This window comes from Cryptomeria japonica, chromosome 10, assembly GCF_030272615.1.
Source record: "Cryptomeria japonica chromosome 10, Sugi_1.0, whole genome shotgun sequence".
In the NCBI taxonomy this organism is placed as follows: Eukaryota; Viridiplantae; Streptophyta; class Pinopsida; order Cupressales; family Cupressaceae; genus Cryptomeria; species Cryptomeria japonica.
The window spans coordinates 527622968-527767146 of record NC_081414.1 but is presented as its reverse complement, the minus strand read 5'-3'; the positions used below and the strand labels follow the sequence as shown (position 1 = coordinate 527767146).

General features: G+C 35.6%; 1 protein-coding gene across 4 annotated transcripts; it reads right to left on the bottom strand.

Annotated features, from left to right (window-relative positions):
• Positions 1–29200: 29200 nt before the first annotated feature.
• On the bottom strand, positions 29201–133119 carry LOC131060799 (B3 domain-containing protein Os07g0563300). 4 transcript variants are annotated; one of them, XM_057994206.1, is made up of 7 exons: positions 132729–133119; positions 80204–80285; positions 79875–79979; positions 53784–54209; positions 44907–44956; positions 30838–30905; positions 29201–30671 (listed from the first exon to the last, which is right to left on the bottom strand). In XM_057994206.1, the coding sequence occupies exons 1-7, from the start codon at positions 132842–132844 to the stop codon at positions 29848–29850; spliced, it is 1671 nt and encodes a 556-aa protein (XP_057850189.1). In that variant the 5' UTR covers positions 132845–133119; the 3' UTR covers positions 29201–29847. The 4 variants fall into 4 exon arrangements, with proteins under 4 accessions (XP_057850189.1, XP_057850192.1, XP_059069075.1 ...); XM_057994209.2 differs by lacking the exon at positions 80204–80285 and adding an exon at positions 73344–73417 and having other exon boundaries at positions 132729–132865; XM_059213092.1 differs by lacking the exon at positions 132729–133119 and adding an exon at positions 73344–73417.
• Between the last annotated feature and the right edge of the window lie 11060 nt (positions 133120–144179).

Here is a 144179-nt window from a genome sequence, read left to right as displayed (position 1 = left end):
AGGTGACTTGATCCAATGTCCTAGGTCTGTGCACTCCTCATCCACCATTATTTTCCCCCTTTTTAGGTAGAATAGGGTGCTAAGCACCATAGTCCCTCCTAAAGGGGCCCAAATTTGAAGTTTATTGAGTTGTTGGTTCCCACCATTTGTGATCTGATCCCGATAAGTTGATACGACCATTAGGGCCTAAAACTGAAAATACCTCAAGAACCCTATATAAGGGCATCATATCTAATTCATTTAAACTATGATGGATATAAATAGGGCTCACAAATTTAGCTATGTAAATAACCTATTTAACAAACATCACATTAAAAGGAGAATGAACTCAATATATTCAAACTCAATTCTATTAGGGAGAGGGTTGAATACTAATTAGATTCTATTCCTTTAGATTGAGTTGAAAATGTAATTGAAAAGATGTAATTTGGATGCTAGATCTAAGGCTAGATGACATGAAATTGGCATTAATCAACATATACAGGAAACCTCAAATCAAATATAAAGCTACGGATGTAGATATAAAACAAGTATACCGAGAGGAACCTGTAATTGAAGCTAGAACAAGGACGCACAAGATCAAGAGGGGCCAGATGTCCTTGTCCTCTCTGGGCGTTTTGGTCCTCCTAGGACATCCTATTCTAGGACCAAGTCACTTGGGGTGATCGAGTCCTCCACTTTTTGCTCCTATGAAAGTTGGATCTTGTCGTCTTTGTCTGTTAAATGTGTCTTTATCTTCATGTATTCATCAGACCCCTATAGTTCCACATAAGAGGAGAAAAATGGTGTTTGGATGGTTTATAGGGGTTTTCCTAGGTCAAATGTTCAGTTTGGAATTAACCCTTGAAATGAATTAAAATTGAATTGAAAATGCTTGAATTGAAATGATTGATTGAATTGATTATACCTTCAACTGATGAAGCAATATTCATAGGATAAGTCCTCGACGTGTTGATGCAATAACATGATAAATGACATAAAATCCATCATGAAATCATAATTGAATATTCCTTGATGTAGCTTGTTGCTCCTTGAATAGAATTTGTTGTTAAAAAAGAATAAGTGCTCTTGAATTGGAATGCAATAATGAGATAAGAATGTTCTTGTGAAATGAACTGAGAGGGATTCTTTATATAGGGATTTCATTATAAAATCACCTTTAGGCCAAATTAGAATAATCATATTTTTTCATGGATTTAGATTTGAATAAGATAGGACTGTTTTATTATCCTCGTGAAACTTAAGTAAAAATTCGTCAAACCGAGAGGATTGAGGCATCCCAATCCCAACAATTTCAGAATGACTTTTTAGGGATAAATGATAATAGGATCCTAATGTCGAAAATAAGTTTTTGTGAATATGTATAATGTTTAGGTGGAGGAAATGTGTCTTGAGATTTAAAATGGGGCGAGATTTATAATAAATAAAAATAATAATAAAAAAGGGCACACCTAAAAATAAGGGCCCAAGTAAGAGTGCGATGATGTATTAAAGTGGAATAAGACTCATAATATTAAGTTTAACATTAATTAATTACAATAAAGGTCTTATAATGCATAGAAGAATTATAAATACTAAAATGAGTGCTAGGAGAGTGTGAAATTGGACACCATAATTAAAGGTGTACAATTTGTGATGCTACATTTAGTCCCCACTTTAGTAGAGTATGATCTTATGGTCATACGATAAAGTAGAAATGAAGAGATAGAGCATCTGAGAATGATCAAGCCCCCAAGCATAGGATCCTATCAATCCACGTAAGTAACCTTCATGAATACACAAAAGCAAACAATGTTAGTACTAAAATAAAAATATCCAAGTCAACTAATTGAAGACACCTCAACACCAAAATGTCTCAACCGTTAATATCATTATCGATGTGTTATTGAAAAAGAACAAGTGGACTTATAGAAAGAACAAGGAAATAAACCAATTGAAAGGAGAAAAAACCATGATCCAATGCTAGCAAAGTGTGTTATGCTATGGGTTCATGGGAGAGAAGGAAAGGAACATGGATTCCATGGGACAAAAAAGTGTGTCATGTTGTGTGATCCATGTGGAGAGAAAGAGTCAAAATAGAAATTTGTGTTATGCTAGTTCCACTCATCTTGCGAAATAGTGCAAAGGTTAACCAAACAAAGCATTTTCTATAAGGAAATATACAACATAAAAATTGAAAAAGGATAACCAAGAAAAGCATTCTATGCAAGGCAATTTGTCACTTGAATTTGAAAAGGATAACCAAGCAAAGCATTGTATGCAAGGAAATTCAAAACTTGAATTGAAGATAAGATATAAGGAGGCCATGATGTATACCCCCTTTAAGGTTTCAACATAGTCCTATGTTGATATATTAAGGTAAACAAAAATCAAGGATAAACACCTTTATCACCAAGGAGATATCCTTTAAGAAACAATGTACATACCATCCAAGCCAAAGAGGGCATAGATTTTTAAGGAAAGGAAAGGATAGTTGTAAAAGAGATATCTTGCAACAAGTTTAAATGGATTCTTTTTAGGGATGCATAGTTTCTAAGGAGAGAGCATTCATTAAATATGTATCATTTCTAACAAAGAATAGGTCAAGCCAAGGGACACACGTGTACTCGCATGGAGGATAACTCTGTAAGAAAGGACATCCAATTATGAAAGATGCACCTTAGAAAGAAGGAATGATTGAAAAACTATTCTTGCCCCCCAAGTGTGGAGAAAATAATGAATAGGCTATTGTGTTTCGCACTGAGTATGATTGCACCTAAAATTGTACCACCATGAATGACAATGAGCCCCCAGTAGGTAACCTAGAAATGTAACATAATGAGGAACAATGTGCTAATAAATTAAATGATATGTATAATGGTGATGACAAAGATGCCATTCATTATCACCTTTTACTTGAATGGTACCAGAATCAATGAATTGTTGAATTTTAGTATGCAAGTCCTGAAATTTGTTTCTAGAATGTCCATGAAGTTGATGATATGCACATAAAGAAGAATCCTCAAGATTTTGTTTGTGTTTCCTTCTTCATTTATGTCGAAGAGGGGTAATCAATTTGGCTTGAAGAATATTGGACAAAGCACTATCTTGTTGTAATAAAACTGTGATGAGAAGACATGGATGTATTGGACAATAGGGGAGAGGATGCCAACAAAGGAGGAGATTGAAAACCTAAACTTTTGTTAAAAAGGTGTGATTTCTCATTATCTTCAAAATTTTGTTGCACACATCCTAAATCATGTCCATTACATCTATCAAATGTAGGTATTGAAGTGTCTATAGTAGAGGTTTCATTCTCATCATCAATACATGTTTTGGAAGAAGAGGTGGGAATTTATCTAGAAGAAGCTTGGATAAATAAAACATAATTCTCCTTTGAGGATTCATACTTGTATTGAAAAACCTTAAATCCATTAAAGGAAGGTGTAAAGTCTAATCTACCCCAATTCTTTTATTAAGTGCCATTGATAAGAGACTATGTTGTTGAACGAATCATATTGTTGAAGGGAGATATGCATCCTACTTCATCTTAAAGAACCTCATAAGGATTACAATCAACCTTGATTGTGTGAAGTTCATCGTTATATATTAATTTAATTGTATGATGAAAAGTAGAAGGAATTTCTTAAATAGTATGAATCCAGTGTCTACCTAGAAGAAGGTTATAATTGAGATCATTAGGCATGACATGGATAGCAGTAGTTAAAGTCACGAGTCCTACTTTGATAGGTAATATGAATATACCAAGTGACTCTCTTGCAACATTATCAAATCCCTGAACACATAGAGAATCAAGTCAAATAGAAGAATAATCCCAATTTATCTTATCTAATAAGTGAACACAACAAATGTTAAGTGTTGATCCATTATCAATTAAGGTACAACTTATCTCATGCTCATGAATGCTAGGTGTGATCATGAGGGGATCATTTATATTTTCAACCTCTAAAGAAGGCAATTCATCTTGTGAGAATGTAATATGATTTAGTGTAGAAGAAGGGGGGAAACTACCTTATGTAAGGCTTCTTGGATCAACTCACGGTATGAAGTTGAGGTTTGAATAAAGTCCCAAAGAGATATTTTAGCTAGTATTGTATGAAATTTTTCAACAAGATTAGGTTCCCTACCAACATGTTGCTTAGGATGAAGGGGTGTGAGGGAAAAACATTGGAATCCTGCTTGTTGATTCTAATATTATATGTGTGATTTATTTCATAACCATGTTTTGTGCTAGTTGCCTTTCCCTATCACTTTTGTCACAAATGTATTTTGCAACTTTTAAAAAATATACAAGAGGTATTTTTGTCTTAGGCTTCTCATGTTTATTTGAATGATTGGAAGCATGGATTATATTGCCATGACATAAATTAGGCTCTTTGATCACTAAAGGTTCATCTTTAGGAGAGAGAGAATTGGAATTATTACTAATGACATCATTCTCTTGCACCAAAGTATCTTTGTGGGTACAAATTTAGGGAGAAGGACAAGAGTAACTCATTAATGCTTCATTTTTAGAAAAGAAGTCATTAAGTTTAATGGAAGGTAATTCATCACTAGGAGAAGTAGGTATGATATCATCCTCTTACACCAAGTTATCTTCATGAGGGAAAGACTTTTTAGGAGAAGGATCAACATAATCCTTCATTTTTTCCCCCTTAAGAGGGAGATTGTTGATACAAGTGTTAATAATCTCTTCTTGCACAAACAAAAATCTACATCAATTCATATTCAATTATAATTGAAATATGGATGGTATTTATACTCGTTGTTGGTGTCATGTGAAGCTCTTGGATTGTGCCTTCACATTATGGTCAAATTTTGACATCTTTAGATCTATTAACAAAGGATGTGGATTTTTATATCTTCTTGGTTTGGAGATCGTGGTTTGACTCTTCCCTTTGAGAGCTCTTGATGATGATTTCTTTGATTGTGTTGGGCCACAATGAATCCTCAATTAGGAAATGGTTATCATAATGCCTAAAAATATTAGTTGTGTGGATTAGTGGGATATTTGGTAGTGATGTGGATTCATCATTTGATAATGGATGGCTATTTTCATGTGGTTTGGAGATGGTAACACCTTGTTTTTTCTTGGAGGACTTTTTAGTATTTACCAAGGTATCAGTTTATGATATGTTATTTGGAGCATATAATCTTCCTTTTAGGAAATATTAGATCAGGATGTCATGATACATTCCTAACCGTATCATTGGGACACTGACAATTATCTTTTTGGTTCTCTTTGGATTTGAGTATTATTCATTTGTTTGGAGCCTCATGATTTTGTTGGGTTGCATTTGAAGTTAGCATAAATTAATTGGTGGATGATAATGGATGCTAGAGAGACTTGGATGAGGCTATGATATCTCACATTTTCTAGAATCATATGCTGATATGATTACTCTTTGATGAGGATTATAGAAAAAATATTGAGGTGCCTACACCTAGTTATGGATGTGAATCCATTATGAATTTGAAGAGAAGATTTCCATTTATCTTTAACTTGTTGGTGTTGTGTGCTCACAAAAACTTTATATCCCATTCTTTTTCTAGTCAAAAGTGAATGATTTGAGAGGTATTGCGCACTTAATTATTAGATGAAATATTTATTTATATATTTTCTTCTCATGTGAATTAGTCTTGAATATAGACGTTTTGAGGACTTGTTTTGAAGAAGATGTCTGGTTTTATGTATTTCCCTTGTTATTTTTGTTATTGGTTTTGAGCTATGGATTTAGTTATTGGATAGGTACATGAATTTGTATGTGGCGCTGGGCATATTATATTTGTCATGTGAATGATTCATTTGTTTGATCTACCTTTGGTATGATTATTTTACATCTATTAATAACATGTTTCATTTGATTTAAATATTAGATGTTGTTATCCTTTCAATTTGGGAATGATGAAGAAGATCTTACATTACATAGCTTGTTACATGATAGTCTGGAACAAGGATTTGGTTTGATTTGTAGGTTCTCTCTTTGGTCTTTTTATTCTTCTTAGATGTTTTTTTTCACATGGTTGATTGTGAAGAACTTGGGAGAGCTATAGAGACTAATGGTGAGGGAGGTATTGCAACATGTTTGTTTGCAATATTTTTATATTATTGTATGTTTTCATGACAATACGTAATTGATAAGTTAGCCACATCCTCTAAGTGAATTACTATGGATAGAATTGGCTTGCTTTGATCTATTTTCATAATTGATGTTACTCATGTAGTGGGATTTTCAAGATATATGTTTCATTATCCTCTCTAATATCTTGATTTGTTGATTAATAATGTGATGATTATTGTGCATGTTTCATTGGATTAGGATCTACAAGGTGTACAGTTGTGTGGGTTTATTACTCATTTGATTGCAATGAGATTACTTAGATATGGACTTTCTATGTCCATAATATTGTTTTAGTGTTGATGCATACTTTTGTAGTTGGCCTTGTTTGTGATCATTTGGTAATGGCATGAAGTTTTATCTATGTTGGTATACCTTGGTTTGAGGTATGGTTAGCATAGGTGAATTAAAATTCATTGTGGTTTCTATTCTAAGTGTTGATTAAGGAAGTTACTAAGAGACTTTATTATCATTTGAATCTAACTTTTATATTCATGTAAAGATTAGTGCACATTTTAGTAACAATTGATACGGTTCACCTTGGCATGTTCCTTTTCTTGCATATTGGAGGATGTGAGGATTTTTGCTTGATGTTGGTTATCATGGTTTCTTTTCCAAGTATCTTGTTGGATCATGAGAGAATGGTGAAGATCGAAATGGTGTATGGATGGCTAAAAGATGTTTTTACCTTGTTTATCATTTATACGTGTCTATTTATGTCAAGTGGGAAAATATTAGGATCAAGATTCCATCTACCTTGTAAATCCTATGGCATGGTTCCAACATCCTTGGAAAGTTTCCTAAGGAACTTAGGGTGTATTGGGAATTTTTTTTTAATATTTATTCTCACTATTGTTTGTAATGCATTCAGAACGGATGATGGATTTTACTAGCAATAGTAAAGGTGGGTTGTGAATGCAATTATTAAATATTATTTTCTATAAATGTAGATGACTAGAACTGATATTTAATGACATGGGAAGTGGAAAATGAATGACCTTTATGCTTCTCCAAATGGGTACTTAGAGTAGGCACCACGTGTCTCTTGGTGCTTTGTCATTTATTACATTTGATGTAATGTTTATCTTGCAAGATTAGGTGCCCAAGTTGGAGGAAAAGTACCGGAGCCCAAACCAATGCCTTTTCATCTTCTATAGAGGAAATTCAAGGTTCGAGGTTGTCTAGAATGAAGAGCCTTATTTAAATGCTTTGTTTGGTAGTTTTAGAGAACTTACCATTTTATAAATTTAGCTCCTTTGAAGTAAAAAGTGTGAGGAAAATTTGGATGTAAAGCCACTTTACAATGACCAGGACAAGTAGGAGGCATGGGGAGGTTTTTCATAGGTACACAGGTTCTTCAATGAAAAGATGACAATGAAAGTGAATGTACTGTAATCACATTTATTATTGATAATGCATACTTGACCTTTCTTCTTGGTGGAGTTTATTCCTGCAAGGGTTTCTCCATGTAAATCGTGTTATGTGATGTTCTTGTGTTGTTGGTTTCTATCTCATTTCTACTATCTTATGGTGAAGATATTATTTATTTATTGTTGTTATAAGTTCACATAAGATAGGATTATTATGAATGATATGTAATTTAATTTTTAGCATCAGTGAGAAGAAGGATCTAATCATGTTTATTCCACATTAAGGAAATTTAATTTTTAGAATTGATACAAGTTTCAGACTTTCATGTGGTAGTTTTCCAAGACTCGTATCTTGTCATTTGATTGATTTCTTATATAGAGATTGATCTTCACAATCTTTAGTATTGAACTTGCATGTTTCCCAACACTGATAGCACTATTACACCACTCTTTGAGAGGCATGAAAAAGGTTAGAATAATGTACAATTATCTAAAGTCTTTTCAAAATCCATAAATTTAGATTCTAGGGACACGTGTGATGAGCTCCTTTTAGTAAGTGATCATGCACACATGGAACCAAGTGCTTCTCCTAGTATTACACTTTTTATATATACTTTAGCATCTTTCTCACCATCTCTTTATGATGAGCAAGATTGTGATGAAAATTATTTTCTATAGATTGGCTTACAAGCATGATACCCTTTTTTGGTGTTCTCTTACTAGTAATGTTACCACCATGATTTGTTTCTTAGTGTGTATTTTATGTTGTTATTTCTCTTTGAATGACCCTTGATGATCTATTGGCACTTGGATACTAAGGGAACATATTTGTTGTGTCATTATTCTATATGTATCTATTTTCTTCCATTTGTCATAAATATGCTTTTGTTTCATCTTTTGGGGATGATGCAAAACGTTGAGACATTTAGATCTCTTCCATGTTGACCCAAAAATTGTTTTTGTTATTTATGTGTTCTTCCTCCTTTGTATTCATGCTTCCATAGTATTTAAGGAATAAGGTTAATTCAAAACAATCATATTGATATACATTATTAGTCACATATTCATATTGACTCTAGACCTTTAGATCCATTATGTGCTCTTGTTTGATCTTATTTGATTGTATGTTCTCTTGTTTGATCTTGTTTGATCATTCTTTCTACCTTAAATGAAATCACTCTCAGTTAGAATTAGCAATTAATTTAAGGTGGGAGCATACATTCACTATGTGTTTCACTTTGTGCACACATTACAAAGTTGGTTGTGCTCTTGCAATACCTCTTTGACCATCTTTGTATCACTTTACTAGAATTGCCAATAAAAAAATGCATCGTGCTTGGATGGTAATTTTTTAAATCATTGACATGGTACTCACATAGCAAACAAAATGTTTTATTAGTTTTTTGTTTTGTTTTTCATTTGCTACTAGTGGAGCTCACATAGAATAACACATATTGCTAGCAGATGTCTTCACTTGTCCATGAGCCACCTAGCAAACGAAGGATTTCTCTATCCTATGACATGTATATTTTTTGGATATGGGTCTTATTCAAGGTTCGAGGATATTGCTAGTCTGAGATGCATACCTTGCATGCTTTTGGATATGGCTCCTAGTCAAGATTTGAGGATGTTTCTAGTCTAAGATACCATACCGTGTATGAATTTTCTTCTTGTGTATGCTTCGTGTATACTAAGTGTATGTGGATACGTTGCTAACCATGTTTATGTTCCAATTTATGTGTATGTTTATATCTTCTTACATTTCCTCTATGTGTATGTTCCCCTTTTATCTATATATTATGTATTTGTCCTACCTCTTCAATGCTTGAATATAAATATATTCGTTTCTTCATAATTTATCATGTGTATGGAATTAATTTCATACCCCCACTAAAATGGGGGCTAAATATACTATCTTAAATTGTATACCCTTGAAAATTTCATGCTAGGTTTAGCACCTATCTCAATAGATGCTACTAAACATGTCTTATTATGCCTATATTGAGACCAAAAGTGCAATTTGGATTGCCTAAGCTAGTGCCTAGACCTTTGTGCGACCTAATTGGGTTGGATACTAGCACCCAATTTGACTCCAACTTAAAATATTTTAAATTTGATGTCGAGCCCTTGATAGTTGTATCCCTTTATCAGTCTCTCCAAAAGAGTTAAAAATGATAAGGTGTAAGTCACATATAAATGAGACTCGCTTTCCATTATAAATTATAGATCTCCAATTATCAATCCTAACCTAATCCAATTCAATTAACTAATCTTATGTAGGAATTTCAAGTCATTTATTTTAGGTTTACAAAAATATCTAGACATAAAATCTAAGGATCGACATCAAGAACATTAAACATGATCCTTGTGTGGACATCATGTTGCATTAAGGAATTGAAAACTTTGCATCTTCATCATGAAACCCAAGCTCAGTTTTGTGCATGAGGTAATCATTGTTATTTTTTTGCATTCATTTGTCTCTACTCCCCTAAGGACACACTTTTTTACCAATCATTAGTCATTTTCAAGGTGGGAACACCAATATGGGGTTTGATTAAGGCAAGACCCTAAATAGCACATCCATTTTTCACCTCTTTTTGTGTGTGCAGATCTAGATCCAAGGACTAGTGATGAACACAAGATATAGATAAACTGTGTAGATTGAGACAATGCTCATCATCTAAAGTTAAGGGAAAAATAACAAGACTTGAGTGCCTAACGCTAGTGTCTTGCCAATTTTGATTGAGATTTACATGGTGGCAATCAAGAAACCTCATTGAGATCATTTTTATCACTACCTTCTATATCCGAGCACTCTAGGACTTCAATCCTTGATTTCCTTGTCCCACCTTGTTTGGCTCTACTTTTTACCACAATTTCCCCTCTGTGTCTCATTTCTAGATTTATATTTTTGTTCTTTGTTCCATGCTTTCTATCAGTTTAGTTCATAATTGCCTTGTTTGCACTAGTTTTCTACATACCTTTAATCAATCCCTAATCATAACCCTATCACAAGACATATTAGGTGTGGATCCGGACTTGTTTGGCTCTCCCTTTTGGACTGAATTTATACCCATTCACACATATTCTAAATTACATATGGTAAAAAAAGGAGATTGATTATAGGTTGACATATGTGTTAGCCTAGAATAACATTATCACCATTTTATTTTGGTGAACCTGTTAGATCTTGAACTTGCATAGCTTTTGATTTTTAGAGCATAAAATCTGATTTATCTAGCATACATTGTTTCACTTCGTTGATTACTTAATGCATCATTTTGTTAGTTAATTTTGTGCATTCTTTCTTTGAGTATCTTTGTTAGCATTTGCATATATAAGAACACTATATTTAATATTAAAAAATTAAACTTTAAAACACTTTCTTCATACATCATATGCATCTCTATCTTTTTATCACTTTACTTCTATTTTATTTATTTCTAATAAAAAACATGTGTTGTGAAACTTGTAGTTCCTTATAAGTTTTATGACCCTATGCTCTAAATGTGAAATTCTTGTTAGAAATTACTGAATAATGGCCTCATATGCTATGAATGGTTCTAGTGATGAACCTAAGTTCATTACTTCCTTTTCTTTAGGGACTTCGGGAAGGCATTCCTTCTTTGATGCTTATCCTACCTTGTCGACAATCTCTAAACCACATTCACTTCATAATTCCTTAGAGATGGAATATAAGTTCAAGATCTACTTCAAAGATAGACAATAATTTGGGTAGGTCTCAAATTTTCTTGAGATTGGAACCCTTGGCTAAGGAGGAATCTCCTTTTAAATATAATTTGAGGAATTTGGTGTTAAATGATTCACATAGTGTGGAAATTATACACAACCTATCTCAACATGAAAATTTTGTGTCACCAAGTAGTTGAATAGATATTATCAATAAAGTGTCTCCTCAAAACCAAATAGGGACATACGTTTCAACATCCATATTGACATCTCCTATTCCTACCTTAGCTTCTATAGTTATCAGCAAAACTGCACAATCTAATAAGATTTATTCTAGGTTGATGTATATGTTATCCTAGGATCACATAATCACTATTTCAATATTTGATTGATTAGGGAAGTGTTCAATAGAAATGTCTCCTTGTTTAGTAAGGTCTTGAATAATATTTTTCAATTTAATAATGATGGGGTTCTTGTGTCCTTTCACCCTATGGTATTTACAATGGTCACTCCACCATGAGGTCTTGACTTTTTTCATATTATCTTCTTCAATAGCTTGATTAGATTCAGATGGAAGAATTTTTTGAGTGCATATTCAATAGGCTATCCTAGAGGAGTGTATTTTCATCTTGGAGTCTTATTTTGTCTAGGTGATCCTCTTTGAGGGTTATGGGCATTTGATGTTGTTTTATCATTAGGTGGTGGTTTTATGTTTAACAATGACTATACATTTTGGGTCAATTTTATTCTACAACACCATCCCTAATAATATTTATGTTCTTCACCAAAAAGTGAGGTTTATCATTGGATTGAGTCTCATTATCTTGTTTCTCTTTATATATTTTCATGAGGTTTTTTCCATTAGAGTTCTTTCCATGGTTATCCCTTCCTCTATAATTTTTTTGAAAGTATTAGCACATTGGAGTTGTACGTGAAAGCCCACTTTTCGGTTCAAGTCTTGCATGAATATTTGTATCAATTGTTTCTCAAGGATAGGCCATGGAAATTTGCTTGCTATATTCTTCCAATATTTTAGGAGAGAAACAAAGCATTCTCTATTTTTTCATTTAGTATTGTATAAGTCATTAATGGAGATCTCATGTTTTCTGTTTTATGAAAAATGTGCAAAGAATTTATTTGTCAACTCGTGGAAGGATTTGATTCAATGAAGGAGATGGTGTTGGAGTTGAGAAAATACAACACCACAGGAGCCCAAATGATCTCTACAAGCTAACAAACCTGTTACAAAGAGAAGCAAGGAAGCAAATCACAAAAGGAACAAAAACACAGGAAAAATATGCTCCAAAACATGAGAGCTTAATAATCTCCAAAAATGTATTGTCAATAATAATCCTTCTTACAATGAAAAGAAAGAACTCAACCTTTAATAGGTCAAGAAACCCTAAAAGGGAAAACCTAGGTTTGCACATAATAATTAATAAAAGAATTAATTATTATGCACCTAAAGTTAGCTTAAGTGTAAAAGAGATAAAGGGAACTTAAATAATTAAACAAATATTGTTTAATTAATCAAGTAAATACCCGAATACTCTAACACCCCCCCTTAAGCTAGACGTAGGGAGAAGCTAAAACCTAGAACAACTACTGAAAGCAATAAAGATGGGTCCTGACAACAAGGCCTGATCAGGTACCCAAATACAATGAAATCTCGATGAACTGGAGAAATAGAGAAAACCACGTGGGAAAAAAACTCTACTCCAAAAAGAGATGGAAAAGAACACCACTGAAGCATGAAATAGATGCAAACACTGTCTCTGAGAAACTGCTGATCTAAAGAACCTCCACTGAAATGAAACATGACTAGGTAGAGAAGATTGTAATCTGTATGAGTGCCCTCAAATGTCACTACTCGAATCAGAAGGCAAACCAGGCAAACAACTGAAATCGAAGATATAGATGGCATGAAAACACCAAAGCCTGAAGAGTTGATCAATCGAACCACGGAAGCATTAGAACCAACAAGACAAACCTCCCCATAATGCTGAAGAGGGAGAGGGACAGGAACACTAAAAAGAACAACCAAGAAGAACTGCAGGACGAAGAACCAGGAACATCAAAGGTGTTGAGAAAAGTACACGGTGTCGTGGAAGGAACACTCACTTGACACACAACATGAGGCGAATGTCGTGGAAGGAACACTCACTTGACAAAGGTGGATGGCAAACAAGGCAAACATCAACCCCCTCATGGCACTTTATAAGTAGTGCATGTACAACAAGGCACAAGATATGCAAGATCCCAAGTAAACAATGCATGATGGCACTTTATCTCAGTGCGTTTGCATAAATATAATTCTACAATGATAAGAATACTCCTATGGTGTTGTATTTTCTCAACTCCAACAGATGGGAGAACCAATTGATGGATTTCCCTTCTAAACTTTGAGGAAAGAGGTGCATTAGAAATGTGTCATTATAAGAAACCTCTAAGAAAGCTATGTAAAATTCCTTTATATGTTCTTGTGGACCACCCTTTCCCTTGTATTTGTTAGATTTTGGTATTTCAAAGTTGTCATGGAAAGGTACAATAGGTATGGATTTATCAAAGGGATGGGGACAGATGTTCTCAAGTGTATAACTCTTCTATGTATTTCTAATTTTCATGATGGTTATTTTTTATTTTATGTTTTGGATTTGTTTTGCCCAGTCGTATGTGGGTGTGAAAGAGGGCATGTTGATGGATTGGTTTGCTTGTATATTGAGAACTTGGATTTTTTTATTAGAGGGTTGTTGTTTTTGGCAATCTATGTATGGTTTTGTGGGATGTAGGTTTTTGTAGGTACGATTAATGTGATAGTAGAATTTCATGGTATGATTTGTTGCTTTCAGGAGGTATGATGTTTTGGTTTGTGGGAGACGATGTTATAATTTGTAGGGATGATGTGATGGTTTTTAGGGATATAAATGTTTTTAGTATGGTAGATGTAGATATTTGGGACACATATAAGGTCTATGAAAATCTTGTGGGTTGGTCATGGGGATGTATGTCTTGATATAAGTGAAAATTTTAAGGATTTATCATGGGATGGTTGTGGTGATATGATTGGGTGAAGCAAGTTTTTGTAAAGTGTATTAGTGAATTGTAAAGTATATGATGGTGATTAGGTGTTGATTGGAGATAAAAATACCTATGTTGGATTGGTGGGTAGTATGGCTTGTGATAAGAGAGAGATATCTTGTGATGTGTAAATTTTGTTTGAAGATTGCATGGAAGAGTTAGCTTGTTGCAACATACAAGTGTTGTTTGAATGTTGTCTGAAAGGGTTGTTTTTATGTGGCATGTAAGTTTTGTTTAAAGTTTCATAAAAGGGTTATTGTGTTGTGTTATATTTCTTGAACATGTTTCTCCTAAGGTCTATGTTGGTGTTGTGGTTATGGAAAAATTAGGGGTAAAATCTGCATCCTTTTAGACTAACAACATGAAATAGCGATTGGGATGTCTTCAATTATTAAATATACAAAGCTCGTGGCTCTACCATCTTGTTGTTATTCTTTTAATTCCTTTTGTGTTAGGTCTCAAAAATATTTAATAGTAGGTCTAGCCTTTGAAGAAGGTGGTGGTGGTGGTGTTTACAATCCACTTGGCATGGATAATTGTGAGGTAATCCCTACATTGTATTAAGTATGATCTATTGTTTTTTTTGTGATTGGATCAACTTGGTTATAATCATAAGTTTCTTATATTGATACCTAGTGGTAGGCATGTCAAACTTATAATACGTTTGACAATTTATGGGTGTGATTTTGGATATAGATGTGATGGATTTTAGAATTTATAGATTATGAGTGGACTTGGAAAAAGTTGGTGATATTTCTAGATTTTGGTTTGATACTTGGATTGGTAAATGATGATCATGGATGACACAGAAATAGTCAAATTGAACCTATATATTATGATTGTAAGGATTGGGATTGTAATATGTTACACTTGAATTAGACTTGTGAATCCAACAAAATGGATATGGAGTAGAATATGCAATCTCAAGAGTATCCAAGGCTCCCAAGATGACCTATCCACCAAGGATATGTGCTAATTTGACACTCTAATTAGACATGGAAAACTTCCAAGCAAAAAGACAAACTAGGGATAAAGGATACAATATCTAGATAAAACTAAAATTTTGGTTGGTTTGGAAAAAACTTTTTCTAATTTTGTCTAAGGATGATAGCTCTAAGTCCAATTTGATGTGATGTGATGGAGATGAAATGGTTGATAGATGTTTTGACTTAAGATTTTAGTGGAAGATAGAGGTGGTAGGCTAAAATGTGTCTAAGTCTATGTTAGGTTTTTTTGCCTAAAGGTTTGTAAGTTTAATATGGTACAATGTGGAATATAAAAGTCTTTGATAATATTCAATTGCATAGTATTACTAATTAAAAGTGTAAAGATAGATGTCAAAGGTGTGGTGAGATGAGTCAAAAGTATAACTTTGTCAACTAACTATAATGGGTAATAGTCCAGTGTTCCAAGTCATCAATCAGATGCATAGAAGGATAACTCAAAAGCAATGGACAATGGCTCAGATGTATGAAGGAATGACTTAAAAGCATGATGGTATCAATAAAATGCACAAAACAATAACCAGAAGCATAAGTTTTTGGGTTTGATGTACAATGAAATAGTAGATTTGTAAATTTATGACTACGTAAGTCAATGTTCCAAAAATAACTTAGAACCTAGGTTCATTATTTAGATGTATAGATCATAGAACTATCCCAATGTCTCATTAAAGTAGAGGTGTGATTTTGTATGAATGTTAGGTCATAAACTTATGTCAATGTTTCAACTGCAAGATCAATTAATAATGTAGTTCTATATGTGAGATGTGGAGAAATATGGACCAATAGCATCATTATGCAAAGAAGTTCTTTTAAGTATTTGTTGTTGTAGCTGTCATTGATGGCAAACATGTTGTTCTAGATTGGTCTGGAATGTCTGTGGTGTAGAGTTATCTTTCTATATTGATGTTGCAGTTGTTCTATTGGTTGTTTCGAAAGTGTTCAGGTTTGGAAAGTGCTGGTGATGTTGTTTATTATGGTTATCTTTGTTGGATATAGTTTTGGTATCATGTATATGATGGTTTTGTGGTTCAAAACTATCTTTGTGTTCTCCAGGTGTTGCGACATTGTTCGTTGTTGGTCATGATATTATATGTTAGACTTATCCTTAGGTTTGGATATGATTTGTGGGAGACTATTTGATGTGTTATGGGTCTCACCATAGCATGTGGAGATTCGGATTTAAGATATTTGAATTGGAGAGTATGTTTTGACCATTAATTACTTATATGGATGTGTAGCGTGTGGATATGGTGTTGGTTATGTTTTGATAGTTTTGGATTGGTGAATTGATCTTTGGAAGATGTGTTTTGGTCTCTTCTTTCTCCTGGAGTGGATTAGTGTGTGTGTTTTTGGTCCGAAAAGTGTATTTTCATTCGGGTTGACTTGGTTCAAACTTTGATGATCTATCTTGTATATAAGGATGAGTGTGATTGAGTTAAGTGTATGACAATGAGGTGTGAAGTGTAGATGTATGATGCAAAGATAGTCAGTGTGGTTCGGTGAAGAGAAGTGAATAAGAGTTGTGTTCGAATGATATGCAAGTTGTGCTGAGACTCTGACAGAGATTTTAGATAGAGTGTTGGCAATTGAGGTCTGATTTGTGTGTGATGATGTTGGTCACTTGATGCAGAGTTCAAGGACAACTTCATGATTAGGAGATCCTTCTTTTCATATCATTTTTGTATCTTGCCCTATTGCAGTTATCTTCAAGTTTGCAAGTCCTATTTTGTATCTTGCCCCATAAGCAGTTAGCCTTGGTTTACAAGTTCGAAACAATTACTCATTTTGTAATCTGATATACATAGTGGATATATTTTGTGGGTAGGTTCTCACCATGGTTTTTCCATATTTGGGTTTTCTACATAGAAAATATTGGTGTTCATGTGTTGAATGTGTGTTGTTGTTTAATTGTTTATGTGTTGTATTAATTTTTATTTTGGACTGATTCAACCCCCCCCCCCCCCCTCTTAGTTCTGCCTTGGGTTCAACAATTGGTATTAGAGCAAGGTTCCTCTTGAGTAAGCTTAACCACTTGAGGTAGATCGGGTATGGCGCAAGATGTGCATTACAAAGTTCTAATCTTTGATGGTACAAATTTTTCATACTGGAAGGAGAGAATGGAGTCGCATTTGGAGACATTGCAGAATGGAATTTGGGAAATCATTCAGACTAGATATACACCTCTCCAGGATGGTGCTTAGACTCCAGATGAGATAAAGTTGAAGGAGACTAATGCAAAGGCTAGAGTTATAACCTTTAGTTGTATAAGTGATTCAATGTTTGGAAGGGTAAAAGGATTTAAGGAAGCTAAAGTTGTGTGGAACAAATTTTGTTTGGCATATGAAGGAGATCCAAAGACAAAGTAGGCTAGGCTGATGAATCTGAAGCAGAGGTATGAGTATGTGAGAATGCTGGAAGATGAAAGTGTTGAGAACTATATTCATAGAGTGACTAATCTTGTTGATGGCATTATGTCGGTGGATATTTGGAGGAATGTGATATTGTGCATAAGATCTTGTTGACTTTGCCTAAATCCTACAAGACACAAATACGTGTTATACAAGAGATCAATGATTTGAGTAATTATACTATTGGTAAGCTTATTGGTACTTTAGCAACTTTTAAGATTTCAGAAATGGAGGAAGAGAAAAGAGAAAAGAGAAAAGAAAGAAGCAACATCTAATGTTTCAAGACACGATGATCTAGAATGCAATGGAGATCTAGATGAAGCTGAAGAAAATTTTATGAGAAGATTACAATGAGGCACTGAAGAATACAAAAGTAAGTTGCCTCTAAAATGCTTTTTGTGTGGTATAATTGTATATTATGCTTCTAGTTGTACTTACAGAGAAAAATGTAAGAGACTGCATGATGATGAGAAGAAAAATAAGTTTAGAAGATGCAACTTTAACAAAAGAGAATCCATGTTTCTAGTAATTGAAGAGAAGGACGATGCCTTGAAGGAATCAGAAGAAGAGAAAGCAGTCAAGTTTTCATTACATGCTAAGATAGAATCGAATACATGGATTGCAAACTTTGGATGTTCAAATCATATGACCGGTGATAAAGATAGGTTTATTATTCTCAAGAAATATAATGGAGGATCAATGAAGTTTATCAGAAAAGATGGTGCAACTATTCAAAGTATTGGAAGTGTTTCTATGTTTATTATGTTGAAGGATTAAGACATAGTTTGCTAAGTGTTAGTCAAATGTGTAGAAAATGCTATGAAATTTTGTTTAATAGCACCAGATGTGTGATCAGAAAAGAGAGGACTGGTAAAAGAGTTGCAGAAGGAGTTAGAACAGGTGGAAATGTATACTACATCAAAGATAGAAAGGAGAGTAAATGTTTTCTAACACAAAATAATGAATGTTGGTTGTGGTACAAAAGAATGGGACATGTCAAATTTGATAATATGATCAAGATTTGCAGATCTGAAGCAATTAGATATTTACCTAGACTTGTGAAGCCCACTGATACTGTGTGTAGATAGTGTCAATTGGGAAAGCAAACAAAGACGAGACTCAAAAATAAGGAGTATTCTACTATGAAACCACTAGAGTTGATTCATACATATTTGTGTGGACCTATAAGGACAGGAGGATTGAATGGTGAAAGGTATTTCATGTTACTCATTGTTTATTTTTCCAGAATGACTTGGGTTACATTTCTAAAGGATAAATCTGAGGCTTTTGATAGATTTAAATTTTTCAAATCCATGGTTGATAATCAAGTAGATGCTAAGATTAAGTGTTTAAGATCAGACAAAGGAGGAGAATTCACTTCATTGTAATTTGATAACTTTTGTGAAATTCATGGGATTAGAAGGCACTTTTTTGCTCTAAGGACTCCTCAACAGAATGGTGTTGTGGTGAGGAAGAATAGGACTGCTATTGAAATAGCTAACAAATTATTAAAACATGTTAATCTAGCTAATGTGTATTGGAAAGAAGCAGTACGTATTGTTGTGTATCTTCTTAACAAGGTGCAAATCAAAGTAAATCATACTAAAATACCTTATGAATTGTGGAACGGAAGGTCGACTACTATGAAATACTTCAACATATTTAGAAGAAAATGTTATATTAGAAGAGATGAAGACAATCTTGGGAAATTTGGCTCTAGAGTAGATGAACAAGGCTTACCAGTGTTTCAACAGAAAGCTGAACAAAATTGTAGAAAGTACAAATATGAAGGTGTGCAAAGAATGGAATTAGATTAAACTTAATACTGAGACTGGTGTTGAGATTGTTCCGACAATTACAAAGAATACAAGTGATCGGGAAGAGAGAAAAGAGAAGGGATCAAATGATAAAGAAGAAGAAGAAGAAGAAGAAGAGGAAGACTTGGCAAAAGTTCTTGCCAAGTATGTTCAGAAGCATCATTCAGAAAACAAATAATTGGAGACAAGACAAAAGGTGTTCAGACAAGAAGGAAGATTGCAGAAGCTCAAGAACAAGCCAATTATTGTTTTCTATCAATGACTAAGTCGAACACTTATGAGGAAGCAAGTAAAGATGAAATCTGGGTAAAAGCAATGGAAGAAGAACTAAATCAGATTTGGAAGAACAAGACTTGGGAGCTAGTACCTAGATCAGTAGACAAGAACGTAATAGAAACTAAGTGGGTAATCAGAATTAAGCTAAATGAGCAAGGACAAGTGACAAGGAATAAAGCAAGACTGTATGTAAAGGATATTCTCAGGTGGAAGGTATAGACTTTGAAGAAACTTTTGCTCTAGTAGCAAGGATGAAAGCTATTCAAATGTTTCTTGCATTTGTTTCTCACAAGAACTTCAGAGTTTATTAGATGGATGTCAAACCAACATTTTTGAATAGAGATCTAGAAGAAAAAATTTGCATTGAGCAATCGGATGGTTTCAGACTATCTAAAGATCCAAATATGGTGTGCAGGCTGAAGAAAGCATTGTATGGACTCAAACAGGCACCTAGAGCCTGGTATGCAACATTGGAAAAATATTTGTTTCAATAGAATTTTAGGAGTGTTTTAAGATAGCACAAAAGATAGTAATCTATATTTCAAGATTGATGGAGATAAGTTGTTGATTGTTATAGTTTATGTTGATGACATTATATTTAGAGGAAACGATAGCTTATGTAAAGAGTTTGCTAAAGAGATGCAGATCGAATTTGAGATGTCAATGATTGGTGAGTTGTCTTTCTTGGGTTACAAGTTATTCAATCAGAAAATAGAATTTTTATCTCTCAGAACAAGTATGTGAAGGAAATGTTGAAGAAATTTGGTTTTGATGATTGCAAACCAGTTACAACTGCTTTAACCGTTGGATGCAAGTTGAGAAAAGATGACGAGTCTCCAAAAGTTGAACAGAAGAAGTACAAAACAATGATTGGTGGATTGTTGTATTTGACTACGTCCAAACCAAATATCTTGCAGGTTGTGTGTTTGGTAGCTAGTTTTCAAGAAAATCCGAAGGTGACACATGAACAAGTTGTGAAAAGAATTTTTAGATATTTGAAAGGTACTGTGGTTTTTTAGACTTTGGTACAAAAAAGGTGGAGATTTTATGTTTAAATCCTATACTGATGCAGATTGGGCTGAAAGTGTTGATGAACAAAAGAGTACTAGTGGTGGTGCATTCTTTTTAGGGGACAGATTGGTCTCCTAGTTTTGTAAGAAGCAAATTCGGTTTCTTTATCTACTATTGAAGCAAAGTATATTGCAATGACATCTTGTTGCACTGAGGTAATGTGGATGAGATAGACTCTTAAGGACATCAAGGTAACATATGATAAAGAAATTCCTATTATGTGTGACAATACAAGTGTAACAAATATTTCAAAGAATCTAGTTATGCATTCAAGAGCAAAGAATATTTCAATCAAATATCACTACTTAAGGGAGAAAATTGTTGAGAAGGAAGTTTGATTGGAGTATAGCTCTACAAAAGAATAGGTTGCAGATACTTTCACTAAGGCATTGGCAAATGATACATTTGAATTTCTTCGGGAGAAGCTTGGGGTCATTGCTCCTCCTTCTTCTAGCTAGGTGCAATATGGGGATGCATCTTTCCAAGGGGAGCTTTCATGCATATTTCTATTCCTGGATTGATGTTGTCACTACTCTCAGGGGAGCAGTGGCGTGTGTAGTGTTTTTGAGGCCTTTGTCCTTGATGGCAAATGGGGAGAGATTGAGCAGCTTGAGATAGAGATTTGTTTCATTTGTTTTACTTTGGGGGAGAGATTTGTTTCTCTTGAGGAGAGATAGTGTAGTTTGGGAGAGACAAAGATGTGATGAGATGTGATATGTTTGATAGAAAAGTTTCATTGAGATATTGAGCAGTATTTGTAGTATTTTTGACAAAGAAGTATTGTTTTGCATTTTCATCAAGTTTTGGTTGCAGGTTGAGTTTTTGTTGAGTGTTGTCAAGTGTTTCCATCAATGACAAAGGTGGAGATTGTTGGAAGTATGTGTTTTTGTGGTTGTCATTGATGTCAAACTTGTTGTTCTGGATTGGTCTGGAATGTCTCTGGTGTAGAGTTATCTTGCTATGTTGATGTTGTAGTTATTCTATTGGTTGTTTCAGAAGTGTTCGGGTCCAGAAAGTGTTGTTGATGTTGTTTACTATGGTTATCTTTGTCAGATATAATTTTGGTATCATGGATACGATAGTTCTGTGGTCTAAATATATCTTTGTGTTCTCAAGGTGTTGTGGTATTGTTCATTGCTAGTCATGATATTTTATGTTAGACCTATCCTTAGTTCCGGATATGATTTGTGGGAGATTGTTTGATGTGTTATGGGTCTCATTGTAGCGTGTGGAGATCTAAATTTAAGTTATTTGCATTGGAGAGTATGTTTTGACTGTCAATTACTTATATGGATGCATAGTATGTGGATATGCTATTGGTTATGTTTCGGTGATAGTGGATTGGTGAATTGATCTTTGGAAGATGTGTTTTGGTCCCCTCTTTCTTCTAGAGTGGATCGACATGTATGTTTTTGGTCCGAAAAGTATATTTTGGTTCAGGTCGAATTGGTTCAAGCTATGATGATCTATCTTGTATATAAGGATGAGTGCGAATAAGTGTATGATATTGATGAGGTGTGGAGTGTAGATGTATGATGTGAAGTTAGTCAATGAGTTTCGATGAAGAGCAGTGAAGAAGAGTTGTGTTTGAATGATTTGCAAGTTGTGTTGAGACTATGATAGCGATTTGAGATAGAGTATTGGCAATTGAGGCTTGAGTTGTGTGTGGTGATTTTGGTCACTTGATGCAGAGTTCAAGGACAACTTCATGATTAGGAGATACTTCTTTTCATATCATTTTTGTATCTTGCCCTGTTGCAGTTAGCTTCAGGTTTGCAAGTCCTCTTTTGTATCTTGCCCTGTTGCAGTTAGCTTCAGGTTTGCAAGTCCTCTTTTGTATCTTACCCTATGAGCAATTAGCCTTGGTTTGCATGTCTGGAGCAAAGAGCTCATTTTGTAATCTAATATACATAGTGGATATATTATTGTGGGTAGGTTCTCACCGTATTTTTTCCCTATTTGGGGTTTTCACATAGAAAATCTTGGTGTTCATGTGTTGAATGCGTGTTGTTGTTTAATTGTGTATGTGTTGTATTAATTTATGTTTTGGACTGATTCACCCCCCCCCCTCTCAGTCCTGCCTTGGGTTCAACAGAAGCTTAATAGGATAGGTCAATGGCACAATTCTACAATACAAAATCATAGCATGTTCTTAAAAAATATAGGGGTATCTATCAAAAGTGGACTATAATAGCTCGGAAGTGTAGTTTATCTATCAGAAGTGTGTTTATGCAATGAATGTGGTTTAGGTCAATTTGATTTGATAAGAGAACATCAAATAAATTCACAATGGCCATTTAAAAATTCAGGGTAAAAAGGTTGAATTGTCTTCACTAATATGTCATAATAAAAACATGTAAAGTTTATTAGCAGCCTAGATTATTCAAATCTATGTGTATTCAGTAGTGTAGGACCAAGATAAAATATTGTAGGATAGCGCATGCATGTTCCATTCTACTGAGGTAATAGATAGGGGTGTAGTGGTTCAAAGGATCACCTTTACCCTTAAAAGGTTTTGACACCTTAAGTAGAAAGAATTCTTATCTATCCTCAGGAGGACACATGTTGATTAACTTCAAGAATGATATTGTATCTCTTACAACACAATGGAGATGGATGAGGGTCTTAAATTCTTCTAAAAACAAGGTCCATAGTGTTATCTATGAACTATGAGCCTATCTAGAATGCTTAAGATCAAAAGGGTCTCACCCTACCCATCACCAAATAACTCTTGTCAGGTTGAAGGTCTTGTAGATTAGCCTAATGATGATGGCTATAGTTTGAGGTATAACTTTTGTTCTCCCCCTTTATATACCTCATGAGGTTGCCCTTGTGGTGATCAAATGCTTAAGAAAACCTTCTAATAATTTGTTTTTTTTTAATATGGAATCTTTTCATCCCTAAGCTCACATGAAGTGTAAGGGGAATATACACAAGCAATTACTCATTGGGTAAAAATAACAAATATATAAGCTAAAGGTGTTTTTTATCTCCAGGCTCACACTGGGCACAAGGGGAGAGGATACAGATCTAAAATCTCATGAAACATGACATGCAATGTTCATTTACCCCTAAGAAAACTAAAAGTTCAACTACTTTAACCAAAAAGAAGATAAACCATGCACCAAATATCATCAATAGTTTTGCAAATACCTTGTCTTTTCCCAATAATTGTCAAGATTACTAGATGGTTAGCCAAAAATGATATTCTTTAACCCAAAGCCAAATTTAAGAAGCACAAAAATACTAATCAATAATGTAGCTATACTTGGGAAAAAGCATGACAATACATGTCAATTGTGCGGTGATATTTGTTAGATGTGTGACATGCCAACTTAAAAGTGCAATGAACTACAATAGAAGCATCAATTAGTCTTGGATGAGTAGTACCTACAAAACAAAGACCAAAGCCCTAAAAATAATAATTTAACCAAAATTAGGGTCAATTTTAAGTTAGAATGATCATATTTATAAAAAATCTTGATAAATTGGAATTAAAATAATCGAAGTGTCAATAGAAGGTTGAATTTGCCAAGTCAAAATATACAACAATAACATATACAACAATAGCACAACATGTGAACTCATTTTCTGTTGCTGGTTCTTTCTGTGTCTGGGTTTGGTCTTTCTGTTGTCTTTTTGTGCCCGGTTGGGCTTTTGTTGTATCTTTGGCTGCTATTTTTTATGTCTATCCTTGCAGCCCGTTTGTTTTGGATGTCTCTTTTTGATTCTATACCTCTTAGAATCATTTTGTAAGGGGTTTCAGGGCCCCTTCAAAACCCGTTTTTGTCTTAATCCAAAACAATAGCACATGTCAACTCATATACATCATGAGTTGAAGTAGAAGTGCAATGTTTCTTGTCAAAAGTTCTCATAGTCTCAAAAGTGTAGATTCGTACTTGTAACCTTACATCGTAAGTTTCCTTAAAAATATTAAGATTTAAGGTATGTGGTTCCCACTAGGTTTACCAAAAATGTGAAATTTTGAATTGTGAAATATGGAAACAAGAATAGCAACAATGCAACACCCAAATTTGTAAATAAAAAATAATCACTAAAGCATGAAATCAATGTATCAAACAAACAAATAAAATGATTATACCTTACACGACTTCAAATTGCTCGATTGTAGTATATGTAAGGAATAAAATTAGCAAACGACTTCCTACAGTAATATTGAGAGGAGGGTAATGCAAAACTTTTATAAATCTTTACAATAGCTACAAAAATTTAACATAAATAAACATAATTAGCATGCATACCACAACACAATGATTTACATGGGGGAAAACCCTTTTTGGAGAAAAAACCCACTCTCTAAAAGCTACCTAATATATTATTAAAAAACTAACAACATATTACAATATACTTGTAGATCAATTTCTCATAGTAGTATCACTAATGGAGATCCAGAGGCAACTCAACAGCTATTAGATTCTCAAAATACATGACAATACAGAATTGTAAGACAATGCCCTCAAAAAATAAGGTTGCCTTCTAAGTAAAATAAAGCACACAAAATATCTACCATTAGATATATGATGGATTAGATATATGATCTAATGATAAGGAGACAGAATTCACAAAATAAATGTTGTTGAAATTTGGTGGAGGTGGTTGGTCTGTGGTGGATTGAAATCCACAAGAGAGGGGAAGAGTCTGGCAGTTATTTGGCAGAGGTCGTCGGATGATGGTGGGTTGGATTCCATGAAAGAGAAGATGCAAATCCACGAGAGAGGAGAATGGTAATAAGCAGATTTGCATGAGTAGGATGGTTATTCCACCAAGATGCTAGAAGAGGAATAAAAATAAGTGTTGTTGTGTGCGTGACATAACAATAGAGTTCGTTACAGGTTGTTTACAACCTGAAAAGGTAATTGAGCTACTAACTCTATTTTGTGAGTTCTACTCACAAAATTTTCCTACCCGACGCATTTGGTGCAGAAGAACACAGGTGGATAAACAATCAACGCCCCCCCTCCAAAACATCTTCTAATTGTCTTCTTCAGTTTTAATTTGTCCTGGCTAAAGTTTCAAATCTTGTCACACAAATTATTGCATTTCATGTTGAAGCAATAAGTGGAAGTATAAACAAGGCATCTGATCTATTTGACAAAATGTTTCAATGAGATGTGGTCTCTTGGAATGCGATGAGTGCAGGATATGCATCTGGCAAGTGTTATAACCTATTCAGCCTCCATGGTAAACAAATCCATCGAATGGTCCATTTAGAAGCCATGGATAATACTCAGTGCATTGTTGCAGATTCCTACAAAGGCGGCATGACTACCATGTTGGACATATAGTCATTTCCAAGATGTGTGTTGAGTAGTAACATGCTCACCGTCAATCACTCTATGGAGAATCAAAGTGGCCTGAGGTGGATTTGTTGCGCAGAAGAAGCGATGGAATCATAGTGTAGTTTAAAACGTGGGTGAGAACCAGATAATCGGTCCATAGGAGAAATGAAGGGACGTCGATAGGATCGATAGAATACAAAAAGACATTTCACCGATCCAATCATAGATTAACCAATGAAAATTGAAAAGACACATTATGGTAAATATGAATTGATTGCAAAATATGGAAAGGAATCGATGGTGAATAGGTAGGGATTTGCGGTGAAGAGATAAGTTATTGGCATCGGTCCAAAAGAAGAGAGTAGAGGCCTGCGCAATAGTTGAACAGAGGAGCGGTATTGTGTGGGTTGCACTGCATAAGAGTAATGCGATGAAAGAAAAGAAGAGTGATGAAAATAGCAGAGAAGAGAGTGGGCTTTGAAGAGTAGATGGAGTTAAAGAATCAGTATGGTTGAGGGAGGACAAGAGCCAATGAACTCAAGATGTTGTGAAAGTTGTTATTTTATGTTTGCAGTTTAATGTGAATTTAGTCATGTTTCATTGTTGCAATCTGATGTCAATTTAGAAGCAGAGAGTCTCTGTTGTGTTTTGTTGCTTTGGTGTCTGAGTTTGTGGTAGAGGCAGGAAAAAGTTTTCTTATCATGGATTTTTGATATCTATATAGTGACATTTTTCTTAAATTTAGTGTTTAGTCATGTTTTCATTTATTTCTATTATTTTATATCATCTTTAATTAATTTAACTATAATTTTAAGCTTTTAGACTTAAATTAAGTTCATTTGCATGAACAATAAATAAAATAAAATTTTCTTCTTATAAATAATGAATAAAAAAAAAATTATACAAATGAAAACTAAAAATTATAAAATTTTCTATTAATTTCTTATTCATATTTTATCATATTAAAAAAGAAATTCAAAAAATAAAAAAAAATATGTCCACAAAATAAATCAAAATAATAAAAATAATTAAATTAATAAATGAAGAAAAATATGCAATGAATCCTAAAAATAGAAGAATGGAAAAGGCCAAAACAAAAGACATGAATAAAGTTTCAAATAAGAGTATTAAATAATTTATTTAATGTTTGAAAGCATGAGGTTGTGGTAAAACCTTCCTTTGATTATTTGTCAAGCGTAATGGAAGGTGAAGGCGCTGTGTTTGCAACTTCTTTTGAAAATACTTACATGATGTAATGGTTCGAAGAGTCTAAAGAAGGTAGATTGTTATAAAAATTTCTTATTATTAAATTTTTTTGGAATATTTTTTGTTGTGGAATTTTTTTAGAGTTTTCTTATGATCAAGTTTAAATCATAGTTACAACATTTGGAGTTGGCTCAAATTCAATGAATTATTTTTTTATTAAGATTTCAAATTTGGTTCTTAATCAATTGAAAAACTATGAAATATAAAGATTTTTTAGGGATTTAAAGCTTTTTGTTATACACCCTTTTGATAAATCAACTCTAAAGATATAATAAACCTATCAATTACAAGCTAATTATAATCACATACAGAAATAGACATTAATCAAATGCCTACAAAAGTGGATATGGAGCCATGAACTATAGTAAAGAAGAGCTTGTATCACTCAGCTCAACAACATTAGCTCTATCTAGGGTCTTACATTTGTATTTCAATCAAGTTTGCAAATGTTACTACAACTTTAGGAGCATTTCTTAGGACATAGATTGACTTGGCAAATTGAAAATATAAATATAATTCAGTTACATGATATTTAATAGAAAAAAGTAGAAGAGTAAAAAAATGTTTTTCAATTTGACATGGTCCAAAATAAAAAAAAATTAGGAGATTTTTAAAACCAGAGCAAAGGCCTTTGAGGGGCATAATGATAATTGGTAGTTTTTGGAACAAATTTATTAACCCACATGAATTTAAGATTCATTGTATCCAATAATGTCGATACACAAAACATCAGACGTCTGAAAAGATCACCCATCTCAATACTAAACTTCAACAAACACACCATAATTTTTTTTCCAAAATTAAATCCACTCAACTTATCAGTTCATTTAAAACAAATTCAATCAGTTTGACTTATAAATTATTCATTATAAAACTCCTTTTAACTCATTCATGAAATCAATTATTCAACATTTTTACAAATATTGGATCACTTTTTAGCTTCATAGTTCCCCAAGTTCTTTCCATTTTCTGGGCAATTGAATTCAATTCATTTTCACCATACCGTATCAATGCCCCATAAATGAAACGCGATTATTTTAGGAACTGCTTTCATCATGTTATGTGAAAAAGTCACTCAGCCACCAACTATTTAATGCCAGCCTTCGAAGCCTACGTCCTGTAATATGCGTTTGAACAAAATGATATTCTAATTTCTTAACAAATATTTCTTTCTCGCTCCATTAAGTACATAGCATTTACACGGATCCCAAGAAAAAAAATGAAATTACAAGTTATGCAGGGAGTAGGGGAGTAGACGGTTAACTCACAAGGAAATTTTGACAGAGAAAAGTTTAGCAAGTGACTATTTTCATATCTCCAACAGGAGAGAAATTTTAACCCAATTTGAAAAAAAATATTAAGGGACAGTTATTAAAGGAAAAGCAAGGCTATTAACTGAACAAGTGAGGATTGCAACACACAACTTTTTTTTTTTACATCACATCACCTTTGCTGTGAAATTGGTAGATGGGCTGTACCTAAGGAAGTCTGGGAGAAAAGAATTTGCATATTTTGTAGTAATGGAGCAGGGGAAACAGAATGACACGTTATCATGGAATACACAGCTTATGAAGATATTCACATCTAGTATGACAACAGCTTGAAAATTCACAGCATGCACAAGTTATTTGAAGAAGCAAGGATTAACAAAATTGCTAGCCTCCTAGTCAAGATCCAACATTAAAAGGAGTTTGAAATTGAAATGAAATATCAACTAATCCTTTAACACTGCAAAAGCATTATTTTTCATTTGGAATCAGACAACATTGATAGGACATGAGCTGCATAAATGAAGCACGGCTAGAAAATAATAGGGCCTTGAACTGCCGTAAATTCAAGTTTTTATCTTCCAAAACATGGCTCACAAGTAGTCAATCAAGCCCGCCAAAAAGAAAAAGCAAAGCAAGAAAATAAGTTCTGGGAAAGAACCCAATAAATTCCTTTTGGATGACATCTTTAGAAATGTAGTTCAAAACTGTACATCCTAAAATGTAAAATGCATATTATCTGGAGCTTTAGGATAACCCGGTGCTTCAGTATACTAGAAACAAGTTCCAGCGAGAGTTTCAACTATGCCAAAGGAAATTAAAAGCAGCAAAACTAAAGGCATGTTGCAGTTAAAAAAGGATGTAATCCAGCAGCTCATTTTTCATGGATGTGGCTGAAGATAACAGAATGTCCAGGTCAGATGATTGTCAATCATCCCTTGCATGAACATCAAAAGTTACCATCCTATACAGTAGCCATCCTAAAGAAAAATAGCGGTCTCAGGGACCTGATTGTGAACCCACAGTAACAAAGTATTATCTTACAAACTCTTATTCTGTACGATATTGTTGTTACCAGATTTTGTGAAACCCAAAAGTGGAGCCTCCCTGTTTAGTTGCACACACATGACATGCATTCTACAAATGGAGGTGAATCTTGTAAATTTATCTAGATGGAGATTTATATGGAATCAGTTTTAGTTCTGTTTGAAATGAACTCTTCTTTCGTGATATGATCTTCATTGTGAACCCTGGAAGTTTCCTCAAGTCTTCCTTCACTTGAACTTTGTTGAAATCCCAATGTATTACTTATCTGTGGAGGGTATATTAAACTTGGAAGTTCATGTTGCTTGATGCACATTTCAAGAGGCAAAGAGACATTATCGATAAGCCCCACTGTTTTTACCAGACCAATTTCAAGTGATTCTTCCTCCTCACTGCCTGGTTGACTATTCAAATCAATTCGCCCTTTACTGAGTAAATAATCTTCTTTCACACTTTCACTGTCCTTGCAGGAAGCATGTAAGTTCAGATCTGAAGGCAATTCAACTTCATTTCCTGGATAATCATGAATATTTGTAATCCCCTTCTTGCATACTGAAACTGGAGTATCCCATATGAATTCATTCACAAAATCAGACTGCACGTCAGATTCCTTTCTCTCAAAACTGAGGGCATCTTTCTGCTCATTTAAAGAATTGTACTTTTTGATTGCATTGTCTGTTTCTTTTCTACGCCGTGTCATAAGCGTCTTGAATCTACGTTTGACAGTAATACAAACACTGCAGGTGCAAGAAGATTTGTGTTTGGGCCCCGTTCCACTGGGAGGCTGAATACAAACAATGCATGTGCATCCCAGTCTGTGTCGAGGGTGTTTTGTTGTGGGATTGATCGAGGAAGATGTTGTCATTTTCTCCCCAAGAGTGGCTGCATTGGTTGATGCATCCAGACCAGAAGAGTCCCCAATATCTGCATGACTTTGAGAAACCTTTTTCCTTTTCTTGCCTGTGTAATTTGCAAAAGCAGAAAAAAAAGAATATAAAAGTTGGACAAACTGGTGATACAATTTTATAAATCTATACTCATTGAATAAGTGCATTAAAACTTTCTGCAGCATATACCTATGAACATATATCTAACAATAAAGGCAGAAATTCAACAGAAACTCTACCTATATTTTGTTCAGGAAGTTTATCTAGATCTTCAAAACTCACTTCACAAGATCCAGACAAGGGAACCCTAAAAACATGGACAGAATAAACCAAGTTAGAAGAATACTCTGATTAGCTTTCTCAATAATATTTCTAGCACACCACCTCTATCCACTTCTACGTTCAGATAGTCTTTGGCTTATTGCCTTCAACACAGAGAATAGAAAAAAAAAGTTAATACCAAACTCAAATTGATAGCATTATTCAAATGTGATGTGAAAAGATCATTAATTTATTACACAAATCGTGCATATGAAATTACCAATTGAACTCTGGGATAAACTTGAAAAGGATACTTTAAACAGATGGTACAAGCAAGCCAGTTTATGAAAAAGAAATTAAATTACTAAAAGTAGAATAATAAAGTAAATTGATAAGGTCAGAAATTAAACCAGAAAGGTGATGTCAATCAATATAAATCAGAAATTTGAATTTTTTTGGGGAAAGACATCTTTTGAAACATCTTGCCAGGGTTCCTCACCTCGATAACATTGTTTTCGTGTTCACTGATCCATGTGGGTAAGTTGGAGACCCCTACCATTTCTTAGGACAAAAAAGTTAATGCAGATTATCACTACTACTCTAATACAGCAGTAACATGTGCATCAAGCAGATACTCTACCAACAAACTTGGGACTTTAAAAACTGTCATTCAACACTTCAAAAGAGAAAATAACTTGTTCATTCATTTGCTTAAAGGATTATTTCTAGTACAGTTTTCTAAATTTAACCCAACCTTGTTCGAAGTGTTGCAAACTCAAATGTAAGTCAAATTATCAAATCTTGTCTTGCATTTTGTAAATATAAATAGACTATTATAGATTTACTGAGCAATCTGATATGCTGTGACGTCAAGTTTAGAATGTTAGCATATGATTGAAGGAATGTAAAACCAATTTGTGTCTTTTATCGATTTGCCTCTGTAGATACGAAAAGTAACTGAATATATCTACCACTGATCGCTGTGTATCTTCCACCATGTTCATCAAGGAGGGTGGCGTATATATATCGTTTATTTTCCATGGGATCATGCCTCCACAGGGGGTCGCGATCCTATGTGGAACCATGTGGTTCCACATAGGGTCGTGACCCCTGTGTGGAGCCACGATCCCATGGAAACACCGGCTATTACCTTAATCAGCTAAAGACGTTGCATAACAAATTTGTTTGTTTAATTCTTAACTAAATTCCAATCTTAATTAAATCGCAAATAACAAAATTATTATTCTGTGTGCTGAGACAATTAGAGAACAGAATTAGTTTTCTGTGTGTTACGACTGAGACTATATTTTAACACTCCCTCTTAGTCTTAGGAGTATAGACCTAAAACTTAACTGAGCTCATGAGAATCACATCACCTAGGTGAAACTAAGGATATACTCAATTTGATATCCAAGTTTAAGTATCAGCCTGTGATACTAAGGATATACTCACTTTGATATCCCTGTTATAGTATGTGCACTGACATTAATCCGCTTATATAATGTCTACTATAACTTATCATATTACTGATATTCAAGTTGTCTGATTTTCAGTTTATATGATCTTCCAAACATTTATAAGATCGTCACCTTACAATGTTAAAATACAAGTGTTCATTAACTAAAGAATCGTCATCCTTTAGGAGTGAACACAGGGAAAGGTTACATACTTCCTATACTCAAATATATGACTAAGAAGTTTACATAAATTTTAGACATCAATTACATTTTAACCATACCAAGATACCTCTTGAAGTGATCAATTTTCACTCTTGCTAGGGGTTTGGTGAGAATGTCAGCTGTCTTGTCTCCTGTATTGACATATTCCAGTCTTATTACCTTTCTCTCTGTCATGTCTCTTACATAGTGATATGGGATCTCAATGTGCTTGGATCTATCATGAAAAACTGGATTCACTGAAAGTTTAATGCAGCTCTGATTGTCACAATGAATGATAGTAGGCTTCAGACTTTCACCAAACAGTCCTACTATCAATTTCCTCAACCATACTGCTTCCTTAGCTGCCATGGATGCAGCTATATATTCAGCCTCTATGGAGCTCTAAGCTACGGAAGATTGTTTTCTGCAGATCCAAGATACCATAGCTGACCCTAAGTTGAAACAACATCCTGAAGTGCTCTTCTTGTCTATCACGCTTCCAACCCAGTCTGAATCAGAGTATCCATGTAGGTTCAATGCAGTGTGTTCATAATGCAGTCCATAGTCCAAGGTACCTTGTAGATATCTCAATATATGCTTTACTGCAACCAAGTGTATTTCTTTGGGTTCAACCATGTGTTGGCTGAGTGCATTTACTGCATAACATATATCAAGTCTGGTATTGACTAGGTACATTAATGATCCAATAATCTGTCTGTATAATGTTGGGTCTGCAAATTTGGAATCTGCTATAGCTTCTTTTAGTTTATGTAGGTTTGTTTCCATAGGAGATGACATTGGCTTACAATTCATCATTCCAAATCTCTTCAGAATGTCAATGGTGTATTTACCTTGATTTAGATAAATACCATCTGGTTTTTGCCATACTTCTAATCCAAGGAAATAATGGAGTAGACCTAAATCCTTCATCTCAAACTCTGAAGCTAGTTCCTGTTTGCATTTTGCAATGAGATGATCTTCACTTGTAATTAATAAGTCATCTACATATAATATGAGTATCAACATTTCACCTTTGATTATTTTGAAATACAGATTTGGATCAGCAATGTTTTTAGAGAAACCTATCTCTAATAAGTAACTGTCAATTCTTCGTACCATGCTCTGGGAGCTTGTTTTAATCCATACAGTGCTTTCTCTAACTTGCATAAATGTGTTTTAGCATTATTTACCTCAAATCCCTCAGGTTGCTCTAGATATACTTCTTCAATTGTTCCATTCAAAAATGCAGTTTTTACATCCATTTGATGAACTTTCCATCCTTTAGATGCTGCTATAGCCAGGATTGTTCTGACAGAAGTGTATCGTGCAACAGGTGCAAATGTTTCTTCATAGTCAATTCCTTCCTTCTGAGAGAAGCCTCGAGCAACAAATCTTGCCTTATGTTTTTCTATAAAAGCATGCTTAATTTTAAAGAGCCATTTAGAAGATACAACTGATTTTCCTTTAGGTCTAGGCACAATTTTCCACACATCATTCTTTAAGATAGATTGATATTCCTCTATCATGGCATCCTTCCATACTTGCTGTTTCAGAGCCTCTCCGGCACTTGAAGGTTCAGCATTTATGAGGTCCGTCATTAGAGTAACATAGCTAGAAAACTTTTAAGGTCTTTTGCTTTCTCTAACTGTTCCTCTAGGTGCTGCAAAGGATTCTGCTTCCTGTACTGTTTTAGTGGCCCATGGTGGTCTCTTCTTGGGATTCTTTGTTGTAGTGTTCTCAAGTTCCAAGGTGTTATCCTCAGGATGCTCCCTCTAAGTTTCAGAAAGAGAATCTTCTTCCAAATTAATGGAATTAGATGGGATTTCAGGTGTGATGGAACTCCTTGTTTTGTTAATAGCTATATCTTCCTCAAATATGACATCTCTGCTTAATTCTATTTGTCTTTGACCAAGGATGAATATTCGGTAGGCTTTAGATGTTTCACTATATCCTACAAAAATCCCTTTCTGTCCAGTAGGTTCTAATTTAGTTCTTTTCTCCTTAGGTATATGAATATAAATAGGACATCCAAATATTTTGAGATGGCTAATATCAGGGTTAATTCCAGTAAAGACTTCTTCAGGAGTTTTGTCACCAATATGAGTGAGGACATCTGTTTTGAATGTATACAGCGGTATTAGTGGCTTCTCCCCAAAGTGCAGTTTCTAGGTTTTGATCTAACAACATAGCTCTTGCAGCTTCTACTATTGTTGTATTTTTTCTTTCAGCAACCCCATTTTGTTGAGGATTGTAGGGTACAGTGAACTCCCTCTTAATCCCAGCATCTTTACAAAACTCTTTAAATACTTCTGATGTGTATTCCCTACCATTGTCAGTCCTAAGAGTTTTGATTTTCCTACAGAGTGATTTTCTGTAATAGATTTGAACTCATTAAATTTCCTAAGAATATCTTCAGATTCTTTACTTTTAAGGAAATAAATCCAAGTTTTCCTAGAAAAATCGTCTACAAAGATTACATAGTATAATGCGTTTCCTAGTGATGGTTTAGACATAGGCCCACATAAGTCAAAGTGAACTAGTTCTAGTACTCCTTTAGTTTTTCTAGAACTGCAGGGAAAAGCGCTTTTAGTGTTTTTCCCTAGTGCACATCCTTTACAAACATCTGAATGAATTGGCTTTAGTTTAGGTAGTCCAGTGACTAATTTCTCCATAGAGGGTAGAGCATGAAATGTAAGTGCCCTAGTCTTCTATGCCAAAGTTTTGCTTGATCTATGACTTCATGAAGTAAGGTTTGATTTGGCTCATTACACAATTCATATAGGTGCCCTTGTCTGTAACCAATCACTTGTGCTCTTTTGAAGGTGGCTGTTTTTGGCCATGTCATTACCTTTCCTTCTATTAATGAGACTCTATATCCGTCATCCTCAAGTGCAGAGATAGAGACTAAGCTCCTTTTTATGCCTGGTACAAATAGTACCCCGCTGAGTTGGATTGAGATTCCAGACTTCAGTTTGATTGTACATGTCCCGACACCTTTTACAGGATGTGCAGTCATCCCCTATTGTTACTTCTTCATTTGATCCCTTTTCCATTGAGTCTAGAAATTCTCTGAATCCGGGGACATGTCTTGACGATCCACTGTCTATCACCCAAGTGTTAGACTTGTTTGAAGCTTGACTTGATAGTGCTGAATATAATACAAACTTCTTAGATTCAAGTTTTGTGTTCCTCTCTACTTTGGCAAATGATGCCTGTTGTTTTACTTTGTCAAGACGATTAAATGACATATGTCCGTACTAATCACATCTATGACATTGGATTTTTGACATGTCTTTCTTATGAAAGCTTTTCCCATGATGGGATTTTCTCTTCTTGAAGTTTCTCTTCTTGCCTTTCTTACGGGAGTCAGTATTCAGAATGTGGAGGTCCTCATCTTTAGTTTTGTGATTTCCCCCTTTCATTTGCCTTGATTCTTCAAGGAGACAGTCATCCCTTAGTCGATCAAATTCTATGAATTTATCCCTTGCATTTATGCCTTGTTTGAATGATTCCCAGGATTCAGGTAATCCGTCTAGGGTAATCATTGATAGTTCTTGCTTCTCGACATGATAATCAAGTTTTTGCAGTTGATCTCTGAGTGAACCTATCCTCATGAAGTATGAGTTTATTGTTTCACCTTTATTTATACTTATGTGGTTCAACTGTCTTTTTAGAGCTAGGGTTTTGCTCGGATTGTTTATTTCATACGTCCTTTCAAGGGTTTTGAACATTTCATATGCGTTGTCATATTTTAATATAAGTGGTATTATGTGATCCCTTACTGCATCTATCATGATTTTTACAGCTTTATCATTTCCCTCATTCCATACAGTTTTCTCAGGTTCGTCTTCAGGTTCGGGCTTGTCTTCTTTTATGAATTTGATTACTTTGTTCTCTTTTAACACTATCATAATTCTGACTTTCCAAGCCACAAAATTTGCTGCTCCTTCGAGTCTGTCCTCGAATCTGATTGTGTTCGCCATTTTAGAACTCTTCAATTTTGTAAACTTCGCTTTCAATCTATTCAGATCTTAAGTAGTTAGGCTCTGATACCATGTAAATATAAATAGACTATTATAGATTTACTAAGCAATCTGATTTGCTGTGACGTCAAGTTTAGAATGTTAGCATATGATTGAAGGAATGTAAAACTGATTTGTGTCTTTTATCGATTTGCCTCTGTAGATACGAAAAGTAACTGAATATATCTACCACTGATCACTGTGTATCTTCCACCATGGAACCATCAGGGAGGGTGGCGTATATATATCGTTTATTTTCCATGGGATCATGCCTCCACAGGGGGTCACGATCCTATGTGGAACCACGTGGTTCCACATAGGGTCGTGACCCCTGTGTGGAGCCATGATCCTTCTACACCGGCTATTACCTTAATCAGCTAAAGACGTTGCATAACAAATTTGTTAGTTTAATTCTTAACTAAAATCCAATCTTAATTAAATCGCAAATAACAAAATTATTATTCTGTGTGCTGAGACAATTAGAGAACAGAATTAGTTTTCTATGTGTTACGACTGAGACTATATTTAAACACATTTAAGGAGAAACAGTACTCTGAAATCATTGTAAATACATTTAGGATTATTGACTTGGTAGCAGATAAAGTCTAAGCAGATCAGTCTCCACCTATACACATCTATGTGCAACAATTGACCTATGTCCTGGTTTGCCATATGAAATTCCTTGGATCACAGGGTATTTGTATGGAATCTGTCATTGGACTATGCAAATGTTACAATGAAATTTAAGAAAAAGCAAAACTTATAGCTACGTTATTTTCGTGTTCACTGATCCATGTGGGTAAGTTGGAGACCCCTACCATTTCTTAGGACATAATGATAAGATTTAATACAGATTATCACTACTACTCTAATACAGCAATAACATGTGCATCAAGCAGATACTCTACCAACATACTTGGGACTTTAAAAACTGTCATTCAACACTTACAAAAGAGAAAATAACTCGTTCATTCATTTGCTTAAAGGATTATTTTTAGTACAGTTTTCTAAATTTAACCCAACCTTGTTCGAAGTGTTGCAAACTCAAATGTAAGTCAAATTATCAAATCTTGTCTTGCATTTACGGAGAAACAGTACTCTGAAATCATTGTAAATACATTTAGGATTATTGACTTGGTAGCAGATAAAGTCTAAGCAGATCAGTCTCCACCTATACACATATATGTGCAACAATTGACCTATGTCCTGGTTTGCCCTATGAAATTCCTTGGATCGCAAGGTATTTGTATGGAATCTGTCATTGGACTATGCAAATGTTACAATGAAATTAAGAAAAAGCAAAACTTTTAGCTACGTTATTTTCGTGTTCACTGATCCATGTGGGTAAGTTGGAGACCCCTACCATTTCTTAGGACATAATGATAAGATTTAATGCAGATTATCACTACTACTCTAATACAGCAATAACATGTGCATCAAGCAGATACTCTACCAGCATACTTGGGACTTTAAAAACTGTCATTCAACACTTACAAAAGAGAAAATAACTCGTTCATTCATTTGCTTAAAGGATTATTTCTAGTACGGTTTTCTAAATTTAACCCAACCTTGTTCGAAGTGTTGCAAACTCAAAAGTGTAAATGATGTTCAATTCTCTGTTCAATGTGCAAGATATATTCTAGTTATATTTTCTTGATCTATGTATTATCTATTTATATGATAAATCTGATTATCTTCTTTTGTATGGCAGGTGAGAGGAGCATTTATTAATTTCTATGTCCTTTCTCACAAATGTCATTCGATATATATATAGCAAGCGGGGTATGACCAAGCAATGCCTTGATCGGTCATGATCGATCAAGACATTACTTGATCGTGCTTCTTTGCTAATTATATAACTAACAAACGATGCATATTAATAACCAATGTCAACCAGTGCATGTTTATATTTTAACAACCGATAAATATCGGTGTATGCTTAACCTTTAATCAACCGATAACTATTGGTGTTTGCACGATACTAACAGCCGATAGTTATCGGCATGTTAGCCTTAACAACCGATACTATCGATGTAGGCTTAACAACCGATAACTATCGGTAACCTTTATTATGCCACCCGATATGCAACCCGATATTAATCGGTGCCTTGATTAGTCATTTATTTATTGTCACTTATGTTAGTCGATATAAATCGGAGTGCAAGATTAAAATCGATGAACATAAACAAAAGATATAATATGATTATCAATGTTAAGGGTTTGATCAAACTGAATAGGTTATTTATATGCAAATGTAGAATGGCTATCAAAGAGGAATTAATTGCTTGAAGGTTTTATCATAGTTATCCATATGATAAATGATTGAATGAGAGACTTCATTTATCTCTCATTCAATCATTTATCTTACCGAAGCTATCATGCATTAACACTCCCTCTTAGCTAGGTAAGATGAATGTAAACAATATATTCAAGCATCACAATTCAAATGATAGTTAGCATTTTAGACATTCTAGAAAATCATACCACCTAATCATATGATATGAAGTATCACCTAAACACGTGATACAAATGTCCATCACGTCAATCTTGTGATGACAAGATATCACCTAAGCATGTGATATCAGTATTGCCTAAACACGCAATACTTAAGGATATATGAGAAAGATTTAAATTCTCATCTTAGAAAATCATATCACCTAATCACATGATATGAAGTATCACCTAAACACGTGATACAAATGTCCATCACGTCAATCTTATGATGACAAGATATCACCTAAGCATGTGATATCAGTATTGCCTAAACACGCAATACTTAAGGATATATGAGAAAGATTTAAATTCTCATCTTAGAAAATCATATCACCTAAACACATGATACAAATGTCCATCACGTCAATCTTGTGATGACAGGATATCACCTAAGCATATGATATCAGTATTTCCTAAACACGCAATACTTAAGGATATATGAGAAAGATTTAAATTCTCATCTTAGAAAATCATATCACCTAATCACAAGATATGAAGTATCACCTAAACATGTGATACAAATGTCCATCACATCAATCTTGTGATGACAGGATATCACCTAAGCATGTGATATCAGTATTGCCTAAACGCGCAATACTTAAGGATAATCATATGAGAGATTTAAATTCTCATCTTATCCAAGTTGTGGTATGTGCACAAAACACCTTATGCAAATGTTTTACCACAACACAATCATGGTACATACATGACACACCAGAGATCCAACATGATAACTGGTTTGGACATTATAAGGTCGTCACCTTATAATGTCTACATACAAGTGTTCATTATCTTGAGAGATCGTCACCTCTTAGATATGAACCCAGGGGATAAAATCCAAAATGTCATTTCATGACGAAGAAGTTTACACATTAAACATCTTATTGATATGCAAATACAGATTACAAAGCAAATTACCTTTCTATCATACCTAAACCTTTTCTGAAGTGATCAACCTTCACTCTGGAAAGAGGTTTGGTCAGAATATCTGCAATTTAGATCTCCAAGGGAAAACCCTCCTACTCGAGGGAGAAATACCCAGCATAAAATGTCTTCTTTATATATCAAATATGTCTAGCAATAATGCAAGATACAGGCCCAATATATGTTGCTTCACTCCTTGAAGCAAATTTCACAAGAACAAATCTGATTGGTCGTCTTCACAGGATCGATCTGCTCTAACTAATATATAAACTGCTCTTCACATAAATTGAGCAGATCAGAGAATGAGTTTACATCTTCTATATATATGAGGGAGGCACCCTTTCACCATATGTCTCTTCACAAGGGTGGCCACTACAACATCAACACTCCCTCTTAGCTAGGGAGGAATCCTTGTTAATAATATAGTCATGAAATGACATCCACCATGGCTACTCCTAGAGGGTGGAACATGGTTCATCATGGTACTCAACATGATGACATCCATCATGACTACTCCCATGTATGAGAATGCATATCAACACAAGTGCCCATCATTGATTTGCTCAACGTGATGTTTTCATCTCATCATGACGTTCACCATGACTACTCCCAGAGGGTGGAACAAGGGCCTTCTCCTCAAACTTCTCCCTCACAGAGAAGAGTGTATTTAACAAGGGCTTGCTCCTCAAACTTCTCTCTCACAGAGAAAAATGAATTAAGCATATCTTCATGATGGTGTGGCTCCCTCTAAACCTGATATCAACCTTCTGACCTCCTTGTCTAAGGTTGCTTCTGATGAAATGTTAGACTCCCTTTGAATCTGATATCAACCATCTGACCTCCTCTTCGAAGAACCAGATCGCAAGGACAAACTGTATGGGTCCTTCTTCTTCGATAAATACTAACCGTTGTTAACTCAGTCCTATGACTGCAAACATCGAGTTCTTTCTCCCTTGAATGAAATCTCTTATGCTTCTTGGTCTGTCCTTTCTTTATCTCGAAAGATCACCTGCAAAACATGACTTATAGAACTCTGGCATGTACTTAGCAAATTCACCACCAGTAGCATAAACAAGAGCCCCTATGGCCAAAATTGCTTCCTCATGGATTGTTGCACTTCTGCAGGCAAATACTTGTTTATAGAATGGAAATGTGAAATCTCAGAATCTCCACTAAAGTCCCTCCATATTCTTCCTAAATTCTTCATCACAAATAGTACTTCAAAACTCTATAGCCTAAAGAGCAACAAGCTCTTCATCACTTTTAATTGCTTTTGTTGTGATTCTAAAGATGTCCTGCATGTAAGGGGCAAGTTTCTCATAGTACGTTCAAGAAATTGAAACAAGATATTCAAATGCAGCTTGTCGTGTGCGGACACCTACTGACAATGTTGATTCACAAATAACACGCATAATGTAATTGCATGAATTAATAACTACATATGAAATTCATGACCATTAATCAAACCTAGATTACTTATCTCTTTGTTTATTAGTCTTCCTCGCAATCCAACAATTGTTCATTCCTGATTCTTTGCACTTGAAGATTTAGATCTCATTTGATGGTTGCTCTTTGATACACATACTTTTAGTTGTTGTGTTCATCTGACATAACCAGGATCTGTGAGATGTTGAGCCCATATTCATAGGACACTCAGCAGTATCAATGTGGCATCGATCTTCCTCAATAATCTTCCCAGCCATGCATTCAAATGAAGATCCTTCTCTGTAAATCTGTACATGCTATGAAAGAGAGCATCGAATTGGTTTTGTCTACAGTAAGACTGTGGCTTCTCATGTCACTCTCTGACTAGCAAATATATGAGTATTGTTTCCAATGTTGTGGCACTAGCGCCAAACAACATTAAAGATAAACCTTAATGCCCAATTCAATAGATGGAACTTATCTTGATAGATTTCTTGTTTTGACAATGGATTTATGCTGATCATAAATCTCCCATAAAACTGATTACTATCTCTTTACAATCTGCTATAGAATTTCTTACAGTCTCCTCATAAGTTTGTCATAGAATTCTTCACCGTCTCTTCACCTAATCCGTTCATACAATCCTTCATGAATCTGCGAAAAATCTTTGTACATTCCTATTCATTGGACCTGCGGTTCTGATCCCCTTTATTAATGTATGATTGTTCTTAATGATTGGTTTACTGCCTTTCATTATATAATTGCTTTGTATTAATTATTACTGTTATTAATTACAACACTTCTATTAATCGCTGAACTCAATATATGTGCATGGGCCCTTATTATATTCGCAATTGCTATCTTCTTTTTATGAGAAGTCCTTCTTTAGTCTTCCGCAGGTCACATATGATAACAATTCAATTCTGTGTCTGATCATTCTTTAAAATATGCAAATAATGGTGTTGAATCCTGATTGTTTTATCTAATCTCGGCAACCCTGAACGTGCCAAAAGTAGATGCACTACTGGAGCTGATCCAAATATGGATATATGTAAAACCAACAATATTCGATCAAAAAACATACTCCTCATCGATGCTGACTGTAATCATCTTGTGGCCAATAGTTGATATTAGTTTGATCGCTTCCCTCAACCGGACTAGCTGATAATGAATATATCGATTACAAATTTCCTTATTCGTTCTGTCTAAGTATGATTTATACGTACAGATTACACCATACTAGACTGATCGTTATAATTCCATTAGTTTCTTTGCTTTTATCGATCCTTCATATGCATTGATCAAATATCTTGACCGTTTCCAAGCAAGGCATAAACACTTGTATCTTCGTTTGGTATTCATCTATGATTGATATGCTTAGATGATCATTGGCTGTTCATACATCGAGACTCGGTCTCTTAAGTCACTGTTTATACATTAGTTGACCCATTGCTTCTCTTCGCTGCATAATATTTCTTTTCCCTTTATCGGATAAAATAGTTGGCACTTATCTTATTTTTCCTCATAAGATCGCACGCATTTCCCCATCTATTCTGCTATTTCCAGTGCCGTAAAAATGAACTTCCTTCCCTGGTGATTCCACAAAGAACTTGGCTCTAAATGTGCAAACTACAATTGATTCCCTGAGAGTAGAGTCGATCTCCCTTAATATCCAAATTGCATTTAAAATAGGCAATCGGGATATCCAAATCACCACGCTCAGAGAAGTTCCGACCTAGACGAGGAGTTGTCTAATTGCTTCAACAAATCTGATGGCGCTACCCATTAGAAGAATTTTGATGTTGAATATATGCTTGTTTGAATTTTCCACAAAATTGAACAGCCTTAGGTTCGATTTAACTTGGCTCTAATACCATGTAAATGATGTTCAATTCTCTGTTCAATGTGCAAGATATATTCTAGTTATATTTTCTTGATCTATGTATTATCTATGTATATGATAAATCTGATTATCTTCTTTTGTATGGTAGGTGAGAGGAGCATTTATTAATTTCTATGTCCTTTCTAACAAATGCCATTCGATATATATAGCAAGCGGGGTACGACCAAACAATGCCTTGATCGGTCATGACCGATCAAGACATTACTTGATCGTGCTCCTTTGCTAATTATATAACTAACAAACGGTGCATATTAATAACCAATGTCAACCGGTGCATGTTTATATTTTAACAACCGATAAATATCGGTGTATGCTTAACCTTTAATCAACCGATAACCATCGTTAACCTTTATTATGCCACCCGATATGCAACCCGATATTAATCGGTGCCTTGATTAATCATTTATTTATTGTCACTTATGTTAGTTGATATAAATCGGAGTGCAAGATTAAAATCGATGAACATAAACAAAAGATATAATATGATTATCAATGTCAAGGGTTTGATCGAACTGAAATAGGTTATTTATATGCAAATGTAGAATGGCTATCAAAGAGGAATTAATTGCTTGAAGGTTTTAAAATAGTTATCGATATGATAAATGATTGAATGAGAGACTTCATTTATCTTACCAAAGCTATCATGCATTAACAAAAAGTAAGTCAAATTATCAAATCTTGTCTTGCATTTAAGGAGAAACAGTACTCTGAAATCATTGTAAATTCTTTTTGGATTTTTGACTTGGTAGCAGATAAAGTCTAAGCAGATCAGTCCCCACCTATACACATATATGAGCAACAATTTACCTATGTCCTGGTTTGCCATCTGAAATTCCTTGGATCATTGTACTATGCAAATGTTACAATGAAATTAAGAAAAAGCAAAACTTATAGCTGTATGGCAGTGGCCTGCACTCCAATAGGACGCTAGAAGTGGCAGACCAAAGATTATAACGAAAGAAGAAAGGAATTCCCCTAGGGCAAAACTCGTTTGAAGGATGATTCTAAACCCAGACATGGAAAATAACTATGAACCAAGTTGATATTAAAGCAGACCAGGTGAATCCATTCAAGGGACCCTTATATATAGCATAGTTGCATTAAGTTGCCTACAGTTCAAAAATATGAAGTTTTCAATCTAAACATTGGTAAGACTGTCAGAGGTTCGCATAATGAGATTCTCCTCTTCCAGAAATTCCACTACATGCTCCAAGTTACAAACTACTAAGGTCCAGGAAAAAGTTGGTTAATGACTCAATAATCTTATAGTTTGGAAATCTATCTCAATGATATGATATTATAATTTATTTGAAAAGATTTGAAGATTGTAGTTTTTGCAGGCACAAATAACTTCAAATGTAAATTTATACATCAAAATCCAGTATTTGGAAACTTCATCAATAAAACATACTGACATAATTAAAGTCACTCTTTCATCAGTTGAGATCATCCAAAAGTTGAAGCCCCAAACCACATGTATCTCTTAAACCCACAGATGTTTGCCACTGTCTATCATTGACACTTAGGTTTCACTAAATCAGTTTTTAGCATTCAAGGAACGGATTATTACTTGCCATCATAATAAACTAAAAATTTTATTTTATTTTTTAAAAAAAATCTACCTCGATCGTTTCTTATGAAAAGTTGTCCTCTTGCCAAAGATTGGAGGTTCCTGCAAAGGTGACATGAAAATAAATCCTATAAGAAAGTTCATTATACGTGGTAACCATGTTGTCAATTCTCTGTACCTACCTTAAATTTCAAACAACTAGCCTCAATTTTCTTGCATTTTTTGTAGGATAAAGAAAATATTACATTTATAAGACATAATTACAAAGAAGAGAACTACAAACAAAATTAGACCATCTTCATGTAGGAAGCTATCAACAGATAGAAAAGTGAATCGTTGAGGAGTATAAAGGAAAAAAATTGAGAAAAAAGATAAAAGCTTATGATATCAACCAGCCTTTAACAACAAACAGCCCATTGTCTAGTGCGTATGTTGATCCATACAGATCGTGAAATTGTTATAAAAACATGTACCGACATGAAATTTTGTGAACAGTAAAATAGATTCAGAATCTGGACAGACGGAGGACAGAACAAAGTGGCCAGTGACTAGTCTACCTAGTGTCCAGGACAGATCCACAGCTGCACAAGTGTCCAGAACAGATCTGTGACTGCAGTAGTGTCTAAGCAAAGTCCATGACCACAGCAGTGACCCGCATCTTTGTAACTGGAAATTTGGAAAAAACAAACACCATTTTACTTCTAGCAGATGTGGAAATTCTTCTAGAGCAGTTCTATAAAAGGAGATGAAATCATGTGTTTGAGGCATGGGAGGATTTAAACAAGCTCGCATCAAGCAAGGAAGATTCAGCTATTCATAATGTGTTCAAAAGGCTGCGACAATAAAAATTCCCATTAAAGGAGCAAGGGGAAGCTTGCATCCAAGAAACCTATTGTACTTGGTAAAGTGTTTCTTTTAATAAAGGTAGCAGCAGGGTATTTGCCAGGGCCACTACCATAAACTATTCTTTACCCTGTTAGGAGGGCTTCCAAAATAAATTTTTGAGTTCTTGTGTGGGATTCATTTTATTGCAGCATATTTCTTTCTAATTTGATTAACAATTCCCTCTTAATACTATCATTTGAAAATAAAAATAGCATGATATGTTTAGCATAATTTGTGATTACTAAATTTTACTTCTTTTAGAGAGTTAAAAAATCAATTTTGGTATTAAAGTTATGTTGATCTTTGTGGGATTTCTGGAAAGTGTGTATGACAATTACAACGGCACAGAAAAGCTAAATGGCAAAGATAAATGCACAGGTAACGTATTTGGAAAATCACATTAAGGGTAATTAAGGTTGCTTCTGGAATCATTGTATATATTTTTTTCATTGACATGGACTGTGGAAAACTCAGACATGAAAGGAATAACAGAAAAACAACAATGGTTGGGCCAACAACAAGAGCACATGAAAAGAGAGCATATGAAGATGGCACATGAACAAACTTCAATAGGTAATTTGGTAAAAGCTCTAGCCAAGAAATTTGGCATAGATGAGAAGGCATGACGAGATGGGGTATTCAACAGCCTCCAAGGCTTGGAGATTATGGAATCCTTCAATTTCTAATATCATTATAAGGAGAGATGCTATATTTGATGAGAAAACAAATTTTGAAAAATAAAATAGATGTTCATGTCGAGACTGTCATTCCATTTAAAGACATAGCACCTTCTGAACCACTTTTATCCTATGGGACCACCACACAACATGTTTCTTAAAATGAAGAAGATCCATCATCAATGGTACAAAAGAAGAGGTCCAAGTTGATACTTGAATTAATAAGACATTTATAAATGATGTAATGAGCATGTATTAGAAGAACATCAAATGTCGACACAAGAGACACCCACTATTCAAGAAAAGAGACTTCCCAAGTAAGCCATTACTACATCTTAGAAGCCAAGGAAATTACGGGGAATCCAATTACTCCCCTAATGACAAGAAGTAGAAATTAAAACCAAGCACTTACAGCAAGAGAAATAAATTAGTGTAATCTACAAACATATGAGGAAGCCAAAGAAAAAGAACAGTGGGAGGAGGTGATGAAGGATGAATTAGATCTTTGATAGAAAATCAAATAAGGGAAATCATTTTTTATCCAAAACGAAAGAATGTCATGAACTGTAAATGGGTCTATAAGACCAAACATGCATTTGATCGAGGAATATATAGATATAAGGCCCATCTTGCAGACAAGATTTTCACAAAAAGGCATTGCTTACACAAAGACTTTTGCTTTAGTAGCCAGGATGGTACTTTCCATGGCAGCTTCATATGGATGGTAACTACATCAAATGGATGTAAATTGTGCTTCCCCACATGGGGATCTCCTTGAGGAGATATGCATGGAACAACCCCCAGGATTTGAAAAGGGAGAGACACAATTTGTTTTCAGACAAGAAACCCTTGTAAGGACTAAAGCAAGCTCCCAGAGCTTGGTATAGAAGATTGACAAGTTCTTCATCAACAAAGGATTTGCTCAATGCCAATCCGACCATAATATGTACATCACTACATCAAGACTAGGGGAGATCATATCTTGAGCATTGTGTTATATGTTGATGACCTTATTCTCACTCGATCTTCATCATAGATGATTGATGACATGAAGCAGCTTAAAGGAGAATTTGAAATGATAGATTTTGGATTACTGCATTATTTCCTTTGAATTCAAATGACTCGGGACAAAAATGGGACCTTTATATCCCAACCTATGTTTTGGACTTGCTGACCAAGTTCAATATGTTGGATTGCAAAGCTGATTTGACTCCCTATTCTAACTTGTTTTAAGTTTTTTGCCAAATGTACTTCACCCTTGCAGATGCAACACTTTACAAACAGCTAGTTGGGAGTCTTATGATTCATCTACCTAACTCATACGAGACCTGATATTTCATTTGCAGATAGTTTGGTTTCCAAGTTTATGCAAGAGCCCAAGGATAGTCCTTTGTAAGCAACAAAGAGGATTCACAAATATATCAAAGGGACGATTCACATGGGAAACATATGTTTGAAGTATAGAGATGACAAGTTAGCAGGATATACAAATTCTGACTAGGCAGGAGGTATTGATACTCAGAGATCTACATCAAAAATTTTAATTTACCTTTCATTTGGAATCTAGAAAGTTACAAGGTCTTGCAAAAAAGCAATAGGTGGCAGCTCTTTTTACTAAAGAAGCAGAGAATCAAGGCACTATTAATGTAACCCAAGAGATTGCTTGGATTTGCCAATTTATAGGAGAGATCAGTAGTGTTCATCTTATGCCTAGTACTTTGCCATACAATAACCTGGGAGCTATTCAAGTCACTCATAGTCCAGTGGCACATGCTAGGACCAAACATATTTACATCTGTTAGCACTTCACTGAGTAGAACATCTAGGAGGGGATGGTCGTCAGACAAATATCATCAGACAAAGGATCAGGCACCAAACATCTTCACTAGGCCTCATATTGTGGCGAAGTTTGTACAATTGTGAAAGATGCTCAAAGTTTAGGAACCTGTCATCAAGGGGGGATGTTAGGCGATGACATCTTCCGCATGTTATGTGTGCTCTCCAAGTCAAGATGTGGGGGCGATGATAGAATATGAGCTTCTACTTGTTGGGAACAAGTTGAGTGACATGTCATAGCTGGTTTGCTAGGATAGGTAATATGTAATTTTATAATTGAATATTCAAGTGGACAAGTTGAATGTGTAAGAAGTAGGTGTTTTTCCTCCTAAGAAGCTTACTTAAGCAAAGGCATCTTTGCCTTCTTGCTCATTTATTCACACAGATATAGTACTTTGATTCTAGTAATCTTTAGTGTCTTTAGATACCATCAATATCTTTATTGGTTGCTCTCCGGATGGCATTTTTATTTCTTGCTTTGAGTAGATACTTGTAGATATAATGGAAAATATTTGGTGACTCTAAAATTAATATTATAAACTACAAAATATTAGTGAAAAAATAACAAAATTTGCTGATTCATATACAACCGGATATTCTTCACCATATAAATCACATAAAAATAATCTGTCATTCTCCAGACTTCTTCTCATGCTTCCATATTGAAGTCCATTTTACCATGTCTCATAGTGTGGAGTGCAATTCTTAAAGCACACAGCATAATCCTTCCAAACATCAATGGTAATGCCTATAATTCTGGATGCACATTGCAACCACCATTCAGAAGGCACTGCACACCTCTCCAATGAAACAAAATCCCCACTCAATTTTTCCGTCATCTGCAATCAAACCATTTAGAACAAAGAAAAGAATTATGCAGTAATGTAAAATCAAGCCAATTTCGGACAAAAGGGGTGTGCATTGTTTGCTGATGAACATTTAGATATATAAACAGTGGACCAAAACAATGAACAATATCAAAGGATCTAACAGCTAAAAGATTAAATCATGAATGCATACATGTTTGACATGTTCAAATGTCAAAAAGAAAAAGGAAAAAAAAACAGCTAAGTTGACAAAAATCTTGTAATAGCTACCAAAATCAATGTCAAAAGATTCTTCCTAAAAATATCAATATTTTACAACGCATTTCACTTCCTCTCTGAAAAATGGTAAATGAATGGTTACAAGACAAAAATATCCACAATAGCATTGGTAAGAAAGCCAAGAACGATCCTTCAGAATCCTTTGTAATGAGAATTCCAAAAGGTGAAACAAGGACATAGATTTTTGTTGGTCTAAACTACCAAATAGTATCTAAATGGAGGGTAACATAAAAATAAAGCATAATCCAACAGGTGTGACCAGTGTTGCAAAAAATCACAAAAATGAATCACTATTAATCACTGCTTGCAGAGTACAGCAATTCGAGCCAGCTCAGATCAACAATTCTTTTTTAAATTGGGTATCTTTTTCAAGACAGAAAAAATCCAGAATAACTTATGTTTTAATCACAATTTTTTGAATTAATCATGAAATTTTAAAATGCTGAAAATTCATAAAAAAATAGAAAAAACAATTGTGGGTGATTTTTAACGAATATGGGAAGATTTGTGATTTATTCGGAGAAAAACTCACCTGCAGTTCTTCACTGTTTTTTATGAACTTTTTCAGATTTTTTTAATTTCCCAGGATTTTTCTGATTAAATCCCAATTAGTTGAAAAACTCTTCTTTTGGTTTCTCTAGTCAAATTTAAGAAGGATTTTTGCTATGACAGGTGTGACTTCAGTGATAAAAACCAAAGTTGGAAAACTTGGACTTGCCACGAACTCGACAGCCCAAAATTTGAACTCGGACTCGGACTCAGCAAGGACTCGGCAAAAAAAACCGTAGTTTTACAAAAAAAACAAAAAGAAATTAATGCATTTAGAGAACATAAGAGCCATAATTGAATCTGTCATGTCCCCTTTCTAGAGTGGACATCGGAGACGGAGGAGTTGGCCTATAATTGGAGTCTTGTAGGCTAGCAGAGGTAGATTGGGACTCATTCAGTGCATATAGTGATTGGATTTTGGCTTTACAGGCAGTTTGGAGCCAGTTTGGAGCAGTTCCTAGATTTTAGGGGGTATCCCTAAATTTTAGGAGGTCGTGACAGTTGCCAATCGTGAGGTTATTCATGACCTTTTAGATGGTTTCAGTTTCAAAGAGATTGGGCTTGTTTCCTAAATTTTAGGAACATCCCTAGATTTTAGGGATGAGACTACCAGTGAATCCTTGATTTCCGACTTCAGTCACAGACAGGTGACAGGATGATTTTAGGGTTTGTAATGTCAGTTGGGCATTTTGTGGCTATTTGGGTTATATTTTTAATATTTCCTAAGTTAGCGTTTAATAATTAAATAAGGCTAAGTTGTTAGCCATTTTGGAGTAATAAGGGGATTTTTGGTCTCATCTGGATGCGCATCCTATTGTGTGATAGCTCGTTGGAAAGATCTTGAAATTCTTTAAATCTTTCTCTTTGGTCTCAGGGCAATTCAGTGAGCGGATTTCTGTCTATGGGGAAAAAGGTCATTTTCTAGTAACATGACCACTTTAAAATAAGAAATTATAACATTTCCACTAGACCACGCCACTTGGAGACAATTAGGGTTCGATTTGCAATTGAGAGGGGTTATAAGGGGATAGGAGCTTCATTCTATGATTATCTTTTACACATGTTACATCTTGGATTTGAGATTTGGCTCTGGAAGAGCTTTTCAGCATCTGGGACGCCAACCCCAATGCCTTGCCTGTTTGGGACGTAGCCCCCAATACAGTGGTTTGGATTTGTTTGCAGCTATTAGCATCTTGAAGATTGTACGGCATTCTTTCTGGAGGTTCAGCAATTCTGACAGAGTTCAGCGTGGGGTTTGGGGTTTCTAACCAGTTGGGTGTACTTGGCAGCCGTACGGCTGTACCTGGCAGCCACTTTCCTTCCCACGTGCAGCACTTGGAGGGCTGGAATCTTGCCACAACTTCATTCCTAGTTATGTTACTCTTTCAGCATCCAGGTTGGAATTATTCCTGATTGTAATCTTCCTGAAATTATTGGAAATCTTCATCTGGTCAAATATTTGATTTTATATTCAGAAATCTGCCTTGAATCGAATTTGTTTTGGCTGTATATGAACTTCATTTTCAGTACTTTGTTCATGTACTTGTACTTCATTATTTACTTGTTGAAAAATCATCAAAATACAAAAAGAATTCAACCCTTCTGCAACTTCTGTCTATTTCTGAAAGAAAATATTAATAAGCAGGAAAAATCAATTTAAATAAATAAAAATTACAGCAGATTGGTAAAAGAGATCCATCGGGGATCTTTCAGAATCATTGCACATGTCATAACAGTCATATGATCTCCAAACACTTTATATTTGAAATTTCATCATTCATACTCGTAGTTTCAAACTTTAAAATATATAATAGCAGCATAAGTTTATAAATGTTTACAAAATTACATATAATTATATGTCCAAATGTGAAAAACAACAATGAACAAACTAAAGAGAAGACTACATCTTCCTCTTCCCAGCTCTAGTGAAAACCAAGGGAGAGATAGAACTAGAGGGTCTAGTTCTAGGAGTCCGATGTGGCTTCTCCAGCTCGCCAAAATTAGGTTGAGGGTAGCAACACTTGCTAGGGTTTGAGGGTGAGAGAGAGGGGTAGAGAGATAGGTCTAGATCTTGGGGGAGAGAGGAGAGAGTGAGATAGAGAGTGGTAGAGAGAGGGGATAAAGGAAGAGTGATAGAGAGATAGATAGGTCTAAAATTCAGGGCAGATAAAGTGAGTGAGATAGAGAGAAAAAGAGAATGCTAATAGGAGCCTACTGATTACTGAAATTTGATTGTCTGAAAATTTAAAAGATCTTCTAAAACCTAGAATTTGCATTATAACTCCTAGAGATCTGAAATCACTCGCAAACATCCTGCCAATATATACATGAAATATAACTTAAAGTATAAGTCTTATACTTAATTGTTATATTTCATGTATATATTCTGATGAAGAGAATGACTCACTTGAAAAAAAAAATTACATAATTTTTTTACGTGTTTCCTCTCCTCCTTCAAACCCTACAAACCTGTTTTCAGCAAGTAAGAACGTCAAATGAGTGAAAAATGAAAAATACACACTTTAAAACGTGGTTGGGCGTGCATGCTGAGCGACGCGAGTCTCTGTAAAAAAACTCGTGAGTCCGTGTAAAAAACTCGCGCAAGTCCATGTAAAAAACTCGTGAGTCTTTTGTTAAGACTTGCCAAGACTCGACTCGTGAGTCCTTGGTGAGTCGACTCGGCCCACAAATGGACTCGTGAGTCTGTGGCAAGTCCAATGAGTCTTAAAACTATGATAAAAACACAGTATAATCATGATGAAGACCTCTGATCAAATCTGAACTGCAGCACATGCTCCAGATAATGCATACAAACATATAAAAGCATGCATAGTAATGCCCACGGCAATACGTCTATGTTTTTGCCACATGCTTGAGGGATCCTATAATACTCACTTTCCAACCAAAATATTAAAAATCTGATTGAAGACAAGGATTGGGAGTGAACCACTCATGGTGTCCAATTATAAAATCTTTAAAAAGATCTGTAAGCCAAAAATATTAAAAATAAATTTAATATCTTATGATTTATAAAAAAAATTGCTATAGTCAATAATTTATTGTTATAACTTTATTAACTCATTAAGTAGGGTGCATTAATCAGATAGGACCTACTATTAACTAACAATTATTATTAATAAAGGATTGTGACCTTCAACTAGAATTTAATTAAATCGAAGTGCATTAATCAGATAGGACCTACTATTAACTAACAATTAATAAAGGATTGTGACCTTCAACTAGAATTTAATTAAATCGAAGATTTTAGTCTTTAATGTTTTAATTTTTTAAAATTTTATTTTATTTATTTATGTATACATAATTTTGAAGTAAAGCTAATTTGTAAATGGGTGACATTTCTACTTTATTTTATTTGTTTATACATTCAATTTTGAAAAAAAAAATATTTTGTAAACTAGTGGGATTTCTAGTTTATTTTAGTTGCTTTTCACAATTAACTTTCTAATGCATTTTTAATATTAATGCGATTAATAACAAATTCCTAATTTTCCTTAAAATAGAAACAACCGTGTAATATTCAACTTTTAAGCCTGTGTTTTACTTAATCATAAATATTAATTTTTGGTAATTTTTTGGTGCATCTTAACAAGTGACTAGGGATTTTGAGGCTTTAATGTTTTCTTTCGTCCTTTCTTAAGTTATCCTAGAGAGTCTATAAATGGGAAGCTAGCACCCGCAATCCTAACTCAGTTGTGTTATTCTGATGATGGATCAGAAAGTGTGATCTGAAACATCGACACAAAATCTGTAACACAGTTTTCTCCAAAAGATTTCTAATCCTCTAAATTGTTAAATAAATGAATATACTGCAGACTTCAAAATATTGATGCATTAGATGACCATGATGAGCCATACCTCATACTCTTCAAACTCATGCCCTTCGATGATCACAACACTCGGGACAGCTGTTAAAGGAGGGCAAAACAAGTCTTGAGCTTCTTCCCATGTTACCTTTAACTCTAATGCATCTTCACTATCTATCCGCAACCTTTTGTTTTTAATGCCAAGATTATGGCTATGCATTTTATCCCCTGGCAATGTTGATTGGAAAACTTTCCTTTCTTTTGATTTGCATCTAGCACCATCATTTTTATACCATCTATGATCCGTATCTGAATCATTGAACTGAGATATAAGCTCCTCCTTCAGTGAATCTGATTTTCGCTTCCCAGGATGGTATAAGCTTCCAGATACATCAGTATTTGCAGACATGTCATTTACACCACCGTCAGAAAACCTGCTGGGAGATGCTCCATTGCCAATTTTTGAAGGTTGACCTTCCTGTCAATACAGTAGACAACACATAACAACACAACTTGTGAGCGAATTTTTTCTTTTACGTCTAAATTTAATTACATCAATGCACAGTTCTTTATATTATTTTCTATATTTTAAAATAGAAAATGTGAAAACTTCTCAGATATCCTTCAATTTTCAGTGCAGGTATCAGATAACAAATATTTTGAATATGTGCATTTTAATCAGAGGGCATCTTGATTCTCTTCTAATTCATATCTGTGCTACCAGCTAATATCTTTTATAAATCACGAAATAGTGAACTTCATACTTGAGAAGTATAATCTTGTCTCGAACATCAATCAAAATTTCTATATTAAATGCATGCTCTGGAGAAAAAAATGCTTTTATTTTATCAGCAGTGAGGTTGTTAACAGTGACATCTAAACACTTTTCAACATCACTATTTGAAGATTTGTTATATAAAATACAGTCGGTGCACCACAGTTAATATGAGCACTTTAATCAGAGGACATCTTGGTTCTCCTGCTTCTTTGTATGATGTATCTATGCTAACCAGCCATCATATTTACAAATTAAGAAATAGCAAATCTAAATTCTCCGTCCCCTAGAAGTAAAAGCTTGTATCAAGCATAAACCAAAATTTATATATCGAATGCATGCTCAAAGTTGAAAAACCAAAAGCTTCTTTTTTATCAGTAATGAGGTAATTAACAGTGTCATTCAAATATCTTTTAACAACACTATTTGAAGATCCACATATTAAACACAATTAATGCACCATGGTTAAGATAGATCTCATTTATCACAAATCGATTAAGAGTTAAAAATATTATAATATATACTCTTATTGGGTCATTCTGTTATGCTGTGTATCTTATTTCCTTAGTAGTAAAATACAAAGGATCTGTGAAATCTCTAAATATATTATGGTATTACCTCTATACCGCTTAATCTGTGCGTAATATTTTAAAAGAATTTTTTATTTCAAATCTGTGTTGTGAAGAAAAGTCTTAATTTACCCTTTCATTCTAGCATTTTTTTGATAACAGGATTATGCATGCATAAGTCTAAGTTCCCTGGACCAAAATTGAGTTTAAACCAGTGTTTCAGAACTGGCTGAGTTTCACCCAGGTTCACGGGGTCCTATGGCAAGCAAGCTAAAACAAGTCACATAGACACGAGAGTCCGAGACCCTGATGCTCTGCAAGTCTAGTCAGACTCGCCAAATCTGGCGGGATCTGTCACTAACACTCAGCCAAGTTAGCCATGAAAATCAAGAAAAATAGAATAAAACTTTGAAAACACTCAAACCTAGCAGTTTCTAGCAGCAAACATAATTAAGGCCTAATTACTTCTCTATAGCTTCAATGCTCACATTTTTTGAAGGGTTTGGAGGACTCTTGGAGATTTGTTAAAAAAAATGGCATGCATTGTGAAGGTTTATGTGTTTTCAAAGGCAAGTTGGGCTTCTAGTGAGGGCTCCAACACTCAACCCTGCCATTTATCGCAATAGGAAACACAACAGGGGGACTGCCCCTAGAACCCACAATGGGCGCTACCCCTTAACCCCAATCGAGGCTGCCAACCCTTAAACCCCACTCTAATTTTAAAAAGAAAAAAAGAAAAATCATCTTGGGCCATGCCAGATAGAAAAGCAATGTTTTTTATTCTTTTGGATTTTTCTCGATTACATTTATGGTTTCAGTTTGCTGAGTTAATCCTATCCTAAGTAATGCTCCTATGGTTGTAGCAGAATTTGCAGACTTGTTTGAAATACAAGCGCAGGATTCCATGTAGAGCTAGTGATGCTAGGCTGAATGATACAAGCTTCCCTCTACAATAGTTCATCACTCCATATTGTAAATTTTGTTTATTATGTCATGGATATCATAATGATGTTTTGTAAACCTAAAACACTAAGTTGCCGGTCCAAGTTCGGGCTCAGGTTCATTTCGTGGGTTTGGCCAAATTTTGTTTTGGGAGTTGGGTTCATTTGTACAAAAACATATTAAATATATATATATATATATATATATATGCAGCAGTAGTTAAGTTCAAAATACACCACTATGCAAAATAACATAGCAAAATACACCACCATATTAATGTTTTAGTTCAAAAATAATAATGTCAAGTGTCAACAATCAGCCATCATTGATCAAATATCATATGAGTCATCAAAAATATCATCATCATCCTCCATATGCGGTGGTATATTAAAAGAACCACAAATAGTGCCACTGGCAAGTGGCACTAGCATTCTCAATCTCATGATCAATAGGTAGCTCATGGTCATCATCACTCCAAGTGCAGCAAGGCGGGAAACTGAATCATACAACTCGGCATGCTCTAGATCAATATCCCATTGCTTTGTCTCCCCTTGTTTGTAGGAATTTTCTTTGAGCGTGAGGAGCCGCAAGTTTGAATGCACAACAACCAAGTCCTCTGCCTTTTAAGAGTGTAGTCTATTGCGCTTTATTGAATGGGTGAAGAATATGTGCTCCAATTCCTCTCAAATGAAGATGAACTAGCAAACTATCAAGATTTTGAAATTAGAGAGTTAAAAGTTATAAATAAAATTAAAATATAAATAATAGGGTAAACTTAAAAGCAAGATGGAAGATTACTTTTTATAACTAACAAATTACTTACGATAAAATTTTGATGGCAAGAGGTTGTAGTTGCTGGTATGATTCTCCATGGAAGTACCACCGACTATGATGCTTGTCCCAAAGAGCTTCATGACCACAACCATTTGCGCTTGCAAAACTCATGAATCCAACCCTCACTACAACCCGTATGTCTTGGTGAAAGAGTCTACGAAGGGCTGCCTTGTACCCTTGAGCAACTTCAGGATCTCTATATGGCGCAACTCTTGTGCTAGTAAGAACTGTTGACTATAATACTTGGGACTCAATGCAAAGGCAAGGAGATGCAATGGAGTGGTCATTTTGTTCCATCTCTCCACAATGATTTGTTGTAGTTCTTTGAAGAATGTTTCTTTAGGATCTTGCTCTTTTTCATTTATGATGATTTTACCTTCTCAATCATTGAGTCAATGCCATCATATACCTCACCCAAACAAGGCCTATCCATGCTAGTATAACAGATCATGCTCCATATAGGCTCAATGAATCTCAAGAAGGGTACTCAACGCAATCCCACCAAGTGTCATCTAGTATCATTCGCTTAAAGTTTACTGCCCTTGTAGTGCTAGATTGCCTCCATATGCTCCAATTAGGGCTGATTACTATGCTAGATGGTGCCTCACAAACCTTCACAAGTGTGTTAGAAGCAAAATAAGCCTCAACAACCTATTTCAAAATCAAAATAAAACAAAATTAAATTAAAAATTTTACTAAACATATTTATCATTTAACTAAATTTTAAATTAACTTACCTTCAACAACTACAATCTTGAGAATTGTCTAAATATGCCTTGTAATGTATGGTGGTTGGTGATTAAAATTTGGATTTCCTTGGCATCAACATACACTTGTTTGATCCATTCAACTTTGTTGCCAATTTTTTGCAGCATTTGGTTAAGTGAGTGGACAACACAAGGTGTCCAAAAAATGTTTGAATAGTGCTCCTCAACCAATAACCTAGCAGCCCTACAGCTTTTGGCATTGTTTGTTACCACTTGAACAACATTTTGAAGGCCAACTTCCTCGATGGCTTGGCAAAGAATATTAGGAATAAATGGACCGTCCTTCACTTGCCCTTCACAATTAACTGCTCTCAAAAACATTGCCCCTTCAAAGGACACTGCAATAACATTGATCAATGGGTGATTCCTCACATCTTTCCATCCATCAAATACAATGGACAACCCTATTTCGACCCATGAATCCTTGATGGGCTTCAAGGAGTCCTCTACATGTCTCACCTCTCTGTCCAATAAGTAAGTACACAGCTGCTCATAACCTAGGCCCTTGAACCCCTTTGGAGCCTCATTAATTGATCTCACCATTTTTTCCCCGTAAGGTGAGAGAACAACATTAAATGCCAATCCATTAGCATAGATACATCTAGATATGTCTTGCTCGACAATCTTTCTACCATTATTGTGAAATGATGTTTCCAATGATCCATTTGCTCTCCTATGTGTCACAAGTTGTTCTTGAGGTATGGCCTTTTGTAGGTTCAAGATTAAAAGGTGATGGAGAGGCCTTCGATCCTTTCTTAGTCTTTGCCAAAGGATGCGCAATTGTAGATTGTTTCCCTACCGCTTCGTCTGCTTTTGTTTGCTTTTCAATACATGCCAATACTTGTGCCTCTACAAGAAGGCTTTACCTTTTGGTTGGTTGGACAATATTTGATACCATGATGAGGGATAAAGCACAAATGTGCTTTCACTCAAGCATATGAGTTGTTACATTGTGCTTTGTAATGAGAAAAATTCGAAATGAAAGCTATTCCACCTAGAAGTTGTTTTGTAGCATTTCCACATATTTCCAAAGGGGAGAGTGTGGATCCATTTTAAAGCAGTGTTAGCTCCTAGGAATAGAAGCACTTGCCATTCTATAAACAACATGGATAGGCACAAAGTCACAAACCAAAATGAAAATATGAAACAAAGTTAGAGAGTTCATTTCAAATTGTAAAAAAAATGCAAGGAAATTTTTTTTTTAAAAAAGAACAAAAACCTACCTCTTTTGTTGAAATCTTCCTCTTCAATGGCTTTGAGAACAAATAAATGCTTGCAACTGTGTAGTAATAGCACAAGAACCAGCTTCGAGCATGCAACAATCAATCTTTAACTCTCTTTGAGCAATGGCAAGCAAAAAAGAAAGTTCAGCAATGGAGCAAATGGTTTTGTTTTATATTCTATTGTGCATAAATGAAATAGATTTTACCTTTTTAATGTTTTTAGTGGTCAAATTAGGGTTGAGGATCGAAATTTCCTTTTGAATTGGACTGGGACCCAGGGTCTGCAGAGGAGTAGCCAACAATGTAGCTAAAACACTTAAGAATATTTGTGTGTTTAGAAATGACGTTTCCTTCAACTCCAATCTGCTTTTGTACTCATTTGATCAATGTATACTTATGTATGTAGTCAAAGTAGCATCTAATTGATAAGTTTATTATGTTTTTAAAGCTGAGGGATGCATGGTAAAAGCTTTAAATCCTTTAAAAGCGTCTATATTTCATGGTTTTTCAATTTGCCAAGTCCAAGTTAGAGTCAAAAATCAGCTTACCTAGTCCAAGCTGAATCCAAGTTTTGTAACTATGGTTTAAACTTGGTCACAATAAAACTCTAACAAAGTTCCACATCAAAAAGTATTCTGAATAATTCATCATCAAATTTGTAAAATAGCCCACTGAGCTATGGTCTAATCATTAAGTAGTTGCAATTTCCCAGCTTAAAACATTGCTGAGCTTTCTCTGCCAATCATCATTCTGCTGTGCGATTACATAGGAAACAAGTGCAAGTACACATGAGTTCAGTGAAAGAGATACCCAATATATACGGCTCCTTAGCAAAAAGGGTTTCTTGTGCTCGACAAATAAGCAAAGGAAGTTTTTACCACAACCCCATACTTTCAAGTAAGAAATACCCAAGCAAACCAATTTGTTTCATCTGACTTTTTGTGACCTTCCAAAAAGTATAAGTTTAACCCTTTTCAAATTGTATCGATAATGTCTTCAAGTGTCTGAAATTCTTAATAGTTTCTTTTGAATCCAACTTCATTTATTTTTTCAAATCTTCACCAAGCACAAGCCTAAGGACACCCACTGTTGTGGGCTACTGACATTTTTGTAGTCTTGAATCATTTTCTGAAATTTTGCTTATGATAATATTTATGCTAAATTTATTAGTAAAACAAAATTGGAAATTTTTGTACCATTGTAGTGCCTACTAGAGAAGATCTAGAGTATTGAAATCGATGTCAATAGGACACCAAGTGCCAAGACCAATTAAAATTTCAATTCGATGTAAATTGACCAAACTACCTCCAACAAAGTATCGGGTTGGTTGATGCTCTATCCACGACTGGCGATCAAGATAAGGTGGCAAGAAGCAGGCATTACTGATTCTGCATGAGGCTTTGTGGTAGAGATGAAAGAGTCAGCCATGTTTTTGTTTGTGTATGTCTGCCAAGACCATTTAGGCATGTTTTCAAGCTGAATTCAGACTTTTATTCACTGCTCCACTTTCTCCGAGGGGGTCTCTGGTTAAAGAAACTTGGATGGATGGGAACAGTTGCAAAGCATTATAAGATTCAGTTTACTTGACTGATTTCAGTTTCTTCAGAAAGCAAGGTCAAGGTATGAGGCTATATTTAACAAGGACAATTCCTGGCTTAAAATTATGGTAGTTGATATTTAATCAGGAGGTGGTGTTACTGTTCATGGGGTCAAATACAAGTGTTTTCTGTAAACTTAAAAGATGTTTGAGTCTTTTCCTACTAGAAAATTATTGTAACCATAAAAAATTTCTGTTGAAGGCAAATTTTAAGCCCAATACTATTCATTTATTGATTGCAAGTCATTTGTGAGTCCTTATCTCTAGTAGTTATCAATGTGGTTGTCATCAATTCAAACTAACACCTTGCAGGGCCTGCAAGATAAGTATTTCTAGCGTGTCAAAGAGGAAAGGCAAAGAAGTGGTCGTTACGGTTTACGAGAAATGTTTTGCTGAATAAAAAGACATTTGAAGGTAATTTCATGTCAAGAAAAGGTACACAAGTGATACAAAGCATGCCAATGAAAGAAAATGTCATACTAGGACATCAAAATCACTCAAAAGTGACGTCTAGGTGTCCATGTGCACCCCTAGGAGGTCCAATGCCATGTTTTGAGTCAAAAATCACTTAAGTGGTTGTACTTTTAAATGTCAACAACAAGTTAGATCACTTTAGTAACACATAAAGCACTTTTTCACTTAATGGCAAATGTCGAGAACAAATTAAATTAGTTGGTAGGAATGTAGAACAAAAAGGATACAAGGGGGATGGAAAGCTGTTATAAATGCTTCAAAACAAATGTAGATCAGCTGAGCTATGGGATTGGAAATCAAAGAAGAGGTTATTTGGGCTGCTTGCTACACCAGTGGTGTTGTATGGTTGTGAAACTTGGAGCAGCAGCATATCAATATCAATATGGAGGCAAATAGAAAGACTACGAAGATATTTAATCACAAGAAATGTCAAAATTAAAGCCACATCACATACAAGATTATCTTAGCTGAGATTGGAGCCTTCCCAATTGAAGCATCTGCTATGATTTGGATGTAAGAAATTAGGATATTTGAAGAGAATAGGGAACGTGGAAGCTCACCGCTGGCCCAGAATTACAGTGGGTGAAAAGATTCGTAGAAGAAAAAGCACACAGATTAAACAAAATATCAAGTGAATGAGTAAATCGGGAAATAAAATGCAAGAATGCCCAAATGTAAATGCAAGAAATCAAAAAGTATGAGAGAGAGAAAGTCAAAGCAATGACGTGGACAAAACAAATTGGGGGAAAAGGGGGACTATTATGTCAAACAATTCAAGCTCACATGTGACCATGAGTAAAAAGACTATATAGAGGTTCGATATTAAATGGAAAACTAAAATGCTAACAGCCTACTTAAGAACTAGTTCCCACCATCTTAGGTGTGAAATAGGGAGGTGGAAAACACTCAAGGAGAAGTGAGCTGACAGGGTTTGTCATCTTTGCACATCAAGGTCAGTGGAAACAGAATCGCATTACATCATAGAGTGTTTGGCTTATGATCACATTCGGGCCAAATTATTCTAAGACTCTAAAATTTTAATCTCTAACTACTTTGTTCAAGGAGGAGCGAATTGCAAAGATGAAAAATTACATAATCAAAATCCATAGTAGAAGAATAGCAGACAGTCAGTAGTAAGGGTTGGGGTTCGTTGGTTGCGTTTCTTGGGGTTTATTGTGTTGTTTCCGATCTTGGGCACAATTACCATAGACTACCAGATTCATGGACATCATTAAAAAATTTCATTCATTCATTCAATCACTAAAATGCAAATGTCACCAGCAAATTAGATCACTTAAGTGACCCAAAAAGCACTTTTTCACTGAAAGGCATATGTCAATAAAGAATTAGACAAAACAATTGACTTTTTGACAATGAAGTTCCTATGAGTGTCGAGGATGACTCAAGTTTTGTAGTGATATAACCAGAAGTGCACTCCACCCCTTGGGCACACCCCCAATGACTTAAAGGTCGGAGTGTCAACTCAAAAACACGATAAAAGTGCATTTAAGTGGCACCTACAATCACTTCAAGATCAAAATATGAAAGTGAAAACATGAAGGAGTGGCATTCCACCCCTTGAGTGTGCACCTAGCCACTACTTGATTGTCAAAATGTCATTTGAGAAACACAACAAAAGTGAATTGAAGTCAAAAGGGTGCCCAAACTCACTTAAGGTCAAATATCAATTTAAAAATAGATAAAAAGTGTTTGCACGTCTCTAAGAATGCTTAGGATGCCTTAATGTCAAGTTTTCAATGATGTGATAGGCTAGGATGCCCTACTATCAAGTTTTCAATGATGAGATAGACTAGGATGCCCTAATGTCAAGTTTTTAATGATGAGATAGACCAAAAAGTACCATAAGTTGCCCAAGCACAACATGGAGAGTCCATGTCAAAAATGTCAATCAGCAAATATAAGTGCACTCCAATCCTTTAGAACACACCTAGAAACTGTGCCATGGTGTCAAGTCAGTTTACATTAAGAAGTCTAAGTTTCATCTTCTAAGCACTAAAGGACACCATTGAACCCAGCATCTTCCAAGTCATTAGTAGCAAACTCTTCAAGTTTTTCATCACATTTGTCAAAGGTTCAAAATTGTTTTCATCCTTTCAGTATCAAGAGTAGTCATCATGGGGAACCTTAACATTGCCCTCAATCTTTATTGAAAGCACTTCAAGATGGATGAATTGTATCATAAAAGGTTTTCATCGCAAACAATGTCCAAGGAACCAAACACTTAATTTCACTAAATTCCAAAAGGGATTTATATTCAAGTCACTGAGATTGCTTGGTGTGTCATCAATGGTCATTAGATTTTCATAACTTCTTCAAAGGATCTGCCAGAATCAATATGGGAAAGCTTCATCAAATTGACTATTTTCAGCCATTGTTTTATTTATTATTGCTATTTTTGGGAGATGGCTATTTCAAGATGATCTTCTAGAAGATCCATTTTTAGGAATTTTTTAGAAAATCTTCTCGAATGTCTATTTATAGAGATATTTGATCTTATCATAAATCCATTTGAAGATTTCTTGATTTAGATATTGACGAATATGTGAACCAAATTGTATATTGAGCTTGTTTTATGTGCAACCAAACTATTTATATTATAGGAGCTTCGATTAGCTTTCTCGAATGTCTATTTATAGAGATATTTGATCTTATCATAAATCCATTTGAAGATTTCTTGATTTAGATATTGACGAATATGTGAACCAAATTGTATATTGAGCTTGTTTTATGTGCAACCAAACTATTTATATTATAGGAGCTTCGATTAGCTTTTTCATTATTGTTCATGCAAAACTTTGTAAACATTTATTAACTCCCTCCCTCATTGGGCTAGAACTCCCTGCCTCCTTGATCTCCCACTTCCCGTCTCTTTTTGGTTGAGCTGCCTGGTTGTCTGCTTGAGGGGCTTGGGTGCCTGGTTGAGCTGGTTGGTTGTGTGCTTCAGCTGCTTGCTTGGGTGCTTGAGGTGCTTGGGTGCCTGGTTGAGCTGGTTGGTTGTGTGCTTCAGCTGCTTGCTTGCTTGGTTGAGGTGCTTGGTTGAGCTGGCTGGCTGCTTGCTCCAGCTACTTGCTTGGTTGCTTGAGGTGCTTTGTTGGCTGCTTGAGGTGCTTGGCTGTCAGCTTGAGCTATGTGTGAGTCCACTTCACCTAGTTGAGTGCCTACGTGTCATTTTGTCAGCTGCTACATCAGCTCATGTGCCATGTCATCTTTGAATTGTCAAAAGAGCTTTTAATATGAGTTTTGATATTGATTATCTCTTTATTCGTTGAAGTTGTTTATGGTAGCCGATAATTTTATGTTGGCAAGTTCAGCATATTATTGTGTGTGTATTAACAACACAACAGCAGTGCTAAATATAGGGAGGTTGCGGGTCATGCTGAAGGCCAGCCGTTTTCAAAAGTATGCCAGTTTTAACCTCTATCTATATCGTGCCAGCAGAGGACAATAAGAATTTATTGGTCTGTATGAATGTGGGTGGAGTTACGTGAGGACCATAGCTTTTTACTCAATGAACCTACGTTTTGAAAAAGAATATGGAGACTATAAGAGGAGTTTGACATTGTAATAAGGTACTACTGTTTGTGACTGGTAGGTTATCAAAGTTTTTTTTGTTTGGCAGAGCATGTAAGACCATGGTGTGCACATACAAGGTGAAGTTTTTTTATAACATTGAGCTTTAATTTGTTTTGATGGCACACGTTGAATGAACAATCCTGAAGTCATGCGAAAAAAGGAAAACATGGAATCTAATGCTTTGTATGTCTGAGTTGAGTGTTCTTAAAAGGGTAGCCACTGGATATTATGAAAAAATGTGCTGAGATATAACAGAGGAGTGCAGAATACGGTGCATGCAGCATACGAAAGACTGAGAAGTGTGTGTTGTGTGTTGTGTGTTTTTGAAACACTATTAAGGGATACATACCAAGTAAAGGAGCAGATTCAAAGAATAAACAAAATGTTGATGACAGGTTGAGAGGTCCTTGTAGCAAATTGTGGATATCGAAGGATTCAAATATTTTCGAAGGTGCTTTACTGAGTGCTGTATGTGTGAAAGTGTGTAGCAGATTGTTGCAGTTGAAAATGTAGTACAGTAGATAGAACCTCACATTGATAAGAGCAATTTTTTTGTCAAACCTGTGAAAAGAACCCTATGGCAGATTTGTGATCAGATTGTAGAAGTTGAAAAAGAAAAGCATAATGAATTTGGGGAAGAGAAACATAAAAATCTGGAGTTGGTGCTTCAGCAGAACAAAGGGTCGGTGCTCACATTTTGTAATCAAGGGTGGTGCCCATTTATGTTAATGAAAGCTATTTGGTGCTGTGGTTTTTTACCCGAAAAGGTTTTCCACGAGAAATCTGGTGTATGTGTTTTGATGATTGCTTTTTATGTTTTATGTGGTTTCAAGTTTTTAAAAGGTTTAATAATCTACAATACTGATTCACCCTCCCGCCCCCCTCTCAATATTGCCTGTTTGCTCTTCAATAAGTTCAATTTGCACTTAGATTTTCATGAAATGGTAATAATCATGTCTATTTTCTGCTGAAATTACTGTTCACACTGTATTGTGTAATATTATGTTTATTTGTCAAATCAAATATTCTTTATTGAAAAGTGCAAGCTTTGTATTGCAGGTATAATGTGCTCTTTTATCCATAACTTTGAGTAAGTAGCCAACCAGCGTGAAAGTAGCAATGCTTAGAACTGTAGTTTCCTTTAGTTAGGAAAGATGAATGTTGGAATAAGGTGGCTGAGTCTTTCAATCAGGAAAGCTGAATAACAGAATCAGTCAGCTGAGTGGGCCTCACACCTGACTGTACCATTGATTGAGGGATGGATTTGCCAATTAGCTGCCAGCGATTAAATGAAGGAATTTCTTCGTTCACTGCCACTGTTAGGGGAGTAATTGCCCATGATTGTGAATTGCAGAAAAGAGGGAGTATAGGAAGCATTGGAAGGCAAAGAGATAAAACTTTTTGGAAAGAAACCAAACTCAATTCCATTCCTTGGGGATGGAAAGCCTGAGAAAGTAGTTTGTATTATAGTATTAGCAGCTGTGTGTACGGGATCATCAAGGTGTCAAATTTGCATGCTAGGTGTCCCCAGTAAGTTGTATAAGATTTGCAGATTTCCATTTGGGTGTATGTTGTGTGTGTGTGTGTGTGTGTGTGTGTGTGTGTGTGTGTGTGTGTGTGTGTGTGTGTGTGTGTGCATATGCATATGCATATGTATATGTATATGTATAGTGGGGTTTTTAGAGTGGTATTGGGGCTGAAATCTGGCCAGCCAATTGGAGGTTTAGAAAAAAAAAAAACAAGAAAGAAACTGAGATATTAATAATACATACCAGTGAGTCGTATAGAAATTAAATATCAGCTCAAGCAAAAAAAGGTAAAAAATGGCACAGGAAGATAAAGAACAACAATTCTTCAATGTCCCGAGATCCTTGAAGGATGGGCAGCAACAGCTCATTAACCTCTTCATCTAGAGTATACAAGGTAAGGGAACCCAAGAACCAAACCATGCCGCTAAATCTCCAAGTAATGAAGCTCAAGTAGAATCTTCATCTTTAGCAACAAACAAAAACATGCTAATAAAATTAGTTGTTGGTATCGGACTATCAAGAGTCACATTCTTGCAAAAACAAGCCATGTCAAACAAAGAAGATCTAGACAACCAGAAGATGCAAGCCCTGGACACTCTTTATGCTAAATATGGGTCAATAAGTGTTGAATTTTGAGCCAACATTTCTTTTATGAATTTTTGCACATTTAAGTCAAAACCCCAAATCAAGAATGAAAATAAACCAACACCCCAAACAAAACTCATAAATACTTACTAAGCAAGTTGGGGAAGCTTATTCTCCCTTCATTTGATGGATCAAACAAAGCCCTTGCCTAAGCTTGATACTTATTTTTCATTGAGCCCTACATAGAAGGAGAAAGCAATTTTATTTGTGATCCTTAACCTAGAAGGAGTTGCACATGAGTGGTGGTATCATGATCTAGTCACTCAACAGCACAACTTTATCACCACCCACAAAAAATTTTGCATGAAACTAGCCAACAAATTTGTGAGGCAAGACCCAAAGAATTACTTTGGGGAGTTTGCATAGTTATACCACCATGGCTCAATAGATGCATGCATGGATGATTTCCAAAGGGTAACCGTGATGGCAGCTAACGTATTTGAGAGGCACCTTACTTTACTCTTCATGGAAGGGTTGAAAATGCCCCTTATTTTAAAGCCTTGAATTGGATTCATAGTAGGTAGTCATCAAAATCACCTTGACGTTGGAACATTTCCTCTTCCTCTGAATCATTGGCATTGAAGATCACTACACCTAGTAGATCCTTCCAACAATCCACTATTAGAGATGTAAATAAAAGAGCACCACCGAAATAGCAAAGGACTGCACAAAATCCTTTTCCATGGAGATTGATGGTTTCACCCTCTCCATCCATAGATACGAAGTGAGAACACAAACCATCAGGATTAAAAAGTTAGGAAACATGATCTGAAATGAGATGAGTAGGAAGCAATTACGCTTCGACTATAAGGATCCCTCGAACTTGGCACATTGTGCTTAGGAAAAAGCCAAGTACATATGATTGAAGTGTACTCTAATGATGAGGGAGAGCCAAAGTTTGTGCACTGAAGCACAAATTGTGGAGGAGGAGGTATCGCCAATATATCTTTTGTCACCATAGGAAGTTGGATAAAGTTTTCTATTGCCCAACGTTATCTTGCTTGAGGGCAAGCAAATACAGGGAGGGAAGAATTGTAATGTTCCCCTTAAATTTGTAACTTTGAGTGAGTAAACAGCCAACATAGGAGTAGCAATAGTTAGGACTGTAGTTACTTTCAATTAGGAAAGTTGAAAGTTGGAATAAGGTGGCTGAGTCTTTAATTAGGAAAGTTGAATAACAAAATCAGGCAACTTACTGTCAATGCCTCTCAATTAACACCATCAATTGAAGAATGGATTTGTCAACCAACTGCCAGCAACTAGAGGAGATTTGTCAATTCACTACCACCACTATAGTGATTGCTTATGATTGTGATAGTAGAAAAGAGGGAGTATAAGAAGCACTAGGAGGCAAAGAGAGACTTTTGGAAAATCAGAAACCAAACTATATTTCACTTCCTAGAATGTGACACTACTTTCAACAGCTCTAGCACTTGGAGACAAAAACCTAGACATATTTAACTGATTGCCTCGGGGACAAAAACCTTCAAGGAATAGTTTGTGGCATAGCTGGCAAACTCGGCAAGTACTTGCCAATTTTTTGCACAAACAAGTTACTAACAAGGAAAACTCAGCAAGTTTCTATTGAGTACTCACCTTTTTTTTGCAAAGTACTCGCTAGAAACTTTGAAAGTTTGAGCCACACTCTTTCCAAACACGTCCAAAAAGTGGAATACACCTGTAATGCAGAAAAAAATGTAGCAAAAATTGTCAAAAAAGTCGTGAGCTTTCCCTATTAATGATATTTTGCATGAACGCCCCCACATTTTTATAAACAAAAAGATGTCAAATACCTAATTCTCCCATAAGTGATAAAACAGTGAAAATGGCATGTGGCATGAAGGTTTTGTGGTTTCAACAATTTGAGCTTGGTGGCGAGGGATCTACCCTTCAACCTCACCCTCTATCGTGATAGGAAGAACACCAAGAGTGTTGTCCCCAGACCCCCATGAGAGGCACCACCCCTCAATCCTATTGGAGTTTCCACACCCAAACCCCCAATAGTTGTTGGGATCTTTTGTCATAAAAAAATCGATTACAATGAGGGGGATCTTTAACAATTACCATCATCATAATTGATCAATGATGAAATATGATACTATAAGTATTAAAGATTCAAATGTCATTATTATTATAAAATACAATACAACCTTTAGTTTCGCACAAGAAAGGTAGAGGATTACATTAATCCTTATAGTGATTGAAAAAGGCAAATTGAAGAGACCCATTGTTTATTGTAGGCAAGTTCTTGATTTTGAGAGGCCAGCAATGCAGGATGTGCTTGTAGCAAAAGGAGCTACTAGATTGTCATTGGATGACATTGATGAGGCAAAGGAAGATTCATTACCATCTAACAGCAAAATGGAGGTCGAGTTGGAGCCACAAACATAACCTTCAATGTTGACCAAGGAGTTGCAATGGAGTGCAAGGGTTAGAGCCTCTTCCCAAGTTTTCATTAGATCGAGGAAGGCAAAGATGTAAAATGTTGTAATATGCAATTTATAAGTTATGATGACAAAGGCGATCATCATAAATTCATAATAGTTGCCAGCTAACTATTGTATCAAGATTCCACATGATGATGCAATTTTGTATTCAAATGAATCAAATTTAATAGAAAAAACCTTTGAACTCATCTATGGACTCATTGGATATGTTTGTCATTGAATTTTGCAAAAACAATGTGTTTTTAAAGAAATTTAAATAATTTTTTAAGTTATCGAGTTTTTGCCCAATCACAAATTTTGGGTCTGCTGAGTTCTTTTAGAGTCTACCAACTATGGTTTTTGGTATAGCGTATGAGCAAGATTGTGCAAAGAATCATCAAAATTAATTAGGCATCAGTTTTACATGTTATAGAGCATCATGAGGATCATCAAGGCATCAGATTTGCAATGTGCATATTAGGTGCGCCCAGTAAGTTGAAAAAGATAGGTAGCTTTCCATTAGAATGTATTTTGTTAGAAATAAATAAATAAATATATACATAGTAAATTGTAACAGATTAGTAGATTTCCATTCAAATGTATCCTGTTAGAAGATAAATATATAGTTCAAGTATTTATGTGTTGAAGAAGTTATTGATATGATAGCATCTAATTGTTTTATCGAAATGTGTTTGTTGTTTTCATTCCCATTTCTTCTGTTGTACTCACACTATTTAGCCTCTACTTTTATCTGAAGATTGTGAGCATTTGCTAGTTATTGCAAATGTTTACTTTCAGGAAAAGATATGAAAATCTCTCATCTTGAGTGGAAATGCTAATAAGCCTTGTAACCTTACTCGAGAACGAAAAAGATGGGCAATTTCTTTAGTCATGACTTGTACATATTGTAGAAAGCTTGAGGTTGTTTTCATTCCCATTTCTTTTGTTGTACATATTGTGAACAAGATTACCATATATATATAATGGGATGAGATTGAGTGCCATAAAATTGGAGCTTTCATGTTCAAGGCCTGACTTTGAAGCTATAGGAGAAATCTTAAATGCTAATGTTGGCAACAACAATGAAGGAAAACTGAGAGGGGGAGGGGGGGTGAATCAGTTTTCATCGGGTCTACCAATTTTAACCACAAACACAAATCTGATAAACTGCAGCAACAACAAAGATAAGCAAATAGATAGCACAATACACAACACCAAGATTTTGACGTAGAAAACCCAGTTAAGGGAAAAACCACAGTGGGAACCTACCCACAATAAGATGATACTCTGCAGTAGTATGTGAAAATGATTACAATGGGGAATGCACCAGGATTCAGGCACACTGCCTAGAGCTTATAGCTCAAGATATAATAACCCAGAAGGCTACAACCCTTAGGGAAGGTTCACTACCTTACAAGGAAGTCTCATTGACTTACAAAACGATCGGACTACAATCCGGAATCAAATGAACTCCAATAACAGCATCAGCAAATGCCTGATGACAGTTTCGGTTAAGCACATTTGTCTGCTCTGCAACACCAATCTCTGCTCAATCACAACGTCGAAGGATAAATCACTTGTTCGCACATACACCACTCTCTGATAATGTAGACACAACCTTGATACCCAAATAGCATGACTATACCACCTATTTATACAAATCATCAACCTTGACAACAAGGTCAGCTAAACCCTCAACTCACAATTACAAATTTACATCACACGATACAAAGATCGACCATCAGACCAATGTAACGATAAACATGATATAACATGGTCTTAAACCAAATTCCCAAACACTCATCACCACCGAAAATCACACCAAGATCAACCGCAACACGCTGCACCACCAAAAAAACCGCATAACACGAAGAACATCACCGGTTCAGCAAAATCGCTAAGAACTCGCACAACGATCAATGCGGATCATCAAAACAAATAGGACATAGTTAGAAAACACCAGCAAGCACATTCGAATCATCAGTAACAACAGTACCAACACCACTTATCAAATCTTTATCGATCATCATCTGAACTCAAGAACACTCAAACAACAGCAATTGTCACGAAGAAATGAAAACTTGCGGAGCACCAAATCATGAACCATCTAAAATAAAGATACAAAAGACCATCCCAAACAATCTCCCAAAATCTCAGCTCAAGATTTGTTCACACCGCAATATCTTGGAGGAAATACTGAACTCTGCAAAGCACTGATCAGAAAAACAAACTCCAAAACCGGATCATATAATATGATCAATTAGGCTTTCCGGATCACCAAACCCAATACAGAAGAATATAATGATACTAGAAATACTCCATACATCGAACCATGATCCCAATAAACCAATCTGCAATCACCGGAGCAGGAATATGTTGACATCAATGACAACAACATATCCTAGCAGCAGCAATGTCCAACAGCTAATATATTCAAATGTTTGATATTTTAAATGTAGTAAACTACCACATCCAAGTTTGGGTCTGAACCGAGGATTGTAGCCTAATTGATGAGGATGATGTGTCAAACCATCCACCAAGGTACAAATCCACAGAGGTACAGTAAGGACCATGTTTAATCCCTAGGTAACTTTGACAGAATGGATACCCCTAGTAGTGACAGCCTAGCCGAAGGAGACTTTCAGTGTAGGTATTCACTTGGCTACTTAAGGACAGAGGTGTTGATATCTTGTAAACTGGTTGTACCCATCCAAAAAAAATAGGTCTAGCATACCCCAATGGATGAGGCCAGGTGCAAGTCCTAGGCAAATTTGACAAAAGAGACAACTCTCATCATGGTAGCCAAGCCAATGAATACTCCTTAAGATGAATTTATCAATAAAAATAATAATAAACGTGCGATGGAATCTTTAGTCTGAGCATGTTTATCCAGCATGGAGTTCTTCTTTAGGCAATCCAAAATAGATTTTACAAACAAAGTAAAGGCGGTGTTACTAAGGCATGGATGAAAAATATTTGTTCAAATGCCTGGCAAATAAAGTCAGAGTAGATTTCTCTCCAAGGTTGTCAAGGATTCTCTTTACTAAATCTCAACTAAGAGCAAGAACCAAGCAAAAAGAAGGTCCTGTGAAAATCAAAAACAAAATTGCCATACCATGTAGTGAACCTCAATTAAATAGCCCTTGGAACTGAGATTAACGCCCCCATTTTTTACATATTTTACCTACTTTCAAAGGTTAGCTTAAAGACCGTGTCAAAAAAATGAATTAGGGGATATTCTTAACAAGACTCTCTAGCTTGTGTGGCCATTCTCATGTGAGCATGCTTATGTGTGTGCATATTTTTGTGTAATTGAAGAAAGCCAGATAGAGGAGGGAGGGAAACAGGAAGGGCGAGACAGACAGACAGAAAGACAGGGAGGGAAAGAGACAGAAAGACAGTATTTGTGTAACCATAAGGTGTTTGTATGCCTTTATATTTTCAAATAACTTGGTTGTGCAAGGCTCATAACAATGAAGGTTAAGGTTATTTTTGGCCTATGACCAAGTTAGTGAAAAGTAGGTGTTGTTAGCAGTAATGGAACTGAAGGCCATGTATCGGTTTGTATGAAAGCAGCTTGGATCTAGTACTCTGGCCTAGCTATCTCACCATGACATACAATGGTGCTGCACTTTAAGAAAATTAATAAGTGCCTTTATTGACTTTTTGTAGCTACTAGGATTTTTTGTTGTCACTTGAATAGTTTTCTATCATTATTTGATAGGTCTTATGTTTTAGGAAAAACAGATTCTGTCGTTTTGGTAAAAATTGTTCGCTTGATCTTAAAAACATGTCTTTTCATTTTTTATATTTTTAGGTGGATACTATTTTTGTTGGGATTCCTTGCTCATGGTATCTTAACTAGTTTTGCTTTGCAGTCCCATTAAATCAATTTGATAATTATGGACATCAAAGAAAGTTGTTTCTTTCCTTCTTGGTAGAACCAATAGTTTGACGGTTACTTAAAGATATCATCATTGGAAGCTACCAAAAGCAGTTGGCTAATTACAAACAAAGTTTTCAAAAATGCTAAAACATATCAAAGAGACAGACACTGTTTAGCAAAGTATGAATAAGTTCTCCATACGTTAAGTTCTGACGTTTGACATCCACAAAAGAAAAAATAAATAATAATACAAAACACTAAGATATACATAATTATGTCAAGCTTAATATTTTCCAACCCTTTTAGAATTTTAATTATTTATTAGCTTCTGATCATGTTATGATGTCAAACCTGGGCATTGGAATTTGAGGCCTTTTTGAAGCCCACGATTATCTTTTCTTCTGATTTGAGCTGACTTAAGTTCACTAAGTAACAAAGCCAAATAAAAGATAATCAGCATCTTAATATTCATCAATTACAGAATGTTAGTTCCATGACAAGTAACTTTGTACAAAGGCAAACTCATACCCAGAAGAGGAAAATTATAAGCATCGATTTCTTTGAGCAGTATCCAAACTCTTTACCAAGAAATCAAAAGTTTTAAGCTGCTTGTATGCATTGTATTGGCGTCTGGGTAGCAAAAACATAGAAACTGCTGGTGTTAATATTGACTTTTGAAGTTTACTTCTTGTTAAATCAGTTTATTTTTTGTTACAATCAGTTTATTTTATAAAGTAATATAGTATATTATTTTGAAACACAACATCAAATAATCATTATTAAAATCTCATTCTATTACTATATGAAAACTTCTTGGCTATATTTTATTAGATTTTTGTTGTTCCAAATACGAGAAATAACAAGAAAAGTGGCATCTAATTCTTGTTCTAAAATAAACTTCTATTTTAATGAAATATCTCTTTTATAATGATTTATATAAGACACCCATGGTAAAAAGTGAGGCACTATATCTAATTACAAAGCAGCAGAGGCATTGACACTGTCGATTGTTGATGTCAACATGATTAATCTGGAATTCTGGCAAGGATATTTTATTTGATTCACCAGAAGAAAAGGAAGACACTGGACAATAGAAAAACTTGACCAGGTGATTATCTCTGAGAATTGGCAGGTCCTAACATTCAGATAAATGCTGCTGTCAGTGACTCCACTCTCTCTAATCACTGATCTATTCTTCTTGGTCTTCATAAAGTTAGAAAAATGTAATAACCAACCCTGATTTTTTTTTTTAAGTATATGTTTGCAAGTATGTGTCAAAAGAAGAGAGTTTGCTGCTGTTTACTTTCAGTTTGCATTCAAAACGAGAAACAAGCACATAACATGATACTTTGCAATATAGCATAGAATAACAAGTGCTGATTACAACTAAACTTCATTCAAACTTCATATAACATTGTCAAACATTACAAATCAGATATCAATGAACAGTATTCCAAAAATTAGACTTAACATTTAATTTGCAGACCTGATATAAGCCAAATAATACATTTTTTCAGTCCTCCAGGTGAGCAGCAAACACATTCAAACTCCTCATGAATATCTTAGTGCAAGTATCAACCAACTCCCAAACTGCTCTTCTCATTAACAAGTCGATTTACAATGCAAGGGCACCTCAAATAGAAGATTGCAGACCGCCATTAAGAGCAGATTTGAAGTCTGAAAACCAAGGGCAATGAGAATGGTATGGCCTCCTCGAAGGGGCGATTTTGCCTCTAAATTCAATGCTTCATCAAACACCCCAAATGAATAGTCAAAAAAGGGTCGCCCAGCTATGGAGAACACTCAGATATAATACCCAAATTGGTTGCTATCAAACTCCAAAAGATATGAGCAGAAAGGTGATATCCAAAAACTCAGAAAAAGCACTCCAAAACTCAGAAATTTCACACCGGCACTCAAACAATCCTTCTAAACTTCTCTAAACTCTAACCACAATCTAAATAAGCACACATCACACCAAAACCATGAAACCCATATCAAAAACTAAGAATATCTTCATCTTTCTCAAGCCAAAATTCAGCAACAAGCCAAAATCACTAAATATCTTCAACCCAAAAACACTAACCAACTAGGGTCGATATTTCACCACCAAAACCAACTACCCAAAAGACGGATTTCGTCCTCTATCCAACAAAAGATGAACTCCAGAAATCAATCCAGCAACATAACAGTAAGTTGTCAAAGCAAGCATGACCAAATGAGAGCTCAAATGAGAATATAAAGAGTGAGGGAAAAATGAGGGCAACCTTCTTTCGATTTGAATTCCTCCAAAACTGCTTTTCAAAGCACATGAAAATACCTCCAAGAGATTTGACCCATCTAGAGCTCTCAAAATATAACATTTGACTATACTTTATTACCCTTCAATCTTGGCATCCACTTTGGAGGCAATCAAATAATCTTTTAAAATATTAAAATACCTTCATACCTTGGCATCCCCTTAATGAAGTCTATTCTTGCCTTTAAAAACAACTTAAAGTCACAACTTTACTAAGCGATGATCAAGGGGGTCTTTCATGAACCCGTTACCCTCACTTAAGTCATAAAGTGACTTTATAATAGACTGAAGTGATAAAAATCAAGTATCTCTCTGAAAACATTAGAACACACCAAGGCCAAAGTTGGAAAGTATTGCACCGAGCTGAGAGAGAACGGAAGCCAAGACCAAGTGCTAAAAATAGAAAGTTTGTCAGAACACACTGAAAATCACTCATAAAGCTCACCTCAGGACATTCCCTAATCATATCCACTTAGCCTACAAGAACCCACGAATAGGCTAATGGAAACCTCATACCAACTAGGTGCAAGAAGGGGACATTACAAAAAACTCTAAAACAGTAGAGCTCACCTCAGGACATTCCCTATTCATATCCACTTAGCCTACAAGAACCCACGAATAGGCTAATGGAAACATCATACCAACTAGGTGCAAGAAGGGGACATTACAAAAAACCCTAAAACAGTAGCAATTAAGAATTGAGTAGGTGAATAACAAATTTTAAATTCACTCCTAGTGTCATAAAATGGGGGGAAGGAAGCTGAAAATATTCAAAAGTTGTACCATGAAATTTCCATGCAGAAATTGAAGCATCTACAGGTCAAGATGCAGAGACACAATAAACATATTTTTGGCAGTATATTTTCTCAAACTAACACTATGGATACCCCGCTAGCTTGTCAGCAAATCTAATTCCAAAAGGATTTATCGCAGAAATGGTAGCCTACAAGCAACAACTTATACAAAAGTTGGTTACAATACAGTAAAGCCAAGACCAATACTGGGATCAACAATTTCGGGAAACCTAGATCCAACAAGGAGATTTTAATGTAGCCTATGTCTATTAATCAATCAATAAGCAGCACATCAACACAATCTTCAAACTAAAAACATCCAGCAACTTCTAGCTTTAAACAGACCTGAAATCATATATTATACTACAAAATTCTACAACAATCTGCTAAAGGGTAATCTGGACACCCTAGCCATAAAAGGTCAATAAAGTCTTCTCCAAAGGACCAAAACATTTCAAAACTAATGGAAGAATCTGAAAAGTCTGCAATGTTGTTACTAACCACTAAAGTAGAGAAAAGAGCATACATATCCTTCTCACTCCAGCCAAACAAGACCCGTGTACCAAACAGTTTCCTTGCCGTTTTCTATCAAGAACATTGAGGTTTACTAAAAGAGAGCTTAACAAAGCATGATTGAAGAATCCAGGAGGAACAATTAAGATATTAAATTAGATGAACACAATGAAAGTGGTGCTCATCCCTAAGGTCACCAATACCAAACAATTGGACTAGTATCACTCCATCGCTCTATGTAACATGATTTACAAAATTCTGTTCAAGCCTGTGTTACCCAGGGATGCATCCCCAACCAAAATAGGGCCACCCCACTTGGAAATGTCCAGGGGACATAGGGATGGGTCAGAAGCATCCCCTTCCATCCCCAAAAAACCAAAAAAAATTGGAAACGTCCCATGGATGTTTGGAAAAATGCAGGAAATGGGTGGGGACTGCTAGAAAAAGTTTCATTGTTTTTCTCAAAAAACACACAAGTGATGATGAATAAAGGGGTGGGATGGGCCTTTGCACAAAACCTAAACCTAAAAAACAGCATTATAACATCCAAAACAATAAAAACAACTCATTTGTGTCATTTTGAAAAGTGTGGAGAAAAAAGAAAAAAAGCACAGCTATGAGAAACCAAGTGAAAGAAGGAAAGAGAAGTGAGCAAAAGGCAAAAGAGGATCAAGTCTCCATTATTTAAGGTAAGTTCAATATTTTTTGTTTATTTTCTTTTGCATTTTTTTTTTGTCAAAAATTTCAAATAATTAGGAGGGTTTTTTTCCATGGCCCAAAATGATTGTTTTTTTTCTTTTTTCTTTTTAAAATTAGAGTGGGGGTCTTCTGGGGCAGCCACTTTTCATGATTTTATCACTTTCAACCAAGCTCAAAAGAATTCGGATGCCACACATACCTCAGTTTCATGTTTTGTGCATTCAAGACAACATATTCTAGCCTACATTTATCCACATTTCCCCAGCTTATTTTGTGGATTATATAAATGTCATCACATTAAAAAAGCATCTTATAATATTTCTTATATTTAGTAGTGTGTGTGGAATTTTTCCGTCACAGTTGCAGTACTCTTTTTAGAGATAAGCAAAACAAACAAACTTAAGATACACATATTTAGCTCAAAGTGATAACACCAAAAGAAAATGGAGAGTCTGTGTTTACCAGTACACTAGCATTGATCCATTACTAACTGACTTCAACAAATAGAGTAAGTGATCTCTTGGACATTGTCTTGCATAAGGCAAACCTACTTTCCATCTTCAATCTTTTGCTCATACATAAAATAGAATTTTTAGCAGGCCAACTGGTGTAGGTTTGAATTTTATGGCTGAGTCCAAGTCCGAGTTTTTTTTTTGCCTTGATTTTCTGCTTTTTATAGCTGAGTGTGACTGATGGCCAAGTATTAGCAATGGTATTCATTGAGTTTGGCAAATCGAGCAGAATCAACAAATCAGACTTGTTGAGTGCTTTGGTCACAAGTCTGTTGGCCTCAATTGGATGCAACCAGCTCAAGACTCACCAAGGCTAGGTGAGTTATATAATTATTGTATTCACATTTGTATTGGAAACTTATAATTAACCTGAATAATATGAAGACTTGTAATTGATTATTTGAGACCCAAACTATGATGCATATTCAATGTCATGAGTATTAACTTCAAACTTGATTACCACTTCGACACTGTCAAAGGCTTATGTAATGCAAGTTTGAATGGCCTGTGTCACTGTTGTCTAGAACATGTGAGCTCTATAATATGGTTACTTTTCTGTTACTATGAAACATTGAGATCAATGGATCCTTAAGAAATTAAATAATATTAAGGGCTTAAACCCAAGAGATGTTGATTTCACGAAAATTAATCAACGTATTATAAATTATTCAAAAGATTAACTATGTATTACATCACTAATATAGGCACCCCCCAAGTTAACTACATGGAACCATGGGTTTCTCTCTATGGATCTTCAAGCTATTGGTCAATGTCATTAAGGGTCTTGATTCCCACCTGAGATGTCTAAAGAGTTACGCAATACTGAAGAGGCATATATTGTAAAACATGGGTTATGATATGCATGTGGATCCCTGCATTTTTTTAGTTAGTGTAAATAAACTTTCTTTTAAAAGTATGTGTATTAATAGGTGAAATCAAACATGAAAAATGCACTTTAAACAAAATTGCATGTGGTATTTAACGAACATTACAGGTTTGTGGAATGAATACAAACCTTGTCATCTTTCTGCATAACGAGATTGTCAGCAAGGACAACTTGTGTGATAAGGATAATGATATGATTCAACAACTTTATTGGTAGCAACCAATTTGTTTAAATAATTGCATATGCATGTGTTTTTATTGAACAATTGCATCATAATTTTATGTTGCACCTTTCAATACTTCTTCAAATGTTTGACATAAGAAAATCCTGGTTATGATTCTTCAAATGTGTAATATTAATTTACCGATCTCTGTACAATGAATTTATAAAAATCTGTAAGGAATTTCATATTTCCTTTTGAATTTATAAGTTGTTGATAAATAATGTCTTCTGATTTCGTCATTTTGTTTTTTAAATTTGGTTTTTAATGACTCAATTCCTTGCTTTTGTCTGAAACTATCTCTTAGATCATTTGCATAGGAAATGTCTTTGATTTTGCTCCAAGTTCAATTTGTAATAATTAAGTTAATTACAAAGTCAAGGCTAGACCAAATTTTTCTCCTACCATCAACAAAAGAAAACCATATTAGAATTCAAAAATATGTGTATACATGAAACTTTCAACTCAAAGCCTAAATTGAACTTGAAAGAATAACATTCGGACTACCATGCATTTGTTTTAAAAAAGGATCATGGCAAAATGGCTCGCAAGAAAAAATGTTTGTAAGCAATATCATCTTACTTCTAGCACTCAATATTGCGGATGAATCCTCAAACTATGGTGATATTTTGTATAAAAAATAAAAATTTGAAGTCCAACATATTTTTATACAAATAGGTGAACTGTTTGATTCTATAGAGTGAAAGAAAGAAAATAAGCAATAATGATATTGCAAATTTGAACTGCAAAATAAATGATGGTTAACTTGTGCTTAGATATATCATGATGGACCCATTCTGAATTTAGATCATTAGAAATCCATTGCAAGTGCAAAATGTAATCATTATAATGTATTTTCCATTCCCTTGAAATTCCAGCATAGCACACCGAAGAAAAGCTATAAGAAGACTTCAGCATTTACCAATAGCTTTATTTAACTTATGGAGAAAAGGTCTTACCAAGATATGGCTGCCACTCTTCATAGCACAAAGGATGCATTCAATGCCTCCAACATCAAGATGCATGAATAAATTGATAGAAGAAATGCACCCACAATGGACAGGCTGCAGGATGATAGCTGAAGATTAGCCTTTTCCTTTCCAAGAAGCTAAAATCCACTCCTAAATGCATTTTTGTAAACATTAAAAAAGGTAAAAGAAAGTGATATAAGTTCAAATTACTAATATGGTGGAAAAAAACAACTAAATGAAAATCCATCCCCGACAAAATCTCCAAAATGAAAAACAATATCTTAATCTCATACAGCTGTGTACACATGCCTTGTTACCTTTTCACACATCTTGCACGTCCTCCAACCAGCATCATCTAAGTGAAATATTTCACAAAATCTCATTTGCTCAAAGGCAGACCTGCATTTAACAATTAATGAGGAACATCTACTACTCTTGGTGGGGATTTTTAGACATCCATTAAATAGAAAGAAAGCCTCACCTCATTATGACATGCAGAGTGTCCTTTAAGGAATTGAAGATGTATGATCTCTTAGTGATAATGATTATTTAGTTTTACCATATAACTACGATGTAAGAATAAGAAAGGATTCAAAATTCATCAAAGTGGACCATAACAATATATTAAAAATTTCAGTATGCCTCTCACCCTTCCCATCACAAATCATCAATTAAAGACCTTTCTCCTGTGGAGATAGCATTTCGATTCATTGGTACTCCAACTAGATAGTATTATTTCTGTGGCTACAAAGTTTAAATACTTCATCAAAACATAGCAGGAACATGATGAGTGTCCTTAATGCCAAGTGGAATAAGCTCTTCACTTAACCTTCAATATAATTTTTCTTATCCGATGCATAATGGCATATTCCCCACTCATTCGTTTTAATAATTCCCAATCCAAAACAAACATTACATTTGTTTCTGTACGGATAGATGCATATACCAATGCATGGGTAAATACAGGGCAAAATACTTTCCATTACTCACGGATGGATGTAATAAAAGTGATTGTTGTCAAGAAAGGCCAATCTAAGGTACATGTGTCAATATCTAGGTTAAGGACCCATGATTAGCATTATCCATTTGTATTCCTTCACAATAAAAAACATAGCTAACCCATTTTATTTTTGTCTATAATCATTTCTACATATTGTTTGTCCCTTGTACACAGATTCTAACATGAACAAACATCATTTTACATTTGTATGTAATCATTTCCATTTAAACTGTCAACCCTTGTATATAGATTAGAACATGACGAGCACATATGACTTACTACATATATTTAGAAAGCATTAGTTTCCAAATAATACCACTCATATACACTCGAATAAATCTAAAGAAAGCTACAATAAACATGCACTTAGTAACCTGGTAAGCAATTTTTTAAATTGACCCATATGAACATATAAAAATTCACGAGAAAATGCTAAAAATGAAATGATTAATACAAGGCTACATTTGTCCTATCTTTCTACAAGGGTTTGGGCCATTTCAAAAACCAACATTTACCCTTTATCAGAAACAAATACAAGGACACGTTTATATTTTCTGTTCAGCCATAAATATGGCACGAAATTGTAAAGCAATAATTGGGCAACCCTTAGTTTTAAGGGAATAATAGCAAAGATAGGCATATTATGTTGTCAACTTTCAAGCAACAAAAACAATGAGATCACAATCCAAGCTGCTCAACAATGAAATAGAAATTCACATTCTATAATACTGTAAAGTCAGATCTCCACATAATTTTTCTGCAGATTTGAATCCCAAGATAATTTTATAGGCAAATGGGATCCAAGGTTTCAAGTTAGGTCCTCGAAAGGGGGGAAGGGTTGGACTTGAAGACGAAGTCTATCTAGGGATGCTCTATTTGCTTCATCTATAACGCATCTTGTCGAGACTCAAGACAGACACAGAGAGCGATGGATCTTTGTCATTGTGGTTCATGGACAGCCCACAGATAAAGAAAATTGAGCCACATCTTTTGACCGTTTGATTTATCAATCAATGGAAAGAAAAGATATAGTTGAAGAGCATATTCATAATGCCAAACGACCCTTTGACCTCCCTCAGATTAGAGATTTCACCAGACCCCAACAAGGTTTTTAGGTCAATTTGTCACTAAATAATGCTACTCTTGATAATTGGCTACTCGACCTAAGCTAAATGACTTTGATAAGAGTCATAGTGCTTGGACTGCAATAATAAGCTTGACAAATGGATTACTTCTTCAAAAGCTTTTTTGAAAAGCATTAAATTTGTCCCAAATGTCTTTTTCATTAGTAAATGTGCGAGAAATGAAGAACAAGAAAACATCATCTATGGGGTTCCTTGGTTAATGGAGGGTATTAGTTTATATATCAAGAAATGGTCTCAAATTTTTTATTCCTAAAGCTTTTATATCCTAGAAATCCTAACCCAAGTTTATCTCTATAATCTTCCAAAAGAATATTGAGAGTGATCCATTTTGAAGGAAAGTTTGGTGTCGTAACGAGGATATTCTAAATGGTGCTAAAGGATTTATGTCAAAATCAACATCCTTAAGGCTCCTTCTCACCCACTTTCCAAAACACATCTTGATGGATTTAGGTATGGGCAAATGGAAGCAATCAATAGAGATAAAATTATTTTCATCTTTTTGTAGATATTGCAAATCAAAATTCCATTTTTCCTCTTGTTGCAAGCTCAACCCATTGGTTGTGAAGGATTGTGAGGTGGTTAATGAAAAGGAAAATAGAAACCCCATCATTTAGAAGGAACTAAGAATTCAATCTCTCCTGGCTTGGCTAAAAAACCCTCCCCTTCTTGCTTTGGATACTATTGAGTTCCCAAACTCTCCAAAAATTGATTCTAATACAAGGGATGCCGACACTCTCTATATCTACATCGGAAGTGGCAACTAATCCTCATCCTTCCATTCTTGCTAATAGCCCTCCACATGAAAGCTTGATCATTATTGTGAATGAATCAACAAGTCACGTCCTATTATTTTGCTTATTTTAATAATGCATAAAAACTTGATTTGGATACTTAATTAGTTAATTTTAAATTCATGTTTGAATGGACTAAGTTAAATATAATAATGATATGCTTAATTTAAAAGTGATTAAATTAGATTTTAATGATGTTGTAATGTTAATATGAGAAATTGATGATGATTTAGACTAGGTCTATGAGATGATAATAATTTTTAAGAGTTGACCTATTAATAAGTGAATGAGTTTAAGTGGATGTAGGATTAGTCAAAGACGGGAATATGGTCAAGGAGAGGGGTCCTAGCCATTTGGGTAAACAATGTCCATGAATGGAACCATATCATACAACATGTAGATCATGCATATGAATGATATAATGAATGCTCCTATTTAATTGTCATGCATACATATGATCATTGATGCTTGTGTGAATAATTAGAAAAGAAAAAGAAAAATTGTGTACCTTTTATTGCTTTGTGCATTGCTTGATAACAGGTACATGTTGGAGTGCTATAATAATATGTTGTTATCTCTACTTTTCATGAAATACTATATGCTCAAAAATGAATAGTGCAATAACAATGTATTATGTTTCTCATTATTAACAATTGCACATAGAACCTCATAAGTTCACTTATAAGCATGACTACATCGCCATACGAGTACAAATATATGGGTACATATGTGTAAATGTTTATATGTACACGTATACACTTACATAAACGTATGCCTATGATGGTATAGGCGTGCCTATACGTGCTCATACAAGAAACTACTGTTGATTTTGCTAAGCCCCATAATTATTTGGAGGTCGATTATTTTAATAGAAACATCCATTGTAATATTGCAAGTGATAATGGTCGCATGACACTCACAATATTATAATGAATGGTGCTAAATTTAAATTTTATATTATTTATTAGTGCTGCAATACATTGTTTCCATCAAATGTTATTCATGGCAATGCGTGTAATAACACCATTTGAAAGCTGCTCTTAATGTGAAATGTATGGAATATAGTAAATGAAATCCTTATGACATCGAATGCCATTATTAAACCAATTCAAAAAGAAAGAAAAAGCTAGCTGCCAACTTTGATATCATAAGCCATCAAACCCCAAATAGCAAAGGTGATAAAAGCTTGGTTTTGAAACAGCCACTAAGTGGCACCTGTGCATCATTATGAAGGCAGGAATATGCTGCTATTTTTTAGTAGAAATGCCTCCACAAATAGGTGATAGGCAAGTAGAGAATACAGCGATAAAATTAGCATCTTTTGACTTATTTATCACATGAAAGGAGAGTCTAAAACAATGCATTTGCAGAAAATATAATCTTACAGATGGGCATAGCAATGCATAGCTTTTTTATATTAGAAACAGTGAAGGAACATAGGAATAGCGCGGCTTTGTCTGTAATTGCATTGGCATACAATCAGGATTGGGAAGGTGCTCCAGAATCTGATATCTGGGTTCGAAAGGTGATTAAAGGCAATAAGCTTAAGGGTTCGAGCTGATTGAGCTGAGCATCAAGGGATACAGATTCAACCCATTTCAAGTTTGAAGCCTTTCTGGCGATATCCAACAAGGTTAAATCATTTTCTTGTTAAATCTGAATCAAATAATGAAGCTAGATAAAATGTATGTATCTCAAAACTGTATTATCTTCATTAGATTTCTTAATATAATCAGATCGAACAACTGTTCTTTGTATCATGAAAACATAGATTTACATAAAACCATGGGTGAAACCAGAAATATAAAGAATTAATTCCCCATTGTTCATTACCATGATAAGTTGGTAGGAAGACAACAAAATAAGTTAGTTCTGATCGCAGGAAACTAAACAAGAGATTAACTAAAGAATATTTAAATCAATAAATTTTCAAGTTGTATTGAGGTAGTTATATAAATACAAAAAAAACATAGAGAAAACTAACAAAACTGATTGTCATTTTTCCTTGTAATCTGAAACAAAGGACGTTATTACAGTTCAAAAACCAGATACATAGAAATTAGAAACATAGATAGATAATGCTTCATGTTCATCTGAAAATTAGCTAGTTATGAAACTGGAAACATGAATATAATTTGTTATGATGTATGTATGTGATATACCTTCACTTTATGTCTTATTTTAATGCTTCTTTAGGATTATGATTGTTGTTATAAATCTGCATTTGCCCTCATTTTGAACTAAACATTTAAAAGCAATTTACTCATAATCATGCAATAATCTGTTTTCTTAACTATCATGTCTTCTTTTAAGAACATATGTTCATATATACGTATATATTCATTATATACATGCATATACATGCATGTGTCATACCTTCTTTAAAATATGTTGTTGTTCTCAAAATGACTATATTATGTTTGTAAATGATTGCAAAACAATGCATGGAACGGCCATATAGAATGATAGAAATGCATGTGAAGTCATGTAAATAATCTCATTGTGATGATTGAAATGCATATGAAAGTCATATAAACAATCTCATTTGTAGTGCATTGAGAAAGCCATATAGAATGATGAATTAATAAGAATGCATTAGAAAGATATATGAATATGATTGCATCAAGATGCATTGAATAGCCATGTAGAATAATAACCATAGGATTGATCGTAAGTTGAATGTAGGAGCTGCATTAAATGATCACATAGAATGTGAATTTGTCTAAGATGCATATGAAAAGCCATGTAGGAGAAATGAGAAGTCTCTTCATAGGAAAATGGATGAACATAGGATAATTGGTATTTGATGCATTGTGTGGGATAAGCTATGTTTCTGGAAAAGGGTGTTGAATGTGGAACAACAGAGAAGGATGATCCTCTTTTCGGGAAAACCTGGGTTTTAGAAAGTGCTTTGGCTAAAGCCTAGTTCATTGAAATCTCAGATACCGGTTCTCCCCTATTTTGGCTGGGTCCTGGTCCTGGTCCGTGCCCGGTCCTGGTCCTGGTCCGGTTCGCTCTGGGTCCCACCCGGGTCCTGCCCAGGCGGCTGGGTTCCCTGTGGGTCCTGCATGGCAGAACCCACAGGGAACCCAGCCGCCTGGGCAGGACCCGGGTGGGACCCAGGGCGAACCCAGGAGGACCCGGGTGAACCCAAGCCCGTGGGTTCCCAAAAACGGGGCCCACGGGTTAGCAAGCATTTAAAAACAATAAAAAAACAATATTTTTAATCATATTCATAATTTGCAAAAAAGATAATATTCAAGTTTCAAGTTTCAAAATGTGAAAATGTCATGACACAATAAAGTATAAAGTTAAACATTCAAATTACAAGCCATCTATGGGATTTAAATTCCATATTCATCTTCATCTGAAGCATCCAACCCAAGCCATTAATTCAGAATATTTATTGGCATTGGCAATTATGGATTTATGATTTATTGATTTATGATTTATCTGTTATCATCTATGTATCATTGTATGGGAAAGTTACATTGTATGTTTGATGTTTCATATTTGTATGTTTGAACTGTGAACATATATAATTTTGATGTTTGAAGTTTGAACATATATATATATATATATATATATATTAAAAAAAATTAAAATATATATATATATATATGTACGGACGAACCCGTACCCGTACCCAAAAAAAAAAAAATTTTGCCGAATCCGCGAACCCGTACCCGAATCCGAACCCGAATCCGAACCGGAACCGGTAACTTAGATTGAAATAGATGAATTGCCTAGCAAATTTACTTAATATATTTCTCTACCACATCTTGATAATATATCATTGTACTATCATATAGTAGATGTGCATGTAGATGTATCAAGCTACACCATGGTTTCCATCCTACCATTATTTCCAAGTAGCTAGGTTCTTCGAGAAGGATAAATGGTCCTTCATGTCATGAAGAACTTCGGGGAAGCATAATTGTTTCGTGGTTGGGTGGAAAAGCTCTTGAGCCATCTTCCCATCCTCAACTAACAAATGACCTTATGGTTGGTGGCAAGCAAAGACAATTATATTCTATTTTTTTGTAATTTGTCTATTGTACTTCACTTGTAATGATATCATTACAGCATGTGGGCCATCATCATTGTTCTTATAACTTGTGCATGTATATTATTTCCCAGAATAAGCACTTGAACTCCTTGAAATTGTAATTGTAATTGTAAAGTGTGATTTTATTTTTATATATTTACAGGGAGTTTTGAGAATAATTCATATTTGATGATGAGTTAAATGCATTGATTATATTTTATTTAGTATTAGTTTTGAGGTCTTTACACAACGAACCTTGTTGGTGACACCACTAACCAAGATAGGAAATTGGACAAATTGATTTCTTTGGAAATTTGCTCTCTCTCGAATAGAAACTGATAACACAAAACCTAGTTGAGGCTCTTTGATTAGAAAAGGAAGAAAGAAAGCAGAGGAAGTAACCCTAGAGGTGATCAAGGCAGGATCGCAAGCCACACTAAACTTTGATAAACAAAAGAGAAAGCGAGGGGGGAAGGGCCCCTCACTAGCCCAATGAAGATAGTATCATGAAATGTCAAGGTCCTAAATGCTCATGACAAGAGATAACAAATCATGAATCAACTTGATTTGCAAAAGCCAGATATCATTCTTTTGCAAGAAACCAAGCTAAGAATTGAGGATGCTACCAAACTTGTCCAGAAATGGTTCAAATGGAAAGGAATTTTTTCTTTAGAAAATGGAGCTTCAAGGGGCTTGACAATTCTTAGGGGTGGGCAAAACCATTAGTATCTCCCCTCTCAATCATGGGTCCAGTTGACAAATATGCTAGGTTTCCTCCATCTCTTTAAATCGCTCCTTCAATTTGTTTAATATTTACGGCCCAAACAAATCCTTTGGGAGTACTTAACAATATTTAGAAACCCTATTCAACAAGGCTTGAATGTTTGAGTGGACATTTTAACACAGGGTTGAATATATATGACAAGCAAGGTGGTTTAACCAAGGTCACCCAATCCCAATCTGATTTCACACTGAAAAATGGAACCTTCACCTTGACTAGTATAAGGGAAGGTTCCGAATTGCTAAATTCTTTCTCTCAGCCAAATGATTGAGCCTAAACACTATCATTGAAGGTAATATTATTCCAGGCCATAATTCAAATCACTTTCCTATTTCTTTAGCATGGCATGAAGATCCTACTAATCCCAAATACCCCTTCAAATTTGGAAACATGTGATTCAAAGACAAGTCATTCCTAGATCAAGTGAAAATGTGGTGGGAATCTATGCCCAAACTCAAAGGAATTAAAATGTTTGTTCCAGTTCAAAAACTCAACGATCTCAAACTAAAGATTAAGGATTGGAACAAGAATAGTTTCGAAAATATCTTTTCTAAAAAACAAAGGGTGGAAAGAGATCCTCCCATTCTCAATGAGGAAGTTATTAAGGAAGGAATGTCACAAGGTCTTTTTTATGAAGGAGAAATCTCTTCTAGAAGTTGTGGATCTACAAGACAAAGAGGAAATCTTTTGGGGGCAAAAATATAGGGAGATTTGGCTAAAAGAAGGTGACCGAAACAAAATGCTATTTCATAACTCCAACTAATCTAGGAAAATGGGAATGGAAAATCTTTAATCCCACCTCCTCTAAAGGTGTTAAGTTGAACAAGCAAGATGGTATTAGCAACGAGGTAGTCTCCTTGGCACTTCTAGGAAGCAAAGGGACATATGGAGCAACAAGACTTTATGGGTACAATTGCCAGGATCATTTAGAATACTAACAACCAAATGTTGAAGGTACCTTTATCTAAAGAGGAGACCAAACCGACCTTACACCAAATGCACCCTAAAAGGTCTTACAAGCTCTCAAATGCACCTTCATAACCGTCATTCTAAAAAACCATCCCTCGAATCATCTACTTACTTCAACCCAATCTCCCTCTACAACACACTCTACAAGATCTTCACAAAAATATTGGCAAACAAAATAAAAACCATTTTACCAACCCTCATCTCTAAAGCACATAGTGGTTTTGTTCTGGGTAAAATAGCAAGAGTATGATCATATAGTTAGAGATAGGCAAAACATATATCAAAGTGAACTAGAGATTCATTATGCATATTTAGGAGAGTTTTGGTTTTTTCAGCCTTACCTAGAATTAGTCTTTGAATGCATTGCTACCCCTCATTATTCCATTCTATAAATAAAGTTCATGTGGGCTTCTTCACTCTCACAAGAGGCATCCAGCAAGGAGACCCAATGTCTCCTTATCTATTCATCTTGATGGAAAAGGCGTTAAGAAGATGTATCTCCTAAGAAAATTTGGATTGTCAATGAGCTAGCATTAAATCCACTAAAGGATTTTGAAGCCTTCACTGACTTGTAGTTGACGGATGATACTAATCTTTTTGAGGAAGCAAGTATGCTGGAAGCCCATATAATCAGACACATTTTGGACTCCTACTCACAACTTTAGGATAGCAAATAAACAATCTTAAATCTGAAGTCTTTTTTTTCAATCTTCCCCCAAGATCAGTAAAGGATCACTTGTGTCCTAGGCTTTAGGTGTGGCACTCTCCTATCCCATTACCTAGATGTTCCAATGTTCGTAGGAGCCTAAAAAGCTACTCTTTAGAATTCATTATTTGAAGCATTCAAATCCAGATTGCCCACATGCCAAGGTAAATGGATAAGTTTTGTGGGAACAATTTTAGTGATCAAATATGTTATGCTAGCCCTCCCTATCTAGCTCTTCTCAATTAAGTGGGATTATATCCACAATCAACAAAATTAAAAGGACTTTTAGTGGCAAGGTAAGAAGTAAAAGAAGAAATTCCACTTAATTACTTGGGACAAAGGTTGTCTTCTGCAAGAAAACGGTGATGTAGGCCTTAAGAATTTGCACCTCCAAATTAGCCTAGAATATTTATGCAAACAAGGATTCCATTTGGAGCGAATTCATGAGAAACAAGTATCTACATTCAATGGAAGATACCAAAATTTTCATGACAAGGAACCTGCCATCTGAATCTCATGTTTGGAACTTTGGCCTTAAATGCAAGCATATCATCACAAACCACTTATCCTAGGAAATTAACGACAAGAGGAAAGCCCTATTCTAGGACAATTCTTGGAATAGTCACCAACCGCTAAGTGAAAAAGGCGATTCTCTAAATGTCATAAATCACTTGGTTCAGCTATGGGGTTCTAAAGTTGCAGAGTATTTTGCCCTCTTAGTCTCATGAATTAATCCACTTCAGTTGGAAAGTTCTACACAAAGAAGGGTGGTCTAAAGAGTGTTAACAACCTTGCCATTATTCTGAATCGGATTGGACTCCATACTTCAAAGGGAACTCAAATGGATTTTCTCTAGTTCAAGAAATTATTCAATCAAACTTAGATACAAATTGCTCTTGGCTGATCCAGAAGATCCCACTTAGCCTTCAATTAAATGTTGGCATAAAAACTACCTTCCTAGAGTCAGAGCCTTTGCTTGGGTTGCTATCAAAAGAAACGTTCTAACTAGTGACAAATTGCAGAGATTGAGTTTTCTTGGTCCTTTTAGATGTGTTTTTTGCCTCCAGGAAAAAGAAATTGAGTTTTCTTGGTCCTTTTAGATGTGGTGTATTTTGCTATGTTACTTTACTATTAGTCTATTAGCATAGTTGACACTTGAAAGTGGTGTATTTTGAATTTATTTGCTGCTGCGCATATGTATATATTTTTTAATTTTTATTTTTATATGTTTTTTGTACGGACGAACCCAAAGCGAACCCAAACCCACCCCCAAAAAAATTTGAACAAATTTGCGAACCCAAATCTGGAACCAGAATCCGAATCCGAACCGGGACCGGCAAATTAGATCTTGGGTGAATAGTGCGAATGATGGCGTGAGAGATAAGAGAAATCCCATGAGGAATATTGGCAGCTTTGGTTGAGCAATTTACAGACTCTTCATCACATTTCAGACTTGGGCCAGCTCGTGGAGCTTCCAAAAAGCGAATAAGCAAGCATTTTGTTCTGAACGTGACCCTAGAAGGGTCACTCTATACATTAGAAGAAACTTGTGGCATGTTGAGACCTATCCCTGCTGCATCATAAGATTTTTGACTGTCTAGGCAATCAGGAATATGCTCGGATTTTCTGAAATATTTAGTGACTGCAACAGTGATACTTGGTGTTATGTTACTCTTCTATTTTCTGTTCATATATTGATATTTCAATAAATGCAATGTGCATATAAAATTGGTTCATTTGTGAATGCAATATGAATGTAAGATTGTATGTAATGATTACATTTCCTTAATCCTGCAATAAACATTATAAATGCAATGCGCATATAAAATTGGTTCATTTGTGAATGCAATATGAATGTAAGATTGTATGTAATGATTACATTTCCTTAATCCTGCAATAAACATTATCTTCCTTTAATCTGAAAACCATAACCTACATGCAAGTGAATTGTTAGAGTAATGTCCATTGAGTTTGGGAAAGAATTATTAAAAAATTGGTAGTAACAGGGTGGTTCTTCACAGCCAGATGGCTTTTATTGGAGAAATTTCTTCTACTGACTTCGCAAGGTATTCTTTTTTTAAGAGAAGGATGTAAGGGAAGCTATTGAGGAAAATTGGAAATCCTTGTGCATGATTTCATCAAGGATGCAACTAGTCATCGTGTTAAATCAGAAATTGCTTCAACTTTTTATAAGCAATGTGCTGTTGCCTTCAGGTGACAAAAGAGTTTGCCAAGGCACCAGGGATCTTCTATGCGTGGGACAAGTTCAGGATGAGATTGCAGTATGCGGTCAATAGACAAAGAATTTGCCAAGGCACCAGGGATCTTCTAATGGATGGTTGTTGGTTGGAGGGTTACCATCCAGTGGTGGATACATCTGAGTTCTTCCAACCAGTAAAAATCTCACCCTTACAAGAAAGGTTCAATGTGGCCAAAGTCGAAAACACCATCCAATTTCTCACGATTCAAGTTGCTCTAGTCAACCATGAGGTAGGCTGAAAGATCCCTGATGGATCCCCTTGCTGATCTGCTGTAATTTTTAAAATAATAAACTATATTTTCCTGTGATTTTTGCTGATGGTCTTACAGAATAGAGAGAAGTTGCAGAATGTTTGGTTTCTTTTTGTATTTTTTTGAATATATAAGCAAGTAATGAATAAAGAACAGCAAATAAGGAGGGAAACTGAAACAAGTAAGAACATTCAATTAAATCAGAATTGATACAAATCGTACCAGGCAGATTTCTGATTTATAATATCCAGATTATTCCCTACGCACTGGGGATGTGCTTACATCCAATAATGGCGCCAACTAAAGGGTAGATGATGAACACAAACCAAGAACACCAGCTATGGCTGAATGAAAGTCTTCACCACTTCCAGCGTATAGTGTACCTGCTGTAATGGTGGCATCAAGCTGAAACAATCACGCCCCAGCTGGGAAATTCAACCACCCTGCTAAAACCCTCACCAAGCAATCTGAATCTCCACAAGGAATAGCGCATACACTCTGACCAATAATGCCAATGCCAAAAGAATCCACTGCCAATCAATAGCTGAGAGCTACGTCCCAGCCAGTACCAATCATGGGGTTTGCATCCCAGATTGAAGAATTGCTCTACCAGAGCAATATCGCACCAAACAAGTTTTCAATATGTAAAAGATAATGAGAAATTAGGTTTCCTTCTCCTTATATCTCTTTCCTTCCAAATCGAACCCTAAAGATATATGAAAAGTGTGCTTTAATATAAAGTCATATTTCCCAATATTGGGCGCCCAAGTATAGAGAAAACACCACTTTTTCAGTATAAAATAACTCCAAGCGCCAAAAGGACCCTGGCAAGTGAAAGTCATTTAGAAAAATTCAAGACCTTTCCAACGAGCTATAACACATGGGCATACGAATCCAGATGAAGCCAAAAACCCCTTATTACTCCGAAATGGCTATAGACAGCCTTATTTAAAATATTAAAACGCTAACTTAGGAAATATTTAAATATATTAAAAATATAACCCAAATAGCTACAGAAAGCTCGAAACACACCAAAGGCCTGAAACTGAACCTGTCACCCGTTTGTGACTGATGTTGGAAATCATGGATCAACTGGCAGTCGCATCCCTAAAATCTAGGGATGCTCCTAGAAACTAGGAAACACACCCAAATCTCCTGAAACTGAAACCAAGGAATGGTCTCATGGAACCCCAACCCTGGACGTTGTCACAACCTCCTAAAAGTAAGAACTGCCTCCTAAAATGTAGGAACTGCCTCCTAAAATCAAGGAACTGCTCCAAACTGGTCTACTACTGCCAGAAACACCAAATCCAAACACTGAATATCCTGACTGAGTCTCTATCCACCATTGTCAGCCTACAAGACTCCATAATAGGCTAACTCACATGTCTCTGCTAGCTAGACAGAGCTAAAGAGGGGACATGACATAGGCCCGTTCAGTCTGAAGTCGGGGTGTTGATAAAAGTATGGTCTAGTTTGTTTTGGGTCTTGTGAGCACTCATATCTTTGTTTTGTTATCTCTGGTGCTATGGTAGATAGTGTTCCTTTGTTTTGTTATCTCTATCCTTTGGTTGTTGGTGCCATGTCATCCCTTGACAAATTTTATTGGTCTATTGGAAACAAATAAGTCATATCGTATACATGTTACCTATCGTGCTCTGTTTGTTGTCCTTATGATCCTTATCAGACTGCATATGTATCTTTTCTATTAATTAATAAAATGGGAGAGAGCCCTACCCTCACTTTACCTATCATTAGGCAAAAAAAAAAAATACAACTATCATAAGGCAAAAAAAAAAACTATCTTGATGACATGAAGATTGTGGCGAAGTATTGAGGCTTAATTATGTTGTGTTATGAATGCCTAAGTGAATTATAAAACCAAGACTTCAACATATTATAGCATTTTTGTCTTGATAAAATTCAAAAGTATTATAGTAAAAAGGTATTTGAAAAAAAACATCATCATAATCCAAATAATGAAACAAGAGATGTCCAGCTCTTAGTCTCATGGATATTACAAAAAAGATTCCTAATTCCATTTTTGCACAAATGTCAAAATCACAAAAATTCTACCAAAATCATGTAAACTACTAAGCATCTAACTCTGCTCCTTAGTGATCAAGGCTACTGGAAGTGGAGTATGTTCGAGAATTGGATGCCTATTGTGAGCACTGAGGATATCAATTCTGTTGCAATGTTTTCAGTAGTGGCCCACACTAAAGGGACTCTTAAACTTATAAGTAGGCACGTTGCTTGAGATAGAGGATGGCAAAACTGTTATGGCACTATGGAGGGCATAGATATACAAAAGGGTAAACAATTTCAAGCTAAAGAATGTGGTAGGGCTTCAGATGGTTGTTGGTTGAATTAGTCAATGTCACTAATCCAAAGATTTCTACAAGGGCTTATTAACATTGGAAATCCTTGCATCGAGATGAGTTTAAGGATGTGATTGTGTCATCACCTACTTCATGAAGATTTCAGAATTAAGAGATCGGCTCAGCGCCATTGGAGATGAAGTTGTCGACAAGGATCTTGTCATACTTGCATTAAATGGTCTTCCTCACTCTTGGGAGCCATTTACTCAAGGCATAAGTGGACGTTTGACCGCCTCCGTGCTGATTGCATTCAAGAGGAATCAAGACTTGCTAAAAGAGGAATTATCAAAAGCTCTCATGGTGAAGACAATCAAGTTCTTGCTGCCCAGTCCATCAAGAAGAAAGGAGGCTATTGGAAGAAGAACAATTTCAAGAGTAACAAAGACCAAAGGTCTGATCCAGCCCCTGATTCAAAGAAGAAGAAGAAGGATCTTTCACACATCAAATGTTTCAGGTGTGACAAGTTCGGTCACTAAGCTAGGGGCTGCTTATCCCAGCCAAAGCAACAAGAAGAAAACATAAATGAAGTTTAAAATCAGAATGATGCTGAAGACTTCCTCTTCATCTTTACCTTGTCAAGCAATGTTCCTACAGACAGCCATACATGGTTGATTGATAGTGGAGCATCTAGACACATCACCGATTACCGGGAGCATCTTTCAAACTTGGTGGAGAAGGAGTCCAACCTACACGTGATCATTGGAGATGATGCATGCTATTTTGTAAGCGGTTTTGGTACTACTTCCCTTAACTTAGATTCTGGAATTTCTCTTCATCTCACTGATATATTGTTTGTGTCGGGAATCAAGAGGAACCTTATCTCCATATCAGCATTGGAAGATAAAGGTTATCAGATTGCAATTTCTGAGGGAAGAGTTCTTGCATGGCCTAAGAAGTCCAGCATCAAATCAGCTCGTGTCATTGGGAATCGGTATGAGAGCCTATATAAGCTTTCAGCTCATCCAGTTCAAGCTCTCATTCATGAAGCACCTGAGTCAAGCGAGCTATGGCATAGAAGACTTGGACATCTTCATTTCCGAGCACTTCCTACCCTAGAGAAGATGGTTAAAGGCATGCCTAAACTTAGTCATATTCATGATGATACATGTAAAGGTTGTGCTATGGGTAAAAAGTAAAAACACTAAGAGTCCATTTTGTCAAAGTGAAAGTAGGTCTAAAGAGAAATTAGCTCTTGTGCATTCTAATTTATGTGGACCTATGTATGTTGCTTCTCCAAGTGGATTCTTGTATTATGTAATCTTCATAGATGACTACTCTACGAAAACGTGGATTTACTTTCTAAAGTCAAAAGAATCTCATGAAGTCCTAGGTAGATTCAAAGAATTTAAGGCCTTAGCTGAAAATCTATCTGGGAAAAGAATTAAAGTTTTAAGGTCTGACAAAGGAGGTGAATACACCTCGGGTAGTTTTCATGATTTTTGTATTGAAGCAGGAATCAAGAGGGAGTTTTGTGTTCCCTACAACCCTCAACAAAAAGAATAGATCTATGGTTGAAGCTGCAAAAGCTATGATTCATGATCAGGACCTGCAGACTTTTCTTTGGGCTGAAGCATTGAGAACAGCAATATACATTCAGAATAGATGCCTTCACCGTGTATTGAAGGATATGACTCCAGAAGAAGCATTTTCGGGGATCAAACTTGACATCAACCACTTGAGGATCTTTGGGAGTCTACTATATACTCATGTACCCAAAGAGAAGAGAACCAAGTTGGAACCTTCGAGAAAGAGAGTAATTCTTGTGGGTTACAACGAAACCTCCAAAGCATTCAGAATCTACATTCCAGGTCAGAAGTATATTGAGGTTAGTAGAGATGTTACTTTTGAAGAAGATATTGCATTCAAAAAGTCCAAAGGTTCAAATATGGAGATTGACTATGAAGTTCATGATAACCCTCAAAACTTGGATATTGATCATGATACTGACCTTCAGAGGGAATCTACAGAACCTAAAGAGCATGATGATCCAGTTGAGCCTATGGATCCTACTAATGGGCCTAGAGATATTACTGTGAGCAAGAAGAGACCTCTTTGGGCAAGGAACACTGTTCAAGAGGCAAAAAAGTTTGCAGCTCCAAGTGGCACATTCAGAGAAAGTAGGAGACCTCAGAAGTTCTCCAACTATGTTGCATTGATGTGTAACATCATTGGGTCCAAACCTTCCAGCGTTGAAGAGGCCATGAATCAGCAAGCATGGAAGAATGCTATGGATGAAGAATATCAGTCTATCATCAAGAATGATGTTTGCGATATTGTGCCTAGACCCAAAGGTAAGTCAGTTGTATCCTCCAAATGGTTGTTTAAAATTAAACATGTTGTTGATGGAAGTATTGAGAAATGCAAAGCTAGGTTTGTGGCTCGTGGCTTCTCTCAAAAGGAAGGCATAGATTACAAGGAAACCTTTGCCCCTGTGGCTTGATATACTTCTATCAGGACTATCATTGCTATTGTTGCAGCTAAGGGATGCAAGTTACATCAGATGGATGTAAAGATAGCTTTTCTCAATGGAGTTATTGAAGAAGAGGTTTACATAGAGCAACCTGAAGGCTTCGTGATCCATGAGAGAGTCTCATGTATGCAGATTGAAGAAAGCATTATATGGCCTTAAGCAGGCTCCTCGTGCTTGGTATAAAAGAATTGACAAGTACTTGGTAAGCTTAGGTTTCCGTAAGAATGATGATGATCCAAATATTTACTTCAAGGTATTCAATGGTAAGATGTTAACTCTGGTTTTATATGTTGATGATTTATTTCTGACTAGAGAAGATCATCTCATTCTTAGATGTAAGAAAGAATTGACTTCAGAATTTGAAATAAAAGATCTAGGTCTCATGCATTTCTTTCTAGGGCTTGAAGTATGGCAAAGACCTAATGAGATTATTCTAAGTCAAGGAAAATATACCATTGATATTTTGAAGAGGTTTGGAATGTTAGATTGTAAACCCATGTCTACTCCTATGGAATCTAACTTAAAGAAGTTGAGTGAATCTGCAGCTAGTTCAGATCTTGTGGATCCTACTGAGTATCGGCAGTTGATTGGATCCTTGATGTATCTAGTTAACACTAGACCTGACATTTCCTATGCGGTGAGTGCTCTCAGCCAGTTTATGTGTGAACCTAGACAGATTCATCTAGTTGCAACCAAGCATATCGTGAGATACTTGCGTGGCACAGTTGGATATGGATTGAAGTACTCTTCCAACACAAAACTGAACATGGAAGGTTATTCTGATTCTGATTGGCCAGGAAGTGTCACTGATCGTAAGAGCACTTCTAGAGTTTGCTTCAGCTTGGGATCCTCTATTATTTCCTGCTGTAGCAGGATACAGTCTTCAGTGGGATTGAGTATTGTAGAAGCAGAATACATTGCAGCATGTGTGGCAGCTATAGAAGCAGCGTGTCTTCAAAAACTCCTTGCAGGATTGTTTGGACAACCTTGGAAGCCTATAGTTATCCATAGTGATAACTAGAGCTGTGGGAAGCTTTTTGCCAATCCAATATTTCATGGCAGAACAAAGCATGTGGAAATCCAGTATCACTATATCAGGGATATGGTGCAAAGGAATGTTGTTCAGCTGAAGTACATCAGCACGGATGAGCAAATAGTAGATGTTCTCACCAAGCCTCTTGCTCGAGTGAAGTTTGCATACTTTTGAGATAAGCTTGGAGTTGTGGAGAATGAAGCTCTAGCTGAGAGGGAGTCTCAGCATCAGTGATACATTGAGATGTATCTTCCACCCTCTGCGAGTAGGCATGGTGGTAATGCACTCTTCTCTGGGAGTAGTTTGAGGTGAAAGCCCTCTTCCACCCTCTGCGAGTAGGCATGGTGGATGCACCCTCTACGAGTAGATATGGTGGATGTCATGGAAGAAATTCCATGATCTAGCACTTGTGTTTATTCACCCTCTGGGAGTAGCTATGGTGAACGTCATGTTGAGATGACGACATCACGATTGCGTGATGGGCACTTGTGTTCATTTGTTTTCCATCCATGGGTGTAGCCATGATGGATCCACCCTCTGGGAGTAGCCATGGTGGTTGTCACTATGTGACTCAGATCTTGAGAAGGTCTCCTCCCTAGCTAAGAGGGAGTGTTGATGTTATAGCTAGGTCGGATCCCTTCTAGGGCCGACCTAGCACGTGTATGTGACTAATTGGCCCTTGGCCTTAGTCACGCCTTATATGCAATAAACACAATGTAACTTGTAACGTGTGGGACTGACCCTATATCAAGAGATAAATATAATACAACTTGTAATGTATGGGGTTGACCCTATATTGGGCGCCAAACTTAAGATATTATGTTATAATTAAATTGCTCTCCTTGAAAGCCGACCTAGGGTAAATTGGAAGGCTAAAGCACATATATATTCAAAGCATCCATCATGCATAACACACATTCACTTACACGGCGATCTTACACCAGCAGTGATCAGCGAATTACATCCTTATCAGCAGCGAACCATATCGTAAGGTCAGCGAACATCTTCCAAGGACAGTGAACCAATTCCAAGGGACAGCGAATCCATTCAGAGGCAGCGAACACTCCATTATCAGCGAATGGTGTTTATGATCTGTCTTTCTTGATCAGCAGATAAGTACATTGTACTGTTGTGCCCTAGTTTGGCTTCATCTGTGCATATACTGCTGTTCTAAGTGCTTCAAGTGTTGAAGCAGATTTGTAAAGATATCTACTGATTATTGAATAAAAAGATCTGAGATTATTGCTGGGTTTTTCACCTCCAAGAGGGAGGTTTTCCGAGGGTATTTTTGGTGTTCCTTGTGTTCATTCTTTTGATTCTCTGTTATTGCTATCTATATCTAACGGTCTGATCTAAAATTAACATCAAGCACCATATAAAGCACTTAAGAAGATCCTTTTAGGTTTTTTTATGGCCCAAATTTAAGGGGGGGAAATGTTCCAACTTGTCCTCTTGAATCCCTATGCTTTCCCAAGAGACCAAGGGGATTGAAGACTTGTAGTTAAGGAATAGCTATTGCAGGGAATTGAATTTTAAGAGTAAAGGCAAGTGAAGCAACTTGGGAGTTCCTACTGCACCACAAAATCCTTAACTCACACAATTTTCAAAACAGTATTGGACTTCTCCATTCTATAACATATTTGGTAATCTTGTGCATCACAATTAAAGAGTCTATAGGATGCACAGTATCTAGCTGCTCCTATTTGGATCTTCAACTGATAGTGTGGGCTAGTTGGTCATTTATCATTCTTTCCAAACAAAAAATGGCAAGGGACTTGTTTTGTTGACAAGATCTTTGCAACAATGGTAGGAAGCAACAACACTCATGGCGGAACCCAAACAACACCCTAGTGCTAATGCCAACACATAAACAAGCCTCTCAAGAACTCTATAAGAAGATTCTTAAAAATTGCCTTGTGAAATCATAATAAGATGATTCTTGAAAATCATCTTGTGAAGTCGTAATTATGGAGTGTGGGACCCTCAAAAAATATGAAATATCCAAAAATTGACCTCATTTACAAAAAAATTGAGAAAAAATGACATGGAAAAATGCATTGCTTGCAAGAAGGACAAAGCCGAAGATTAGAAGAAACTTTCAAACAACTTGAGAGAATCAAAAAAATCAGCTCAAGCATTTCAAGAATTCCATTCTAGAGGACAAGGAGGTCAACTATGTGAAGAGGAGATCGTCTTGAACATGGTCTAGTTCATTCTGACTAGAAAGGAAGCCTTCTTGGATTAGTCCATCTTGGTCAATGAGGAAGCATTCTAGTACATGAAAAATAATTGAATGATTATATTTACGAATATACAACATATATATAGAGGTTTACAAGACGATATTCTATAAAAAGAACAAATCATTTGAGTGAAACTAAAAAGCTAAAAAGCTTACAAAATAAAACAACAAAAAAGCTAACTCTGTCTTCTAATAAAAGAAGCAGGAATTAAACTTAATTAAACAAACTAAAAGAATTAAATAACAAACTAAATGACCATTAATAGAATAACTAAAAAGGTAACCGACTAAAAGAATTAATTATTCTAATACCCTCCCTTAATGTCATTGTATCAACTAAGTACCCGACAAAAGACACTGTAGGTCTTTTGTGTTGATGAAATAGCTTCGGTCGATAATCCTTCAAGACTAACGACATAACTAAATTGCCTAATTGGCCTATTGGCCTTAGAAAAATTAAATCGTTGAATATAAAATGATTAAGAAAGCAAACACGATTTGCGCATATCTAAATGTAATCATTCATTAATATGTCGAGTTATATAAATCCCGTCAACCTTCAGGGGTCGTGATTAATGAACCGGTGGGTAATTAACATAACCAATGCAAAATTATAACGTGTGATTGGAAGCCGACTTTTGGAGGAGTTGCGATGGTTGAAGGCTCATTCGATCAGGTATACATATGAAGGTTTGTATCCTTCTCCAAAGACGAACACACAGCAGATAGTCTGTGGATATCGTATAGCACATAGTCCGTGGATATCGTATAGCAAACATTCAATGGACATCATATAGCAGACATTCCGTGGATATTGCACAGCAGATCGAAGACTCATATAATAGTTCGTTGATAGTGTATGGCAGATAGAAGACTATCTATAGCACGTTGAGCATCAACAAAGGAATTACTATTCCTTATTGCAGATCAGATATTCTCCATATTGAATTATTATTATATATAGCTTCAAGAGTGAAGCAAATTTCTTTGTAAAAATCTCTTGACATATTTGAGATAATAAAGTCATATTTAATTGCTGGGTTTTTCACCTTCAAGAGGAAGGTTTTCCCAGGGTAATAGTTGTGCATTTGTGTGAATTATTGTGTCACCTAATCTGATCATAAAATTTAACATTTTGATCACAAACACAAGAACACTCTACTACTGCTAGAGACGCTCCCAATATCTACAAAGTGTTAATGACCAAGAATAATTGATTCCATCCAACTGATGTAACCCTCACACACGAATTATAGAACTATCACATGTGAATTATAGAAGCCTGAAACCATGATTTTGAGGAAAAATCGGCAAACCCTCCAAAGAGAAACAAACACGATTTTAGCAAAAAACTGCAATTTTTTTGCAAAAGAGTACTGAGCACTGTTTGCTCCAGCAACTCCAAAACAAACTGCAAGATACCATAGTTGCAGATGTTTGTCCTAGCAACTCCAAGTGCGACCCAAACTGACTGCAACAAACCACGAATTTTGTGGAAAAAACCATCAAACCCTAAACAGGAACCCTCTAAAAGAGAATTCATGATTTTTGAGGAGAAAATCGAAAAACCCAAATCGCATGCAAACTTCGCAAATTACAAATGATTTTTGAAGACAATCAAAAAAACCAAAGGACAATTTTTCAGGGAAAAATCATGAAAACCTACATAATAATTTTTTAAGGGAAAAAAATTATAAACCCCACGAACAATTTTTGAAGAAAAAATCGTGAAAACCCACAGACAATTTTTCAAGGAAAAATCGTGAAAATCTACGAACAATTTTTCAGGAAAAAATCATGAAAACCGACAAACAATTTTTCAGGAAAAAATTGTAAAAACCTACAACCAATTTTTAAGGAAAAAATTGTGAAAACTGACGAACAAGAAATTTGCTTCTCACAAAGCATAGAAGGTTGACTACTCTTCAGAACGCTCTACAACATGAGCGTGCCCCTGCTCCTGAGACCCTTCCTGGTTAGATTGCATAGATGCCAACAATTTCTTGCAATCTTTCTTCATATGGCCAAACTGGTAACAGTAGATACACTGTACACTTTTCTTCTTTGAAGACTGCTGAGGTGGACCTTATCCCTTGTGCTGGAAGGACCGAGCTTTACCCTTATTCGTATCTAAGGCTTGAGATGTGAAGGCATGTTCAGTGGATGAACTAGCATTGCTTCCAAACTGTTGCTTCCATCAATCTTGTTACAAAAGCTTGTTGCGAAGATCAAAAAACTTCAAATCAACACTAGTAGAAGAGATATTGAGCATATCAATGAAATGCTTGTAGGATCCGGGTAGGCTTTTCAACGTGATCACTACCATATCCTCTTCCTCCATTTTCCAGCCAATAGCTTCCAACTGGTCACAAATATCTTGGATCTTCGTAAGATGTGCCTAGAGAGATGTCTTTTCATCCATCATGATAGAAAACAACATATTCTTCAAAAAGAAAGCTCGGCTCTTGTCGAACGTTTCATGAAGATCCTTCAAGAGATCCCAGATCTCTGTAGTTGTTTTACCTGAGGGCACCTAAGGGAGTTGATCATCTATGACTGAGAGTTTGATAAGCATGACAGCCTTTCGATTTCACTCATCAAATTTATCTTGGTCTGTACCTGTTCCTGCAGGACGAGTAGCCTTGCCCAAAACAATCTAATCAAGGCAACGATGTTCAAATATCGTCAACATGCACTGTTTCTAGGTATTGTAGTTGTTGTCGTTGAACTTCTAATTGTGGTCCAACATGATGTTGATCAAACATGCCATCATAGAAACTGAAGTTGAATCAAATCAACTTGGTGAAGGCACAAAAACCGAGGCAACGGAATCTGATCTGAAAATCAGAGCAAAAACAACCGACACAAATTTGGGCAGGAAACCCAATGCAAATGTCAAGACCAGTAAATTTTTATGCAAACCCTAGATCGCAAAAAAATAATCAGCAAAAAAAGGCACAAATCCCAAGGAATATGTCTGCAGAAAAAATGTGAATTTTCTGAAAAAAATATTCTGCATAAAAAAACTGTGATTCTCAATTTCTATTAAACCCAAAAAAAAACACGATTTCCTAAAGTCGTGGCTCAGACTCCACACAAACTAGAGCGCAAAAAACCGACTGGAAAACGCGAAAATAGTGTAAATTGCGTCGCCCGAAAAGAAAGTTGGCAAGAAAAACCCCCACCAAAAAAATGGCACCCAGAATCGTAGCGCCCAAAAAATCAATCGCACCACTGCATAAACCAAAAACCCTGCAGAAGTCCGCGCAAATTTTGCACAAAAAAATCGAGCCCAAAAAAAATGAATGGTCCAAAAAAAACTAACCCAAGATTTTCATTCGTTGAAAAATTATGTCGGAAAACAAAACCACCGTCGCCAGGAAAGAGAATAAAATCCGCGCGGGTTTGAGAAAAAAAACACATCACGTTTTTTGTGCAAAATCTGTAGAAAAATAACCAACACGGCCTAACCTATGATTTTGCTTAAAAAAATCGTGAAAAAACCTTATAAAAAACGACCCACGTGTTGGTGTTGGAAATAAGCCACACCCAGACCGACGATGGATTGGTCCGAGAGGGGCCAGTAGCTCAATGGTAGAGCACTCCAGCAGCGTATGGAAGGTCCTAGGTTCGAGTCTGTTGGTTGAAAATTTTGTACACTTGGGGGAAATATACAAAATTGTGGTTTCAACCACAGCACACGAGTAAAAACTCTCCTAATTAAGGGAAGGCTCCCCCTATCTAACTAAAACTGAAATAAAATGGGATGGAACAGCAATCTTTCTTCTTTCTTCAAGAAAGACAATATCCTTTTCTCTTCACAGAAAAGGATAGCGATTGAATAACAGCAATAACCACTTTCAAGTGAAATAAAAGAAAGGAAATGAAGTTTCCTGAAAGCGCAAAGACTTCCGTCACTTCCTTCGGGACGGGACAACAATATCAAGCTCAAAGACTTGACTATTGGAAGTCCTATCTACCCTTTGCTATACTAAATTTTACAACGAATAAAAAATAACAGCTCAAAGACTGAAATAATCTATTCTTTTAACACAAAGACAAGAACTAATGCAAGCTCAAAGACTTGCTGCTATTTCTTATCAAACAGTAATTTTTCCTCAAGAATAGACGCAAGTTCAAAGACTTGCTGCTCTTTCAAGAGGGTTTCCTATTTTAATTAATCTTCTCTACTTGCAGCTCAAAGACTTCGAATCAGATTGGACTAAGCTCCTTTAGAAACACTTTGCATAGAAGAAATAAAAAGATTCAAACTCAAACATGTAGTTCAAAGACTCAAAACTTGAGTAATCCTTCTTTATTATTCTTCAAAACTTTCAATCCACATACATAAGCTCAAAGACTTCTTGCTGTAAATTTGGCAGAGTTTTTGCTTGCTTTCCAAAAGATATATTTACAATGGACCTCTCAAGTATTTATAGAAGAGGAGCCTTGAGAAAAAGATGGGAGGATCCTAACTAACTTGAGAGATTCTCTCAACCACCAAGACTCCTTCAATAAATAACTGAGACTTCATTAATTAACTAAGAGTTACTCTAACTAACTAAGACTTATTCCAACTACAGTCCTAATCGGACATAACTTGTAGTTGCCTTACATGTAATTACAAAAGTACAAGTAATGTGTAACTTGTATTTTACAAAAATTACTTTTACATGTAACTTGTCAAAACGAAATTACAACTAAAGATTACAAAAGAGAGAAAATTCAACTAAGTGTTGAAAAACACTTAAGTTGCCTTTTGTGAAGACATGAATCCTTGAAATTTCCTAATGCTCACTTGTAGTTCCTCGGGATTCGGTTCATGGGTGTTCTTAGCAACAACCATAGTCTTCACAATAGTGTCGTGACAACGGAGGAGGGCAGAATTGTCTTTATCCAGGATAGACTGGATCTCATGCAGAAAGGCTTGGTGTTTCATCAATGCTTGAATTGAAGATGCCGAGAATTGTTCACTCCTCCATTCATTATGAATCCTCATCTGTAAATCAGCAAGAACTTCTTCTTCTGGAATCAGCTCTCCATCCTGACTTACTATATTGCAAGAGAACCTTTCACAATGTGAGACAATACCTTGATAAACTTCATCCCGGAATCTCCTTGCATCACTGATCTCCTCAATGAGGGATTTAAGAACAAGGGTTTTGTTTTCCATGAGTTCCTCAAATTCCAAGTACATGACCCTGGAAGAGATGATGGCGTGCTCCTGCAAAATACTCAGCTGTTGTTGGGGCATGGTACGCCAGATTGCCAGACTTTTCTCAACACTTTCCAGATTCTTTTTGAAAGTGTTAGAAGTCTGATCCAATTTCTCCTCAATGGTTTCTAGCTTAGACATTATTTGAAAAATGTCTTTTACCACTTGCATACATTGATCATGAAGCTGATCAATCCAGGAAACCAGTGCTTGTACTTTCTAAGCAGCCCTTTCCACTCCACGAATCGATTCTTGGGAACCGGAAGAACTTATGGAGTTACTCCCTTCAGCAGCAGGTTTTGTGATTTTATGGATGGCTGCCATGAGCTGTCGGTTTTCTTCTTCTAGCTTGTCTTTCTTTGCAAGAAGATCGTCACACCTTTGCACTAGTGAAGCAACAGAAAACTGAGCATCATGTTTAATGACCTCATGTGTTTGCTTGCCCAATTCTACCCTTGTAACCTTATAATCAGCAGCTGACATTTCATCAAGTGGTTTATCTGCAATAGGTTCCACAATTTCAGCTACTTTCATCTTGTTGCTATCAACAGTTACCCTAGAAATAGTCTTCGCCTTCTTAGCAACTTTGGACCTGGATTGTTTGAGTTGCTGGTAGTCAAAGGCATCAGGTGAGATCTCTTGCTTCTTTCTTTTCGGGGTGAAAGAACTAAGCCATGGAGGCAAAGTCATCAACTGACTTCCAGTAGTAGCTGTAGGCAAAGGAGAAGCAGTTTCTGTTTGAATTACCGTGGTCACCCTGGGAGGAATATCTGTTTGAATAGCGACCACGGTTTGCTCAGTTACCAATGGGCATGAAGATTGCCTCATGAATTCTTCAAAACCAGAAGTGGAAGTATCAATTTCTGATAACTGAATGCAAGTGGGATTATCTTCAGGAACTTCCAACACACTTTCTCGTTGTTGATCAGGAGAAGGCCCGTATGCTGAAATGGGAACTGCATTCTGAGGAGACTCATCAATGAGCAAATCAGGAGGAGAAAGAGGCGTCTCAATAGAAACTGGAGGAATGACCTCATGAAGCGTGTCTGAAACTGGAGACTTAGGCGCATCATCAGATTGTTGCCCCTCTTTTGGATTATCCAGATCGATCACCCGAACATGGAACCGTGATTTCTCCTTCCCACGAGTAGTTGTCTCTTCAGGAGGAAGCACTACTGCACGACTAACTCGTAACTTGATCCTTGTGCCTGAAGATGAAGCACCCTCCTTATTATCAATCTGAATCTCAGACTTCCGTCCAAGAGGCCCTGTAGAATCATCTTCTTTACCAACCTTGATTTTGATAAGTCTAACAGCATTACTTTTCAGCCATGCATTAGTGTTGGCCAAGATAGGCTGAAATCTGTCAAGAATGGAGACGCACTCTTTGTGTGACCATTGGATCAAAGGAAGTGGAGCTTCCTCAACCCTTCGTGAAGTGTATTCAGGATCAAGTATATGCCCGTCATCGATCATCCCTTGTGGGATATCCGCCAAGTTCAAGTCAACAATTTGCTCAACAGTGAGCCTGCAATAATCCATCTTCAGAACTTCGACTTCCGTGCGGAGATCTACCCAGATGTCTTCAATGCGATGAACATGCACAAAGGATTTCTTGATCTTCTCCTTCATACCTCTATAATCAAAATCAGCTCTAGGTTTGAACCTCTTAAGCTTGATTTCCTGCAATTCAACCTCCATGGCCTTAGCCTTCACAGATGTGACAAGGGAGTATCGACCAATTTTCAATGGATTTGTACTGGAGATTCCCATTCCAACCTTGTGTCTAGTAGACTGAAGAGTATGAACAGCCATAATCTGTCTTCCCAACTCCATAAGAATTATCTTATCGGTTGGGTATCTTGGAAGCATGTATGGCTGTCCATCATAGCACCCAATCCTCATGTAGGTGAAGGTAGGAAATTGCAGGAATAAACACCCATACTCAGACACCTTGACCCATGCCTCATCTGATACTCTTTTATTTCTGAGATCCATGTCAAACTGACACATGAAATATCCAAAGAATGCATCTTGGACTCTTCTGAAATGCAGTCTGCTAGGTTTCAAAGGCAACTGGTCATAATATTCCCAAACTGGTATAAGCGAGCGATCACCCCTGGTAGAAAGACCTGGAAAGTGTCTAAGTGATGCTGCTAAATATACCAAATAAGAATTCATGAAGAAGGTCATTGTGGTAGGAACCGCTGCAAGTTGTTCGCACAAAGCATCGCTGATGATTTCACCCCATGAAATGTGATGCGACTGCCGTATGAACATGATGAATTGATACATCCATGGCTCAAAGACATTAGAGTGCTCAAGGCCTAATATTCTGCTAAGAAGAGTGATGGTGTCTCCTATCTCCCACTTGAAATCACAACGGTACAACTTTGCCCATCTTGAGAAGGAAGGACGTGGCTTTTGAATCCACCTATTGATGTGACGCTTGCAATCTTTTTCTCTTTTCACATAATACTCTGCTGCACTTTCTTTGGTGATTTCCATATAAACAGGTGCAAGAGGTATCTTGAAGACCTTCTCGATTGTATCCGCATCAAGACGAATTATGGCTTCACCATCATCATTTTTTATGACTCTTGAGTCTTTGTCAAAATGATGGGCGCATGCGAGAACAAACTCAGGTTCTAGGGCAGCCACTGGGAAAGAAGATGCATGATGGATATGGCTGTCCAACAGCCACTGCAAGTTGTTATCCTGTGGATCTTCTACCCTGTGAATGAATTCTGCCATATCAACGTGCCCTATTTATGTGTCCCTGATACGATCCAATGGAGAAGATACCTGGGAAGGTGTAACCTCATTCTGGTATTTGTCATATTTGTATTTCATTTTCTTTGGAGTTGGCGATGCCGGCAAATCTGACATTGATTGTGAGCCTGGAATGCTGTGATGAAGACTTAAAAGCGTTAAGGCCACATCATAATCAGCTGCAAATATCATTCTTTCTTTTTCAAATGGGAAAAACTTTGATCTCTGAATTTCACGGTTTTGTGAGAGGAAGAGGGGAGATATATAGAAATGGGAAAATCTTGACTTTGACCAATTTCGGATCTTGGGAGAATTTTCGCAAATATACAAGTTGGAAAGTACAGACATGCAATCGGGGTTTTAAAACCCGAATACAAGTACACTTGTAAATTCGAAAATGGAGAAATGGACGAAAAATGGGATTTTGACTTGCGGGAAATGATGGAAATGGAAAGTACGGATATGGGGAACGCGAATGAATAGAAACGGGAATATCCGGGAAAGTCATTTTCATGAAAATGGGAAGATCTTTTCAACATGTAATCCGGCATTTAAAACCCGAATTTGCAAGGGAGGGGTATTTCACACTTTTCAAGCTTGGAATTTTAACCAAAAATGATTAAATTCCTTAACCGTAGGGGAAGAACAAGAATTTCCAGCGAACTTGTAATCAAGATTAAAAATCCCGAATACAAGTTTAAGATGGATTTTTAGGAAGAACAATGTGATTCAACAATTGCATTTCAAAGGGGAAGATTTCTTTCACGAAAACCAATTTTTAGGGGAAGAACAACACATGCCAAAAATGCAACTAAAAACGAAAAATAAAGAAAATAATAAAATGAAAAGAAGGGAAGGAGAACATACCTTTCTTTTAAAAATGCAAAATGTTTCTCCAATAATGCAACAATTCTTCAAAAGGAGAAGCAAAACCGGACTATCAAACCCTTAACACGTTGTTTTGTAAAAATGTCCCAAATATGGCAGCAATCTTAAACTTGGAGGAGCAAAATGCCAATGAAAGTGTGCATTTCAAGTTTATTGGAGCAAAACGCCTTAGGTATTTGTTGGAGCAATGATGCCAAAGGTTTTTGTTGGAGGTAATGACGCCAAAGAGAATCACGTAGCCAAAGAGAATCACGTTTTTGCAAAAAACGTGGTATTCAATACACCATTAATGGATCATTAAATGTCTTGAAACCTATCCCATACTCCACGCCTAGGTGGGAGAGGGCAAAACGCCTTAGGAGATTGCATATTTATGAGGTAAAAAGCGCCCAAAATGTGGATTGGATAAACCACGTTTTTGCTGATTTAGCTCCAAAAACCAGTAATAATAAACTCTAAATGGCGAAAAGTGCGTTTGAAAATGCTTGAGAATAGGATACAATCCTAAACGCCTTGCATCTCTAGCAAATCTCCCCAAAAAATCGCTTTGACATCTTCAAAAAATCCATTTTCCTTGCAAATCGGGTTTTGGGAGACAAACAACAAGTTCAAAATACCCAAAATCATGCAAATCGGGTTTTAGAAAGAAAACAACAAGTTCGATTTTCACTTTTTCCATTTACAAGCCAAAATCGGGTTTTAAAAGACAAATGACAAGTTTAATTTATCACTTTTTCACTCATCAAGCCAAAATCGGGTTTTAAAAGACAAATGACAAGTTTAAATTTGTCAAAAATGCACTTTTATGCCAAAATCGGGTTTTAAAAGACAAACTGCAAGTTTTAAAAATACTTGTAAAAGGGAAATAAAATCCCTACAACAAGTTAAAAACACTTGCACATATGTAATGGGGATTTAAAATCCCTATTACATGCAAAAATCATTAAAGTAGGGGTTTTTTGAACAAACTGCAAGTTTACTTGCAGTTGAGCCAAAAAACCCCTATTTTAACTAAAAATGACCAAAAAACAACAAAAAGATAAAAACATTAAAGGGGAGACTTAAAATAAATTACAAGTGACATACTTGAAATAAAAATGCACATGTAATTGATCAAAAATTCCCCTACAAAGACCACAACAATGAATATCATTAAAACTTGCAGTTTGAAGAAAATTCTCCACCTGCAGTCTGGGTTTTAAAACCCGAAATTGAAGGAAAGGCATAGCAAACGAACCCAGAATTGGACGAAATTTGAAACGCAGTTCGAGAATGGACTGAGGATTAAGCCAGTCCAAGGATTAGTCAAAATTCTGCCTCGGGAAGCGTGCCATAGAGTAAAAATTTTCATTTTTTCACGAAAATTTCACCGTAGTAGTCCTTCATTTTTGGAAACAAAAATGAGGACAACAGAGTCCTAGTTGGTCCATGTCTCAACATGGTATCAAAGCCAGGTCCAGGCTAGGAGCCCCAAGCACACGAGGTGGGGGGTGTTGGTGTTGGAAATAAGCCACACCCGGACTGACGATGGACTAGTCCAAGAGGGGCTAGTAGCTCAGTGGTAGAGCACTCCAGCAGCGTATGGAAGGTCCTAGGTTCGAGTCCTAGCTGGTCATGTCTCAACACCACGAACCTATAGAAAAGAACAGCAAACCTCCAAAAACCTATAAAAAAATTTCAAAAAACCGTACCCAAAATTTCTAAAACAAGTATTCCCATGGAAAGAAAAAAACTTTTGAAAAAATCTCACTAAAAAATTCCACTTGGCATTTTAGAATTATAGATTATTCAAAAAATTTAATCCATGCTCTGATACCATGAAAAATAATTAAATGATTATATTTACGAATATACAACATATATATAGAGGTTTACAAGACGATGTTCTATAAAAAGAACAAATCGTTTAAGTGAAACTAAAAAGCTTACAAAGTAAAACCTAAAAGCTAACATTGTCTTCTAATAAAAGAAGCAATAGTTAAACTTAATTAAACAAACTAAAAGAATTAAATGACGAACTAAATAACCATTAATAGAACAACTAAAAAGGTAACTAACTAAAAGAATTAATTATTCTAATAGTACACAAGGTCCACCTTGGACCACAACTTCAAAGATTGAACTTATCCATATCAAAACCTAAGAGCTAGTTGTATAGGAAAATTCTCATGGTTGGAAGCAACTTTCAAACAGGTTTAGAGAATCCAAACATTAGTCTTAGCTTAGCACAATTCCAGCAAGGGGGCAAAGAGATAATATATGAAGGATAAGTTGTCTAGAACTTAGAGTAGTCCATCTAGGTTGATGAGGAAGCCTTCCAACATGCAATGTCAATTAAGTGAGAAGGCATGGTCATTCGACATTTTAAGAGCATTTGTGAGAAGCCAAAACAATCCAAGAGCTCAACTTACACTTGAGGTCCATCTTGAGACATCACAAGTATGTCATGAATATGACCATAGCTGTCCAACAACCACCCAATCATTTCAGATCAAAATCCCAACCAATTCAAGCAAATCAATTTCAGTGGTCAAGTGCCAAATAATCATTCATAAATTGATCCCCCTTTGGCATTTGAGGTCTATTGAGGAATCCCACACCAAGTCTAAATATACTCATGAATGAGCCAAACCATACTCTTCATTATATTTCCTAGTAGGGATCTGCCCTCAGTTAATTCACATGATTGCAATAATCAAAGGTCATAAATTCGCTATTCAAAGGTTTGTCTATACTCTAAAAACTATCGCATGTTCACACCCATTCTGACATCCCAACACAATAGGCCACCACAAGCCTACAAAAAACATATTCCATACAATAGCATCTAATCCGATATGTTAAACCCTCTAGGACTTCCTATGGAATATCATGGAGTTTCTTTTATGACAAATCTACATTATATTTGCTGTAGCCCCATCTTATTCGCTAAACCATTGGCAATTTAAACATATTGAACCTAAGCATTATCTTCCACCTCTCACTCAGTTTCATGTCTTTTGTGAAGGATTTGGCTCATAGGAAATTATATGTCTACAAAAGGTTAATTGAAAAATTCAATAGAAAGGATCCAGAAGTTCATTTTAGAGAATTGGCACAATTAAAACAGGAGGGGGCAATGGAGAGGTATGTAGAAGAATTCCAAATGTTTTCAGTAATGGTGCCAAATGTTTTGGAAAGAAGATCAATTACGTTTTATCAAAGGACAAACTGAACTTCTTAGGGATTTTATTAAGGCATTTGATCCATTAACCCTTCAAGAGGCTATCAAAAAAGCTTTGAATTTATAAACTTCTGTAACTAAGAATAAGTTCTTTCAAAAAAAACCCTCCTATAGGGCCAAATATGAAATCTTTTCAAAAGGTTTTTTTTCTCAACAAAAGGTGTTACCACCAAAGAGTGATTCTGATGAAGTAACAAAAATGACTTGTATTGAAACAAATTATACTTTTCTTGTAGAAAGCCATGGGAACCTAGACACCATTGTTTGGGAAAAGGACAAGTGCATTACATAGAAGTAATGTCTAACGAGGAGGAAGAATGAGAACAAGAAGTAGTTGAGGATGAAACTAAATCAAAAGAAGAAAGTGAATATTCAAAGGATGCAATTGCAATCTTGTCAAGTGCTCCAAAATATCATGATTTTCGAGTACGACAAGGCCTAAAAGTGCACAAAGTTACAATCCTAATTAATAGTGGAGCAACACATAATTTCATAATTGAGGGATTAGTTGCTAGAAGAAGGTTACAAATAGAAGATTTCAACAGATTCAATGTTATATTAGAGGACGGTTTTACCATCCCATGCACTAAGAAAATTCAACAATTGGAGTTTACCCTTGGAAGATGCAAGATGCAAGATGACTTTTATGTGGTGGGCATAGGAGAAACTGATAGGGTTTGAGGAATGCAATGACTACGCTCTTTGGAAGAGATTACACAAAATTATTAGACGATGGAAAAAAGGTATCAGAAGGCACAAATGTAATGTTACAAATCAATTTGGGTGGAGCACCTAGAATTATATCAGCAAAAAGAATGAAAAGATGTTTTAGAAGTGGGCAAGTAGCATGGGCAGCACAATGTCTAGTAACATTAACCACTATAAGTGAGAAAGCTTATCACATGGATACACAAAAAAACTTGGACAAGCATAGAATGGGTTTTAAAGACATTCCTTTGAGATTACCTCTTGGTAGAGGGCTTCATCACATTATAGTACAAGAAATGGTAACAAAACCCATAACAACAACTCCCTATAGGCATCCACAATTATTTAAGGAAGAAATTGAAAAAACAATTAAAGAACTTCTTGATATGACCAAGTTCTAGCCCTTTAACATATTCAATTGTCTCAATAAAAAATAAAGAAATAACTATGCAAGTGTGCATAGATTTTAGGGCTTTAAACAAAACAAATATCCAATTCCCAAAGTTGATGAATTGCATAGAGCAATGTACTTCTCAAATATTGATTTAAAATCCGGAAAGCACCATATACAAGTGTGAGAAAAAGATGTGCATAAGACCACTTTCAGATGTCATTTTGGGCATTTTGAATTTTTAGTTATGCCCTTTAGTTTAACAAACGCTCCCGCCACTTTCCAATCATGTATGAACCATGTATTCAAAAATCAATTGAGAAATTTTTAGTATTCTGTGATGATATCTTGATCTATAGAAAATCATAGGAGGAACATCTACAACTTTTGGATGAAGTTTTGGGAATATTAAAGTAACAATCATTTTATGCTAAGGAATCCATATGCGACTTTGGATTAATGGAGACTCTCTATTTAGGATATGTCATTAGTGCTCAAGGGGTGAAAGTCGATCAACAAACGATACAAGCCATTTTAAATTGGCTCCCACAAACCAATTTAACTCAATTACGAGGATTCTTTGGGTTTTGTACCTATTATAGAAGATTTGTCAAAGGATTCTCCCAATTAGCCACTTCATTAATAGACTTCACCAAGAATGGAGAATTTGCATAGACAGAAATGACTCAACAAGCCTTTAATAAACTCGAGGAAGTAGCAAGCTCATGTCCTGTACTTGCCATTTTGAATTTCTCGCTTTTGTTTGTCCTACAATGTGATGAATCATGTGAAGGGGTTGAGGTAGTATTAATGCAAAAAGGACATCCAATAACCTTTGAAACCCAAAAATTAAAGGACATTGAAAAGAGTTATTCAATCTATGATAAGGAAATCTTAGCTATAATGCATGCACTAGACAAATTTAGACAATATCTAGTTTGTGGCAGATTTGTGGTCAAAACAAACCGCAATAATTTGAAGTTTTTCTTTCACCAAAGAGACCTAAATGACAAGCAACAAAAATGGTTAAGCAAGCTTCAAGCCTATGACTTTGACATTAAATACGTCAAAGGTAAGAATAATGTGGTAGCTAATGCTCTATCAAGAAAGCCTTATGTTCATTATCATAAATTTGTCTTGATTGGAAAGCTAACATACTAATAGAATGTTGGAAAGAAGCATTTGCTAAAGACATTTTAGAAGGAAGATCCATGATAAAAGATATAAGGTAGTAAATGACCTTATTCTATATAAAGACGGAATTTATCTTAGCCCAAGATCAAAGATCAAGAATGAGATTTTAAAAGCTGCACCTGACATACCCCTAGAAAGACATCATGGTAACTTTAAGACCTACTGTCGCATTCAAGAGAGATTTTCATGGAAGGGTCTCAAAGGACCTGCACTTAAGTAAATCAAGAAGTGCCTTATCTACCAACTGAATAAAACAAAACATGTCTTTTCCCACAGGGTTATTACAACCATTACCAATTCCAAACCAGAAATAGGAAAGTAAATATATGGATTTCATTACAAAACTCCCTAAGTCAATTGGTAAAGATTTAATACATGTGGCGGTTGATAGACTTACTAAGTACGGCCATTTCTACAGAATTTAGGGCACCTCAAGCAGCTAAATTATTTTTCAAAGAGGATTTTAGATTACATGGGTTGCCTAAAAAGAACACTTCAATCTGCCATTTTATCCTACGCATAATGAAAATATTATATCAATAGTCTTCATACTGAATGAAATTTGTAACTATCATCATTACCTAGATTGTGATCCACTAACCACTATTCCTCCACGATCATTGCCAATGAGAACAACTTGTAAACACCTAAAATTGTCCCACGCCATGAACACTAATTTTACTAATTATTCCTCCTTATTAATTAAATAATTTTAATTATTTAATTAATTTAACTTTATTCCTCCATTTCAAATTCAAAATTCGAATTTCTCCCCAACTTCATAATTAAATAATTTTTAATTATTTAATTATTTAATTTTTCCTCTAATATTTATTATTAATTAAATATTTATTTATTTAATTAAACTCACTTCACATATTTTAATTAAATAATCTTTATTGTTTAATTAATTAAATTTCTATTATCTTCTCATAATTAAACAATTATTCTAAATTATATAATTAATTAATTATGTCCTCTCAATAAAATAAATTTCTTGATTTATTTAATTTCTCTCACATGTCAAATTTCAATTTTGAAAACCACATTCCCCCCAAATTAAATGAAATGCTAATTTCATTCATTCTCCTATAGCACTCGTCAAAAATGGCTAACTGCCACTGACTCTCAATTCCACTAGTCACTCATCAATCACCTTTTTCTAACTAGTCAGTCAGTCCACCTTTTTCGTAATCACTTTTTCCAACTAACTCAGCTATCCACTAATTAAGTCAGTCAAATGAGTTAACTTGCCAATCAATCTAGTCACATTGAGTAATCATCTCCCAACTAAATTGTCTCAGCGATCCTCCACCATTGATATTTCTGTTCAATTTAAAATCTTGATCGTTGATTCAAATCTCTAAAATCTATAAATCAAACTTCATTCTCAATCATTATCAACCATGATCTTTGAATTCTTGTGCTATCATATTGCAGGTATTGTGCTATGATTCTAAGAGCCATTTCACACAACTGACAAGAATGAGAAGAGCAATGGAGGCATTTGCATCAAGTTTGACCTTTGGTTTGCATTGATTTTTATATTCAATTTGTTCTTTAATTGTTGAATTTGGTATGCTTCCTTCATTGTGCTTAGGATTGGAGATTTTGTGATTGATCTAGAGTTAGCGGTTGCTCGTATGATCTTTCTCATGCTTTCCCCTTTTTTGGTCGTTACACAAACAAGTGAATTATTATTGAATTTTGCATTGTGAAGGATTTTGGAAGATTCAACTAGATCTCATTGGTAAATCTCAAAGCATTTGTCAACATTTAGAACAAGTGACTTTAGACTTATAAGTGAGTTTTTTCAACGCCCCCTTGATGCTTTAGATATATTATATAATCAAATTTATCATGCCTTGCAATTTTGCTCTTTCAAACATTTCTGTTCTTTTCATTTAAACATCTTGTGAGAAGAAACCTATTGGTTTTCAACTAAGATATTAAATCATCAGTACAAACCAACATAAGAATGACATGAAATCACAATCAATTCATACGTCCCAAAGTCCATCCATAATGGTTAATTTATAATCTGAATCATAAATGAAATTGGACAAGCATTATGCAAGGTTTATTGGGTTTAGTACAAGAATGGCACATCAAGCAATAACAAGTCACTTGATAAAAATCACAGCATTCAATTAAATATTGTACAAAACAAAAAACACAAATCTAACGCTTAATTGATCTTCACAGACATATCTACAAAATTAAAAGGAATCCTATTAAAAATTTCAAATACAAAGCTTGAAATCCATGATTTCTATCAGTCACTAGTAAAGATGCACGAAAAACAAGACACGTGGATTTCTAAATAATCCCCACTAATCTTTAAAGTTGCAATGTTCCACATAATTTTATTGGGTTTCTCTAAGTAAAACTCTAAATTTTGAAAACCCTAGTATGCACTCATGTAAGTTTTACCATAGTCTTAGTGTCACCTCTTACAACTACACATATAATAGAGAGAAAGAATGATAACCTCTCTTAAAAATACAGACCCGAAGGTAGATAAATATTGCAATAGCAAAAACATTTGTGGTTTGTTGAGTCATGGAATGGTCACAATTTTTCTTTTCCAACTGAAATTCACAACAGCCATTTCTACAAAAATTCATCAAGGTGCCTAGGGTATGTCAAAAGTTTGTAATATTTGTAGTGTGTAGACAAAAAAAATTCTTATCATTTTCAATGTTCATCAATAATCAGCATACAACTAGGGCATGAGACAGTGCTAGCCAAATTGTGAGTGTGCTAGATTGTAGCAAGGGGTTTTATTTTGCAACTCCCTGCTATATTATGAATTATGAGTGTATGTAACGGATTGAAACTCCTCACCTTAAGGCACTATCCACACACAATAAATATGTTAGCCTTAGCAATAGGTTGTCTAAGATCAAAATACGTCGCAATGAACTAAGAGAGTTGACATCATCAAAAGCAGCTAGAAGAAAAAGACGACATCATTTCCAATTTGCAAGTTTGAGTCACCTATCTTTGAATAGGCTCAAGCTACCAATGAGTCTCCTTTTTTACAGTAACTTAATAATCTAGTTTTTGAAAATCAAAATCAAAATTTAAAGATCATCACCAACCATGGACACCTTAAAAAATGAAGGCCCAATACAAATATATCCAAAAATAAGTTGATGAATTTAATTCATTTGTACGTAGTAAAGGAAAGAAGGCACCCTTTATTGTTACGATGGTTGTTCAAGCCAAATGCAATGAAGAAAGGGGACAACAAGCTAAGGCATTGAATATCCAAGTTTGTAGCCTACCAAAACCCATCAATCCCTTATAATTTGATCATGCATTCATGCACAAATCCTTAGATTTGAGGGATATCTCTCTCCACAAGGCTTGGGCAATTCCAAACAGAACTCATCATCCAATTTTAAACAGCTAAGGACCGTCTACAAGCTCTTAGAGCAATGAGAAATCTCTTCTCCCTCCCTGAAAAGATATATTTAGATGTCACACTCTAGATCATCCGCATGACAAGAATCTCAGGCCACAATGAGTGGCAATGGCATCTCCATTACTTGTTGGAACTGCAATGATTCTATATGGTCCTTTTTAGGTACTTTCAGGGAGTGATTACTTCCTACAATCTCATCTGCCTCACTAAGACTCACAAGACGAAATGGGATCTCCTTCTTGTTACTTCCTATTTTTGGATATCAACCTTCTTCCATGAAACTCATAGATCAGGTGGTGTTTGTGGTTTTCGAGAGGTGGCCAACATCATTTGAAATAGCCAAGTGTTTCAATGATTGCTTCTAATAAATACTCGAGATAAATGTGGCTTCAAATTCATAAGGGACCTCTTCCCATTCAAGATGTCTTCATTGCAATTTTCTACTCCCCCTTCTGCCTCTTCTTCTTTTGTCATTCACACTAATGGGGATCACTACCTAGACCTCTATACAAAGATCTCCAAACACTCCTCAACTAGTGATACCATCATTTTGGGTGACTTTAAAGCCTGCACGGGGACCCTCTAGACACGCTTTCATGATTTGGCCAAGGATGAGCTATGTCTTCATGAGATGGACCCTAAGGAGTTTGGTTTACAGAGAGTTTTTGCTAATGGGAATAGTGTTATCATGGCCTACAAGAGACATCTTTGATTAGGGGAATCTTTGAGCCTCCACACTCTTAATGGTCTCCTTCGATTCCCTAAGTTTGATGGATTTGCTTGTTTTCCTCATGGTGGTGGTGCAAGTGTCGTGGATTATGTTTTCACCTATAAGTCCCTCATGTTAGTGTAAATAGTTTCTTTATCTAACTAGTTAGGATATCACCCTTACTAGCATAGACCTATTCATACATAAGCTTAAGTTTACTTAGGCATTTTAGTCTTTTGTCTCACCTCATATGGTGTAGACGCATGTACTCCCTCTTGGAGACACCTATTGCATCTTGGCTTGCCACTTGAATGAACATGTGTCACTTTGCTCACGAGTGTCACACCTATGTAGGGGTAGTCAATAATTGTTGCCTATCTTCTCACTTCACTTGCTTGCCTATATATGCAAGCCTATTATCTATACTTTAGTCAACTCTTTGACATTATCCATTTGCTTTGTTGCTAATGGTTTGTGGTATGGTATTTGCTTTCAGATTCTGGCTAATCCCAACATAGTACTATAGCCATGCTAGCAAAACCCTTCCCAAATGCTATCATATGTGGCCTTGCCTTTAATCGATCCAAAGAGAGGAGAGGGGTATTTTTCGCTTAGTCTTCAACAGCCTTCTCCCACTTTTGGGGCTAGAAAATTTGGTTTCCTGCTAGCACCTTTGAAGGTGACTTGGTCAAAGTGCTGCATACATGTTACTTCTCCTAAGCCCTACTTGGCATTCTCCTACTTTTTTATTAGTAAAGTAATTTTTTTTTTAAAAAGACATTGGGTTTTATGAACCATACTCCTTATCAACACTCAGCATACTAAATGCTAGAGGTATTTTTTTAATCAGCTGTTTGGCACTCAAATTTTGTAAAGGGGAGTGGTTTTTTTTGCAATTATTAGTGTTTGTAAGGGGGGAGTGTTTTTCATTTTGCCATAACTTGCAAATGGAAAGGAATTTTTTTAAGTGTGAGTACTCATTGGAAAGCTAATTCAAAGTCGATTCCAACGAGTGGTTGCATGCATAGGTTGGATCTCACCTTACAGCATTTTTTAGTCATTTAGTGCAGAAGCAAATAGAAATAGGTCGTTTAGCTCGAAATTGATTGTCACATGACTTTTAAACATAGCTCGAAATTGAGCACTTTTTTTGCAAAAGTTTATGTTTTGACATTCTCTACGCAATGGACCTTGATGCATTGTAAAAAGCACTTACAAAATGCCAAACTCTAGTGGGGGTCACCAAATATTCTATAAAGGGGGGGCATCTTGAGCTGTGCCATTGTGCACTTCCGTGAGTTGTGTCATTGAACACTTCCACATTTCTTTTTCAGCATTTCTTTCTTCACATCAAGTTTACAACTAAATCTACTAAGCATGGAGTTCAACAAAACCATTAAACCTTTAATACCCTTCAACTATCATGAATGGAAATTACCCATTTCCTTTATGTTGAAGAATCAAGGGTTATACAAGGTAACTATGGGTACAAAAAAAGAGTCCAATGCAGCAAAAGATAAAGAAAAATGGTTTAATTCATGTGATCAAGCTTTTGGCTTGCTATGTCTAAATCTATCTCTAAAACTTTTATTCCATGTAGAAGCCTTGAAAACACCCAATGAAGTTTGTCTAGCCCTTGAACAACTCTTTGGGAAGGTTGGTGAACTAAGAAGTCATGACTTAGAAAATGAACTCTTAAGTTCAAGTCCAAGAGACTTTGACACTTTGGATGAGTATTTCACAAAATTCAAATCATTAAGGTTGCAATTTAAAGAATGTGGCATTGAAAAGAAAAAGGATCAGCTCATCCTTTCCATTCTTTCAAGACTAAGTCCTGACTATTCTGTTTTTGTATCCACCTTTTATTCCACTAAAAGAGCTCTTGCAGCCGCATGGAAAATACCATCTTTGGATAATTTCATTGCAGACTTAATAAGGGACCAAGATAAGTAAATCCAAATGGGCACCTTGACGACCACTAAATCTCAAGCACTCATTGTAAGAAACGAGAAACAAAAGGCTTCAAACAAAGCAGAGAAACAGAAATATCAACAGGATAAGGAAAGTAAGAAAGACAAGAAATCCTCTAATCAAATTGACACTTTTTCAAATCAAGTAAAAACCAAGAAAGAAAAAGTGAAATGTGTCTTTTGCAAAAAATCAAAACGTAATGAGAATATATGTATGCAGAAAAGGATTCATCACCAAACGCAACTTCTTGACCAACATGGGATTTCAGAATCCAGCATAGAGTCTCCATCAAGTTCACAATCTTCCAAGGCAATGGATAAAAAGAGTCATGCATTCCCAGCTTTCAGTATGGATTGTTCATCTTTCCCATCAATTGTTGTATCAGAATTCAAAGATGCTTCAACAAGAGCATCCAGAGGTTCTTCACAGAAAAGCAACACATGGAGTATTTGAGCATCATCTTATGGGGGCTACATAGTCTCTCTTTTCTCTCTCCTATGAAGGGGAACATTTCATGCATATTTCTTATCATCTCTCTTTTGGAAGGTAGTTTTTCCCCATTGGGTTTTCTATCTTTCTACACTTTATGGGAAACTTGCATTGTGCATGGGTACTTAACATGGCTAGTAGCCAGGACCCATCATCATCATTTTTGTATACATTAATCCCTAAGTTGCACTTAAGGGGTGTTAGTGTAAATAGTGTCTTTATCTAAATAGTTAGGATATCACCTTTACAAGCATAGACCTATTCACACATAAGCTTAAGTTTAGTTAGGCATTTTAATCTTTTGTCTCACCTCATATGATGTAGATGCATGTACTCCCTTTTGGAGACATCTATTGCATCTCGGCTTGCCACTTGCATGAGCACGTCATTTTCCTCACAAGTGTCACACCTATGTAGGGGTAGTCAATGGTTGTTGCCTACCTCCTCACTTCACTTGCTTGCCTATATAGCAAGCCTATCATGTACATTTAGTTAACTCTTTGACATTATTCATTTGGCATTGTTTACTAATGGTTTTTGGTTTGGTATTTGCTTTCAGATTTGGATAATTCCAACACCTCATACCCTATATCCATGGTTTATTTCTCCTCAACTCCTACTTGTTGATCATACCACAATCTCCTTCATTCTCTTGATATTTCTCACTCCTTACACCTTATCCCACCATGTCCCCTATCACTAAGCATCTCACCATCTATTTTTTTTATGACTATACCCTTGATTAGTCAACCTATCTCTCCTTTATCTTGATAGATATATTCCCACATCTTCACACTCTAGGCTATTGTTGAGGAGGCTCACCACTAATCTTCCATAGTCTTTTGTTGTTTCATACAATTCAAGAAGACCTTTGACTCAGTTCTGACACATGCTTTTCCAATGAATATATGATATTGGCATTCCTTATTCTCTCGATGTCATTGCTTGGAGGCTTTATGAGATAGTTATTGGGTAGCTTCATACCTCTCACAATTTCTCCAGCTTTTTTGGGAGTACCCTTGGGGTCCAACAAGGATGTCCTCTCTCCCTGACCCTTTTTAGCATCTACATTGACGATTTGGAGGTATTTCTCCAACACATTCACACGAGCAATGGTTGCACTTTCTATGAAGTGATTATTGCCATTCTACTTTTTGTTAATGATGTTGCTCTCCTCTTCCACTCTACTAAAGGTTTACAATAACAACTTAATGCCCTTTCTTATTTTTGTGATCTACTCCAACTTGTGGTCAACCTCAACAAAACAAAAGTCATGATTTTCAATATCTCCAAATGTCTTATTTCCAAATTCCAATTATTTTATTAGCGGGCAGCCTTGGAGATCACATCCACTTACACATACTTGGGAGTCTAATTCTCTGACCCCTCCTTCAACATGAAGCTTGCCTCACATTAACATCTTTGTAAGGAATGTCCCTCTATCTCTCTCTTGTAACATCAATGTTTCAAGACCCTCTTCAAAGATATCCCTTCAAAAGATATGTCTTTTTGATAACATCATCAAGCCCACAGTTTTGTGCAACTTAGATGTTTGGGAACCTAGCTTGGGATCTATTGATTGGGCACATATTTAGAGGGTCTAGACTCTAATGTTGCAATGCCTTATTAGGTGCAAGTGTATTGTTCCTCAAACTATTATCCAAGCAAATTTTGTTGCCTAACCATTGCATATCAAGACTATCTTCCAACTTACTTTCTACATACACAGACTTGGATCCATGGGTGACTCCACCTTCGGTCATGACCAATATCCAAATTTGGCTCTTTGCTCTTCTGAGAAGATAACTTCACAAGGTTCAATTTAGTACCATCATCATTGGTACTTCAAGGCTACCTCCCTCCTTTCTATTGGCATCTCTATTGACAAACTACCTCCTTTCATCTATTCCTTGGATGCCCCTTGGCTCCTTCCTCCAAAGGAGACCATCACCAAAGCTATTAAAAGGGATACCTGCAAGCAATACATCTAGGTCACTTAGAACTCCCCTCCTATGCCTCTTAGCCCAAAGCTTGATTTTTACGCTAAGCATTATTTCCAGGTCAAAGATGGTATACCTTTGCCACCCTCACTTTTAATGTCATTGGTCACATGGCTTGAGGTTTCCCCTTGGCAAAATGAGGGTATGTTCCCATCAACTACAAGTTGATTCTGATCATTGTATTCCTCACTTTGACCAAAATTGTCGCCTTTGTTGTCTCCACGAAGTTGAGACAAAAGAACGTCTCATCTTCAAATGCCCCATTTATTATGAAATCAAATGGAGATATTGCTGCCAATACCAAGACTCATGCAACAGTCTCACTACTTTCATTACATATTTAGACCGAAAGTGTTTGGCTATTTATCTTTAGGAGGCCATCACCCTTCAACACAAATTATTACATGTGAATTGTGGGGATTTTGGACCCTCTAGGTTGTTCAAGTCCTACTTTCAACACATCCAAGAGACCAATATCCCTAATAGCCTTCGAATATTGATAGTTGTCTCATAGACACCAAAAGACTTGTAAGTCGACATCTCTCACAACTTTTGCCTCAACATCCTTCCCCTCGACATCATGGTCCTGTTTCTTGATGGTGCGGCCCAAATTCCTCTTGTTGTCATTAATCTACTCCTCTCCACCTCTCTAGTCACGAGTACAAATGCATATTACAAGCTTTTCCACAACTATAGAGGTTTCTTCAGCCTTAGATGTTAGGTGTGATCCTAGTGGGAGTACCCCTCCCGGCCCTCGACAATACTCGATAAGCATTATCAGATCTTGTATTAGCCCCTTCATAGTGATTGATGATGACACTAGTGACTTCACTATTTCTAGTCCAAACAATGTTACTTAATGTTCTTCAATTTTCCTTTATGGATGCTCTTTTCCCTTCAAGGTTCTTAGTACCCATTCTTAGCTATTTATACCTTTTTGTTCTTCCTCTTGGTGGGACTTTTAACTCTCTATTGTATATATACCATTGTTCTCTTGAGTCCCATAAACCTACTTTTGGTCATCCATGGATATTAATATAATTTCTTTCTTTGTTTCTTTCTCAACAACATCCTTGTATTATAAAATTATGTTTAGAGGAAGCAAATCATAGAAAAATTAGTGAGAGAGGCTCTACAACATCTACTAATAAACATATTAATAAGAATTTCTTAGAGAATGCTCTAAATTTAGGCAGCCAACAATGCAAGGGTTGTGTAAATAGTCTTACCAAGTGCAACATATTTAACAAACTAACCACTATACATTACAATGCAATGGTTGTGCCATAGACTTTTGAAGTGGAAGCTAGATAAAAACTAGCCAAGGTACTTTATGTTGCAAGGCTTATGTTAATAGACATTATGGCTCATGACTTTTAGATACCACCTCATGCCTACAACATACCCCTTGCAACATCAAATGTAGATTTTGTCGAAGTGGTTGTGATTTACTAGTAAAAGTGCATGGCTCTTCCAAAGCCTACGAGGATTCTACTATTCTTACATGGGTTGTGGCTAAGACATGTTTAAATGGGGATGAAACTAGAGGCCTTCATGCAAACTCCAAGCAAATTGGCAAAAGAGTTACTAGTGGGTAACAAAAGAAAAACACTCACTTCTTTCTAATAGGTGGTAACTATAGAGGGACTAACTCCAACATAATTGGATGCAAGAGTTAGGGATAGGAGCATGACAAATTCACTTGCATACCACATCTATAAGGCTGTATTGTCTTTGCCAATAGAAATAGAAATGGGAGGTTAGGGATAGTGCCAACCCAATAGCCCATGCATTCATCCCTAATGCTAGGAAGTTGATGTAATCCCCCACCCTTCAATGAATTCTTTCTGCCCCAATCCTAGATATCTCACCCTCCATCTCCCAACTACCATTAGTCAAATGATAGGGAACCACATACTCCTCCCTACCCCAACAAGGATACCAGAACCACCTATCCTTTCCTCTAGCCTTTCCATACAAAGAAGAAAGAAAAGTGAAAGGCAACTCCCAAACTTTGGGTGTTTAGAAAAGTGAAAGGCAACTCCCAAACTTTGGGTGTTTAGCCAAACAAGGCACATCATTTATGTGTTTTGAAACAAGAAAAATACCAATAATATTTTTGTTTGTGCAAAACTATTGCAAAAAAAAACCTTAAAATGAAAACAACTTGTAGAAGTGCTTTCAAGAGGCTTAGCAAGCAAAAGGTTCACTTTAATGTCGAGGAACCAAGAGGACTTAAGAAACATGTTCAAGTACCTCTCTGATGCAAGAACATCCCAATGTAGCTTACCGCATTTCATCACATAACATTGTTTTGGATTGTGACAAAGGGTCAAAGTTCAATACTAACTCATACACATCATATCCAAATCTCGAGAGTTTTGAAGCCTATTGCAGAAATTTATCACTATTTGAAGACCACAGCAAAGGATAGGCAAACTTAGTTCATCAAAGGAGGTTTGTGGAACGTTTTTGCGCCTTATAGAGTTCAATCCAGCATATTTCAAGGCAATACAAGACCAAAAGGACCTTCACATAGAACCGCATCAAGTTTCTCCAACACCCAACGCTTCACCAATGGATCTTGGCCAGCCTATACTTTACACTTGGCGTCAAGATTTGGAACATCTTGTGGCCAACACAGATCATTCCTAAAGCTTGGAGCTGATATATAAACATCCATCGAATCCACCAAGAGGCAAGTAGAATAACTACGGAAGTTATAGAGTAGTACAAAGAAAGCGAGTGAGAAATCAATCTTAGGAAGATAGTCATTTGCAAATTAATTTACAATAACAACAAAGTAGTAGAGTGATAATAGTTGTTATGATCATATCTTTGCATGTAAGCTCGTAATAAGTCTATGGCAGCCTATGAGCCAATCTATATTCATAATCTAAATGTATTATTCCAATGAGCCAACTGTAGCTTTTCTATGTTATTGAATCAATGAGAAGTTGCTTTGCTATTCTAAATCTATTCTATTGTGTTAACTCTAGGTTGCATGGTCAGACAATCCCTCTTTGGGCTCTCCATTTGTGACTACATCAAGTGGTATTAGAATGACTTTTTGATCCATCGGGAAGACATTTTAGCAGATCCAAGGGTAAACAAATCGTTGACTTCAAGCAGCTTACAAGTGTCGGTATGGCCAATGTTGCCAAAAGAATGGAAGGATCGCAAGAAATGATAACAACCATAGTTTGAGGACTCGTTGAATACTAGGCAGGACTCTCTCAACTTGCATCTCTTCGAGGCGGCCAAGGCAAGTTGACCAGGACCCTTGAGTCGAGTCTAGTTGACTTCTTGGTCAAGTCTTGCTCCGAGACTCTCGAGTCTTAGGCTTGGACTCTCGAGTCCTGAACCTGGACTCTTGTGGCACCTAAACATAACAGACATAGTGACTAAAACTTCAAATTTTGAGAGTTTGAGGGTCATATGCTCGGTGTAATGTCTGAATTATGACAAATTGATAGTCAAATTAGACTTTTATGTTCTCTAAATACATTGATTTCTTTTTATTGGTGTAATTATGAGGCTTATTTTTTGTCGATTCTATGTCAATTTTTTTGCTGAGTCGAGTCCAACTCCAAGTTTTCAAATTTTAATGACAACAATGAAGATCCAATTGGATTTTGAAGAAGAAGGTAGGAAAAGAGGTCTAAAACCTAGGCGTGAGGATGAGAGCAATGATGAATTAGGAGCTCAATCCATAGATCTGGATGAAGAAACCCTAAAAGAAAAACAATCAAATCAAATCAAGATATTGAAAGCTATTTCCAATATAGATAAAAGACCTAAAATTGAGATTTCTAGCTATGGGGATGATTTGAATCCTAGATATTGATTGATTGGATATATGATATAGAAGAATATTTTAAGTATAAAGAAATTGAAGATCTGGGAAGAGTGAGAATTGCAAAAACCAAATTGAAAGGAAATGTTGCTATGTAGTGGAAGTTCAGTTAGATAGGAATAGGAGAGGAAAAGAAAGAGCCATAAAGTGGGATCAAATGGTGACAAAACTAAAGAATCAATTCATACCTATTGATCATGAGCTTGAACTGTTGAAGAGGTTGCCCAACCTAAGGCAAAAAGAAAAGTCGATGAACAAGTACATTGAGAGAATTCATGAGATGATTATCATAACTAGACATTGTGAAGCTAGCAAAGAGAAAATGGCACCATACTTAAATGGCCTCAAGACAAACATTCAAGAAGAATTGAGCCTAGTGACAATGAGAACAATGGAAAAGGCATAACAATTTGCACTGAAAGTTGAGGAAAATTTGAACAAAAGATTTGAACATAAGCTGAGAGATAGAGAAGGAAGATTCCAAAGAGATGAACCACAATGCAGCAAAGGAAGGACAAATGCAAAAGCCCATAATGCAAAGAAGAAAGAGGTAATTAATTTCTATCACTGAAGGAGGAATGACAAAGTTCCTACAGCAATAGCAAAAGGAGGCAACAATACCTAGCGCAATGAAAGATATCAGAGAGGCGACAAGAGAGTTGATAAGAGAACATTCAAAGAAACCTATTTCAAATCTGGAGGTGAAGGACATAGGGCATTTGAATGCTATCAAGAGAGTGCTAGCAAAAGGGCAAAGAATAGTGCAAGGGCACCATATGCAGAGGAAGAACCTATTGAATCACTGAGTTCAATAGGAAAACTTGAGAAGGGTGAATCATTAGTAATAAGGAGGGCTTCATTATAGACAAAATCACCTATGGAGTCAGCAAAAAGGAAAAGTCTATTCAAAACAAAATGCAAATCAGGTAAGTGTTGTAAAGATAAAATTGATAGTGGTAGTAGAGACAATTTGGTTTCTAAGGAAATGATGAATAAGCTGAAGTTGAAAAGGATAAAACATCTGAAGCCATATAGGATCTCATGGATTCAAGATAAACATAAGATATTGGTAAGTGAATAATTTTTGGTGAAATTTCACATAGGATTGTATAATGATGAAGTGTTGTTTGATATGCCAATGGATGTATATCATATATTGTTGGGAAGGCCATGGCAGTATGAGAAAAAGGTGATTCATGATGGGAGAAAGAATACTTGCACTTTGACCTTAAATGGCAAAAGACATATCCTTATGCCCTTAGAAGAAGAGAGTAAAAGTGAAGTGTGCGGTAATGTTAGAATCTATTTCGCTGATAGGAGAAAATTCTTGAATGGACTAAGATATGAGAACATGTGCTTTGCATTGATCCCAAGGAAGTGTCATACCCAAAATGCAGAAAATGCCACCACAAAGGAAGAAGAGCCACTACAGAAGAAACTCATTGAATTGTTGGAGTACCAAGATATTGTGTCAAAGAATGTGCCAAAAGGATTACCATCAGTCCTAAGTATCAGTCATCAAATGGACCCAACACCAGGAGCCAACCTACCAAACAATGTGGCACATTGGATGACATCAACAAAAAATGTGGAGCTAAATAGACAAGTGCAGGAATTGCTAAGGGATTGATCAAAGAAAGTTTAAGCCCATATGCAATAACAACAATATTGGCACCAAATAAAGATGGAGAGTGGATAATGTGCACAGATTCAAGAGTTATCAACAAGATCACTATCAAGTACCAATTTACAGTACCAAGGATGGATGACGTTATGGATTGCTTGAGTGGCGCAAAGTATTTCACAAAGATTGACTTGAAGAGTGGGTATAATCAAATTAGGATTAGAGAAGATGATGAATGGAAGACTACATTCAAGACAGATTAGGGTTTGTATGAGTGGTTGGTCATGCCTTTTGGGTTAACTAACACACCAAGCACATACATGAGACTGATGAACGAGGTATTGAAGAAATTTTTTGGGTAAGTTATTGCTTACTTAGTTGATATTCTAATTTTCAATAGAACCAAAGAAGAACATTTACAGCACATTAATAAGTATTTCAAATATTTAAGAGAAACGAAGCTACTGATAAACATTAAGAAATGTAGTTTCATGAGGACAAAATTAGTATATTTGGCTTTTATTATTTCTACAAAAGGATTGACGATGGATCCAACATTAAGAGCAATTGTTGAATAGCCTACACCATCACGAATCACAGAGGTAAGATTTTTTCATGAATTGGCAAGTTTCTCTAGGAATTTCATCAGGAATTTCAATGCCATTTGGACATCACTTACGGAAACAATTAGGGGAGATCAGAAGGAGTTCATGTAGACATCAAGAGCACATGAGAGTTTTGAATTACTAAAGTAAAAAGTAACAGCAGCTAGTGTTGGCATTACCTAACTTTGACAAAGTATTTCAGATTGATTGTGATGCTAGTGGAAGTGTGATAGGAGCAGTCTTGAGTCACGAAAGGAGACCGATAACTTATTTCAATAAAATTTTGCCTGATGTAAGAAGAAATATTCAATCTATGACGAGGAGTTATATGCCATAATCGAAGCCTTGAAGAAGTGGAGACGTTATCTATTACTAAAGGAATTTGTGACCATCAAGCCCTACAATATTTGAGCAGTCAAGGAAAGTTGAACTAGAGACATGAGATGGGTGTTGTTCATGTGGAGTTACACATTTGTGTAAAAGCATAGATATGGCAAAAAACAAAGTTGCAGACACATTGAGCAAAAGGCGAAACATATTGATAAGAATGAGGATAGAAGTGATGGGATTTGAAGAGCTCAAACACATGGATGAGGATGACCCAGATTTTGTGGAAGATTGGAAAGCAAGATGGGAACCAATTGTGATAGACAAGAGTAAGCGATTGGATTATTTCATTTAGGATGGCATGCTATTCAAAGGGAACCAATTGTGCATTCCTAGGAGTTCAATGAGGGAGAACTTGACCAAGGTGAAACATAGTGGTGGATTAGCAAGACACTTTGACATTAATAAGATAGTGGTTTTGGTGAATGGACATTGTTTTTGGCCTCAAATATATAAGGATGTAAGAAAATTTCTTAAAGAGTGTAGGACTTGTCAAGTTGCCAAGGGAAGTAGTCAAGATACAAGATTGTATCAACCTCTGACAGTATTGGAGAGACCTTGGGAGGATGTTAGCATGGATTTCATATTGGGACTACCAAAAACACAAAGAGGACATGTTTCTATATTTGTGGTAGTAGATAGATTTTCTAAGATGGCACATTGCATTCCTTGTAAGAAGACCCATGCTATTGTACATGTTTGTAGACTTATTTTTCAAAGAGATTGTGAGATTGCATGGATTACCGCAAAGCATAGTCTTAGACAGGGACATGAAGTTCACAAGATATTTGTGGATAACATTATGGAAAAAAGATTAAGACAAACCTAAAATTTAGTTCAGCATTTGACCCACAAAGTGTTGGACAAACAAAAGCATTAAACCGAAATTTGGGCAATTTGTTGCAATGCTTAGTGGGAGATAAGACAAGAAATTGGAATATAATTCTACCACAAGTAGAGTTTGCAGATAACAACTTAGTGAACAGAAGCATAGGGAAGACAGCACTTGAAATTCTAATTGGATTGCAACCTAGAGAAGTAGCAGAAATCAAAGGTATCAACAAGGAAAACAAAATAAGTGTAGAAGCGGAGGAATTTGCAAGGCACATAGAAACAGTACACAATCAAGTAAGGGAACACTTGGAGACGGTATACAACAAATACAAGGGGTGGGTAGATGAAAAGCAAAGGCACAAAGACTTTGTTTTTAGGGATGAGTTATGGTATATCTTAGAAAAGAAAAATTTCCTATAGGCACATATAACAAGCTGACGATGAGGAAGTTTGGTCCATGTAAAATTCTTAGCATGTTGATTCAAGGAACACCCATGATGAGGCTGAGTTACAAAAAGTACTTGGTATAGCATCTATATTCAACATTGCAAATCTCCATCACTACCCTGAAGGACAATCAAAGGGCAACATCACAGAAATTTCTTTCAAAGAACAATCACAAGAATAGATAGAGCAGATGTTGGACAATAGGATTGGACGCAAGACCAAAAACAAGCAATATGGAGAATACCTAGTCAAGTGGAAAGGAAGACCATTAGACATCTCATCATGGGTTTCACAAGATGAGGTGGAGCATCTGAATTTCCTCTAGAACTACCTAAGTGTAAGATCCACTTTTCAAACAACGCCAGGTGTTTAATGCAAGAGCAACTCAATGTAGCTTATAGCATTTCACCACATGACATCATTTTGGATTGCGACAAAGAATCAAAGTTCAATACTAGCTTGAATATGCATCCATTCCAAACTCGAGTTTTGGAGTAGATCGCAAATAATTGTCGATGCCAAAAGACCCTAGCTCGATATATATATACATATATATATATATAACAAGTATATGTGTATGTGTATGTGTATGTGTATGTGTATACTTGTGTGTGTGTGTGTGTATATAAAACAAGTATATGAATATGTATATGTATATGTATATGTATATGTATATGTATATGTATACGTATACATATACGTATACGTAAACTTATACTTATACATATATGTATATATGTATATGTATATCTATGTCTATGTATATATGTATGTATCTATATGTATGTATATATACATACAAATATATGTACATATACATACATATATATGTATGTATACGTATATATATATAGATATGTACATGTATATGTATGTACACATATGTGTGTGTGTATATTGTATGTATGTGTGTAAATATATGTGTGTATGTAGTCGTCCCCTGCCATTTCCAAAAATGGCCTCAAAAATTCCATCCTGGAAACGTGTACCCTATTCTCGTATCCCAAAAAGTTGGTGGAACATAGGATAGCAAGGAACACAGCTTCTCTAGGCAATACCTAGGTAGTAGTTCCTTAACAAGAACAACCCAAACCAAATCTTTTGAAATAGAGGTCCCAAAATCCAGACCAAGACTGGTGCCAAATCTAAGGTTAGTTTCTATGGGAAGAGATATCTTAGGACATGTTTCAAGAGATACATAGGAACTGGGCTTCTGAACTGAAAAGTTTCTTGTGTTTTACAGTGCCCTACCTAAGTACCGTTTCGTCATTTGCATTTAAACGAAAAAAAAAAAAAGAAAAAAAAAAACTTGAATGCTATGTTCCACAAAGCGGGTGAACATCGGCCAAAAAGATACTTCTTTGACAGGAAACAGAGATAAGCTCCCATATTTCTTCTTCTTAGAGAAAAGGTCTCCTAAGTTTCCCTCTTAGATGAGGGAAGAGACACCCCTTGGACAGAGTTCAAAATATACGCTCCCAAATGACTACTTCTTAGCAAAAGACTTCATGTTTCCCTAAGCGCGTTCAAACAAACAAAAAACAATCTATTGTGATTGAAGTCGCACATACAAGCCGCAAGAGAATTTTCAGAAAAGACATAATGCTTGAACAGAGATGACAATACACCTTCCCACATGGCTCCTCACTACCCAAAAAGAAAAGACTGGTAATATTTCCCTCTTTACCTTACAGAAGAAAAGGAAAAAGGAAAAAAAAACTAGTAATATTTCTCCAGCTGCACTACAACCCCACAAATGTTTGTGGGAACGCTAAAAGAATATTCTTAACCAGTAGCATTCCTCTTTCTGTCAAGATTAAACATTGCAAGCTGACAACTCGCATTTCACTGAAACTTACAATAGGTAACCCAGGAAATTGGCGAACTAATTGACCTAAAGAAAAAAGAAAAAATAATAATAATAAACAGCTATCTAGTCATAAAATAATCAATTGAAAACAAGCTGAATAAAATCAACCCCTGGACATAAATCGAAAGGAAGAATGACAGAATTACTCATACCCGCAAGAATCGCAAAGATCGGCGAATTGTCCCGAACGGAGAACCCATCCGCTTCTCCACTTGCCACTCGATGTGGCACCACATTTTGTATTGTAGCAAACTTTAGTGGCCGCCATTGCTGCTTATTTTTCTCCGTTGATTCACAGTTATTGCTGTATGTTGAGATTATTTGAAAGTGCGATTGGCGGCCTCTGCCATTGCGCTAGTTCGAAAAAAACTTCCCGCAAAAGGTTGTGTGAGTACTACTCATGATAAAGTTGCCATGAAGAAGAAACATGAACTGAGTACCTAGTGAGTACTTGCAAGATCCCTTCGCTCTCCAAATCCGTATCATAGAGTATGATGTCTGTCTGTAAATGTTTGCCTTGTACCATGTTTATGACTACTGTGTTTACTTAATACAGGTTGATGATTACGGTGTTTAATATTTAAAGATTCTTATAAATATTGAGATATTTATTTTTTTAAATAAAAATAAATAAATAGGTTCGGAGTATGATTTTATTGGTGAGAGCTTGGGCTACCCATTGCAGTTTTAAAAGTACAAATAAATAAATACATTTTATCAATAATTTTTATTTTAGCTATTTCATAATATTTTTAATATTTTATGATTTTTAAAAATTTAGAAAAAAAATTAAAATTATATTTTATAAACTATATATTAATAGAATGTATAGAATATTTTAATCGATCAAAATTGATGATTACACTCAAAGATATCTAAGATTGTTTCAATGAATAGTAACTATAAGAACTTGAATAAATTTATAATCTTATTTTAAGTTGTATCTTTCCAACAAGAGACAAATTTGTGTAAAGTTTAGTGTAGTTGATGTTATGTGTTATTATTGTAGTTGAATCTGGCTCTTATGATGTTTATTATAGTAGCATATATGGCTCTTATGATGTTTATTCTAGTAGCAGATATTAAGACATTTAGTGAACATCATAGATCAAGTTTTAGTTAAAACAAGGAGTGAAAAAATGATTGCACGACAATATAACCTAGTCCAAATATCCTGCAGCATAATAACCTATTCAAAATAAACCATGTAAAAACAAACCACATCATTATGATCCAAGGCAAAAAAAAAATACCTTGGTAAAATAACCCATTGATAAGATATCCCCATAAGATTATAGAGGAAGGAAAACAAAATTTACAAATTACATGTATGTTGTCGAATAACTTTATTATTCAAATTTTCAATTACAGTGCCAAATTATGAGCAGTACCTCTTAAATAATCTAAAATTTTATAGTCATCATAACCATCAACAAATCTTTTTAGTCTTGCTTTGAGATCACAGTATTTTTTCTTGCTCAGTTGCCCAGTACATCCAACCATATATTTCTCTATTTTATTCTCTTTTTTCACTGCTTTGATAAATTTCTAGACTAAGTTGTGTGATGCTTGAAGCAATTCACTAAATCCTCTATGCCATCCCTTAATAGCATTATTGGTTTTGGGAAGATCATCCTGAATAACCGAATAGCAAATTCAGCATTGCGATTGGAAACATGGGTGATTGTTTGTTGCCTCTTTTGGTTAGTCTACCAATCCAGGTGTCTTCAAAATATTCAAAAATGCCTTGCAAATTATCCTCATGTTTTGTATAATAAGGAGATTGTAGAAGTGTTTCAAATGCATCAATTACGTTTATTTGAGGCACGAAAGCTAACACAACATGTTTCTTGATCTCAAATGCAAAAACTTCATAGACACTGTAACGTGTTTGTAGACCTTCTTCTTGAACTTTCATCCACGAGCATTGAGAGAAATGGAAAACATCCCTCGATATCGAAATTTGGAAAAATTTCAGACATAGCTCCCACAAAACCTAATTCAAAATCAATAAGTATACTTTTCGAATTTAGATAACCTGGTTGAAGTTGTCTTAATTCTACAAGTACTTGTGTATAAGCAATTCTTGTTTAGTTAGTCATAAGAATATAAACGAGTGGAAATATGGCATCAGTTTTCAAGCCATGGATTGTGTAAAATTGTTGAATAATACTTGGCACAATTTTGAATGTACCATCACTAAACCAGTTTTCAAATTCTTTTAGTAATTGCAATTCTATGTGGTGATGAATATTAAAAAATGATTCTCATCATTACTATCATGAAAAAGAGAAATTTCCCCTCTGTCAATAATTGTATATTCAACTAGTAAGGTAAGCTTTGTTGATGTCTAAGGATTTGGTGGTGGTGCTCTAGACCTTAATCTTTTTCTTTGAATCATTCTGGACAATGCACTGGTTAACGGTAATTCTCCCACTATGAGTAATGAAATATTAGAACATGAAGCAAAAATGATATTTCCTGTATAATCTTGAGTCAAGCATGCCATGTCTTTCATTTCGTTCAATTTAAGTTTGATACTGATCATCTTAGGTTTCAGAGCATGATTATGTTCTATACTACTTGTCACATCACCAGATTCTACTTCTATCATAGTATGGCACCAACTTGAACATTTTTTTTGTAAAATAATCTGTATCAAGTTAGATCATTTTATTTGTGATTCGTCAATGAAGCAAAAATGTCTAACCATTTAAAACAAGGAATTTCTTCTTTTTTTGTCTTATTAAAAACTGAAGAGGCGTCATCACTAATATTCCAATAAAAATAGCATGCACTCACTGATTAAAGACTTCATTGACACTGATTAATAGCACGCACTTAATAAATGTGAACAATTATCATGTGTCAGCTCTCCTTTCCACCATGGGTTGTTTTGGGTTTGGGGTAATTTAATGTAGGGTTATTGTGAAGATGGGATATTATTACCCTGGGATGTTTTGTCGTCGGGTTATTATGATCGGGTTATTGTGTCGTGGGTTATTTTGGCTAGGTTTTTTTGATGGGATACCACACGACAAAATAACCCAGTCAAAATATCATGTGACACAATAACCTGTTCGAAATAACCCATGTAAAAACAACCCCATGTCATTATGACCCAAGGCAAAAATAACCCATTGACTAGATATCCTCTTAAGATTATATAGGAAGGAAAACAAAATTTACAAATTACATGTATGTTGCCGAAAAACTTTATTATTCAAATTTTCAATTACAGTGCCAAATTACGAGCGATGCCTCTTAAATAATCCAAAATTTTACGATTGTCATAACTATCAACCAATCTTTTTAGTTTTTCTTTGAGATCACAATTTTTCTTTTACTCGGTTGCCTAGTGCATCCAGACATATATTTCTCTAATTATTCTCTTTTTCACTGCTTTGAACAATTTTCAGACTAAGTTGTGTGATGTTTGAAGGAATTCACTAAATCCTCTATGACATCCCTTAATAGCATTATTGGTTTTGGGAAGATCATCCTGAATAACCAAATAGCAATTCCACATTGTGATTAGAAACTTGGGTGATCGTTTGTTGCCTCTTCTAGTTGGTCTACCAATCCAAGTGTCTTCAAAATAATCAATCATGCCTTGCAAATTATCCTCATGTTTTGAATAACAAGGAGATTGTAGAAGTGTTTCAAATGCATCAATTATGCCTATCTGAGGCACGGAAGCTAATACAACAAGTTTCTTGATCTCAAATGCAAAGACTTCATAAACATTGTAACGTGTTTATTGACCTTCTTATTGAATTTTCCTCCACAAGCATTGAGATAAATGGAAAAAAAATCCCTCGATATCGACATTTGGAAAAATTTCAGACATAGCTCCCACAAAACCTAATTCAAAATCAATAAGTATACTTTTCGGGTTTAGATAAGGTTGAAGTTGTTTTAATTCTGCAAGTACTTGTGTATAAGAAGCTATTGTTTTGTTAGTCATAAGAATATAAATGAGTGGAAATATGGCATCAGTTTTCAAGCCATGCATTGTGTACAACTGTTGAAAAATACTTGGCACAATTTTGAATGTACCGTCACTGAACCAGTTTTCACATTCTTTTAGGAATTGTAATTCTCTGTGGTGGTGAATATTAAAAAATGATTCTCATCATTACTATCATGAAAAGGAAAAATTTCCCCTCTATCAATAATTGTATATTCAACTAGTAAGGTAAGATATGTCGATGTTTGAGGATTTGGTGGCGGTGCTTCAAACCTTAATCTTTTTCTTTAAATCATTTTGGACAATGCACTAGTTGACAATAATGCTCCCGTCGCAGGTAATCAAGTATTAATACATGAAGCAGAAATGATATTTCTTGTAGAATCTTTAGTCAAGCACCCCTTGTCTTTCACTTCGTTCAATTTGCATTTGACAGTGATCATCTCAGGTTTCAGAGCATGATTATGTTTTGTACTACTTGTCACATCACCGGATTTTGTTTCTATCGTAATATGGCACCAACTTGAACATTTTTTTGTAAAATAATCGGTATAATGTCTAATCATTTTATTCGTGATTTGTCAATGAAGCAAACATGTGTAACCATTTAAAACAAGTAATTTCTTGTCTTTTTGTCTTACTAAAAATTGAAGAGGCATCATCACTGATATTCTAATAAAAATAGCACGCACTCATTGATAAAAGACTTCTTCAACACTGATTTATAACATGCACTTACTAAATGTGAACAATTATCATGTGTCAGTTATCCTTTCCACCGTGGGTTGTTTTGGACTCAGGATAATTTAACGTGGGGTTATTGTGAAGATGGGATATTATTACCTTAGGATGTTTTGTCAAATGTTGGGTTATTGTGACCGAGTTATCGTGTCATGGGTTATTTTGGTTGGGTTATTTTGATGAGATATCACGGGACAAAACAACCTAGTCAAGATATATCGTGATACAATAACATGTTCGAAATAACCCATGTAACAACAACCCCGCGTCATTATTACCCAAGGCAAAAATAACCCCTGGTAAAAATAACCCATTGACAAGATATGCCCATAAGATTATAGAGGAAGGAAAACAAAATTTACAAATTAAAAGTACATTGCCAAAAAACTTTATTATGAAAATTTTCAATTATAGTGTCAAATTATGAGCCATACCTCTTAAATAATCTAAAATTTTACGGTTGTCATAACCATCAACCAGTCTTTTTAATCTTGCTTTGAGATCACGATATTTTTTCTTTCTCCGTTGCCCAATGCATCCGGCCATATATTTCTCTATCTTATTCTCTTTTTTCATTGCTTTGATAAATTTCCAGACTTAGTTGTGTGATGCTTGAAGCAATTCACTAAATCCTCTATGTCATCCCTTAATAGCATTATTGGTTTTGGGAAGATCATCCTGAATGGCCGAATAGCAATTCCACATTGCGATTGGAAGCTTGGGTGATCGTTTGTTGCCTCTTTTGGTTAGTCTACCAATCTAGGTGTCTTCAAAATAATCATCAATGCCTTGCAAATTATCCTCATGTTTTGTATAATAAGGAGATTGTAGAAGTGTTTCAAATGCATCAATTACGTCTATTTGAGGCACGAAAGCTAATGCAACAAGTTTCTTGATCTCAAATGCAAAGACTTCATAGACACTGTAATGTGTTTATGGACCTTCTTCTTGAATTTTCCTCCACAAGCATTGAGAGAAATGGAAAAAACATCCCTCGATATCAACATTTGAAAAATGTTAAGACATAGCTCCCACAAAACCTAATTCAAAATCAATAAGTATACTTTTCAGGTTTAGATAAGGTTAAAGTTGTTTTAATTCCGCAAGTACTTATGTATAAGCAGTTCCTATTTTGGTAGTCATAAGAATATAAACAAGTGGAAATATAGCGTCGGTTTTCAAGTCATGGATTGTGTACAACTATTGAAAAATACTTGGCATTGTTTTGAATGTGTCGTCATTGAACCATTTTTCAAATTCTTTTAGTAATTGTAATTCTATATGGTGGTGAATATTAAAAACGATGAAAAACAAGCATAGTGGAAATCAAAAAAGAAGATGGATTTGTGAGTCAATCGGTTGAGGAAGTCAACCAAGAAGCTGTCAGATATTTTAGAACTATCTTGAATCGAGAAACATGAGACAACATATTACAAATGATAGCAACTTTAATTAATGAGGAGAATGCCCTACTCTATAAGGAGACCTCTAAGGAGGAGGTTAGGAAAGCTACCTTTCAGCTCAATCTAGACAAAGCTCCAGGGCCTAATGGTTTTTTGGCTAGATTTTTTCAGCATTTCTAGGAAATTGTGGGGGAAGATCTATTTAGGGTTGTGGAAGAGTCTAAGAAAAAAATAACCATGCTTGGGGCCTTGAACCACACATTCTTAGCCTTAATCCCCCAAAAGAAAGAGGCTCTTAGTATGAATTACTATAGAGCTATAGCTCTTTGTGACACAATCTACAAAATAATCACAAAGATCATTGCTAATAGATTGAAAGGCGTACTCAAAAAGGTAATTTCAAAGGAACAGAGTGGCTTCTCACCGAGGAGATCAATTATTGAGGGCATTATTGTTGCCCACGAAGCAATCCACTCAACAAGAAAAACTAGAGTAGTGAGCGTAATAATAAAATTTTGATGTCCTAAAGGCCTATGATCTAGTAGACAGACAATTTCTAGCAAGTGTCCTACTAAGATTTGGTTTTGGTGACAAATGGATTGAATGGGTTTGCAGTTGCATAAACACTGTAATTTTTTTTGTGTTGGTAAATGGGGTGTCACAAACATTCTTTGAGTCATCAAAAAGGTTAAGATAGGGAGACCCAATCTCACCTTTCTTGTTCATAATAATGGTTGAGGCTTGGGGAGAAGCATTAGGCACCTTAGAGAGGAGGGTAAGGAATTGATGTTGTCCCCAGCCTTGCTCCAATTTCTTATCAACAATTTTCTAATGACACTTCTATTTGAGACAGCTAGCAAAATTGAAGCAAGAACCATTTGCACACTATTAGATAACTACAACAAAGCTTCAAGCCAAAACATAAACTAAAGAAAATATGAAGTCTTGTTTTTAAATGTCCAGCCTAACCTTTAAAGAGATGTAGCAAGAATCCTAGATTTAAGAGTGGCCAACTTTTCAGGGAGATTTTTGGGGATGCCACTATTTGCTGGTATTAATAAAAATTGTTATTGGGAGAACTTAATCAATAGTTGTAATAGTAAGATGAAGTTGTGGAAAGGAAGATGGCTCACCTCGACAGGAAGAATACTACTACTAAAAACTGTCTTATCAACCATCCCAATGCATTCCATGTCATGCATGTGAATCCCCAAAGCAATTGAGGAGGATATGATACAGATCATGCGAAGATTCTTCTGGAGTGGGATTGAATAAAGCCAAAAATTTCCTCTCATAACATGGGAAAAAATTTACTTGCCTCAAAATGCAGGTGGAACCAGTCTAAGACAATTGAGCATGATAAAGTTAATAGTGGATGCTAATCTTGTGTGGAGCATGTATACAAAAGGAAATCAAAAGTGGGTGTAGATCTCAAAGAAGAAGTATTTGGGCTTGGATGAGCCCATTCATATTCTCAACACAAGAAATCCACTTAGAGGATCTACAATTTGGAATCACATCCTTGACTGTCGAGATGTAATAACTAAGCATATAACATGGGAAATAAAGAGTGGAAAATGTGCCTCCTTCTGGAAAGACTCATTGGAGGGGTTTTATCCAATGAAAAACATCCCAAATTTAGAAGACATAAGAAGGGATACTACTAGGCTATGGGGCAATAAATTTTGTGACTATGGTGAAATCTTTATGGGTAATGGTAGACAGGAATGGAAATGGAATTTTGTTGAAAATATGAATGTGTCTCAAGATCAGGAGGAAAGACTACATGGAATTTTGAGAAGCAGATGCTTCTCTATATCTGATAAGGATGATGTTATTTGGTGGTGTGCTTTTGCGAGTGGGGAATATAAGGTGAAGTTAGGGGTATAGGGTGAAAGAAGTTGCATTGGATAAGCTTAATTGGCCCACTAATCTGTTATGAGGTAAATATTGTCTAGTAAAGGCTAGAGTGTTTGCCTAGATGACCACACTAAAGTGAATTCTGACCAAGACAAGCTTAGCAAACTTAGAATAATGGGTCTAAGTAGTAAGTGTTGTATGGGCAAAAGACAAGAGGAAACTACATATCATTTACCATTGGGTTGCCCATATGCCGAGGCATGTTGGAATCAATTTATGTCAAAACTCAATCTTTAATACCCAATCCCACAGAAGTTTGATAAGTGCTTTGTTATGCGGCGTAAAAGGATAAGAAAAGGATTGCTTGACAGCTTGTGGTAGGTTCTCCTCTCTTGTATTATATGGGAATTATGGAAGGAGTGTAATCGTCAGATGTTTCAAGATAAGGCTATGCCTAGAGAAAATTTGATTAAGAAAATTGAAAATATGGTTGAATAACTAGTTAATTTGATAGCTAATAGGAAGCCACTGAAAGGCAACACTTTCACAAATTGGGATAATGAGATGAATAAAGCATTCAATGTCCTCAAAGTCTCCCTCGTTAATGGGGTGAGGAAGGTTGATCTTCTTTTTTAATCCATGTAACAGTGTTAGTTGGTGTGCCCCTAAGGCGGCATGGATCAAGATAAATTTTGATGGGGCCTTCAAAGGCAACCTTAGCCCCAACAATGTTGGATACATTGCAAGATATCATAACAAAAATATATTGGCTGAGAGAGTAGTTTTCTTAGGAGATAACACAAAATGTAGCTAAGTTTAGAGTAGCCCTACTAAGGTTGGAATTGGGTAAGGAGCTTCAGATAGATCAGATCCATTTGGAAGGAGATTCACTCATTACCATTAATGTCATAAGACAAAAATCTGGCCTAAATTGGAAGTTGGACAAATGGTTAAAACTAATTAAAGAACTTGCTAATTCCTTCCTAAATTTCAAGATATCACATATATACCGAGAAGGGATTGGGTCTGCAAATAATTTGGCCAAATTGGCCATAGAAAGGGGAATCTAAGAATAGAATGACTATGAAGTTTGCCATCGTGGATGACAACTAATATGTGATTTGCATATGAGGCGGTCTTCCAAATACATAAGTGAAAGCTTAATACGATGGGCATTTCAGTCTAGCAAAAAGTTCAACCCATGTTTCATCATTATGTGAAGGGGTTTGAGCATCATTCCCATGTGAGTTGATGCATTAATAATAAGATGATGGAGGCTAAATGTATCAGAAATATGGTTGAAATGCTACTTGGCATGCCACAAACTTCGCATAAACTCATAGGCAAATGAAATATACAAAAGTTGAAGTTTATGCCACAAAATTAGCATAAACTCATAGTTGGGTGAAAATTTTGTAAATTGGTGAAGGTTCACAAAATTTGTGTTTCATGACAACACTTGGGATAATATCTCTCAGAAGGCAAGATATGATCCCTCCTAATTAAAGGGAAGGCTCCCCCTTCTATTGCAATTACTTTTTATTTCATCTACTTGCTAATTTTACATTGATCCAAGGTACAATAACAACTTAGTTCTCTTTCTTCAGAACCAGTTCCATCTCTTTTAAGAATAGATTTCCCTTAACTTAAACAACTCAAAACTTGCAGTAATATTAAAACTAAATTAACTGGGAAGTAAAGTGTCTATGAAAGAACAAAGTCTTTCATTACTTCCCTTATTCTGAAAATGACCTAGGAACGATAATTATGCACACCTAAGAACTCAAAGATTCCTTTGTATACTAAACTCCTATCAACCATTGTAACCCAAATATATTGTCATCTCAAAGACTTGCAAATATATTAAAAAGATTATCTACTCTAACCAAATAATCCGCATAGCACAAAGTCTACTTTTAATCTTTTAAATACAAATTCTAGAGATAACTTGTAAAAGCTCAAATACTTAAAGCAACCTTCTCTCAACTAATTCCCAATTCTTGAATTTTCAAAGTAACTCAAAGATTACTTGCAAAGACTCAAAAACTCTCAATATGTAGCACCACAAACTATATCCAACTTTAATCATTCAAGAATATATGATACTGATGACATAAGAACATTCATACAACATATAAGATTGTACTCAAAACAAAGTTTGAATGCCAAGCTTATCTCCTTCTTGATTAAATTGCAAATTTACAAAATAAACACCAAGTCTAAATTTGCTCTTCACTTTGGCAGAGTTTCGTTGCATAAACAACAATGGAAAAAGATTCTTATTACAATAATAACCCTCATATATATAGAAGAGGGGTGCAACATGAAAATAGGAAATTACAGCTAATTTTAAGACTAAGTCAAAATAAGAGTTTGATTTGACTTAGGACTTGTGCACTCAACAAGTGCACATGTGCAACTACAAAATGACACCTGAGGTGTTGATTGACATAATCAAATGCCACTAGAAAAAACATTAAAATGACTAAGTGTCATTTTCCTCAAGATGAATCTCGCTTCTAGAATTCCTTAAAAGTTTGTAGGGCATTCTGCATTTGAACTCCATCAGGTCCCTGAGTATTGTTGATGATGACTTTGACCCTGATGGTGGAATCTTCCAAGTCGGTGCAACACTTCTTGTGTTTCTTCAAAAGCGAATCCTGAAAATCCAAGATAAATTAAAGATCAAGTAATCTATCAATCGAGGACAAAGAGAAGTCCTCTCTATCTACCTCAATAGTAACAAGCAAGCTGAATTATTTGATGATTTCATCCACATCAAGTACCTTTTCATTCTCATCGAGGGAATTTCAAATATTTTAGCAACAAACTCTTTCTTCTTGTCTGCACATTCTTTTTGGGCCTTCCTCATATCCTTGAATGGACGCTCTAGGATATTCATTTGATGCTCCAATGCTTCTTGTTGCTCAATGTACATGTGCCATGAAGGGATAATGTCATTTTGGATGAGATCATCTAGATCATGGTCTTCAAATTTCAGTCAGGCTTCAAAATCCTTTTCTTGTGCTTTAAGTTATTGGGAGAAAGCCTCTATGGTGCTATTTGCCTTTGTTCTCATGACATCAAGGTTACTAACAATGGTGCAAGCTGAACTTAGGAATCGTGTACCTTGACTCAACATTCTATCCATTCATTCCCCTACAACTCTGCTCTGTAATGTTGCTTGCTCATCTCTTTTAACAACTTGTTCATCCAAAGATGAGGCTATTGGCTCAATAGCTTCTGAGGACTTAGTTACCTTGATAACAATTGAGGTGAGTTGCTCAATTCGTGCCTTGAGTTGATCCTTTTTTGCTTTATCTTCATCATACCTGGACACTAGGGCCTCCAAGGCTGATTGAGCATTTTGTGCCACAGAATCATGAGTTTGCTTTCCCAAATAAATCCTCTGGATGACATAGTCTGAATCTTGGCCAATAATTTCACCTAGAGGGGGAATAGAAACCTCGACATACTTGTTCCTATTTTTGTCAACCTTTACCCTTGACAAAGTTTTAGCTTTCTTGACAGTCTTGGGTTTGATAGGGACAAGTTGACTAAAATCAAAGTCTTCGGGAGAGACTGTCTGTTTCTTTCTCTTTGGCGCATTGGACAACAACCAAGGTGGC

Bases quoted from the DNA above. Each gene is read 5' to 3' on its own strand.
- LOC131060799 (XM_057994206.1), bottom strand. From the start codon at position 132,844: ATGGCGGCCACTAAAGTTTGCTACAATACAAAATGTGGTGCCACATCG. The intron at 79,980-80,203 runs GTAACAAGGCAT...ATCATCCTGCAG, and splicing joins CGTGCAAGATGTGTGAAAAG to CCTGTCCATTGTGGGTGCAT. The intron at 30,672-30,837 runs GTAGAGTTTCTG...CAAATTACACAG, and splicing joins ACTTCCTGAACAAAATATAG to GCAAGAAAAGGAAAAAGGTT.